Source organism: Doryrhamphus excisus, linkage group LG7, assembly GCF_037039965.1.
Source record: "Doryrhamphus excisus strain RoL-2023G ecotype Guam linkage group LG7, RoL_Dexc_Guam_v1.1, whole genome shotgun sequence".
NCBI lineage: Eukaryota > Metazoa > Chordata > Actinopteri > Syngnathiformes > Syngnathidae > Doryrhamphus > Doryrhamphus excisus.
In genome coordinates this window covers 13,580,414-13,685,416 of record NC_136363.1, presented here as the reverse complement: position 1 = coordinate 13,685,416, position 105,003 = coordinate 13,580,414, and the positions used below count along the sequence as shown (strand labels likewise).

General features: G+C 45.0%; 1 protein-coding gene across 6 annotated transcripts; it reads left to right on the top strand.

Annotated features, from left to right (window-relative positions):
• The first annotated feature begins 31,096 nt into the window (after positions 1–31,096).
• On the top strand, positions 31,097–104,201 carry trps1 (trichorhinophalangeal syndrome I). 6 transcript variants are annotated; one of them, XM_058046517.2, is made up of 12 exons: positions 31,775–32,009; positions 45,696–46,084; positions 53,803–53,912; positions 62,701–63,378; positions 64,511–64,626; positions 66,606–67,134; positions 67,637–67,851; positions 67,916–68,075; positions 68,554–68,797; positions 69,033–69,750; positions 97,162–97,284; positions 99,977–104,201. In XM_058046517.2, the coding sequence occupies exons 4-12, from the start codon at positions 62,703–62,705 to the stop codon at positions 101,291–101,293; spliced, it is 4,098 nt and encodes a 1,365-aa protein (XP_057902500.2). In that variant the 5' UTR covers positions 31,775–32,009; positions 45,696–46,084; positions 53,803–53,912; positions 62,701–62,702; the 3' UTR covers positions 101,294–104,201. The 6 variants fall into 6 exon arrangements, with proteins under 6 accessions (XP_057902498.2, XP_057902500.2, XP_057902499.2 ...); XM_058046515.2 differs by lacking the exons at positions 31,775–32,009; positions 53,803–53,912 and adding an exon at positions 31,097–31,582; XM_058046516.2 differs by lacking the exon at positions 53,803–53,912 and having other exon boundaries at positions 31,775–31,964.
• Positions 104,202–105,003: the final 802 nt, after the last annotated feature.

Genomic DNA, 105,003 nt, shown 5'->3' with positions numbered 1-105,003 from the left:
AAAACATTTCTCTTATCATTAAAGTTGGTGTTGTGCACGCTAAAGACCTCTGATAACAGACATGGCTGCTCCAATTCCTTCTGGGTGTGTGCGTGTGCGTGCTCGGAGAGAGAACACGACACGCATTTAACCTCACTTGGCCTTCATGGTTCCTATTTCAAAGCAGGTGGGAATATTTGAACCAACTTTAACTGTTAGAGACTAAAAGTTGTGATTCACCACTCTTGCAGTGGGGGAGGGGTACCACAGTGGGGGAGGGGTACCGCGACTGCGTGTGCTGCAGGGTTTTCAGGCAACACAAAGCTGCCCGGCGGATGCCTGTCTGTAAATCATGCGGCGGAAAAATATGTACATCGGCGAACCCACGCGCGTATCGGCCTATACCGATTCAAGTAAAGAACACAAATATCAGCCCGATGTATCGGCCGGCCGATGTATCAGTCGATCCTTAATTCCTACTCACATTCATACCTATGGACAATTTGGAGTGGCCAATTAACCTAGCATGTTTTTGGAATGTGGGAGGAAACCGGAGTACCCGGAGAAAACCCACGCATGAACGGGGAGAACATGCAAACTCCACACAGAAATGGCGGGGTGGGATTGAATTCGGGTCTCCTAGCTGTGAAGCCTGCGCTAACCACTTGATCACCGTGCAGCCTAGGAAAAACAAAAAAATTGTAATTTCATGGACTTGGATGTGTTGCCGTTATTATCTTTAGATGATCATCTTTTGATTTTTAAAAAGTCAAATCGTGACGAGTACCATCCAGTACTGCAAGTACATTTGTACAAGTATAATTGTAGTACACATTATAATCCGAGATGGGAGGGTGACCTTTTCAGGTCATGTGACATCAGTACGAGCTGATTTGGTGATCAGTAAATAATCTGCAACTGTAATGTTGGTTGTTGTTTTTTATTTCATGTGAAAGTTAAGTTCGAGAGAAGAAGGCAGGAAATGTTTGAATGATTTAAAGCGACGACGTGGCGTCCAACTTTTAGTCAAAGTGCAATGACTCAAAGTGTGGAGTGGAGCAAAAAGTGTCTATATATCACCAGGCTGCCTGGCTGCCAACTCCTGCCTGTGGCACCCAATTTAATCATTGTCCCACTTCAGACGCCCCGCCGCCGCCAATGTGTGTGTGTGTGTGTGTCAGAGAGGAGAGTAACTGTGTCTCCATTGTTTAGGTGTCAACAACTCACGCTGGGCGACTTGTTTGCATATTGGCAATTTCCGCCTCTCAGTGCCGCCCGCCGTGCATCTCCGCGTGCTGCCTGTGTGGATGTGTGCGAGACACCGCGTTTGACATGCTAGCATTTAGCCGCACGTGTACGCACATGTGTGACAGCGTGTGTGTGACGCCCTAGCATTTGTCTGCTAAATGCCAGGAGCGCAGCGCTGACACCAAAGGGCAGTCGCAGAAGGCCAGAGATGGAATTATGGGATGTAGGAAGAGGTTGGCGCCATCTCGGCGCCCGTTTTACTCCAGCGTCTTCACCTTAGGCGACACAAAGCTTAAAAGAGTAGATGATCTAAGCCCTGTGGTTGGTCAGTGGAGTTTGGCATCGTAAGGAGCTGTCCAAGGTGATTTTGGAACTCTTCTACTCGTCAAAAAGGAGGAACCGTGTCAAGACATGCAGTCATGTGTTTCCAGCGCTATTATTTTTCAGACCAATACACCACATGGTGGCGCTGTTATTCAGGCACACATTGACTTGAGATTTCTCACACAGCTCTTATAGAACACTCACTGTACCTTTAAGGTGTCAAGAGTCACTCAAGGTTTGGCACGCACCTTTAGGGGCATGGAAACTTACAGCAAGATTGCGTGAAAAACATGGCCGCCATCAAGCTAAACATGTGACTTTGTTAGCAACTCATCGTCCATAAGTCATCTTTTGTCTAACGATGAGCAGCTTGATGGTAAAACCCGCTGGGGGTGTCACATGTCATGTACATGTCATGTACACGTCATGTACATGTCATGTACAAGTATGTGTGATGCTAGTATTTTCTAGAGACTAATCATCGTCAAGCAACTTGGCTCTTATTTGTGCTTTTGCCCACTCATCTGTTTCTAGTTTAACCTGCCGTGTTGCCTTTAAAGGTGACATTTGGTAAAAGCAGACATCGCCCCCTACTGGGGAACGTCTTCACGCTTTCTAGAAAGCCCTGCAACATTTGTATGTATGAGCCTGCGTGCGGCGCTTGGCAAATGTGTTTCATAAAGTTTGCCCATAAACTACATTATTCAAGACAGAGAGACGCGCACAACACACACACACACACACACACACATGTATGCACGCACACACAGGAGGCAAGGAAGAAGAGGAAAAATCTTATCTTCAAACACTGTGGCTTCCGCTCCTATGAGATTCTTGTGGTGTGTGTGTGTGTGTGTGTGTGTTTGTTATGTGTGTTCTTTCTGATGTGGTTTTGTAGAACAGAACAACAAGTCTTTTTAAGTTTCATACAGAAACTCTTCAATCCCCTAACCGATTGATAATTACAAACAGGGCCCAAATTATACACTCTATATGTACACACGATACTGTATGTACTGTATGTACTCTGTGTGTGTGTGTGTGTGTGTATGTCATGGGGCTGGATCTGAACATGTTTTATGAATTTAAAAGAGAAATAAATAATGACAAAGGCCCCCCACAGATGAGCAAAAAACACCAAAAACATGAAAGATGGGAAAATAAATCTACAATATATATTTATATATATATATATATAATTTAAAAGGGGCGGGGATGCCCCTTTTGATATGAGAATACAATTAAGAATGACTCCAAAATAAAGGAAGCTAAGAGCCAAAAATAAATCACACATTATCACATTTAATTAAAAGGACAGAAAAAATCCTAAAAAAAACCCCAACAGTCTATATAATTTAAACATATTTTTCTCAGCTATGATGAGGAAACAGAGAATATGAAGTCAAGTTCCAAAGCTGCCCCTTTTAGACCAGTAGAGGGCGCCCGAGAGCACAATGGGCAGACACTTAATTAAAAGCTGCTTCATAAATAGAAATAAATATTATTTCGATATAAATAAATGAATATCCAGATAAAACCCAATCAGGGGTCAACATAGGTGTTGGTTATTATTGCCCATAGCAGTGGTTGACCCATGGGGGGGTTGCGGTGAGTGACCCTCCTGTACATCGGACACGTACCAGCCCGCCGTGTGTTTAGTGTTGGCTTGTGCCACAACATGAGTCCGGGACCCCTGCTCTACATGAATCGGGGAGGGTGCAGAGGGACTTCCACCAGTGGAGGCAGCGTCGACACACACACACACACACACACACACACACACAAGTGTACAAACACATCCATCCTGGTGCCCGCCTGGTCCTTAAGGCCTTAACTTGTTAGCTGTGATGGAGTGTTGCACACCTTCTGTGCCTTTCTTTATTTCATTCTCCCTTTTATGCTCCTGCTCCTCGCCTAGTGCTCTCTTAATCTTGCCTCCCCTCACCCTAAATCTCCACGGCCCACCTCTCTCTCCTTCTCCTGCCCCCACCCCCACCACCACACGCTCTCACACCTAATTCACGCTCCTATTGCAGGGGTGCTGTGCTGGGGACTTGTGTATCATGTGGAGCCTCTGATATCACGTATGGAGTAGATGGCAGGGTACATTACTATGAAATTACTGTGCTGGCAATCAACATCGCCGCCTCGTGCGCCCCCCCCCCCCCCACCCCTTTTTCTCCTAATTGAAATTGCTGGCTTTCCAACTGGAAGTCATCATTGGAAAGTTTCTTATATCAGGACAATGTCAACACCTAGTTTTGTATTTATTGTTCCTCATGGGGCCGCATGGTGGACCAGTGGTTAGCACGTTGGCCACACAGTCAGGAGTTTGGGAAGATCTGGGTTGGAATCTTCCCTTGGTGGAGTTTGCATGTTCTCCCCGTGCGTGGCTTTTCTTCAGGTATTTCCACAAATATGCATGTTAGCTTCATTGGCCGTTCCTATGCTGGCTTGTCCATATGTGGCCTGTGATTGGCTGGCCACCGGTCCAGGGTACCCCGCCTCTCACCGAAGCAGCTGAGATCGGCTCCAGCATAATAAACGGCACAGAAAATGGATGGATGGATGTTCGCGATGTTGCACGTTTGTGGCGCCCCCTATGAGTTGTGGTGAAAGTGCAATGGAAGACAGGCAGGCGTCGTAGTTCACGTTACCTCAGAGTTGAACCATCGTCACATACACGGTCCGTGACTTCTGGACAATTAGTTGCTCAGTAGGTCGTAGTAGTAAGACCTTTGCTTGATGGCGGCCATGTTTTTAAACTTTTTAATATTTCCTCAACTTTATTATACTACCTCCTAATATTACGCCTTCAGTGTACTATTTTAGTTATTCTCTGAATACTTGGATTTTATTCTTGTAAAATTGGACATTTTGTGTTGGGATTTGTTGTGTTTTCTTTGTGAGCTGATATTTTCAGAGGACCCAGGCACCCAGGACCCCCCCGCTGGACCCGGCAGTAAGGTGGCGTATGAGAGACCCAATTTGTGTGTTTCTGACGTTGTTTTCAGTGTAAAAGTATTTGATTTCCGTCCACATTGAGTCAAATCTGGGAAAGCCGATGCGTTTACTGTAATTGGCGGCTTTTGGGCCCTTTTCTGCTGCAGTTTTCCAGATGTGTTCCACCCATGGATGACTATTGGATGTGCTTAAGTTGAAGTCTATTGTGTAAGTAATCAGCCATGGCTCGTTTGACGGCGTCCTATCGGCCCGCCGGCCTCATTTCTAAAAACAAACAAGTTTAATCAAAGCAACATGCTTAGAGCATGTCACGGGAATTACTTTGGAGGCCTTGAAATCGGCACGGAGCGACGCGAGCGCCATCCGGCGCGCCGTTTGCGCCTCCACTCAGCTTTGTAGCGGCGAGAGGGAGGAAGTGTAATTATCACGCTGCGCTCTGACAGGCCAAATCTGCCAGCTTACATGACGGGCTGATTACCGAGACGACTAATCACGCTGGAAATAATGATCTGGGCTTTTTTGACGATATGTGCACGTTTATCTGCTGTTAATGAGGATGGGGGGCTGCTGGGACGTCTGGGCTCTCCATGGGGGCCTTTCTGCTGTGGGATTTTTGCAATTCATCAAAGACAAGAAGGTCGAGGCCCGACATTGTTGGTTGGTAGCAACACTCTCGCACATGCTGGACTACCAACCTGTCATGCACGCATTACTCACTCACTCACACAGCATTACTCACTGACAAGTCAATCAAACCTAAATATTCCTACGGCTCCTTGCTGCTAAAAGCTGCCTTTTCCACCGTTGGAGGCGGGAGGGCGCAAACTTTGGGGCAGTGCTTTTTATACAATACACAAGATGCACAGACATCATCACGCATTCAGTTGTTGCTCATTCGCCAACATGTTGCTCTTCTGTATAAAAGGTCAAGGAGGAGAGATGCCAGACCACCTCTTTCTTCTAGGGTCATTCTGGTGGGTTATCTGTGTGAAAGTGCTGGGTTCTGTATAAAAGGTGCCTGATCTTCTCTTTCTTCTAGGGTCATTCTGGTGGGTTATCTCTGTAAAAGTGCTGAGTTCTGTATAAAATGTAACGATAAATGCCTCAGCCTCTGTTATGGCTGATTTTTCACAGGAGTGAAAAAAACACCGGGTTCTGTGTAAAATGTAAATGTTCAATACAATGTTTTTCACTGGAGTAGCAAAAACTTCTGTGTAAAAGGTAAAGGAGGATACATTTCTTCTGGCAGGATTTCTGTGTAAAAATGCACATGCTTCTGTATAAAGGCTAACAAACGTGGATCTTCCGTTCTCTATGTCTTCTCTATGCTCTATGTTGGAAACTAGGTCACTTTTGACTTGATTGAATGAGAAGAAAAGAAAACAGGACATTAAAGAGTTGAGTCAGTTACTGTACTTGGGAAAAGATTACTCTAGCCGCTGAGTGTAGTCCTGTGTGAAAGCAGCAGTGTCTGGGATTGGAGTGTCTGGTCAGTGATGCTAAGTGTGCTGTTCCGATTCCAGGTAGCAATAACAAAACCATCAATGTGCCCCACGTGATGATGACGAGGGTGGACAATGGCGTGAATGAGAACTTTACACCCAAATAGAGCTCTCACGTCTAAATACACACCACGGGAAATGTACATGCCGAGCAAATTAGAATCATAAATTAACAGTTTGAATCCTTGCCCACACTCATATGGCAGCCTGCTGAACCGGAACTCAGCCTGCAGTGGCGAGCTCGGCGGGTCTTTCCGTTGAAGGTGATGTGAGCGATAGCATCCGCGTGGCGCTGCAAAAAACGTGGGGCGAACACATGGGCAGCGAGCTGGCAAAGCCAATTTTGTACATGGATAAGTTTTCTCTTATACGGTACACCTGACTGCATACACACACACACACACACACACACCGTATGTACAAACACAAACATGCACACACACCACAATTTCAACATTTTTTGTAATCCTCTTTACCGCTGTGATGATAACTGGCGTTCATTTAATGATGAAAAAATCCATCTGCTGTTCTACTCCCTGTTATCATACTTTGGATCAAATATGGAAAGAATTCACGAAAATGAAAACCTGCCTTCCCAATCATGTCAAAGTGTTTAACTGCGCTATTTTTACACATTTATTTTAGCCACAACAATTTTTGTCTACATTTTCAGAAGACAAAGAATTTAAGAGTAGTTTCTCCCAAAAGTAATGTTCTGCCATTTCTTGAAGAGACACGTGCCTTTAAACTTTGAACATCCTATTAATGATCCAGTCAAACATCGCTTCTCATCCGCCGCAGGATTCAAATGATTTGGTTTTCAGCAAAAATATCTGCCTTGTTTTTTGTAGAACAGAGCACATAACAGACCACCGTTGTCCCAAGCTTAATTGGCTCCAACCCCAGCCAAAAACCTACCACTTCCACATGGAATGAGAGGAGAACCTTTTTTCATTTTGAAAGGAAAACTGTCCATCATCCACAATCATTACATAAGACATCCTAAAACACACACCCTTCCTAAAAATAGACAAAGAGGCATACAGGCGATTAGGTGTGTCCCATCACGTGCATCGCTAGCTGCCTCTTTTCATATCATATATTATATATCATATATGTCTGACATAAGGATTATGGATGATGGACAACATTCTAAAAAAGGACTCAGGGAGTTTGTGTGACTAGAAGCCATGGCTTGCTGTGCGTTCCGACCACATGACATCAAAGTGTACATCGGCGTGGACCTCGTTTGCTTTGAACGCCACACGACACAAAAAATATACTGAAACCATCAAGCCCTTTAGTCATCTCTTTTTTATATTCTCTGTTCTCTTTTTCATACTCTCTATTTTATATACATACATATATATATATATATATATATGTGTGTGTGTGTGTGTGTAATTATCATCACTAACTGCAGATAAAAGTATCCTGTGTGTGTGCCGCCCGTAGTGTACAGTGTGCGATGTGAGCCCTAAATGACACCTGACAATGTAATTGCCCATCAAAATAAAAATGGGGGGGAAATTAGACTGTAATTGCAAAATGATGTGTGTGTGTGTGTGTGTGTGTACCGGCAGCCCTTCCCATTTCCACTCGGGGTGTGGTTGCACTTACAGGAAACATTTGCGTTTAGCTGGGGCCTCCTTGTATGGGACGCCAACCCGCCAACACGCCAGCACAAACACAGGAAAAAAAGATGACTACATTTGTCTACGTACGGTATAGATATTTACCACCTGCAGTGAATGAGACATTCATGGCATTAACCTCTCTATCGGCCCCCCCAGTCCCGCCCCTATAAATCCATCCACGTCTTAAATTGCCAAGAAGGTAACCCCACACCTCCAGTGTCACCTCCAATTCCTCAGCTGTCTAAAGTGGAAAATGTAAACATGTTTTTAGTGGTGGTGGTGGTGGTGGTGGGGGGGGGACTTTCTTTTTCTATTCATTTGGAATCCATATGCTTGTTTGAAACTAGTCGTTTGACCACCAAAGAACAATACCTGTGGAAATATAGATGCTCAATGCAATCATAATGCTATTTATTTTGAACATGCTAAAGTTGAAGTCCTGTAATCCATGTGTGAATCTTTGCAAAGTTTGATTCCTTACCATCTTCCAAATACAGTCTTAACATGATTAGAGCCCTCCAGACATGGAATAACACCCCTATAATGACCCAGTATAAAAGACACAATAAGACTTGCATGCTAGCATCATGAGAGTTCCTTGGTTTTCGCTTCCTGGTCTGTCTAGTCTGTCCTGTGGTGTTCATGGTCTCATCAATGTAACATTACTGACATACGTCACAATGTCTTAGTTAGCCATTTTTATGCTTGGAATGGATAGGAACTTTTCTTAAATATAAATTAAATATAAATAAATTAAAAATATTAAATAAATTAAATATAAATTAATAATAAAATGAATAATACTGGAAGTCAAGGTGTGAAAACAATTTATTTCTTTGGTTATACTGGATGTTATTTCTCATATGAAATGGACTTGTCGCATTGCTTTTTTATATTAGGAAACAAATTTTGCTTGTCAAAAATGAAGAATTCAGCCAGAATTTGTTGATTAAAAGGTGCACCATCACGTCTGGACGATTTACTGTCCGCCCCTGCAGCAAAAACAGAGGAAAAAAGAATGGAGAGGACATGCCTTGGCTGACCAACGTTGCAGTAAATGTGCATATTTAGGCATCTTTGCTCAGGTTTTGTAGGAATGGATGGCTTTTTGAACAGCTTGTCATCCAAGATGCCATCTCTGCTAAATGGGTTTGTTGTGGTCTACGGAGGTTTTCCTATTCTCCATTGATTAGACTTCGGGCCTAATAAGCCGCCATCTTTAATGCCATCATTGGCAAGAAGAAGAAGAAGCCAGCGTGTCTGCGCCCTTCCATGAACGTCTCCTTCCTTTTCTTCCTTTCCTACGTCCGTCCCTCCGTCTCCCAACGTCGTCTCCATTCGGCCCTTTCATGAGGTTTGTTTTCCTTCTTTGCTGTCCCACTCGCCAAGGAGTGGCGGTGGAAAGCTGATGCTGCCTGGCCGAAATGACGCTGTTAGCGTCCACTGCGGGCTTTCGGCTGGGATGATCCCACAGGGACTAAACCACCTGATCAGACCGCGGCTCTTCGGTAACCGGTGGTAGAAGTTTGCAAAGTGCTTGGTGAAAATTGTAGCTATTTCAGTATTATCCGATTTTGAAGAAGTGCTTTGAGAGTTTGAAAGTGCTTTTAGTAAGCCCCGCCTCCCGCCTGACCATTTGGTGTATGAGGTGTGTTGGGCCAAGTGTGTTTGTGTCAAAGAGTTCTGCTTGAACGATGCATCCATTGTGTGGCTCCACGACTCTGGTTGTGCTATGTGAGTGTACATCGTCATGCTAGGTTAGCCATGCGTACAGCTTCCACGTCTCGAGGTGACGGACGCATAGTTGGCATAGCTTGATTTTAGGATGTGTAGCGAAGCCTGCAGGGGTAGGCGTATGCACAGGCCGAGGTTTGTCCGAGGTGGACTCATGTCCCCGAGGTAGGGTTTTTTCAACTTTTTCACCTTCAGAAGTGCCTCTTCTCTCACAAGTGAAGGAGATGATAGATTGTTGTCTTGTTTGTGCTTTCGGGACATCCGGTATCATACTCTCAAACTTTGTTATAATGGCGGCATATTTTGCTTGGGAATTTTTCTGCTATTTATTTATTCTTCATTTGATGGAAACGGAAATGGAAACACATGGATTCCAGAGGTGATGGTGCGGTGGTAAAGAAGTCAAAGTCCAGTCATCGTTGTCTTGTGATGCAACATCATGTCTGGAGCGCCGAATTGGGACGCAGCTGTAGTCCATTTCAACCTCTCCGGCATCAGTCAGCTTTGTCATCTCGCCACTTTGGCACGACGCCGCCCTCCCCCCACAAACAAATCAGCGCCTCGCCTGCAATCACGTCCTGCCACCTGTTCCTTGTTAAATCATCTGCGCCGACCTGTTGTCGTTGAGTTTTCATTTTTCCTAGATTTCCGGGTGAAAGCAGAGAGGCCTTCGCGGGAGCCGTGGGCGCCGTGGGCGCCATGTGTCAGTGATGGCGTGTATCTCATTCATGTCAGTTTTATCCTGGGATTGAGACCAGAGTCGAACACCAGAACAAAAATTCAGAAGACGCATTCAAAGACTTAATATGTGGTATTCGTCACTTTGTGGTAGTAATGTCACTGTGATGTTACTAAAACAGCATTTTTTCATCTTCGCAATATTGCGAAGATATGACCTATTCTATCCACTTCTGATGCAGAGACCCTAGTCCATGCATTTGTCACGTCTCGCCTTGACTACTGTAATGTACTGCTTTCTGGTCTTCCAATGGCGAGTCTCAAAAGCTTGCAGTTAGTACAAAATGCTGCAGCGCGACTTCTTACAAGGACACGTAAGTGTGACCATATTTCTCCAATACTAGCCAACCTGCACTGGCTCCCAGTTCATTTAAGATGTGACTTTAAGGTACTGCTTCTGGTTTACAAAATATGACATGGGTTGGCACCTTTTTATCTGGTTGACCTAATTGTACCCTATGCTCCGTCTAGAAATCTTTTGACTGTCCCGAGAGCCAGAAAGAAGTATGTGAGCTCTAGAGCTTTTTCCATTCGGGCCCCAACGTTGTGGAATGCTCTACCTGTTAATATTAGAGCTGCTACATCAGTAGAAATGTTCAAGTCTTGACTTAAGACTCATTTCTATACTTTAGCGTTTAGTTAAAAATATTCCCTGCCTGTTTTGACTGTTTTGACTGCCGCTCCTTCTCTCTCCCATACCGCCCCCCCTGGTGGAGGGGGGGGGGGGGGGGGGGGGGGCGGGGGGTCCAGGAGAGGCTGTTCGGAAGTTGCCTTGACGAAACTGGACATCTGATGTGGCCTACCTTGTGGAGGCGCTGCAGCAGAGGGATGGTGATCATCTCAAGACCCGCGGCTGCCCAACTAATGGCATTACATCTTTTACATTTATCTTGGACTATTATACTCTCTGTTTATATTTAACTGTCACATGTTAACCTCTCGACATCCATTGCAGCTTGGTCATCCTAGAAGGGGGATTCCCCCATCTGCGGTCCCTTCTCAAGGTTTCTCTTTCCCTAATGGGTTTTGAGTTTTTCCTTGCCCTGATGGGGGTTCAGATCAGGGGATGTCGTTTGTCGTCTATTGTCTATCATCTACTGTTGCCTGCTTGTTAAGCCCTTTGAGGGTCTTTTGTGATTAAGGGCTATATAAATAAACTTGACTGGACTTGACTTGACTTGATGTTATTGATAACATAATAGCCCCCACAGGACCTACGCCATGCAGAAAACATTCCCAATGCAAACACGTTATCATCTTATGGTATTTATGTCTACTATGTTATTATATCTACTATATTGGGTAATAGGAGTGTAAACGGGTCTAAAAACAAGACTTGATGTTGTGCATTTGTTATGAACACACGTCCACACACATACTGAAGGCGGAGTTTACTTTTCCAGTTTTTAAAGACAAAAATCAACATTTTTGTAAAGGAGACAAGTAAACTAGCAAGTAACTACCAAAGGATAGTTCTGGACAAAATGTCCAGCTTGTACAGAAAGAGATGTTGCTACATTTGGAGGGGGGGGGGGGGGGGGCATCTATTGGACTCAGGTGATAAGCATGTGGAGGATTTGGTTTGGATACAAGCGGCCTATAGCCTGAACTGGATCATCATAGCAAGTCAATGCGGGTGTGAACCAGGGTCCAGAATGTGTCTTTGCAATGTGGGTACTGGTGTGGACGCGGCTTTGGAGAGGGACCGTACTGGTAGCCGCTACTTTGTCAAGTATACGCTGGGTATATGAAGAATTACGCGGTCTGGCTCGTCACTGGTTTTGATGGGAAAACATTGTGAAGCAGCAAAACTTTTTTTCTTCAGAAGCGTTGCCAGAGCCTCTAAACGTTCCCATAAAACGTCGCCTTGGCATCAGCTAAATGGCTTCTTTCTCATTCTGGAACAACAAAAAAAGTGCAAAAATCCTGCGAGAGCTAATCATCATCACTAAGGTTTTTTCCCGCTTATTTTTTACGTCTTGTTGTTTGGAGGCGTCTTTGATGCCTGGCCGGATGCTGTGGCTCAGCTGATTGACTCGCAGCGCTGGCCACGCCGCCACGACTGTTAGCTTTGAACGGCGGTGGATTGGCGTGAAGAGACATCAGTGATTGTGCTGTAAATGTTCCAGGAGCCATTAGCCATTAACAAGGGGAGGAGCCCACGAGGCACACGAGTATTTCATGCTGAAATGAAATGAATGGGACTTGAATTCTTGCAGCATCCTTGGGACATTTCTTGCTGATAAGACGAAGTTCCTCTGCTCTAATCAGCTGGTGGGCAAGAGAAGCCAAACTCCTGGTGGAAGTGGTCTTGGTACTTTTGATTTGGAGGGGAACATACGTGAGTGGCATTGTATTTAAAAGGTGCTAGTCTGAAAGCATCGTAAAAATAAACACAAACACCCCCACGACAAAACAAAAACACTCACTCACAAATTGGTTTAATGTTAGCATACTACTTCCTTTTAAAACGACCAGATTTTATTATTACAACATCTATGTTTGTTAGCATGCTACTTCCTGGTTTGAGGCGGCCGTCGCGTGACCACCTCCACGACACTCTCGCAATATCATGCGATGAAATGAATGACAACATGATGCCTGTTTGGTCCAAACATACGAGTGATATTTAGTCTTCTGGCCACTAGGGGCACATTTGAGCACATTATTTTACTACAAAATCAGAGAAAATTCTCATGGGACTTTCCACCTACCAAAATGTGGGGGTGTTTGAGACAGAAAGTTCCAATGTCGGCGTGTTTGTTTTGTGTCTGTCCTCTGAGTTATGACAGCCCAGCGCCGGGCAAACGCCTGGCAAACAATTTGTGTGTGTGTGTGTGTGTGTGTGTATACGGGTGTGTGCGTGTGTGGGTGTGTCACCGTCCATCCACTGCGATTATGAGCGTCAGTCAGGCAAGGAGAAGAGGGAAGAGCGATGAGAATGAGTGAGGAGCCAGACAACAGTGGATGATGCAAACATGCTCACAAATGCACGCACGCACACACACACACACAGACCCTGACAGACAGCTGGAAAGAGTGTTTGTTAAGCGAGAGTCTTCACAGAGGTCATTACTCATAACAAGAAAACCTTCAGCAGTCAAGTGGAGCGCTGTCTCTGTGCTGACGTGAACTTATTAATCAGGAGGGAGGGAGTGTGTGTACATAATTCCATGCACACACCACTGCGGTATGGCCACCATATTTGTAGTCCAATAGGGCATTTATTTTTCAAACTTGAATAATGATTCAGCATGCATGAGAAAGCGGAAGATGCTGTAGTTCATCTTGACCGCATGCAGAATCGATGTTGTAATAGCGAATAGCGGGCAAATTGCAGGGCTGGCATTGATGGCGCTGATGCGTCCCTGGTAAACAACTAGCGTACTGTGCGTGAGTTTCACCACAACGCTTTTAAAGCGCACACAGAGGTAGGTAAAGCCGCATGATGCTTCAATTGCAGCTACTGCCATCCTGTGGTCGCCTCCAGCCACAACTTGGTTCATTGAATCCTGTGTGTGTGTGTGTGTGTGTGTGAGTGAATGGTCTTGTCTTTCTATCTTTGTGTGGCACGCTTGGCATCCCTCCTTATAGTGAGCCGTTTATCTTTGCAGGAGCATTTAGGATCATCTGTGCACGAAAAAGGCCAAGATGATCTCCTTTCACCCCATTGGAATGTGTGTGTGTGTGTGTGTGTACTATAAGAATGCGTGTGTAGTGTGTAGTTGATGACAGTGTGTGATGAGTAAGCCGCACCTTGATTGCGAAGAGAGTGTGTGTTGATTGCAAGGTGTGTGTGCGTGCTGATTGCAGAGTAATGCAGATCAGATGAAGCAAGAAATCGGCTTTTTGGCTCCATCAATCATCGCGGCCCCTTCTTTCTGCCCCCCCCCCCAACCCCCCACCCCCCACTCCATCCAGGCTCATTTCTCCCTCTTTTGTTTTTGCTCTCTCTTCCTCCCTTCATCTTTGTCGTCGTCTTTTATCTCCACGCCGCATTCACGACTTCGCATATTTAATGTGCCATTGAACCCCTGGATTTCACACACTGACACACACGCACACGGCTCATTGTCACAGGTGACACCTTCAACCCCCCCCAAAAAAAATCTCTACTTTCAGTGCAGTGAGAGTGTGTCGATGCCTGCCTTGCATTTCTATTCAAAAGTCTCAATAACATATTAGCGCTGCATAAAGTCAGCCACGGCATGTCCCGCATCATCCAGTGGGACAAACGGTAGCCTCCCATCCCGTGTGGAAGTGGTAGGTTCTTGGCTTCTTAAGTTTAGAAGAAGTTAAATCCAGGCTAACTGGTTAGCTGACTAGCTTGCTGCCGTCTCGATTCCAATGTGAACGATGAATAACAGGAGTGTAAGGGTGACTATCGCGGTTATTATTATTTCACGTCTACATTTAGAAAGTTCTACACAGGTTTTCTAGCATCATCCTAACTAGGACGACATATGTACAATACACACACTGTGTATTTTTACACAGTGTGACTGCTCAATAACCCCCCATGGGGCCAAAGAACGTTGCAATGGCAGCACTTTGATAAAGAAGGTGAGAATTCAAGAGATCTCCAAGATGGCGAAGTGTTGTTAAATATTCATTTCATTTATAATGTATAAGGATTTTATATTGGTTTCTACATGTCAAATGACTATTATTCTTTAGAAAATTTATTTTTTGTTTGGGTGTCTGTTTTTAAAAAAAAGTGGATTTCATATAACACGGAAAGCTTGCTTAAAAAAGAAAGTCTCCCAAAGATGAGAAACCCCAGTGCGGTTCTGCGAGGCTGCAAACTGAGGCGGAATATTTCATACAACCCTTGATAGTTATATTTTGTTTGATGAAAGCAGCATTTTTCATATCAGCATGTGCCAAAACTGGGTCTCTTTCACAGGAAGTTGTTCAACTGCAATTCCCTCATGTCCCCACTAGGTAGCGCAAGCCCACGCTTAACTGTGGGGTACATTGTGGTCTTCTACCACCAGCTGAACATTTGTTTTTGTTGCCTGCTCCGGTTCAACTCCCCGGCCTTGTTTTTCCAAGTGATAATAAAAGTGAGCTCATCCGTGAGTGGCGTCCAAGAAACCTCATCCTTAATGCCCCCCCAGGGGCTCCAACGGGGTCTCTGCTGAAGATAAACAGACAGAGACCAGATAAGAAGGACGGGCGCGGCGGAAACGAAACAAACGGGGTCATAATTTGAAACATGGATGCTGGTTGTTTGCACGCCGATACTAGCGAGACATTCACGCCGCCCGAGGCCCTTCCTTCCGCCAGCTTCTCGGAGGTGGTTTGGGTACACGCGGGGCGCTCTGTCCCCATCCTAATAGAAACGGCAGATCCGCCGGTGTGGCTGTCGGGGCTAACCACAGTCCCAGCTTTACTGGGGCCTCCGCGCCGCCACATCAAGACTGCCCTCGCGTCCCTCGGTCTATCTCTTGCCCCTCCTCCCTTGCTTTCCACGCTGGCACAATAGCGTGAACAATGTGCCAGCGTGCCGCCACATCAAACGCAGACGACAGAGAGACTTAAAGGGACAGACAAAGACGGAGAATTACAGTGCGGCCCCGAATCTGATTGCGCATCAAAGGCAAACGGAGGGGAAAAAAACATCCTCTTAAACTGATTATACATCCATGAGAAGAGAAACCACAATGTCTGCCGCTCGATGTGTTTCTCTGTCGTCTTGTCAGTCCGCTGGTGCCAACTGTCTACACGCCACCGCCGCCCCCGTTTACACACTGCTATCAAGGACTGTGGGAATGCCATCCAGCTGCAGCGGCTGGAGCGACCGGGGGGGGCCTTCCTGAAACCCAAAGATCAGATCTGCCGTTGGGGTTAATCCGCCCCAAACTTGGCGCCCTTACGCAACGATAGCGGCGTCACATTTTCCCCAATTAGAGCTTAACAATAGGATTCGGTTCCCGGAAAAGCTCAAATTGCCTTTTGGTCTTGTCCGCAAAGATGATCTATTTATTTCGAGTGGGATGCTGGCTGGAGACGCTTCTGCACGCTCACTACGTCTGATTCCTTCACATTCTGACACGAGCACGTCACCCGGGGTCCAACAATCCTTGTTTGGATCACAGCCACATCGGGAAGCTTCTTCGGGAGGCTCTTCCTCTGGATCGTACACGCTAGCTCTGGATTAGATACTCTATACTATATATCTCTATATCTCTATCATACACGCTAGCTCTATATTAGATACTCTATATCTCTATCATACACTCTAGCTCTATATTAGATACTCTATACTCTATATCTCTATCATACACCCTAGCTCTATATCAGATACTCTATCTCTATATATCTATCATACACTAGCTCTATATCAGATAATCTATATCTCTGTCATACACTAGCTCTATTTCAGATACTCTATATCTCTATCTGAATATGCTTGTTAATGAGTGACCACTTTCTCATGGACTCCACATCATTATTCAAGTTACAAGACATGAACTTGACCAACAGCCTCCCTCCAGGATCTCCCATCTGCAATACCAAATGGAGAAAAGGATAACTTGATGAAACAAACGGATCATTTGGTGTGGGATTGTCTTCCCTCCCAAGAGTTGCCTCGCTTGTGACACCGTCAGGCAGTGTGGCGTGGTGCGAGGGACCCCGGGGATGGCGCAGATGATGAATAAGGCTCGGGAGAGAGGAGGAGAGAATTACCTCTGAGCAAGCGGGAGTGAGAGACGGAAAGAGGAGAAGAAGGAGGCCAGGAAAGAGCGAGAGCGACAGCGGGAACGAGGAGAGCGCTAACGGCAAACGAGACCGGCGAGAGGAAACAAAGAAGTGAGAGTGATTGTAAAAGGACGCCAAAAGGCTCGCAGGAGATGCTGAGGTGCGATCACGTCTGTCCATTCCCGAGCTGCTTTGATGAGGCATCGAGAGGGAGCGCCTGGAATGGCGTTTTCATGAAATTCTGCCATGATATTTGGTTCCGGCCAACAAATTGAGGGTAAAAAGAGGAGTGGAGATGAGGAATGAAATATTCCAGATCATATTCGGCAGCATTCCCCGGAAAGCCAAAGAGAGGTGGAAAGAAGCAGGGGAATGAAACGCTGGAGAGGATGATGTGAGGCGTTCGCATCAAGGATCATAAAAGGTTATTAAAGGTGACGCCACCCACAGGGCCAGCCCAGGGTGGACCCCGCCACTCGGCCCACAGTCAGCTGGGATAGGCTGCAGCGTACCTGGTGGGGATGAGTGGCATAGAAATGCAGGATGGATGGGCCGCTGACAGGGTTAGGCTCTGTGGTCGGGGTTGCGCTTTAGACCTTGAGAGTGGAGGATTCAAGGTTATAGGCTTAGAGGTTAGGTCTTAGTCAAGGTTAGTCAAGGAAGCAGGGTTTAGGGTTCTGGGTTCATGTCGGGTCTCAGGGTTTTGTCAGGTTATTTAGACTTTGGAATGGTGTTAGCTTTAACTGTTAGGGATTATGTTTAGAGTTCAGGGGTTAAAGGTCAGGATGTCAGAGGTCAGGATGAGAGTTTAGGGTTTGGGTGCTAGAATGAGAGGTTAGATTCAGTGATTAGAAGATAGGAGTAAGGCTTCAGAGTTTGGGCTGAGGGTTATAGGTTACGGTTTAGGCTTCATTAGACTGGGCACGGTACTAGGTTAGACGACAGGGTTTAGTTGAAGGTTCAGGTCTAGCTTTGGGTTAGGTATTAGCGTTTGGGTTCAGTTTAGGATTAAAGGTTAGGGTCAGGGCTTTTGGTTCTGGGGTTTTTGACTTTTAGAAAAGATTTAATTGAAAAAGATTTGGAGTCCCAAGCAGTTTGTTGGGCCAACTTTAAGCTAGCAAGCTAAAGTAGCAGCCTGTGTTTGCCAACCTTACCTCCGTACGTAAATGTGTGCGAATCAAACTTGGGCTGACTCGTACTTCTTCCTGTGTGCATCTTTTCGTGACGTAGCGACGGTGTGACCTTTGAGTGCCGCGTGTCCACTCATGCGTGGCGTGTCGCTTGGCCCAGCCGCTGCTGAGTCCCGGCGCCACGGATCATTGAGTGGCGCTACGATGCTTTATAGCTCCATCACGGCGTTGCATGGACTATTCTCCTTGCTGTGTCCCGCCCCGCCACCCTTCTGTTCGCTGCGCCGCACTTGAGAGTTTGAATAAAAGTGGAGGATTTATGTGGCGCGTTTGATACTTTTAATGAATTCTCTCCACCTTTCCTACCGAGGTCGCTCGGGTCAGTATCTGATGGAAATACGGCATTCTTTATGTCTCCATCATCGACTTTATCCAGCATTGCTGCTGCTTTTTCTAGGCTACAAGAAGTCCAAGTGTCGACTGCATTTCCAACTAAGTTTTGTCAAAAGTCCCCCTTGTCTGCCATCATTTCACGTCCTGCATAAACAGACGAACGGCCTCTCGCAGAGGGAACCTTTTCCTCTTTTCCCCATCACAGCCGTATCTGGCACCAGGCTGCGGCCACAGCTTCAACCGCACGGTGTCAAAACAGGCCAATGGTCTCTTCCGCTGCCAAGTGGGGATTTTTGGGTGGATGCTGGTGCCACCGTGTCCGACTCCGGACTGAGTAAGTCAGCTAAATGTCAAACCAATGGACCCCGAGAATCACCTCATTCAGGGTGGCTGTCCCATAATTCAATCAATGGAAATGCACCAATCAAAGCAGGAAGTAGGAGCGCCAAGGAGGCAGTTGGCCATCCAATTAGCTGCCTTCCTCCAGAGGGTTGAGTGGTTCTCACAGATGTGTGATTGGATACGAGAGAGCCAAGGAGGGGGAGGAGACAAAGGCCATAAAAAGGCTACAAGACTCAGAGGGAAGAATTGGATGTTACCTGCTCCAAAATGGGTCTGGTCCAACAAAAGGTGCCCCCCCCCCCCTCACAGGGCTACCTGTGCTACTGCTGCTCTTATCAAAGCCCACGAGTGGCCCCACAGTCAGGAGGTCCCATGGAAGGCCTGGGTTCCAATCCCCGCTCGGGCGCTCCGTGTGGAGTTTTCATGTTCCCCTCCCTCATGAATATATTAACATGCAGGTTAGCTTCATTGGCCACTCTAAATTGTCCGCCGGTACGAATGTAATTGGCTGGTGACCAGTTCGGGGCGTGCCCTGCCGCTGGAGCTCTGGGCGGGTGTGGCATGCACCTTCCGGGGACTGGGAAGCGCACGTGTTGATTTTTGGCGGTGGGATGTGGAAGCAATGAAGCGCTATGAAGGAGGGATGAGCTTTTCCTTTCCCAAAACTTCCCTTTCACCTCTTCTGGAATATTTTCTCATAAAAATGTTGCATTAATTCCAAGATGGAACACTCTGCGCTTTATAAAAAAAAACTTTTTGTGCACAAGCGGAACATTGTATCCTAATTAGTCAAAGTGCTTTTTGTGCGCCACTAATGGACTCTGGATGGAAGTTTCTCTAAGTGCAGCGCAGAGCAGAATCCTAATGTTGGATGATGGTGATGGTGATGTGATGCATGTTAGCAAAGAGCACAAAGTCGTGAACAAGCGTGAGAAAAAAGCTAATTGCAGGCGGTGGCTGTTTGTCCTCCGTAAGAGGAGCGTAATAATGACTTATCGGTAATTACAGTGCTGTGCGGCTGCATGTCTGACTGTGGGAGAGACTCAACTGCTTCTTTTCATTCCTAGCAGAATGAACTAACACAGCTGATTGGCAATCAATCACCGCTTTCTCAACATACTGCAATTCCTTCCCTTACATGCTGCAAAATGTCACACTTGATGTGCCCGTAGCAGCAGGAGCCAAAGGACAATGCTTACAAATGTATTCTTGGGATTAGAAAATGTAATGTCAATATTTATTTATATTGAACATCAATAAATGGAAATGAAATCGACACCGTTTTTCACAATAAGTAGATAAGTAGAAATAATAAGTAGTATAATAAGTAGAAATAAATACAATATTTTTGTAGCTAAAGCAACAACTTTCTAAATACGATCATTAGAGCCCCGTAGACCTGAAATAACACCCCTATAGTCACTTTCATGCTCCTATGATTCTTTTTTACGCACAGTATCACTGAAGGTACATAACAGATGGCCGCTGCTAGCAGAGCTAGCTCCACGTCGGCCATGGCATTTCGCCATAGAGCAAAATACTGTATGTTTCATAGTTTTTCATTGGATCTCATCTTGTGTGGTGGCACCCCTCATATCCAACCAAACTGAGTCCGGTGTGGTGGTAGCAGAATTTCAAATCACAGCGAGCTCATGAAAAAGCACTTCCTCAAGTTGGAAATGTAGGCTAGGGTTATTTTTAAGCTTGTCCCAAACAAAGAAGTACCTAATAGAATCCAAGCTGGACCCCTTCGTGGTCCCCTGCTCTCAGTTTGGGCAGCACCGCACTACGGAGATAGGATTGAAATTGACTGAGAGCATGAATGCGTCCAGATGGTGCGTGTTAAAGAGCGCTGCCGGCAGACACGCATACGCTTGGGAAAGTAAACAAACATTATCGTATATCTTTATACGTATTATCATTATTATTATTTTTATGCGTAGGAAGTATAATAATAATAATAAGTCTTCCATTACGTTACCTGCACTTTCATTTCATTTCAGTTCTACTTACAAATACAATCATAATCATAACAATACTTCCATCCATTTCCTATTCCTCATTCGGCTTGCAAATAATAATCATAATCAACATTTTTACTCATTGTTTCATTCAAGTGTCACAAAGGGAACGTTTGACTAATTCTTATTTGACATCATCCATTTTGATAATAATAATAAGAATATTTATGATTATAATATATTTATCTGTATTTTATGTGATCATTTGACATGCATTTGAATTGACATAATGATCTCATACTACGAATAATCATCATTATTATTATTGTTGTTATTATACTGTCACGATGCGGCTTGAGAGCTTTAAAGTTCGACCCCAGGATGCAGAGAGCAGGACCAATTGCAGGTAAATTATATTTATTTTGAGCAATAATTGCAGCAAAAGGAAAAAGCAACTCAACTGGCTGACGAACAAATGATAATGATCCCACCAAGGGGAGATGCACACACCTGAACTAAATACAAGGACAAATTAGGGACAGGTGTGGGTATCCATGGCAACAAAGGCAAACGAGGCAAAAGAGGAAGTCCAATACAGAAACCAAACAAACTGTCACGCACAAACCCGCACAGGGCGTGACATATACTTTCTTTTAGATTATGCATGATTCAAAAGTTTTTTTTTTGACAATTTGATACAATAATATATACAATAATGATATTTTTATTGAATTCAAATGTCATTAAAAGATATATATTATTTGAAATATGAAAACGTGCTTGAAGTGTGAGTCATCCATGATGAACTGAATAAATAACAATAAGGATATGTTTTCCGTTGTATGCCCGTATATCAGTAGGTAAGGCTTATTTACCGCAGGTTGCTACAGGGTTGCCATTTAAACCTGCTTTCCAACCCAAATGTTCAAAGGATAACTTTTAATAAAACATAATACCCAAAGCCTGACAGAAAACCAGCGAGAGAGGAGGAGGAGTTCTCACAGCAAAGGTTCGGGGAACAAAAAGCGACTGTACTGATCATGACGCTAAACACACACACACATGCGGAGCCGAGCAGAGCGGTTCCTGCTGGCTGGTTAGTTGAGGTAATGTTTATCCAGCATTATGCCATGGCACACACTCGCTTCTTCTCCCACACGGAGGAAGAGATGTAAAGTTATATTTCACTCACATGTAATAGCTGCAATTATGTATTGGCGATATGGAAGGTCTGGCCTTCCACCCCCAGTGTGTGTGTGTGTGTGCGTGTGTGTGCGTGTGTGTGCGTGTGTGTGCGTGTGTCTACACTGGAACAAAGGGCCACTTGTGTCAGGGGCCGGCTCGCTGCAGCTCTTACCGTAATGATATTCCAACACTTGTACTGTGTGTGTGTGTGTGATGTTGAGTCTAGAAGGGAAATGACTACCGTGCCGTGCCAGACTCACCCCCACCCCCAATGCACACACCATACACGAGGACCGCCCCCCCCCCAAACACATAGAGTATATACATGCAGTGTGTGTGTCGTAGCTCCTGGCATCCCGGCATCCTGGCATCCTGGCATTGTGAGGACGTTTGGCTGCTTTGCACAGACTCAACAAAAATGACACATACGACTTCTTCCCTTCAACTGCTGCACGCAAAATATGGAGGACCAAAACTGCCAAAATGATAAATAAATAAATAAATAAAAGTGGAAATAAAAACAAAAATGAAAAAAAAAAAAAAAATCTAAAAATCTAAAAATTAAATACAAAAAAATAAATATAAATGGAAATAAAAACAAAATATAATAAATAAAAGCACAAATAAATACAAAAATAAAAAACAAGATTCAAAACTTAAAAATAAATACAAAAATAAATGTAGAAATAAATACAAAAATAAATATATAAATCGAATTACATATCAATAAATAAATAAAAGCACTCTGCTCTCATATGTATTTATTTCATGCAGCAGACAATGTCAGCTTGAAATGCAGAAGGAAAAACTATTCAAATGAGGGGGCGGTCCTAAGTGTGTCTTGGGTTGAACTGTTCGCCTATTGGTTGATCGACATGTGAGTGCGAAAATCGACTAGGTATGCCTGCAAACAGCCACAGCAAGAGGAAGTATACAGGGAGAAAAGTATACATTTACCGGGACAATAATGGCGGGGTCCACCAGGAAGTCGGTGTCCGAGCTTCTCAGGGACGCTGCCAAGCGTTTGGATGATTTGGAACGTGGTAAGTATGAAACAGCTGATGTGTTACGCTTTTACTTAATCACATGTCGATCAACCAATAGGCGAACAGTTCAACCCAAGACACACTTACGACCGCCCCCTCATTTGAATAGTTTTTCCTTCTGCATTTCAAGCTGACATTGTCTGCTGCATGAAATAAATACATATATTTTATTTATTTATTGATATGTAATTCTATTTATATATTTATTTTTGTATTTATTTCTACATTTATTTTTGTATTTATTTTTAATTTTTGAATCTTGTTTTTTATTTTTGTATTTATTTGTGCTTTTATTTATTTATTTATGTATATGTTTTTTATTTTTGTTTTTATTTCCATTTATATTAATTTTTTTGTATTTAATTTTTTTATTTTTTTTTCATTTTTGTTTTTATTTTTACTTTTATTTATTTATTTATTTATTATTTTGGCAGTTTTGGTCCTCCATAGCAAAAAGGGTGACCCTGTGTCAAAACAAGCCCCCCCATGTGTTACCTGCGCTATTATTTTTCAGACAAACACTCCACACGGCAGTGCTGTTATTCAAGCCCATAGTTCTGATTGACATTTTTCGCACAGCAAAAATTGCTACACGCCGACAAGCATGTGCGGGTCGGATTTGAGCAAGATTGGTTGAAAAACATCAAACAAAAACGTCTTACTTAGTTGGCAGCTAGTTGGCAGCTAGTAAGGCATGAATCGTTTGTCTACGGATGATAAAACCCTGAGGCTATGTGCATTACAGGCATGCTAGCATGGCTTCCAAAGTATTTTCACCATGACCCATAGGGGGCGCCACAAACGTCCTTTCCAGTGCAGTGCAATCCTGCCGTATGTCTTGGACCGTATGGTCCGCATGTCCTCCCTCACTCGGGTCATTGGGTTTAAGTTGGGGTGTAGACTTAAGCTCCAATTTAGACATGAAATTATTGAAAAAACCTTTTTCACAAAATATATGTGTGTGTGTGTGTGTGACATCATTAGAGGTGTGTGTCTGTGTGTGTGTGTGTGTGTGTGTGTGTGTGTGTGTGTGTGAGATCTTGATGGGTTTTCCACCAAGCTCTCTTTTAATGGGCGGACAGGAGAAACGAGGCATGCCAGCTTTTTTTCCTCCCTCTCTCTTTCTCTCTCTCTTTACTTCTTTGAATGTATATGCATGGAAAAATGTTTTGCAAATTCATAAAAATGTCATAACTTACATTAAAACGCCCACTAAAATATCAAATAAAATATCAATAATACAACCAATATCAAATATTATTTGACATATTGTATAGAGAAAGCTTTTTAGATCTTCCAAATTCTGCACCTTTCCGCACTGTTTCCATAGACTTCCTGCTTCCGACCCAAACCGTCCATTTTATTTCACACTCCCAAGCACCCTGGAGGACTTCCGGAGCCAAACTGTACGTCCGTGTTGAGTGAATGCAGGCAACCTGCAGCCCATGGAAGGATGGCAGGATCGCATTGAAGGCTCCTGTCAGGTATAGAGGATCTTTGACTCGCGTTTGTGGAGTCGGTCCTTACACACAGCAGGAGTAGATCTTTGATGCTTCTGCAGTAGAGTCCTAAAAACGGCAGAGAGGTCATGTGGAGGATATTAGACAGGCTGGCGTTGTTTGTGTTTGAATGTTGGGTAGAAACGTGAAAGTATGGCAGAGCCTGGCGCTGTTTTTGTATCGAAGATAAGAACAGTAGTCCAGCCTTGGCTATGTGACACAACACGGTTGCAAAGGTTTCTGTGTGTGTCTTTATTTACGCCACAGTGGCCGGCATCACGCATGGTGTCATAAGTTTAGCTTGTTGTGCTGAAACAGCCAGAAAAAGGTGGCAGGGAAATCTCTCCTGCAGCAGGAAGAAATCCATAAATGCTGCAAATAAAGGCGGCGGGATAAGATCACAACATAAAGAAGCCAACACACGGCTTGAAAAAGGATTTAGGAGAGCGGCTGTGATGACAAGAGGATGAAATTCCAGAGATTTAGGAAGCAAAGGGGGCAAGGAAGAGGAGAAAGGTCGATGCTTGTTGACTCCTTTAATGTTCTGCTAGCCTGTACAAAAAATGTTTCCCTGTGCGGCTTGCATATTGTCGCTATTCTGTTTCCACTTTAATGGTTTCAATTTTCTCTCCCTACAGCAGATGTAAATCCCAGCGCCAACTCGGGGCCTCCAGCAAAACACACAAACACACTCCTTCCAATGCCTTCCAACTCTCACAAATATAAACATCAGCAAACTTCATTGTGATTTTGTGACAGCAGTCAAGAGAGGAAGCCTCTTCATTGATTCATAATAATAATAATAATACTCTACTAATAATAATACTCTACATGTGCTGTACGGCCGAAGTACCAGGAGGCTTTATTTTCTTAGTCAGAGCGTAGAAAAGCTCTTTACGACCTTCTAAAGACACATTTTAGCCTTGTTAGAGCCCTCTACACATGAAATAACATCCCTAAACTCCTATTACCCAACACAGTAAACATAATAAAAGAAATAAGATGATTTGTTAATTGTTGTTTTGAAAAGCCATGCTACTCTGTAATTGTATGCACTGTATTTTCTGGACTATAAGTCGCTCTGGAGTATAAGTCGCACAAGGCTAAAAATGCATCATTAGGTAGAAAAAAACATACATAAGTCGCACTGGAGTATTTTTTGCATGTAATTTACGACTTGACAAAAACAGACATTACGTCCTCTTGGAAGGCAAGTTGTAACAATAAAAGAATAGAGAACAGGCTGAATAGGTGTAAGATATGCTAACACAATGCTTATTCAGCTACACAAAAAATAAACATGAACAGAAAAGGTGTCCAGTGTTTATGCAACATAAACACTTTTTTCATTTATAAGTGGCTCTGGAGTATAAGTTGCAGGAACAGCCAACCTATGAAAAAAAGTGCCACTTATAGTCCGGAAAATACGGTATTTCTACTTTCGAATCACTGCACGCAAAAAGGGGGAATTGTGTCTTCTACATGCGCCCCCCTTTTGTGCTACGCTACCTTTTCCGACAAATGCACCACACGGTGGCACTGTTGGCGCTGTATCTTTAAGGTGTTTCATCCAATCGCCACCAAATTTGGTACACATCTTGAAGAGACCTGATCTGAGCAAGACTGGTTGAAAAACATGGCCGCCATCCAACAGTTCTCATGGCTGATGATGGTGCAGCGTTACGTAACAACACAAAGACACTTTTTTGGGTGCTGTTTCTAATATTTTGGTTACCTCAGCTTCCGAAAGGGGCGAAATATTAGAAACAGAGCAGTGCAGCCAGCTCCGCCACCACTAAACGGCAACGCTCCCCTCGCTTTATGAGATAGCTCCTAAAACCCTTAAGCTGCTTCTCCGTATAAATTCCTTTTTATTGGAAGTGCTCTGGGCAAGAAAGCCAGAGAAGCACGAAGATAGCCGTAAAATAGCAACTAAGAATCATTTTTTAGTTACTGTGGTTTGAAATATATTCAGATACTCTGTGGGATGTGTTTCATTTGATGTGTCTGCTGGTGATGGATGACTTGGAAATGGAGAAGTCCTCTTGCAACATTTATCATAAGAGAATAAATACCTTACTATATTACATCCACGCCTTCCCGAGGGGCGACAACACACTGTAAAACAGATTTGGCCGGTGACTGTAATCTCATCTACATCTCATAAAGGCAGGATTGTTGCAAAATGTCCGAGAAAAAACAGCCAAAAAGTGTGGTTTTTATGAGCATGTTTGCTAATGGGCTGTCTTTTGTTAGTGGTTTTCATAAAAGCCAATATTAGACCACCCAACTTGTTCCCGCTCGGGATCTCAAATGTGTCTTTTATTATTAGCTTTTTTCAAATATAGACTTCCAGAGAGCTTTAGGAGGTGGATATGCACCGATGATCATACTTGCATTTAGCTTTTGTCACATCAGGCACTTTCAAGTAGAGAGATGCACCGTATCGTTTTTCCAAACTGACAGCCATGACTTTCGCCTTCTCAGGACCGATTTGGTACCGAAAACCAAACTCTGATTTACGTGGAAGTAGTAGTAGTGCACACCTAGGAAGAAATTAGGATTTGTTGAACTATCATGACATGACTGCTTTCAGGAGAAGCAAAGTACAGAGGGGGAGGAGCCACCCGCCCTGGCCAGCAAGGTGCACTGTATTCGGGCGCACACCCCGAGCAGCTGCTGTGACGCCACGGCGGTCTCTGGCAAACCTTCTGCCCTTTTCAAACGTCGCGGCACAACATTGTTGCATTGTGTTTTTCCAATGCAGTATCTTTCCAATTCCAGTAAAGAAACAGTCAGGACCTCCGTTGTCATGTGACAGTCTGGAATGTGGCATGCCCTTACAACTCCGTACAGTAGGTGGCATCGTAACTCTGCTTCTTAACACACCTCATACGCACATGAGATTTCGTGACACCCCTATTGACTACTATTTGGGGAAATAGCGTATTATTGTTGTTTACTTTCATGCAATCAAACATAAATGTAGTATTTCAAATAATATTAAAATACATACATTTTCAAAAAAGTAATTGCAAATCATTCTTTTATTTTAATTTTCAATATAATATGTGCAAATAAGAATGCTCTGAACTCCTGCTTCAGTGGCTTGGTTGTATTGAGCTCCATTTGGCCTCCTTTGCTGCTATTGTTGGGGTACCCGGGATGCTCGACGTAAACCCTCCTAAACCCTACTGTGTAGTGTATGTTATGTGTAGTGTATGTTGTGTGTAGTGTATGTTGTGTGTGTGAAACAGTCAGTGGCGTCTAACATCATGGAACCTCAAAGCCATTGAAGAAAATGATAGGCATTGAAGTTTATTTATTTACTTCCAGTCACAAACAACCAAATGGGAATCATAAAAGTATTTTATGATTTGCTTTGGAGTGGTCGGCAAGGGGGGGAAAAAGTCCTAATTATTTTGTTCTTATAAAATATGTTCCATGTTGTCTTATAGTTAGCGTGACGAGATCAATGCCTTAATGATCATGCAAAAAAAAAACCAGCCAAAACATTGGTCCTCCCCTCATGTTTCTCGCTCGGCAATGAAAATCAAGATTGTTAAACAATGTGGGAACCATCTCATGAGATGCATGACATCATGTAAGATCATGGAACCAAGCAGAAGCTCCCCGCCGTGCTGAAAGACCCCGCAGAGCCCACAGAGGCTCGGCACCCACAGCACGCTAGAAACACCTTCCATGAGCACACCGCCACAGAAGAAGCCTTTTCAGGATCTTGAGGCATCGATGCTGGCATCAGTGGAACACGCTGGCTGCCTCCGTGCCAGTGTCAAACTCTCTCACCTCACGAGACCGAAACCGAAGATGAGGAGTCATTACAATAACAATCATTGTTATTTTCAACATGTTGACGTGGCCGCATTGTGTTTTGTACTGAGCAGCCGGGACACAGACCTCTCATATTTGCTAGTTTGGGTAAGCTAAGTCCGTCACCCAGTATTGACTCGTGGGTACATGTGCTCGTGTTATGTGTTACAGTCTCTTGTTGCTGTAGCAGACCTATCATGGCTCATTTGCAAAAGGGAACTCATAAGGTGGACATCGTTATCATATTCTTCAGGTTTTGTTGACGTAGACATTTTGTGCTGAGCAGCCAGGATGCTTTTGCTGCTAAGATTTTTTCATTTGATCAAGTCTCAGATGAATAAATACATAAAAACTTGACTTGAGATTTTGCCCAACGTCCTACGTTTTTGTGCGACTGGAATCCAAACGTATGTTCTTCCCGTGCATGCGTGGGTTTTCTCCGGGTACTCCGGTTTCCTCACTCATTCCAAAAACATGCTAGGTTAATTGGCCACTCCAAATTGTCCATAGGTATGAATGTGAGTGGGAATGGTTGTTGGTCTATATGTTCCCTGGGATTGGCTGGCCACCATTCCAGGGTGTACCCCGCCTCTCGCCCCAAGACAGCTGGGATAGGCTCCAGCACCCCCGCGACCCTTGTGAGGATGAGCGGTAGAAAATGAATGAACGAATGAATCCGGAAGTATTTAGCATTTTTTTGTGGGCTGTTGTTGGTTCAATACTTAGATGTTGTCAGGACAAAGTGTACCAAGAGCACCAAGGTGGAGTCTCATGATGGGACGGGCCACTCCCACACGGTGAATAGAAAGAAAAATGCTAAAATGAGTCACTGGATCAGAGAACAGATGACTGCTAACACACCTTCAAATACCACAAAGACTCCTTTGTGGAAATAGTCGGAACTACAGACGTGTGTTTATTTTTGGGGCGCCCTCCGCAAGTACACTTTCAACTACGCCACGAAATTGGTTTCATAAACTGGTGTGCCAGAAAATAAAAACACGTAGCAGGAGGGATCGGTGTTCGCGGTTCGTCACCATATTTAGTGACCACTCTAGAAGACGAGACCCCACCCCAGGCACTCAGACATTGAAACAAAACAGTAAAGGAAACTTAATGTGTTGTTGTAAATTGATTTGTTTTCCTGTCATTTTGGCCAATTACACTGATTTGATGATTATGCCCCCCCCCCGACTGTGGGAAAAAATCTACCTGAAGAAGCACAGAGGAACCCAGAAGACAGTTATCTCTCAATGATGACTTTTTGTGTGAAGCCGTTGCTAAACGATGCAATGCAGAATTTCTATTTCAATCCCGTGATTTCTAATCGCAGACTTAAAAAGCTGCTATTGATAGACTTGTAACACTGTGATCTTATCGTCGAGTCATTTATTCTGGTTTAAATCCATTTACTGATTCAGGATTGGGATCATGCCGCTCCTCTGAGTTCCATTTGCCCCGTGGTTATGTGGTTAGGGAAAGCAGATAAGGCTTATTAATATGGATGCCGTCTCACTTTGTTCATGGAGAAAAGAATCATGTTTGGCTCCAATTATACACACGTTTATGAAAGTCATATCTATTTAAGGACTGATTTATGTTTTTATGCTTTAAAATGTGACAATTGGGATATGGTGTCTTGAATATTTATCTCCTAGCAGTGTAACTATCTGATAGATAGAATGAAATGTGACAGTTGTGACACTTTGACAGTTTTTTTTCCAGGTCCTTAAAGGGGCCTTTTGGGGCGCTGCATGTTTCTTTTAAATGCTTTGTAGATATCAAGTCTGCATTCTTCTCCTCTTGCCGACATGCTTGGATTCCACAGCCTCCTCCCCGACCACACATACTCTTTTGCGATTGGTCAGGAGCTGGGGAAAAAGTACTGTCATCTGGGATGTAGTAAAGCAGACGTTTCATCTGACGTCACTTGCTCTGCCTCCTCCAACACGGAGGAAGCGACAGGAAAGATAAAAAAAGAAATAAATCTTTAAATATTGGAGAACACATGTAGCCCAGGAAATATGCTCTCAGTGCCATTTTTCACAGTGGAAATAACAAGACAATAACAATGTTTTGGTGTCATGGGCCTGTAGACGATGTTATCATGTTGTATTCTCATGTTAAACGATGCCAATGCCTCACATTATCAAGTTTATATGGGCTGCAGGTTGCCTGCATTCAGTAAATGTGGCGCAACATCTCCAGAAGTCCTCAGGAGCACTCGGGAGCACTCGGGAGTGTGACCCATCACAGAGGTGGAGTAAATGAAACAGACCATTTGGGTCGAAGCAGGAATCCACGGAAACACTGCAGAAAGAGGTGCAGATTCTGCAAGATCTAGAAAGCTTTCTGAGTCACGATCTTGAGGCGTTTTTTTTTTAACTTTAAAAGTCAGTCATTATTGTGTAAAAGATGAAGTTAATTTGTAGGCTGTATAACAATTAGCTGTAAAAGAGCTTGGCTTTGGTTGACTACCAACTGGACTATTGAGTTGAATCATAGTGCCTGTCTCTTTAGTGGTCACTACTTTAAGGGAGATTTATGGTGAACTTTAAGGTTTGTTATGAGTGATTGTGTGTCACTTTAACTGTCAGTCTTTGCTTAATCCTGAAATACATGAATGAGCTCATCATTGGTGTGCTTGCCACTTTCAGAGGTATCGACTTAACTAGGGGTGCCTGTCTCTTTAAGAGTCATTATCTTAGTAATAGTTTGTTATGATTATGCCTACCTCTTTAAGATTCTCACCGTGCGGGGGCTTTTCTAAACTTTAGCAAAATCTTGCCGTGACTTTAAAAGTCAGTCTTTATTGTGTAAATGGTGAAGTTACTGAGTAGGAAGTGTAACAATTAGTTGCAAAAGTGTGTGTGTCACTTTAAGAGTCTTCGGACGTCTCCTTCTTGATATTAATAGAGCCGCAGCTGTGTGTGTTGTCTTCCTCCTGTGACGTAACCCCAACAGCAAAACTGCCAGGAGATGTCCTGTCACCGCAAAACGACAAACACCACTCTGAACAAAATGACAACACCACTAGTCACAACAAACCGGGAGCTGCTCCGCTTCCGCTTGCCGTGGCGACCCAACGGTGGGCTCTCGGTGGCCGAATAAGGCGCTCTTAACACGGGGATGCGTGGCTGAACGACACTCTGAAAGTCTGTCACTTATCATTCGGTGTTTTGCATGTTGGCGGCGATCGTGTGGAATTCAAAACTCTCTTGGTTCCTGTAAAAGGACACCCCCTCCCAAAAAAGAGCCACCTTGCAGGATGCAGCAACAACAACAACAACAAAGAGACAGACCGTCTGCTTTAGCGTCCATCTTTAGCATGCTAGCACGGAGCTAGCTCGTCTGTAATCAACAGGTAAGAGACACACTCAAAACTGTCGCAATGGCGTAAAAAATAAACAACACACGTCGAGGAGATCGCCGACCGGTAGCCTCTCGGTCGGGTGTTAAAACCAAGGGGGACACCGTTTGGGTTGACGGGGTGGTGGGGACAATCCTCGCTGTGTTCGCCGCTTTTACGACAACCGGCGGCCGCTTGACGTCTTATGTAACCGCGGGGAGAGCGGCTGGATGAGGGAGGAGGAAGAAGGAGGGAGGGGAAAGGAAATGAGGAAGAGTGCGGCTTTGAATTCACATGGCAGCTCACACTTGAGCTCAGGACTTGAACGACATCGGGGTGTTGCTTCTGCTGCTTCTGGAGGTTGGACCGCTGTCGGCTGCCGGCTTCCCCACACAAAGTGAGTTGCGGGCCCGCGAGGGAGACGTCTGTTGTGTCGCCTCAAGTAGGTTCCTCCTTATCTCCCTCGGCCAAGTTTGTTGCCACGACTTTACTGTGCGCTCGCAACTTTTTATCCTAGCGAAGTGGAAGTTTTCTATCTGTTTATCTTGGGTTAGTTATGGCGCAGTTTTGCACCTCTTTCATTGTTTGCAAGAGTTTGGGGGGGGGGGGGGGGCATGCATGGTGATGCACCCCCTCCCTTCTCCTTACACACGGCTTGAAAGGGAAACTCGTTGCCTTGATAGTTTACTTGTTTGCATGCAACTTTGCATGATGGATATTCTTGCAATCAACATTACCAAAGCCCCCAACTACCACCCCCCATTATTTCCCTCCATCTGTGTGGCAAGAAAAAGTGTGATGTTCCTTTGAGATAAGGGAGCCAGGGGTAGGCATGACAACTCCGTGGGGAGAGTGGAGTATGTGAGGCCAGTACAATGAGGCACACACTGGCGAGGAAGCTTTTTTTTAAACACAGTCCTCCACAGTTCTCTGTTGCTTCACCCCCCTTTAAAAAACTTACTTCTGTGTGCACACACTTGTATTCAACAGATAACCTTCAGTAGCTTTTTAAACCGCGTACAGTAGAATCCAACATTGTTGCTGTCCAATGACAAACATGCAACTTTGTAGAAAACATCATGGTACAGTCACATATACATGCATCATGTGTTTAAATTGCTTCTAGCCTTCTAGCCTACTTTAATTATGGAAGAGTAGCACCTAAAAGCACAGAGGAGTTTGTTTTGGGGATTGTATGTCTCATATAAATGTCTCCTTTCCTTTTTAAAGCTAGCTTTTTTGGTCCAACTCATGAAGAAAAGTCATTTTGTTGTCATGGTTCAGTGACAGTATGTATCATATGTGTTGAAATTAGTTTCAGAGTATGTTTCAGCAACTTGAATCCTGGCAAAATAGCACTAAAAAGCGTAGAGAAGGTTGTTTACTGAATAATAATTTAAGCGTCCTGTTTCCTTGTGAGTCATTTTTTTGTGCGATGTGTGAAGAAAAGTCATTTTCTATTCTTTGTTCAGCGCCAGTATGCATCAAGTGTTGAAGGAAGCTCTTGTTTCCTATGAAGAGTAGGGTTTTGGTGTGATGCACGAAAGAATTCATTGGGCAGCGATAATATGTATTCATCCATGTTAAAACGAGTTCTAAAGTATGTTTCAGCAACTTTAATCATAGTACTGAAAAATGTAGACAAAGTTTCTTTTGAATTATGAATCACTTTAAATTCTCACTTTCATTTGTAGGTTTCTTTAAAAGGCATTATTTTGGTCTGAGCTCGTATAAAGTAACTTTCATCCTGGAACAATAGTACTAAAACATAATCAATCAGCTTTGTCTCTTAAATTATACACAAACACGTCACCCCCACTTAAACCTTTTGCTTCTTTTTAAGGGCGCTTGTTTTTGTGGGAAACATAAAGTAGTCATTTTTTTTCATTGGGCACAGACAGTATTTATACAGTACAGTCTTTGGAAAATATTGTCAAATGTTTTTCAGCACTAAAAAGAATTGTGGCATTTGCATGTTAAATTAGAAATGAGCATGCCAGTCTCTTGTTTGCTTTCAACTACGCCTCGGGGCCCTTTGAACGTGAAGTTACAGCCCGCTGGTATTTTACCCCCTGGTCCCAAAACCTCACAATGGGAGTACAGAGTGTAGGCATATACTGTATGCATATTTATACGTATTGCAACAGAGATCAGGGAATGCTGGCTGATTTGAATTACAGAATTACAACCATGAAATACACACAATGTATAAGTTGGGTCCCTGAAGGCACTGTTAAGGATCGTCATTTTCATTTCTTAGAAACATTTTGTTGAAGCAATTTCCAGTATGCCATTAAAAAAAAAATTGGACTGTCAAATGAAAAGTTCATTTTCGTTATGTTTTAATTTGAACAACAATGAATGAAATAGAAATATAAATTAAATTTTAATGAACAAATATTTTATATTTGTTTTATACTTAAAAAATAAAATTTTAAAAATAACTGTATATTAGCCACTGGAGCACAGCATATTTAAGCAAATGTCATTGTTTGCCATGGCGTCTCAGGGCTCTGTCCTCGAGCGACTGCTCATTGTCGGAATTTGATGCTAACCTTTTGACACTTTGCTTTGTGTCCCAGTAAAAAGTGAAGTGACTCCGCTTCCTCGCAGACACTGGATGTTACTGTATCTCACGGCCTTGTTCATAGCCACCATTAAAGCTCCAAACAGTTGACGAGCTCTTAAATACAATGTATAAAAGGCTTTCCCGTACGTGTGTGTGTGCGCACTATGGAGACGACCACGGATTACTCATATGGCTGCAAGATGTGAAGCCTCTGCGGTGCAACCGGGCCAAAGAGAAAGTTTTTTTTTTTTGGTGGTGTGGGAGAAAAAGACGAGCAACTTGGACTCAGAGCGAAACGGCAAGGCACACAAACGCTGGAATGTAATCGCTCCGTAGTTTTGAGGGTTTCGACGCGCTGTACGACATGACAGAACAAGTGTAGTGATTTTGCGGGCTGCCGTGCGTTTGTCTTTGGGTGCTTCCAGGATCAGTCCGTCCGAAGCACCTTTTTGGGCTAACCCGTGGCCACTGTTACCTTGCAAACAGCTCATGACGCTTCACCATCCTCGGCTCACTACAGCCCATAAAAGTCCACGGTGAATAATGAAGCAAGCATTCGTCTGTGCGGGACGGCCACCCTCCCATAGATGATTAGCATTGACTTGAAAGCTAACCCTCCTGTCTATGTCAAGAAGGGCCACCTAATCAAGACACAGTGTTGCAATGGACTGATTGCATGCCAACCAAGGCTCTCTGAATAGACTGAATAGAACGTTGTTGTTGTTGTATCGTGCTTGTCAGACCCCAAACATTGATTGAAAGCCTCTCTGAAGCATTTGTGTGGCTTCTAGCAAAGCATTGTCACTTACACACTTACTCATATTCGGGCAGAAGGGATGCAGACGTGTACATATAGTTTTTAATTTCAAAATTACCACCAAAAATGGTTTCATTTGTTTGTGGCTCCTCAGGGCTCTGTTCTACAGCCACAGCTTTTGAACATGAAGGCATCCTGTCTGCGTTTGCGTGTTTGCGTGTTGCGCTTGTTAGATGTCAAGCATTGATTGAAAGCTTCCTTGAAGCACTTTCAATGTTTCTAACCAAGCAGAGGACGCTTGTACCCTTTGACCCTTTAACGGTGGTTCTTACCTGGTGGGTTGGATGCATTGTGGGTGGGCTGCAGACAGCAAGTCATATACAACTGAAGTGCTTCTTGGTATATGCTCACTGCACAGGTGGAAGTCAAATTTTCATTGAAGCCTTATTTGTCGGCATACGGTTTCCGTATGTTTATTCTTGTTTCCTTGACAAAACGCACTTTGGACACTTGGGGTATTCATCTTTTTAAAGATGACAGCCGGTTAAAAGAAAACAAACACATTTGCTTGGTTTGATCTGAATAAAAGATAAAGACAATAATTAAGGAATAAATATAAAAAAAACAAAATGCTTCAAAGAGTAAAAAATATATAAATGAAGTGCATGTACAAGTTCCAATTACTTAGATACGAGTGTAGAAAATAATCCAAAAAAATCCTAAATAAAAATCAGGATTGACTGAGATGATGACCGCGTTGGGGGAGGGGGCAGGCTGAGACCGTTATCTGTTTGAGAACCGCTGCTCCAGCAGCCTGCTGAAGTATGCCCATTCATTTTGATTTGTATTTTAAAAGAAGCCCTCAGTCACAACTACTGTAGGTTATTCAAAGACGATGAACAAACAAACAGGCGTTGTGGCTCTCGATGCATGGCTCAGTTGCCAGGTAGATCAGGATGCCATTTTTGCTGGGTTTTACTACCTTACTTTTTACTTTTGCTGTTGCACGCTTGAGTTCTTGCTTTTTTTGCTTCTAGCGGGGATGCTGGAGTGCATGCTAAATGCTTTGAAGACCACGGCCGCCATCTTGTTGTGGCTGGTGCAGCCTTGTTTTGGTTGATTTTGGCCTTTTTAGCGTCTGTCTTTAAAGATAACAAGCACATGTTCCTGGTTTATGGAGAAAGTATTTATATTTGTAAAAGACTTTCTGGGGCCGGGTCATCCCAAACAGGGGACCGTTTTTTTCAGCTTTCATCATAGAGGGTAAATAATCCCCCCCGTCAGGAAACTGGGGAGGCGTTTACAAGTCGGAGGTGATGGCAACAGCAACTGAGCTGACAAAGCTACCTGTTAAAAGCCAAGCCATAGTTTGTTTGTTTTTTTTTAGATTTTATAAATGCACAATGGAGATACAGTATTCATACAAAAAGCTCCAATCCGACTTTGGCATTTGCGTTCCAAGACTTGACCGTTTCCCATGAGCGCCGCAGCCCACGCTGGTAATTCCCTCCCCTTTTTTCCCACATTAAGCCGTCAGACAGACGGTGAAAATTAGCTGCGGAAAATGTGACAGAGGGGCGTAAGTGGCCCAAATGTGATTTTTAAATGGTAACTTTCTTTGTGTTGGAAGCTGAAATGGCTGATGGAGGAAAAGTGCTGGAGCTTTTTGCTCAAGTCTTAGTTCTTAGTTCAGGGAGAGCGTTGTAGGATACGGCCGTCACGTTCTTACCTTGATGTTGGCCATTTGCAGGTCATAGTTGGAGAACCTTAGAATTGACAGCTTCATAATGTTTCTATTGAAACTAAGTGGCTTGTTTATAGTTGGCTTCATAGCCTGCTTCCATGAAGTGGTATTGTCCTGTGTGCTTTGGAAGCCTTCCCTTTCCTTTGCTTGTCATTGGAAAACCTGAAGTGTCGACTCCCTATCCACCAATTAACGGACTGTAGCTGGTCCAGCATGACCGCAGCAGATGGAACTCCAAGAGTGGGGCGGTGTAAAAACATTGTCACCGGACTGCACCACCTTGTGATCAGGGGCATCATTTAGAAAGATTGCGTACACACAAAACAGGGACCACAACTTGGGCACGCAAAGTATGCGATCTGTAAAAACACAACCTGACGTGAGACGTTGCACTTGGCTGTGGTACACCATCTTTGTGGCTGGTGTAGGCTCTTTTTGGTGACGTGTTAGAAATAAACATGGCATGGTAACATCATGCTGTTATTGACGTAAACATATGTGTTAACACTGACGGGTACCATTTGTGTGTAGTGTCCACACTAAAAGATGCATGAAAAACAAGGCAGCACTTGAATATTTCATCATTATATTTTCTCATCATGATTGTATTATATGTTAGCTTAATAGGAATTTTAGCAAACATCAATGAAATGCTTCGATAGCATTTAAGTTGACAAGACAGCTCTAATGTGTCCTCAGTGCTCCCCCCCTCTTTGGACATTTTTTTCAAAAATAAGGCACTTTTTGTCGATCAATCAGTGTCATCAATTTATTTACCACATCTTTTGGGGACTGACACGGACACGTGTATAAAATTGAGCAATTTTATTGACTTTGTCTAATGAGGATATCTGTGTTAGCTGTGTTAGCTGGCATGTCTTCCTTAAAAGCCTGTTTTCTTTAAACATATCCTCTATGCAGCTACAAACCCACTTCTTTCTAAGTCCTGGCAGTGCCACTCATACGCACACGACACTCCGACCCATTAGCATGGTAGTCTGGTTTCTGGCTAAAAACATCTGGTAACAATGAGAAGTTTCAAAGTAGTCTTTGTCCTCTCCCTTAGCGCAGGTCAGCCATTCTGACTTTCTCTGAAGTCCAGGCTCATTAAGGACCACACTTGGGATGAGCAACATTATGGATATTATGGTTATATGTCTCATAGTTATTTAGGAGACAGCAGAGGGACACGACAACCTCTTAGCTAGCCGCTGGTCCAACTTGACATTTGCGCCCCGAGACGGAACAAACTGTCTCACCTGTTCCCCACTGAGATGAGGGCGGAGCGAGGCAAGGGAAGTTTGAGCTGAAGCCCTCAGGCTTTCTTTCCAAGCAACTTTAGTTGAAGTTTGTCTGCACACTTGCTCCTGCCTCACTTCATGCATGTAGAAGTGGATACAAGGCTCTTATTCTGGGATGTCTGATGGCTTTTGGCCGAGATATGTCTACCCCGGCTTCTTAACGAAGCTAACGTTTTGAGAGCTTTGTTGGGAAAGAGGCCGTCTTTGTCAGCCAGAAGAACGGTGTCTAATGTAGCTAATTACCAATCACTCACTTATGTAACCATTAGCTGTACTCAACAACAACAACAACAACAACAACGCTCTTCACTTTGCCGCTTTTTCCCCTCCACTTGAGAGGAAGTGCTCCTGCTTTCTTTCTGATGTTGTCAAAGGGAAGGATGAAGCGCCACAGTGAAAGCAGGCTTGAACCACATGAGCGAGTGAAGCGGTGGTGATTCAGACAGTGATGCATCAATGGACGTATTTAGTATTCTCTCAGCCTGTCATCATGCAAATTTACTGGGAGTTTGTAGGTTTTAACGGCAAAGTCTGAAAACAATAGCGTCTGACCTCCAAGCGCTGTGCCATTTGTTGCCCAGGTGTGATAGATCATGGGAGAATAAATGTGTTTTTACTACAAACCTGTCGGGTTATGAGCCTGTGATGGATCATTTGTGCAGCTTCAGTTTCAGTCGGCTCTGCACCTTGGAAACTGAAATTCATTTGGGCCTCTTGGTTTAGTAGGATTTTGTTCATTTTCCTTCCAAAGTCTGAAAACATTAGTTTGTAACCCCAACCCCTATAAATTTATGGCCACATATTGTATACTTTCCATGGACAAGTATTGAGTTTTTACTGCATGACTCATAAAGTTACCTCGTAATGAGCCTATGATTCATTTTTTGTGCAATTTCCTAAAATTCAATAAACATTTTTAGTCTACCGTCAACATTGTGAGGTTGGCCTGTTGTGATGCACACTCAATCTGACTTTGATAGTTTTCTAACTCCAACGCAGTTAATTTATGGCAAAATGTGAAATATTTGTGATATTTGTGCATTTTCCATGGAAAAGGATGACTTTTTATTGCATGGATCCTAAACTTGTCTGATTACGAGCCTGTGACTCCTTTTTTTGTACAATTTCCCAATATTCAACGAGCATTGTGTGCATCTTAATGCCAGTCTGGTGGAAATAAAACTGGCACCAGTGTTTTCACTAAATTCAACAGTTTCACTGATAGTTAATGTTACCCTTCAAAGTCACAGTGTGCATGTTTTTCCTCTTCACCCTCCCAAAGTACTTGTTCCACTTGCCTGTGTGTCAATATGTGTGTTACAGTGTGTGTCTGAAGCATCCATTGTGTGTGTGTGTGACTGCATCGATAGTTGGATATCAAAGGGGGGGTGTTGGTCCTTTTTTTGAAATGTAAATGATGGTGGGGGACACATCTGGGGGGGTCTTTGTCGGGGATGACAAGGTGGTGGGTGTCTGAGGCCCACGGTCGGGTGTTTGACAGTGTTGGTGGCGGAGGGAGGATGTCGGAGTCGAGTCGATGTTGGCCACTTGAGATGAATGCTGGGAAAAGATGGCGGCTGTGTACACAAATATTAAGACCATAAGGAGGAAGGAAGGAAAGAAGGAAGGAAGGAAGGAAGGAACGCAGATGGCCGGGCGAGAAGCTCATTAGCATAGACAGTGGTTGGAGGAGGTTTGGGGGGGATCACTGGCTATGGTTGAAAACTTTACGGCTGACACTTAAATTTACTTTGTGTGTCTGTGTGAGAGGAAAAGCACAGTGGGGGGCCACACGCTTGTTCTGCAACATGGCTTTTGGGCTTTTACCGCTTTCACATGGAAAGTTTCACCTCAGCTTCACGTCAATCACTGGATTTCATTCATTTTGCAAATCGAAGGGGAAAGATAAAATAAGCTCTGCTTCTTCCTGCTCCTTTTCGGACATGCAAGCCAACCGGAAATGAACCTTTATTTCTGACATTTACTGCATTTAAGGCGGACATTTAAACAAATTCTCATTTGCACAAATATACGAGCCAAGTGTGCAACATTTTGGGTAAAACTCTCCATGCACGAAATATCTTTATTTGGTGCTTTATGTCATGACGAAGGTGAAGAGTGTTGTTTCTTTGCAGTTAAAAGGGAAGGGGAGACAGTATTTTGGACAAACAAGCCAAAACCACAGTGCCATTAAAAGTCTACAGATGATTATGCAAATGTAATCTGCTTAATAACCACATCCGAGAAACATCCATTACTGTTATTTACGGCCTGGTCTTACTCCCAAAGTCTTTTACCAAAAACAGAAATCCCTTGGGGTAAGACTTGAGCTTGCTTAAAATCGCTGCCAGGAAGTTGCAATGGAATGCGACATGCCGTAATGTCGGCTGGTGCGGTATCACGGCAGCGGGCATGCGTGGCGTGCTTGCTCCTCGCACCTTGCACCTCATACCTCATACCTCATACGCCTCATACCCTTCACCTCACCTTAAACCTGATGGATCTCTGCGGCAGTAACGGTTACTAATGCTACTATTTCAAAAAAAAAATACACTCTTAAGGGGCTTGGAACTATGAGTGCCTCGGAGCAAAAAAGTTTTTCTAACGTTTGATGCTCATCAACGGGCTGTAGGGACACAGTGCTGTTAGAACATCATCAAGTTGATATCCCCCTCAAGCTTGCTTTGCAGCCACACTGAGATACTGTGACAACTTTTGGCTCCTGTGTGCACACCCCCAAACTTGAACTAAGCCCGGCCCTGCATTGACATCACCACCCAGGAAAAAAAAAGAAAAACGCCCCCGCTTCCCGATTAGCGTCCAGCGGAGAAACACCGCTTCTCTCCAGCCGGCCCACGTGCGGAATGGAGGGCTCTGGAAGGCAATACAAAGTCAACATTGTGGCCCGCTAACGTTCCGCTGTGCAGATATTTTTCCCGTCAAGCGGCCGGCGCTGCTTCTGCAGGAAATGTCCGTGGAAAAGTGTGCGTGTTTGTGCAGGCGGGAGAGTTGTGTTGGTGCACTGCTGTCTTTCTTTCTTTCCCTCTGTGGACGCTTGTGTGCGCCCCAGTGACGTAATGTTTGAGCTTAGCCAGACAGACGCAAACCATGACATGTGTGTGCATGTGTGCACACCCTTCTATACCTGCTGCACGTGTATTTGTGTGTGTGTGTGTGTGTTCTCCTGGCATGACTGGTTTGTTTTCCATATTTTTTTGGGCAATAGAGAGTCAACAATCAACATGTTGATTTATTCCTGCTACTAGTTCCTTCCATTACGCCTACAAGCACCACTAAAAGTTTCTTCTCTGTAATTTCTTTGAAGCGTGAGAGTCTCGCTGTGGAGATACCTGTTGATTTACGCGGCTCGCCTGTGTCCGAGGATGAATACGCGCTCTGTCTGGCTAGGCTGCGGTGAGTTGGGAGCCTCCTCGGCAGACCGTAAGATTTGGCTATTCTTGTTTGAGAAAGTCCTTCTCTGACTCCACCAAGGATGGTTTTGTGTGCTGCCAGCATATGTCCTCTTGTCTCCCCATCTAATGGGACTCCATGAAATCGATTTAGTTTAGTGAGCAGGTTGCTCAGCTGCAATCAGACCAAGAAGGAAAGTGTCAGCAGGTCTTAGTGTCTCAAGTTTGGAAAGAAGATTTCTCTTATGTTATGTTGAAGTTTTTTTATGTAAATTAGTTTGTGATTTATAGTACATCTGCAACAATTAATTGATGATTATCCAATTAATCGACTGTCTGTTATTGGTTCATGTTAATTTGGTTCTGTCTAGGACCTAGCCCATGACAAAACAACAAGCTTCACATTAATCGACTAAGGAAATAATTATTACTTGCAACCCTAATTTATATTAGAACATTGAAAGAAGCAATTTGACTTCCTTCAGTGGGATAACTAAATGTACTTCATCACTGTACGGTACATGGTGTCTTGTTTGGAGTCTACATTTATATCTTCCGTTATGCAGTGGAACTTGCGTAATTTGTTCCAAGGTCAGACAAATACCAAAATGTGCAAAAGTGGGGGCAATATTTTAAACACACCAAAATGCATGTTATAGTTATCGTTCTTAGAATTATACTTGCTGAAATCAATGCAGGAGAATTCAAACGTCAAAGTCATGATGTTTTGGGACTTTCTGCACATCCTGAAAAGGTCCAATTCAACGGTGTTGAATTGCAATGCTCTTCGGCACCTTTTCATATTATTTAGGTGAAAAATTTGCATACAGTTAGTTAGCAACGCGTTGGGTGCTCTGGATTTTGCCCAACAACGCAGGACAATGTTGTATGAACGGATGAAACCCGAGGCAAAACGGGGGGTAGGAAAACTGAGATTTGATTATCTGGTTTTGAAGTAGCAGCAACCCAACAACCTTCAAAACATCCCACAAGTAATAAGACATTTTACTTGTACTGTACATGTGTATCCATGTGTATACTGACCGGTTACATTAGGTACACATGCACAACGGAGATCTGCATGAAAGAAATACTCTGCAGAGATCATAATGCACTGTGGCATGGTAAAACAAACAGAAAGCATACTGTACTGTCGTTGGTCCTTTGGCTGCTAGTATGATTGTTTTTTACTTGGAGAACAGCGCTGTCGTAGTAATCCCTTTCAGATGGACGTGTGCGTTCTGGGCTCAAATTGTTGGAACGCGGAGCTTAACTCCGCGAGAAGCGCATGTAAAATTGACTGGGACACTTCAAACACGCCTTTCAAATACACGAAGCGCTTTAGCTTGGGGACTGAATTGGCTAATGGAAGAATGAAATGAAAGCCTTTTAACCAGAAGCATCCGCACTGACCAATAAACACTCTAGATTTTTTACTTGATGAAATCTACCTTTTCCATATGGGGCTTTCTTCCATTCTCTTCTCTTAGCCAAAAAGGCCTTAAATGTTACGTTAGCAACTTTGCATGCCCTTATCAGCCCACAGCTGATTCTTTCTTTTTTTTCTCTAGAAAAAAACCAATTGATGAAGATGTTTGGACCCAGGAGTTGGGGGATTTGTACAGTATTGAGAAAAACTGAAATGCGGGCATAGCCTAGTGAATTGACTGTGTAAGCTAACTTTTCTAATCCTGAACCACTCCACACAAAAGGGGGAAAACTTGTCAAAATATGCACCCCTGCTGTGTTGCCTGGCAAAAATACCCCCACATGGCGGAGGTGTCAAATTGACTTGATAATTCACACACATTTGTTTTGCTCTGTCTCCACCCGTCCGCCCTTCCTTCCTTTCTGCCATCCAACCAACCAGCCAACCCATCTTATCAGAGAAGCGCTATGACGCACTATTGTAGTGGTTTTTCATTCGGTGTTTCCCTTGAAACCGGACAGGCAAATGCAAGCGGACAATTTCTGATACTTTGTTGTGGCGGGTAACCATCACAAGTATTCACAGATAAGCAGTATGATTTTGTTACGTAAGCTTTGCATGTAAATGTGACATGCGTGCGGAGGAACCTGGGGACACCACATCCTCTACCGCATCCATCCAACTTTTGTTTGGAATGACGATAAAAATACAACAACAAAAAAACCAAGGGCACCCACCTCAGAGGAGGTGTGCGTCGTCACCTGAAAACAGATACGGGGCGTTTAGAGAAGAAGAAAAACAGATTGACGTGCGAGATAGATGATGAGTCATTACAGAAAGTCTGAGTCACTTTCTGACCTTCCCTTCTGATCTTCAAGCGGTGCTCTGAATGCTGTCACTAAACGACACCCATAGGTTTGTCGTGTTATCAGTGAGAACGCGGGTTTGTTTCTCATCTACTGTTAAGCGCGTGCGCACAAATGCCATCCATGCGCTTCTGCTTGATAACGGCTTGACCACATAATAGCATTAGCCATTAGCCATTAGCTGGGAAATACGACAAGTGGTGCTCACAACAGGAAAATGAGACGGAGAAAAATGCTTTCAAGGTCGAAATATTTTCCCCCGCGGAGCCCTGACTGGGTCTCGCGGCTCCTCATTCATTTAGTCAATCACAGTCTCTGTTTTTCTCCTTATCCTGCTCCTTTTCACCCCCCCCTCCACCACCGTGACTTATCTCCATCCTTTCCACTCGTCTTTCTCCATCAAGCTTTTTTAACAATTTAAATGGCTTTCCATCGCTCTGTCTTTCCCATCAATCCGTCACTGAGCTCTCGACAAGCTTTGCATGATTCCTGCCTGTTTTTCCAGCGTGTGATTGCGCGCGCGCACACACACACACAGATGTCCTCCCACCACACTACAGCTACCGCCTCCCTGTGTGTGGTCCGGTCCGACGATAGGCCGTTACATTGTCCCAGACAGGTCGGTCCTGCGATGGTAGGTGGTGGTGAGGGTTAGAGTGGGGGTTGCGGGGGTGTTTGTTTTTCTGTTTCCAATTTGGTTCCAGCCCGAGGAACTCCATACTCCGCTCTGTCTCAAATGCACCATTCATGACGGCCTGACGCACATGATTACATGCAAACGCACACCCGTGCCCTCCCAAAAAGGCACATGCATGTGAAATAATGAGGACACCCCATGATGTACATGGCATTTGAGGATCGTTCTGAAAAGTGACACGCTACAAGGTTACCCTCAAAGGTTTCTAATCATTTATCAACTTGTGGGCAATTTGTTGCTACATAAGTAAACCATTTTGCTGGATGGCGGCCATGTTTTTCGAGTCATCTTGCTGGAATTTTACACCTATGTGCCTATCAGTCCCCTGGGGGGGCCGGGGGAGGGGGGGTTGGACCTTAAAGTTACATTGGGCTGTTCTGAAGAGCCGCGGGAGGAATTAGAAGTGAATCCAACTTCTGGTTTAATAACAGCGTCACCGTGTGGTGTATTTGTCAAGGAAATGAAGGCACAGGCAACATAGTCTGTGTGCGTGTTGGGAGCGTTAGCTAACACAAATACAGTCCAACTTCTAGTGGGCGTTTTGGAGAGCTGTGCATTGAGATGTGTGAGACGTTTCAAGTCAATCCGACATGTAGGATTTATTAATCAACCAGAAAAATACTAACACAGGCAACACCGTGTGGATGTGTGCTTTGCCAAGATGTCAGCCTTTTGTGTGCTGTGGTTCAGGAGTAGAAGAGTTAGCTTACACAAATACAGCTGATGTAAATCTTAGCGGGTGGTTTTTGGAGTTGTGTGAGACATTTCAAGCCAAACCGTCTTATTAATGAGTGGCAAAATAATAGTAAGGCAGCACACTGTTTGGCCTTTGTGTTCAGCACCAGGAGTAGGAGCTTACACAAGTTACACAAGTAGCGTGTATTGCCGTTCCTAATGAAGTGATGGCTAAGTCTAGCGATGATTGGAGCGCAATCTTCTTCTTCGCCTTATTCTTTTTCGTATTCCTATTTCTCTTCTTCTGATTCTTGTTTTGTTCTTATTCACAGCCGTTGACTGGAATTAGAAGTGGATTCGGGCCATAATTCCTCCAAATTGCTCATCGACTGGCTGTTAATTCCACTCATAATGTGATCGATAAGGCGGTGGAGCGAAAACAGGACATGCTGCTGCGCTCTTGTTGCTGCACACTGGTAAATTGTCGGCTAGCTAATAGCGATGTTGCCATGTTACGTACTAGAAATGTTGACCCGGCCTCCGCTGGTCGGTGTGGGAATGCGCCATGTGGTATGGAAACATGAAGCAAGTTTAGTTGATCCCATTGTCCTGGTAAAGTATGGATAGATGGGTCCTGACCACAGGCTCCGCTAAAGCTGTCTCTTGTCTTGCCTCCACAGGTTGTTAAAGTAGACACGTCCGGCGAAGGACCCAGAAGTCAAAGACCTGGACCTGGCTTTTAAAACCTCTCCCTGGGATCTACATGCCATAAGACCACCACTGGATTGCAGCGAGTGGATGCTATGTGGAGTTTAAGACCCTCCTAATAAAAAAAACTAACAAAAAAAAACAGAACCCGACAGTTTGAGCGAGATGGACCTGCCTGGACTCGGACAGCGGGCCTGCTGAGAAAGGAGCGGATGGATTAGCGCGAGTGGCTTGCGCTCGGTTTCTGCTTCCCATTACCAGAGCAGACGGACCTCTGGGGCCCAACTGAGCCGCCTCAAGAGAACTGATGCCCAGGCCCGGAATCTGGCAGAATGTTTTAGTAACCTGATGAACAGCCGAGGTAAGACATTTGCATGTACTCATGCATGCATATTTCATTCATTCTTACACTCTGATGCATAATCCATTCAATGAGTCAATCATTTAAAGCCCCATTTATCCCCCAATTGCTCAAATCATTTCACTTCCCTTTCATTCCTGCACCCGCTCTCGTCGTCAAGTTGGCCTGCAGACATTGATATTGAACCCAATGTATTTATTCTCAATATTATTATTGTTAATATAATTATTCGCAATATTATTATGTATCATCACAGAAACTACCGGTTTCAAACCTTTTAAAAAAACATCTACAAACAGTACAGTAATTGCTATTCTAATCATTTCTCTTTCAATAATAATAATAATAATAATAATAATAATAATAATATTGATGATGATCATATGGTTTGCTTCAAGGGTTTTTGTATTTTTGTCAACAAATGTAGAATAATTTCTACCAAACTAAAAATTCAAATAATAACTCTATTGTTTAATTGTTTAATCTTAAATGTATCTATATCTTTTTAATTTAGAAAGAAAAATTATTTAGTTTTGTGCACTGCATGTACCAAAACCAACATTTCAAAATGATTAGAAAGGGAACATTTTACATAAAGTGTACCGCGTAAAAGAAATGTACTAAAAAATCCAGAAAAAAAAAATGTTATTTAGAATTGTTTCATTTAGCTATTTCTAGACTGTTTTGTGTCCGCATATTGTTTTGAAGCAGCACGGAGGAAATGGTTGCTTCTTTTTTGGTTGAAAGTTCCAAAACCTTGGCATAGGTCTCCAAGTTAGACCTTTGTGAGCGCTGAGAACAAAGTGAGCGTATGGGCTGGTGAGGCTGGTTAAGCACATGAGTGCGGGCATACAGTATGTATACAGTATGTATACAGTATGTGCGTGTTTGCGTGTTTTGGGTATGTTTTTCATTATGTGGCGGCGGTGGCTTTTGCTCGGTGATGTTATTCAGCGAGGGCGGGTTGCTTTCAACCGCTTGATGCTTTTAGCTGTGGCTTGTGTGTGTGTGTGAGTGTGTGTGTGCGCAGCCCTTTTCCTCAACGTGTGTGTGTGTGTGTGTTTGTGCGTGTGCGCCGGCGTGCTCGCGGGCTGTGTTGTGGCACCGCGACGCAGCTTTGATGTTGCCAGTCAGATTTGGAACATGTTTTTGTGCTGTTCTAGAAAACGGAGGAATGTTGAGTGGAGACGATTGAGTCTAAAAGTAAGTTGGACTGTCAGTCAAAACAGACACACACACAAAACACGCAGACTCTGACGTAACAGCCCGGTAAAGCTCAAACCCCCGTTGCTGTTGTCTGTTCTCCTTTCTCAGCGTACGTCACAGCAAACACACAAATAGTTACCTGTTGACCTACTTTTGCACAAAAACAACAAAGCACCACTCACAGAAAACACACAACTCCCAAAGACACACGCACAATGTGTGTATTTTTGGTAGAACAATGCATCATTCTGCAGCGAGGCCATTAACCCTCGCTGCGCTCACCGCCACGCTCAATCTCCTAACAAAGTTTGTGTTTATTTTTTAGACCGGTGTCCCGCAAACAAGCATAATTCTTCACGCATAATTACGCAGACAGAGATGCATAAGAGGCGTCGACGACGAACATCTAGTCAATTAATGACTTCATTTGTTAGCGGGCTAATGATGGACTTGTTTAAAGGATGCACAATCAATCAGACGTGGGGGTGACAGATGTTTTTATTGTTTTGAATGAAGTGGGGCGCATGAGGTAAGTTTGGGTGACTTGCAAGACGTTTTCATAAATGCTACCCAAAGGATGTTTGTGATGCTGTGTGGTCGTACCTCCTGAGAGAATTCTACATGATGGCATGAAACAACAGCGGCATAGCTGCCGTCGACTTGTACGGCATTAACAGCTCTTAACGAACCACATTGCTTGTTTGTTTTCAAGACAAAATCTCTCCTTTGGAGTCCATCTAGCTGGCTGCCGCCAGAGAGACAGAGTGCATGCCAGGCAAAACGTGTAAACAAAGATGGCGGTAAAGTCAAAGGCTATGAGATTGAAAGGCGTGCGATCCCACACTCTGGCATCGATAGACTTAGACTGGCACAAACTGTCAATTGACTCCACATTTCTCAAACTATTTGTCATTCTCGCAGCAGCAAGGTCAATGTCAGCCTGTCAGCGAGACGTCAACACAAACTGCTTATTTTTCTTTCATTCACTATTATTTCTCTCTGGATTATTGTGTTGTTTGCTGAACTGCATTTCGCTGCTATTATTGTGTTCGGTCTGTTAAAAACAAAGAAAAGCAAGGCCATTTCCGATTCTGTTGCTGAGAATGTTAGCGGGTGAATAGATTTGACATTTACTGCGCTGCTGCTGCAGGTTGATGGTTCTGTACAAAGTGCTATCGCCAACTACTGGGCTGGAATCCATATTGCAGCCTTGTGAGTATGACTGACTGATGTTTTTTGGACTGTTCTTCCTGGATCCCTTGAAGGAAGATCCATTAGTCAGGAGAATGCTAAGCAGATGAAGCAGTGCCAGTGGGTCCAACCTAGATTTTCAAAGTCTGCTTCATTTGTCTTCCGTGTTTGTAGCAGGGGCTGGGCCTGAGATGCATCAATCAGATTAGGATGGAAACCCAGCACATTGCCAAGGGCCAGAGAAACCCAGCTCGTGGTTCGATACGTGCCCCCGTAGCCTGCTTCCGCAGAATGCTCGTTTGCCTCCCAAGCAAGCAGGGCTACTTTATGTGTTGCTACTCGCTCCCACCTCAGACCCAGACACACCGGCTTTCACCTGCGCATGCTTTCAGTGCACGCCGGCCGTGTGCGCAGCCTTGTCTGGGTGCGCGTCGCCACAGGGTGTGTTGTCTCTCAGCTACCAACGTGCCCCGTGGCCAAGCGAACAAGTGTTAACAAGGACTGTGCAGACTGTATTTATTTCATCCATATGCCGGGGAACCATACAGCTGTGGGCCGCCTCCACTGCCAAAGAAATGACTGCAAAGTCGGCTCACACCGTCTGCGTAGACGTTTTGCTGAAGGAGTTCAACCCTATTAGTCACACATTTTTATATGCGCCTATACGCCTGGTCTGCCTTTGTCTCCGCACATTATAACGTTCAATTATACAGGCATAGTTGACTTTTACGACATATTTTTCAACATTTTCTCAATCTATTTATTTTATTGGAGGCATAAAAAAAGGCCGTACAATACTGGGAGATGCATGGGAGTCAAGTAAAGGCTGCTTGAGATGGCGGTGGTGCCTCCGTTAGACGACGACTGGCTGAAGGAAGCGGAGGGCTAACAAATACAAATACTTCATTGTAGGTTTTCTAACATTTATTTAAAACATTTAGGCTACAAAAGGACGATGGACTAAAATATTTGTCTTATTGATAAATCAATTACTAAGAGATTGATTGTAATTTTTGAAATTGCATTTTAAATACAAATAATATTTATAATTTTTATTAAAACAATTATTCATTTACAAATTTTTGTGAATGTAAATGTATTTTTAAAATGTGATCTATAATTTGCTATGTTGCAAAATATTTGTAGACAGTCAATTGAGTGTTTCAATTTTAATTAATAAAAAAATGTGCTATTTTCAAATATATATAATGCTATTTCTACATTTTTTCCAAATACTTAATTTTTGCTGACAGAAGATAAATGTTCCCCATCCCTTAAATTATTTTCAGATTAATTTTGCCAATGCATTGCAGTGACACATCCAGCCAATGTAAACACAATGCTAACATTGCTAGCCTGCGTGCTAACTTGGCTCGCTAAATGACCTCTATTCACTTTCAGCCAGCTGGAAGGGTTAGGAATCGCCCTCAGAATGTTCTGAACTCCGTAGCAGTCTTGTCAGAAGAATAATCATCTCCCTCTCCACATCAACGGCGATGGCGTGGAGAGGGTCCATGACTTCAGATTCTTGGGAGTCCAGATAGCCGGTGATTTGACCTGGACTGAAAACACCTCAGCCATCATCAAAAAGGCTCAGCAGCGGTTACACTTACTGAGAGTCCTCGGGAAAAACAACGTGGCCCAGAAACTTCTGCTGGCCTTCTACCGCTCCTCCATCGAGAGCCTGCTGACCTACCTACTGCCTAACCATCTGGTATGGGAGCTGCACTGCTGCAGACAGAGAGCGGCTGCACAGGACAGTCAAAGCAGCACAGCCCTCTCCCCTCCCTGGCAGACCTCTACAACTCCTGGAGCGTCAGCAGAGCTCTCAGGATCATCCAGGACTCCTCTCACCCTGCCGCACCATTGTTTCAGCCGCTACCTTCTGGGAGGCGATACAGATGTATCAAGACACGGACAAACAGACTAAAAACAGTTTCTTTCCTCGAGCCATCATCTCCCTCAACAAGATGTAACCATGTAATCAAGGCAACCAATCGTCCTCTACAATGTAGACCAGAGGTAGGGAACCTATGGCTCGGGAGCCAGGTAGGGCTCTTTTGATGACTGTATCTGGCTCTCAAGCATTTCTTACCACAATAAAAATTTATTTTTGCTAACATTTTAAAGTAAACCATCACAGAAATGACTGTTAAAAATAATATTAAAAATCAACAACTTTCTTATGCATTTTAATTCGTCCATCTATATTCTGCTGCAATACGGCCAACCATATCTATCTTTCCTGATATTTTCCAGGTCAAACGCCAAAACTTGATTATTACTGGGTAATGCAGTAGTCTACCTCGGTCATTGAGATGTCAAAAAAACATGTAAATGTAAACTTTCCTCCTTTAGTCAAATAGCTAAAGCTGCAGAGCCAAGCCTTCTGACGAAGATGGCCAAAATAATGGAGTACGGTGCAAAACTATGCAGCAGCAGAAGTTGTATTAATGGAAACAAGTATTTGATTTATTATTAGACACTGCGCTGCTCACGAAAGTGTGCTGGCCACACCACATTGGCGTGGGGTAGTGTGCCTGGTCTACGTAATTAGAGCCCATTATCTAAAACTGTTGGTCTTACATAAAAATGCACACATTTTATTGCATTCAATGTTTAAAAAAATGTATATGGCTCTCACAGATACACATTTTAAAATATCTGGCCTTCATGGCTCTCTTCGCCAAAAAGGTTCCCGACCCCTGATGTAGACCCTTTATTTATTATTTATTCTTCTAATTCTTCTATTTATTCTTTATTTATTCTTCTAATTTCTATATTTTGTACTGGCATACTGTCTTGCACTGAAAATGGAGCTGCTGCAATTTCATTCTACTATATGTAAAATGACAAAGGGCATTCTGATTCTGATAATACCCGCAGGAGTCGTGTTCAATTCCCTGATGTCAGCATGCGGCAAAGCACGTTTGACCAAATCACTTGCTAGTTTGAGGTTGGCAGTGGCGCGGCTTTGTGCGTTCACCCCCGTTCCCTGGCAGCGAGCACAGCTGGGTGGTGGAAGTTACTGGAAGTTTGGATTAGTAGTTTGGAATATCGCATGGAAATGTGCTTTGAAGAGCCACGCCGCAGCCAGATATTTTTTTAACACCATCTATTTATGACGGCTATATGAGCGAAGAAAGAGCGTAATCATGCCACGACAAGCTAAATATCAGCTGTCTTAATGAGCCTGCATAGACCTCTACGGGCATATTAACTTGGGGTCTAACCTGTAAAGGATAATTGCCCTCCAATACCTAATGCAGAGCTGCTGTGTGTGTGTGTGTGTGTGTTTGTGTGTGTGTGTGTAAGTGCGGTAATCTCTATGGCAGGTTCCTTGCCATTAGCACACCACCGAACAAGGCAGCAATTCATTCAGCAGATTTAACTGTGTGTGTGTGTGTGTGTGTGTGTGTGAAATAAAAGAGAAAGTGTATGTGTGTCTGGATGACAGGTTTCTAAATGCAGAGTGTGTGTTGTTTTTGGAGAATTGTTTCCGTGTGCCTGTCTGCACCATGTGGCCCTGTGTGGAAAAATGGCCTCTTTAGGGGTTTGTGTGTGTGTGTGTGTGTGTGTGTGCGTGCACATAGCGGTCGGGTCTGCCCAGAGTTGAAGCTGTAAAAACAAAAACGTCTAACGAAGAAAAAAAGCGATATAAGTTGGAACAGTGATGTCAGACCCGACACCTCAACTCAGGCGTTTTCACGCAGCCGCCGGAGAAAACTCAGTCTGGAGGTGAGGGATGGATAGTGGGCAGAGCTTTTAAGATGTGTAGCGAAGCCTTGTGGCTGCTGACACGGGGCGGGTCAGAGGCAATATTGAGAGTTGTCTTTCATGATGTTGCAAGGCATCGCTTCTTTAGTTACATCCATCGCTGAGGATTTGCTTGCAATACAGTCTTCCTTTCGCACTTTAAGGTTCATTTTTCAAAAATATTTTAATGATAAAATCATGCTGTTTTGTGATTGAATACAGTCTGTTATTCAGCAAAACATATGCATATTTAAGCATAATGTTATATAATTTTTGCCTAAATGAAGCATTTAGCATAAAAATGGCTAAGTGAACTAAAATACAAATATAAGGCATTCAAAGACATTGATGTAGTATTGTACGCTGGTCACGAGGTGTCTGTAATGTTACTGTAGTATTCAGTGAGACACACTAGCACCAGACTTGATTGCCGAAACAACAGGCTTTTGTTGCAGGCTTGAACGATCTCACATCAGGCACAAAAAATACAGACTAAAAACACCAGCTGTAACCCACGACAAGAGGAAACTCGCCATGACGTCGCTTCCTGTCCACCACTCTCTCTGCTCCCCTGGGGAACACATTTACAGCAACACACGCAAGTCTTATTTTCGTCTTCAATGGTTTATGTCTGAATAAGAGGCATAGAAAACGGAAGAATGGTTTATTTTTTTTTTATTATGTTGATATATTGTGTAGTACATTAGACTATAGGGGTGTTATTTCAAGTCTGGAGGGCTCTAAATGTTAAAAATCATGGTTAAAAGGTCATGAACGTGTTTCATCCTCCCCTAGCTACAAAATAATCCATTTCTAAATAAGGAATTACACTTTGCAGTAAATGAGGGATTAGTGTATATTGATAATGGAGATGGTAAAGATATCAGATGTCGCCTTGCGATTTTCCATGCAGACTCTACAGCAAAGTGAAACTTGTTCAAAACTTGTTCTTAAATTATCACGGTGGCTTTTTGCAGATTCTCTTTTTGGATCTCTTTCGATTTCTTTGGCACAACCGTCGGCGTTAGCTATCTGTGAACAGCCAGCATCGCACACATGCAGAAACACTTGACCACACAGATGTAAGCAGATATAGGTACACCCCCACAAGAAACCTGTCTCATAATATTTACAAAGCCTTCCTGCGGCTGCAAATGTGCAGCGATGAACACAGCGCCCACTTCAGCGATTACAAACCTCAGGAAAGGATAAAGCAGACTATTAGGTCACATGACGGCAGGCAAAGTGTTTACATGTCAAATCCCTTCACAAAAGTGGCCCACTAACTCAATTTGTATTACAACAGCTGCAAAAAAGTTCCTTTTGTTTCTGATGGCTGCGCTTGTTGGGTTCCTTTCCACACTCCACATTTAATGTACAACATCTGCTTGGCCTCTGATTTCTCCCCTTTTTTGTGTGATTCCGTTAAGTTTCCGCCTCCCCAACACACAAATTGCGGGCTTCACGTTAATCTGATCAGTGAAAAATCTCTATAACTGGACAATGACTTGCTCAACTTATTAGTGCTTTTTGTGCTCCAATTTCTCTCGCCAACCGTCCTCCAGTCCCAACGCCAAGACTCGGCCATGACCCGCCCGTCATTCCAGGTGAAGATAATGTCGTAAAGGATCTAGACGTCCCTTGGAGACGGCCTGTGGACTTGAATTCACGGCTGGTGAGAAAATATGTCTGATTGGCTCTCCCTTGCTAATAAGAGCATCGAGGCAGCAAGTCAATTTGCTCTCACAGGCTGTCGATTGGAAAAGGAGCGCATCCGTAGCAACGCTCCAGGCAAAAGCTATCGCCCGTGGTGTTTGATGCACTCCTAATGCATCTATGAGCCATGTATAAAAGTCAAATCAAAAGCAATGCTCGTGGGTGAGCCGACGTGCCTCCCCCCATTTGCTGCCTTAGATAGCATCTGCACAGCATTATGTCTCCTTACACACCCTTAAACGCAGCAGTGTATGGCGTTTGCTACGCATGACTTGGGGATCCAAAGGCATCCTTCTGTGTCTTATCCCACGTGAACCCTCATCTCTCCTTTCTATCTCCATGCGCTCTGTGTTCCGCAGACACTTCCAAACATTTACATTTCTTCTTTCAAGTGCTGTTTATATATGGCTCTTATCTGCTATCTAACACACACCCCGGTGCACATTCAGACGGCGGAGCGGGGGGGAGGGGGAGACGGGACGGCCGGTGAATCAAACCTCGGTTGTCGGCCTGACATCAACAACGGCGTTGCTATGTCCATAATAGGAGTCAACGAGATGGAGCAAAAGCCAGTGCCACATCGTCAGAAGGAGGGGAGGCTGACCGTTTGCCGTACCTAGTTTGTTGTTTTTGTGGTGAGGTGACGCATGGAACATTCGGGGACTTTATTTATTTCTTCTTTCATCATCACCTTTTCTACTGAGTTTTCATCTTCATCCTCCACTGTTTTTGTGAGACATGAGCGCACGTCTTTCGCTTTTCTGTGTTCTGAAGATATAAAACGGCTCAAAAGAGGCAGCTAAGAATGCACGTCACGGGATGCACCTGTAAAGCCTTGGTGAAAACCTCCAAAAAGCACCAACAAGGTTACATTTCCATAATGTGAGCCATATTGTGAGTATTGTTCTGAACATTGTTCTGCCCCAGAACGACGTTATTGGCGTAATGACACCTCGCCACACCACAGTGGCTAGCTACTAGCCGGCTAGCAACTAGCTCCACCACACACTCGCTCCCAGTGCTTCGGGCTGCTAAGCAAAGCTGAGGCTGCACATTGGAGCTGCCGCCACTGCTGCTGTCTTTTTGTTTTTGGGTTTCTAAAGTTAAGGCCTTCCTTTCTTGGCGATGTGAAACCAATCCTGCAACTACAGCATGCCCCATGTTTTGGTGTCAGTCACCAGATTATCGTAAGAAATGGCTGCTTGAGGGAGTTTGAGGAAACCCCACCAAGCCGAAATTACTCATCGGCCCTGACCCGACTCGGAGCGCATCCTGACCTCTTGACAGGCCGGTCCATCCAAAAAGAGACAAAAAAAGGGAACTCTGCTTGAGGGATCTGCCGAGTGTCACACCAACGCGTGATCAGGCCGGAATTTGACACTAGAGCTTATCTGTCTTGAGAGGGAGAGTCTCGGGGCCCTCGCTGTGCATGTGCAAGTCTGATTGTTATCATGCCGTTTGACTCCCATCTGCTTTTAAGGCAATGAATTCACATCTCCTCTTCCTTTCTGCTCTCTGCCCTTTAAAACTCCCTCCTGTTGTCTCATCGCTGGTTTCATCGTCCGTGTAGCTGATTCTCACACTTTGTGTACTTCCTAGAAATGATGTGTAACTAGCATCCCGACACCAAATGTCCAATTTCAGCTCTGGCAAGTCTTTCTTTGCTGCAACGGGCAAAGGAGGGCAGTCGCACACATGCCCGGTGCTTCTCAAATGGGGGAGGGGGGCGTCCTGGGGAAGTCCTCCAGGTTGGCAGGTCTGTTCATGTCTTCATTGGTGCTTGGACAATGCTTGGTACAGATATGAGGGCTGTCGTCCACTCAGGATTTTCATGGTCACACGTCATTCCTTACGCTTTCTTCATAGCTGACCAATAGTCAAATATTGTCTTCTTAAGTCCACCACTAGTTGGAGCTGCTATAAATAAACAGATGTTGTGGGGAGCAAAAACAAATTCTTATACTTATTCTTATACAAAAACGTATACTGGGCCGGAGCAGAACCCCCCCCCCCCCCCCCCCCACATACAGTCACAATGGTACAATCTTGATCGCATGACCTTGTCATATGATTTGACTGGGAGATTGGCAGTTGATTCAGACTCCACCGAATCAAATCGCTGAATAGTCAACTGCCGCCCCTCCCACTCCCCTTTTTTTTGTTGTATCCTAAGAGACCGCAACAGACACATCAATAAATCCCCCAGGCTCAGCGGAAGAGGCGGACCAGGCCACCATGTCATGCATATGGGCAACATAGTGGAGTCACAGAGACTCCAATGCAGTTGCTCCTCGCAAGTTCTTCACGCTAACCGACACATTTTAGAATAGAAAGGAAATCCAAAGACTCAACATAATCCACGAGTCAAACCCACAGCATTCTTGCACACCCGCAACTCCACGTGCATGTGCGTCGTAACGTGTCGTTTACATTCACCATCAGCCATCCTCGTGCCCATGTTGGCCGGGATTGATTGGATCGGTTGTTTTGAAGGAAAGGTGAATATTAATGTGGCCTGCCGGAGTCCCTCCGTAGACAAAAGTTTGGACAGGCTTGGCCTCGTGGGAGCACGCCCTAAAAGTTGTGACTTTGTTGACATTTGTGCATCCAAAAAAACCAAACCCCGAGCCCTGAGGGGACCCTCAGGTGATGCCTTTAATTGTTTTCCTACCAAGCGCCTCGCAGGGACGTGTTCTCTTTTCAGCCTTGCTGCATATCTGAACCGCTGCCAGGATTGCGGTTTTGTTTTGTATTAGTTAGACTCATGCGGAACAAGCCCGCTGCAGATCAGACGACAAGAAGTGATTGACGGCGGGATTTGTTAAGTAGAGGTTTTGCGATTGATACCCCTGACAAGTGTCTTGGGTTGGGTCGTCCCCGGTCCTTTGACTGGCATGCCGACGACACACCCAGCTGTCATTTCTCCAAAACATGACAAAAGGGGAAGCCTCAGCAGCACACCCATCTTATCATTTATCCCGTGGCTGTGATTCATCAGCGCCGTACATCACAGCAGCAAGAAAAGAAAGGCAGAAGGGGAAGGGCTGCCAACAAAAGATAGCAGATGAGGAGATTAAGGGTGTGCTTGGATCAGCAGTAAAATCTTGTGTGTTTGTGTGCCAGGGTTTGTGTCTGTGGGACTTTTTTGTTTGCTAATATCGAAGGGCGTACCAGCAGTTAAGATGTGCGTGAGAACGAAGGATGGCATTCCTTTGCCTTAATTAAGGCTCCACACCTGAATGGCATGCAAATGAGAAGTACGGAACACGGTCAAGACTAGAGAAGAGGATGCAACTCTTTGACATACTTCTGTTGTCTCGCATCAAATCCTCCAAAACCCTTGATGAAATTGATTTGATCATGCTGAGAAATCAGAGCTAATCAGCAAAGTGTTGCCAACCTGCTGCGCACTTTGCTGCAGATTGCAGCATAAAGTGTCGTCATCTAACATTTAACAATGTTTATGGCCTTTATGGTCTTTATTTGGTCTTTATCTTTACCAGTCATGTATAGCAGGATTGGAGGTGGAATCGCAGCATATCATGCCTGGTCTCATATGGACATTTTAGATTGCCTTTCATCATTTAACAACATTAGGCTAACAAGTAGGCTCGAAATAAACCCCTTTATGGTCTTTATGTGCCACCAGTCATGTCCAGCAGGATTGGAGGTGGAATCGCAGCATATCAAGCCTCATCTCCTGTGACAATTTATATATTGGCATTTATTATTTAACAAGGTTAAGATTGCAAAGAGACGTGTTGTCCCAGTCATGTATGTTGGCGCTATCCTGGATTGGTGGCAGCAATCGGGTGCGTCTCCCGACACCATGTCTTTGCAAAGCTTGGTGCAGAGATGCACCAAGCTTTGCATCTCTGCAACACGTCTCTGCAACGCTACAACACGTCTCTTTGCAATCTTAACCTTGTTAAATAATAAATCTCTAAAGCGTGTGACACATCACTCTTGACATATTATATTCTGTTGACATATTAGCATGTGGCGGGCTTGCCTTTTTCCACCCTTTGCTTTCTTCAGACCTCCGATTGGCTGCTAAGGCGTGGGCATGTCTTTGACGGCCTGTGAATGCATGTTGAGGTGTATCGTGTCAGCCTTCCCTGCATGGAAAGCCACATATTTGTGGAGGCATGGCCGTTGCTGTTAGTCACTGTTGTTTTTCTACAGAGGTTGTGATACTGAGCTATTTGTGTGGAGTTCCTGCGGGCGGGTCAGAGTGCTTGATAACCATCAGCTCCCCACGTGCATGCATGTCTGTGAGGTTTTGGCTTTTTTTGGGGCTTGTGTGCATTACATTGAAGGACAGAGGAAATGAAAGCTCAGACTGAGCCCCCCTTTGCCTGCTCGGGGCTCTCTGAACCGTCTCTTGTGTCCTTCACATGCATGTTTTAATATGGGATTCTTTCTGTTGGCCTTTTGTGTACAAGCATTTGAGTGGCTGTGTTTCTCATGGCTCGTGTGTAAAAACGCTGTAAATTGGTCTTATTACAAACCATTAAAGCATGAATTGCAATCATGTTGAGATCACAGAGGCAGTGACTCTGGCCTGATGGATGTGCTTTGTGTAATTCCATTAAACAATTGGATCTTGCGTGTTAACAGGATTTTTTTCTATTTTGAACATTCAAAGGTCAGAGTCGATTAAAGCAACAGTTACTACATGCATGCATGTGTTGAAGTGGAATTAATCACACTCTCTCATTGCCTTTTGTCAGCGCTGTGACTTAAAAACACAAGAATTGCAACCTTTTGACTGCAATTGACTCTTCAGGCAACTTCCTCTGAGATGGCGAGAGGTGCATATACAGGACGAGCGACGTGACCACACAGCTATATTTGATGACATTCACACACTCAGACAGTATGAGCAGGGGGAGCGCTGTCTGCTTGTCTGTGCTTTGGTGTGTGTGTGTGTGTGTGTGTGTGTGTGTGTGTGTGTGTGTGTGTGTGTGTCTGTTTGCAAAGTTAAAAAGCAGACATAGAGGCCGAACCGTTGGAGGGTCTTCTAAACTGTCCTCCACCGTTGCAGCTTATTGAAATAACAGAAGAGCTGCATTGTGAGCAGACCGCATGCGTCGTCTTGTTCAACCGTTTGACTGAACCACCCCCCCCCCCAACCTGCTGAAGATGAGGTTTTTTTAAGGACACGTTAAATTTATCCGGGGTTGGGAGAATGTTATTTGAATGAGCAAATTGAGCACTTCTTCTTTCGCTTTGGGTTTTTCCCCTTCAGGGGTCACCACAGCAAATGACCCCCTCCATCCAACCCCGCCTTCCGCATCCATCTCCCTCACACCAACTACCCTGCTATTCCTTTAACTGTCCTTTCACAATTCCTGAACATTTGAAGAGGTTTCACATTGTTTTGATGCCACTCCATCAGAGAGGGCCCCCTTGGTTAGTTTCCTTTAATAATGATTTGGAGTGCATGAGAAAGTGAAAGGTGCCCACATGGTCATTTATGAACAAATATACTGCAGCTGCAACAGAACCAATGTTTTAGAGTCGGCAAAGAGCAAACTGGATCAAATGGAATCATTGATTTGTCATTGATTTAATCGTCGCAGCTCTAATTACACTAATTAGATACCCCTGTAGCTCTCACCCATGAAAAAGGTTGAAAGTAGGAATAAACAAGTTTTAAGTGGTCACATATTGATGTCAGCTTGTGAATTGGCATTATGCTTGGTGTGTGTCGGCGGCGTATTTGGAAGTAAGTGGCTTAATATGCAAGGCGGTCGGGTCAGAATTGCTTTCCCTTCCTAACATCTTCAGCTAGGGATTGGATGAGGTTTTTGTTTGCCTCCCTGCAAAAGTTGCGATCCCCCAGCGCTGTGGAAACACCCACACGGGTTCACCTCAGGATAAAGCTGAGTAGGAACTGGCAGAACCGTGAGAGGCGTGATGAACGAGCGTGGGCGGGTGTGACTGATTAATTGAGAGACGCGAGATGGACCCACTCCTTGAAACCTCCTATTGGTAGTAACGCAGGCTGATTATCCGGGTGTGTCTGCACATCATTTAGGACTCGTCCTCCAATAACAAGCGCTTGTGTCTGATTTCTGTTACAGCTTGGCCCACTTCCATCCATTTCTATGTTTTGTGTGACTGATGACTTGAGAGAGACGTGTGAAAGATGGACGGCTATGGATTGGTGGTAAAGGCGTGGAAACAAGCCATTTGGCAGATGGGTTTGGGAGACAGTCCTTGGTGCGTCTGCATGTGGTGAGCACGGTCCGAGATGGGAGCAAGTTGTGCGACAGCTACACAAGCGGTGGATTAGATTGTCCGGTGGGTAGCTGCTGCCGACCGGCATCCACCCTGACCAATCTGCTGCCAGCCTTGGCGCTAGTTCCAAAGGTGCAAGAATCGGGAATGTTCGCCTTAATTCTGCCTGAAGAGCAAACAATCACTTGTTGAAACGATACTGCTGCAGCCCATCTAGGCGGCAATTTGAAATCCACTATGCTGACATGCTCGCTACAAAGCCCGCATAACGATCACCATTGATGAACTGATCTTGAAGTCCTAGCCGTTCCAAACCACTTGCAAACGCCTCAAAATCCAGCTTGCCCGCCGACTTGTCTTCCAGTCTGGTTCCTGTGACGGCGCTGCTTGTCTGCACAGCATGAGCTGGCATGTTTGTGTATCCAAGCACTAAAGCATATAGCCACATGGATACTGTATATACAGTCCAGCTTTCATCCACGTCCACTGAGAAGTCATCATGGACAAAGAAGTAACTCCCAAGTTGGGACTGTAATTTTGTGCAAAGCTAACAAAATCCAGCTTTTTTTTGCAGTGATGTGCTTCTAGCTGCGTCTGTGCTTGGGGGGGCTGTCAAAGTAATATTTCTGCACAGTCAGCACGCTTGTGTAGCAGCTAAAATCACAGCATATATGCATCATTTTAATGCTGGTTTTCTATTTTCTATCTTGACCGCTCTTAATCTTAGCGCTCATGTCGGCGCGTCCCTCAGCGGCCGTCTCCGGGCGATTTTCAGCAATTTGACATAATGGTCTTGCAGGCTAATTGGCGTTGATGGAAACGATTAAGCGAGGCATTCATCCTACCTGTCGCATCGGTTAGCCTGTTTTGGGGGGCTAAGTTTAGCCAGTCAGTGTGTTGTGGTGGCTTGCGTGTAATTGCAGCTGATGCTAATGGTTCCCGTCTGTGCATACAGCCCTGAGCGTTCAGCAGTCGTTGCTGCAAGTCAAGAAACACACACTTATTTCACCCTGTCATAAGCTGGCACGGTCTTTGTGGAAGCCATACCCATCGCAGACGTCCAATTAGCTGCCATTAAATTCACACTTTTATTATCATCTTTTTGAAAGACGCAGATGGAAACGCCATTTAGTCAATAGTGAGCTCCTTTTATAAAGCCTGGATTTTTTTTGCGTCATGGCTTCACCACAACGATGTTGTTTTCCACTTTGTGTGTGTGTGTGTGTGTGTGCGTGTGTGCACGCGTGCATGTAAGATGAATTTTGGCTTGGGTGTGGTGAGCATCAGATGAGATTTTCCTCTGCTCCCTGGGCTCACTCATGCACGTGCGCACACACACACACACATGCACACACGCACACCCTCAGACAGGACGAGGAGTGCCAGGGTTGGTGGAGGCGTGGGCCCTGGCAGACGTAAATTACTTTATTTTAATAGTAGTTTCATAGCTGAGGGAAAGACGGCACCGTGGATTCAACAAAGAACACAGACTGTTTTCTTTTATGATATATATTTATTATGATATTTCTTAGATATTTGTACATTGTAAATTATTCAACGTTCTCATTTTTGTGTTTTTTTATTGACTAAATCGATGATCTTTGCATATATGGGATCCAGTTAGTGATTTAACATTTTTACCAAATGTATGTATTTTTTCTATTTGTTCTATTCTGAATATGCCCAGGTTAGTAAAATATTTTATTCATTTTTGTGTGAATTTTATTGCATCTGCATCTTTATTCTGTTTGTAGCAAATGTATTATTATTATAAAAATATTATTGACAAATGAAAATACTGTGGCATATTTATGCTAAAAAATAAATACAAATAAAAAATCTTAAATAAAATAAATCTGTCTTTTTGTAGCAAAACCAAAATGAAGGCCATTGGAATCCAATTAGTCATTTTTCTGATAATATTTACATATGCCAAGGACCGCAACACATTTTCTGAGTGAATTCATCAATGTATTAGTTATTTTGTGTTTGTTGAATGTTTTGGTGGTGTACTCATTGATTGATATTATTAGCTGGGTTTTCCCTCTACAGCGATCAAAGGACGGTAGAGGAGGGTTGCGTTTAGCAGCAGAAAAAAATAATTGGATCATTGGATCCTGGCTTTAAGGAGAGAAAAAGCCTTAGAAGACACATAAAAGTGAGTGAAAATGCCTCCGCAATGACAATACTTTTCATTTTTGCAAATGAGCCGGCAGAGAAAGGCGAGATGATAGAAGGGTAGCATTAAAGTGGGGGGAGCAGACACAAAGAAAATGGAAAGACCAGTTTAGGACGGTTTTAGGAGGCAGAAAATGATTGAAAAGCGTAAAAAAATAACAATCTGGGCCTCCATCATCCGTCCTCGTAATGGATGGTCTCTCTGTGATAGGATTGAAACCTTCTTCTCCTTCTGTTTCCACTAACAGAGATTTTCCCAACTTGTTGGGAAAATCCCAAAAGAAAGGGAGCTTTTTTCAAGCATCTTTCTCCCATCTTTTCAGAGATGGTAAGGAAGAAGAATCCCCCTATCCGGAGCGTGGGAGGTGAGGAAGAGGAGGAGGAAGAGGGGAGGAGGCCGGCGGGCGAGGAGGAGGAGGACGATGGCGAGGAGGAAGGGCGAGTGGCAGCCGAGGCCGACCGGATAAGCCGCCCCTCCGAACCCGAGGAGTGCATCCGAGGCGGAGATGAGGAGCAGGACGAGGAGGAGGGAGAAAGTGAGTGCATTTCCTCATCTCTCTCGCCCTCGTCTGTCGGCACCGAGGAGCGAGGCGGGAGGCGGGGAGGAGGCGGAGGCGGAGCGGGCAGGACCCCGCAAGCAGGACCCAGACCCGAGAGCCGGTCGGACCCCGAAGACGGCGACAAGGCGCGCGACAAGGAGGAAGACGGCGACCTTGCCTCCCCTCGCCTCTCCACGCCGTGCCTCCTCCCTGCGAGGCAAGAGCCGGGAGGCGAGGAGTCGACCATGGACACGCCCCCGCTCTCCTCCAGCCCCTCCCCCAAGCTCCAGGACTTCAAGTGCAACGTGTGCGGTTATGGTTACTACGGCAACGACCCCGCCGACCTGGTGAAGCACTTTAGGAAGTATCACCTCGGCCTGCACAACCGCACACGGCAGGACGCTGCCCTCGACACACACATCCTGGCTCTCCACAACATGGCGCCCCCACACACACCTCTAGGTAACTCCTAGCTTGGCTTCTTTTGCACCCTCTTTGTGTCCGCATTGTAGGATGTAGCTCTCACAAATCCCACAGTCGTCCATTTCTGCCCGACTGGCAACACGCCGCTCTGTAGCTTTAACGCTAATGAGCCGGGTTCATGCACTTTATCTCCGTTTTACATCATCAAACAACAAGGTAGCCAAGGTTAGCGTAGCCATGTGAGCTGCAGTGCTAACACTGCACTCGTGTGCTGGCGTGGAACGTTTTGGAGCATAATTGTCTTGCAAATGATGGCCGAGAGAGGACGTCACTATCACCATGTCTTCTTGAATAAACCTTCATTCCACATTGCAATGAAGATGTCCTGAGCTTTTCCATCCAACTCATTCAACAAAAAAGACCACCCCGAGAAGACCCCAATGAAAGTGAAAGTGTCTCCTTTGGCAAAAACTTGCAGTTGCACTTTCTATTTTGGAATCGGTGTGACTTTCGTCATTTGTCCGAATATTCACATTGTGTGTCCATGCAGATGCCAGCTTATTTGCATATGCTATCCTGTGTGGAATACACTGTTTATGCTAATGAGGTGTAATGTTTGGTCAAAGCACAATGAGGTGCTCTACTTGGGAATCACGGCCCTCCCAGCTTTTGTATTATTTATTTCTCATGCCACAAAATGGCATCAGATGGTGTTTAGTACACAACAGGCACAGAGGAAGCAGTTTCCTGTGTTTATTCAAAATGTTTGCAGTATTTTTTCACGTAGCTATGGCTTCATATCACCGTAGTCGGTTCACCATCGCTAGTACTCCTGTCAATACTTCCAGGAGGAAGGGCTAGCAGCTTGCTTGTCACTCCTCAGCACACTCACTTGTGTGCGTGTGTGTGTGCGCGCGTCCCGCCAACAGACACACATGCAGATGTCAATTTATCATGGCTGGCAAAATCATGTTTATTTATCCTGTGCTAAGGGATTTGCTAATTTTCGCTGACATTTTAACAGCATCATGCTAGGCTAGGCTAGCCTGTTCGCTGAAGAAAAACTCTGACAGTTAGGCGGCATCTTACTTTAAGATGTGTGGCAAAGCCCGACTCCTGGCCCCTGCAACTCTGACCCAGCCTTCCTTTTGTGTCTTTTTTGTCTTTGCAGACTTCCAGGCAGGACAAGGACCCAGGACCCAAGCCAAAGAGTCTGGCAAGAGCAGGTCGGATCTCCACAATCAGCAGCACAGGACCGTGATGATGAACGGCACATACGACGTCCAGGTGGGAAGACATTTTAACATGTGCCAAATGCGTAGCTAGCAAACAAAGCCATTGGTGGGATAGCGTATGAAAAGGTAGGATGGGGTCGTGGTTTTTGTGTTGTGGATGATGCCGCTCTGTTTTTGTATGTCCAACAAAGCCTTGCTTAGCGTCATTCATTCTTTCCAGAAGGTCCCACTCTCACCGAAACAGACAGAAACTGAATCAATTGAATCAACTGAATCAATAAGAAATAACTTCCACCCAATGAAAGCGGTTCCAGAAAGCCAAAACAGGTTTACTAGTTTTACAAGCAGGCATCTAAATAGTGAACATATACAGAATGAATGAATGAACGGGATAAATTGACATTTCAGGCTCGCTGTGACTCCTCCCAGACTCCTCCCTTTACTGTTTTTGTTGTTTGTGTATTTCTACGTGACAGCTACCCACCTCTGATAAGAGTGGGATGAAGGATGCCGAGTCTTGAGCCCACAGGAACAGTGGAGTTTTGTCATTAAAGGCTCAGTAAGATGACCTAATATGCGTGTGTGTGTGTTTTGTGTCAAAAGTCAAAGAGTTTCCTTTCATTTAAAGCAAATAATGACCCCAAGTCACGTAACAGGCGCCGAAAGAAGTCAGAAATTGAAAATCCAGCACGGTGCGTGAAGAAAAAGTCGAATGAAAGGAGTCTCTATTCTTCTCATTGCCTTGCTTCTTTCTCTCGCTCGGCTGCCCGCCCATGTTTGGAAAGTTCCATGCTGTCATTTGCTAAGACGGGATTCCTCGTGGGCCAATGAGATTTCAAGGGGAGATAAATAATACAGAGACGGGGAAAAGAGTGGAAAAGTCCAAATTTAAAATTGAGTGAAGGAGGCTCCATCCATCATCGGCACTGTAACCTAATCCTCAGCTTCCAAGCATTTCTATGCTAATTGTTTGCCTTTCTAATGAAGTTCTCTATGAAAACCAATGCTGAGAGTGAAAATTTAAATTCATAGGGACGGGGAGCGCTTTCTGTCCTGACAAAGTGCCGTTGCCGGACCGCCTACAGTCCACATCAGACCGCAGATCTGCACGGAGATAAATCTACTCCGTACAGTAGTAATGTCATTGTAAGCCTGCCCCCCCCCAAACCCCTTCCATCCATCCAGCAGCAGCAGCAGCACGTTCGTAATCACCTACATGTCTACAGGCCAGCCTAATAAAAACCAGATGAGCGTCAGGTTTCCTTGGCCTCCTCCAATGGAGTAGCACATACTCCCAGGCCTGGGATGTATGTTATGGCTTGCTTAGTTAGACTTGCAGCAGCATTTAATTGCTTGTGAGTACATGCACGCATGCATACATGGAGAGTGTGTGCTTGAACGTATCCAGGGTCACCCTTCTCGGTGTACTCAAGAAGCGATGCAGTTTTACAAAAGAAAAAAAAAAGACACTTTTAAAACGTGGCAGGACACTTGGATGCCTTTCGGTGTGTAAAAACCCATCAAAACGACCCATTTTCACAGCAAAACTTCATTTTTGTATCCACAATGGAATTAAGAGACTGAAAATGATACATGCGTATTTCCTCAGGCAGTGGCGGACAGCAGCTACTATCTCCAAGCTAGACACAATTAGCGTCCTCATTAAACACCATCGCTGTATATGGCGTCCGTTTCACAGAGGGATGAATAGCACTTGGCTGTTTGGTGGTAGACGCTGGTCTGTTATTGGTCCAAACCTGTGGACATCCCAGTGATGATGATGTCGGGTTGTGGTCACTTCGTGGCAGCAAGGACACTAAATATTGAGACGTTATCTTCCATGATATTAGCTTAACATTGCATGACTGTTTTGGCTTCTCGCTAGCTTTTAGTTTTATTCACAATACATAATCAATAAATACCAAACCCCGCCCCCATGAGTCTAAAAAGATCGGGTACCATCGCTGTAGTGTATCAATTGACTTTCTATATTATTGAATGTCTAAGTAATCTGTTTTCTTTCTCCAACAGGTGACGTTGGGCGGCACACTAATCGGAATTGGCCGTAAGACCTCGGATTGCCAAGGCAACACCAAGTACTTCCGCTGCAAATTCTGCAACTTCACCTACATGGGCAGCAATTCCGTAGAACTGGAGCAACACTTCCTGTCTGCGCATCCCAATAAAGTCAAATCCCCGCCAGCCACGCCCCTGCTGGCCAACGACAACCAGGGTAAGGGGAGGGGCCCGATTTTAGAGGGGGCGGAACGAGTGGCTGTTCGAGCTGAAGACGACTCTCTTGTCGGCTATTCCATCCCGATCCGGGCGGATTCATCGGGATGGCCGGCGGAGGGGCAGCGGGGGGCGTACTACTGGTGCAAGTTCTGCAGCTGGAGCTGCGAGTGGACGGGGGGGGCGGCCAAGCTGTTGGAGCACTACGAGCAACGACACAGGATCAACACGAGGAGCCCCCATGACTCCTCTCCCGGAGACAGAGGAATCAGACGGGATGGAGACTTATCCAGAAGTCGCAAGGATCTTTTGTCCGGCACCAACCAAGGTAATCCCAGACCAGCGCTTTTGCAGTACACCATTCAAAACACTAGAGCCATCCTAGAGCCCCCCTGTCCTGTAGAGGATCTTTGTCTAGCGTTGTTGCAGGACGTCATTTAAAAACAGCAGAGTTAATTGAAGGATCTTTGCTAAAAACACAGGGTCCTCCTGTCGTTTAGAGGATCGCGACTGGCGTTTTTGCAGCAGTTAATTTAAAAAACAGCAGGGCTGTCTTGTCACAGAGAGGATCTTTGACAAGCGTTTTTGTTGTCGGTCCTTAAAAACAGAAGCAGACCACTCCTGTCACATAGAGGATCTTTTGACTAGTGTTTTTACATTCTATGTTTTCTGAAAAGCGACCGAGCGCTCCAGTCAAATAGGGGATCTTTGACTATTTTTCAGTAGGTCTTTTAAAAACAGCAAAGCGTGTAAGAGGATTGTTTCTTGTGATGTAAAGGCTATTAATGACTCCAGTATCCATTTTCCTATCATACTTCTGTCACCCCCAGGCGATCCCAACAGTGGCGACACGGACGCGGTGGTCACCAGCTACAACTGTCAGCTGTGCGACTTTCGCTACTCCATGGCCCACAGCGCCGACGTGATCGTGGTGGCGCCGTTGCTGCTGCACTACCAGCACAATCACTCCATTCAGCGCTGCTGCATCCAGCACTGCATGTACTGTCCGCGGGGGCTCTGTCAGCCGCAGAAACACCTGGGCGAGGTGAGACTGCTTCGAATGTTGGCATTTTCTGCTTTTTCTGACCCCCCCCAAACCCCTCCCACAGGTGTCCCACCCATTTGCGTGCCGGAAGCCCACCTGTTCCAAATGTTGTACCAAGTTCCCGCTGTCCGCCAAGCAGCAAGACCCTGGCGGCTCCACACCCCCTCACGCCAGAAGTGACCCCAGTGTGACCTTTCACCCCTCTAATCCTGTCATTTCTCAAGGTAAATAACGTGGTCATTTGGAGTGCATGAGAAAGCGGAACATTAGACATGTCATACGGTATATGACGGTACATGTCATACGGCTTTGTTTGTCATACGGTATATGACTAAGCAGTCCCAGAACCACAACCGATGTTGGAATCGCGGTAAGGAGCAAATGATGATGAGCAAGTTTGAAGCATTATAGCCATCGAATGTGTCTTATTGCCGTCTTTCTTCTGTGTAAAAGGCAGTGTGTGGTGGAAGGCAGTGTGCTAGCATGAATGAACTAATACATACACATACAAGCAAAAACTGGGATATTGTGAAATAAAATACTGGCACGTCTTTCCAACACGGATATGCATTTACATAGCATTTCATGTAGGTATTTTTTTTGTTAAATCCTTCCACCTGAAAGCTTCTAGCGGTTTTGGGGGTCCATGGTTTAGGGTTTCTTAAAGGTTTCTTCTCGCCTCACGTAAATGTGCTTCCCCAGGCTCAGGCGTCACCCACTTGTGCGACCAGTGCGCCTACGCCACCGGCGACATCGACGTGCTGCTGCAGCACTACGACAGCTGCCACAGCCTGATCAACCTGAAGGGGGCGGCGCCGCACGTCAAGGCGGAGGAGGAGGCTGGGACGGACGGCAAGGAGGGCCGAGGCGGAGGCGAGAGGGAGTACTCGTGCACAAAGTGCCACTTCATCACGGAGGTGGAGGAGGAGATTTTCAGACACTACAGGTGAGCGGGGATCAGCATTTATGGCGTCATTACGTAGGACACCTGTGAATACATCCAGGGGCCATGCTGTCATTGTTAAAGTTGATGTAGTCCTGCGAGTGCGCTTCGGTGAGCATTTTATGACATCTTCTCAAAGGAGCAAAAGTGAGGGTGATGTATGTTAGAGTAGTTTGTGTACAGCTGGTGTAGTAGGATAGATTTGCCCTCAACCAATGTTTTTATCGTCTCTGTTCAGGCGTGTCCACTCTTGTTGCCGCTGCCGACACTGCGACTTCACGGCCCCCGACTCGTCAGCGCTCCTGGACCATTTCAACACGGCCCACTGTCACGAAACCCCGCCTCCGCTAAGCTCCATGGTGACGCCGTCCCTGACCTTCTCGGCCAATGGCTGCTCAGCGCCCTCCACCTTAGCCATCAAGGAGGAGAGCAAGGGGGATCTTCGCCTGCTCTACTCCCTGGCGCCGCCCGAGGGACGCTTGGCCGAGGGGGGGCGGGAGGAGGTCATAAAAAGCGAGGGCAGCGAGGACAAAGAAAAAGAGCGGGAGAAAGGCTGGGTCCTCGGGGAGACCAGAGGCGGCGATCAAGCCCACGGTCTCCTCTGGGTGCCAAAGGAGCGAATGGGACCCGAAAGAGGGGCAGGAGGCGGGAGCCCCTCGCTTTTCCCCTCCCCGCTGTCAGTGTCGTTTATTTCCGCCAACCACGAAGCCTCACAGCATAAACGAGGCGTGGCCTCGCCTAGCATGGTCTACCTGGGAGATACCAAGTCCTTTTTGGGAGACGCCAAGCTGTACGGAGGAGGGGGGCGGCCTGGAAGCGGAGCCACCACCACTGCTATGGGAGGGGAGAAACTGAGCCAGATGCCCCCTCAGCAGCAATACGCAGGTGGAGGAAGCGGAAGTGGGGGAGGACAGGAGGTGAAAGCTGCTAAAGAGGAGTCCCAGTCGCTGTTACGGGTAAACACTTTCTCTTTACGCTAATCATATTTTCTTAATTATCAAATATACCCTCACCAGACAAAGGCTCCACTGTCTTTTTGTGGAGGGAAGACAAACTTTTGTTCCCATGGCAACCGTCTGTCAATTCAAGTTTGCCTCACCGGCCTGTCGGTCCAATACAAGTGATGTCATGGGCTGGTGGCTAGCCGATGGCGGTTTACTGTTAGTGGCGCCGCTTATTGGCGATGATCACACAGGCCGTAATGTCGCGTGTGTGGGTGGGTGCAGAATCAAGGCCTGGACGGAGTGGTGTGACAGTGGGACGCAGAGTGACTGAATGTGGGAGTGTGGATGTTGTACTGCCTGGCTTCCTATGCTGTGTGTGTGTGTGTGTGTGTGTGTGTGTGTGTGTGTGTGTGTTTGTGTGTGTGAGGTGTTGGCAGCAACTTGGCAGGGTGTGTCGGCAAGAGGTTTGCTCATTTTCTTGGGTGTGGCAGTGAGAAGAACATTTAGATGAGAAGAAAAGAAGGGGAGTCGTTCAAAGAAATGAACCCCTTAAGGGTGTTCATGGTCTTATATCATCCTCTGTAAGCGCTCGGTATATCTACGATTTATCTGTACGGAGTGGATAAAGATGTCAAGCTAAACTAGGCCATGTTTTTTTTCTGAATTACAATGTTCATACCTCACAATCAACCTTTTTATGTGAATGATGAATGTTCACGGATGAGCAATGGCTGTTGGTTGTTAAATAGGCACATTTTATTCAAGAGGAGACTGAGGGCATAAGTGTATGTACACTGCATAGTATAATACTAGAGTCTATTTGTAAACCTCATTCAGGGAAAGACCTAAGAAAACAACACACCCCAAGTTATGGAGATTTTTGTTTTTTATTTAAGAGGAGACTGAGGGCACAGGCTGCTGTCCATCATGAAAAAATACTGTAAATTTGTCATTCACCGCAAGAAAAGCTAACAACAATGTATGAAAAGAGTTGTTGGAGTCAGGAAACAAGTTTCATTCAAGAGACTGAGGGCAAAGTGCCGTAGAGTGGCGACTATGGAGTATCATAATAAGGCAGCGGAGAGAACAATGTGGTTATTGGTAAAATTAAAATTTTTCTGGAGGGCAGTAAAGTGGAGACTATGGAGTGAAGTACTGCAGTGTGCAGAGGTAAAGCACGGTAACAGGGTAAGTTTTACAATATACTATACCTTAGCACAATATATACTGTAGCACAATATATACCGTAGCACAATATAGTATACCGTAGCACAATATATACCTTAGCAAGATATATACTGTAGCACGATATATACCGTAGCACAATATATACCATTGCACAATATATACTGTAGCGTCTGGAGCCGCAGAGAGGCCAGCGCAAGGAAAGGGGCAAAAGTATTGGGACAGCTACTGGAAGTGCACATTCTATCCATCCTTTGAGAGGCTTGTGAGTCTTTACACATTTAGTGACAAAGTGACGTTTTCTTGTGTTTCCACTTGTGTCAGAAGAAGGCGTACTGCAAGGACGACAAAAGCCAAGGTTCTCTTTAATAGCGAGAGCTGAGAGCGATTGACTGCTGTTGCAATCTTCAATATTTATCCTGCGTTTCCATGACATGCACGCAACACGGCACCACTCCACGATGAGTCAAAATGATGAGTCAACACCGGGCAGGGCAGGGGAGGGGCATGGTTCTCAGCTCAAAATCTTATCTCACACATAAAAAGAAAATCGTGAATGAGCATCACCATGGCAACTACTAAGGATACCAATTCCAACCCCTTCAGTTGTAAAAGCTAAATCAACTTCTTTCTTTTCCTTACTTCTTCACTTTTCACTGTCCGATGAGGTGAGGGAGGAAGAAATTGATCCATGAAGGTGTTAAAAGACCAAAAAAAAGCAGATACACAATTAAAACATCCCTCCTTCTCCCTGTTTGTTTTCTTTCCATCCTTCTTCCACTTCTTTCCTCAAAGGACGCCTGATACAGCGGGATCAATAAACAGTGCAGGCATGCACACTCACGTCCAGCTCTTCCTCTTAAAGGCCTGATTTGTAGTGAAGTATTGCATTGTTGAGCCACATCTCCCCTCCTGTTGGCTTTTTGTGTGGGGATTTATTGCCCGACAGCAACTCAGCTTTCTACCTCTTAGTGTGAAGCCTAGCGCAAGTGTGGCAGCTTTTGGAGAGTTCTAGAAATGGGAACGGTCGGTTGGAGACCAATTTTATTCAAGAGGAGACTGAGGGCAAAGTGGAGACTGCGGAACGCAATAACACTGCAGCACACAGGTAATAACACATCTTTTGGAAAAAGACACGCTAACAAATGGTTGGTAAGGAGACAGCTTTTATTCAAGAGGAGACTGAGGGCATTATAAAAGGGGAGGCAAGTGTGATAATGCTTAAGCGTCCACAGATGGAGACACGCTAACAGCAGCAGCATAAGAGAAATTAAATAATGAGAGAGTAGAAAAGAGGAGACTGAGGGCAAAGTCCAGTAAAATGGAGACTATGGTGTGCAACACCGCAGTTGTTCAAAGCGAAGGGCAATCTGAAATTTGCAAAAGGTTTTATATAGGCAGGAATAATGCGTGGCCGTACCGCCATCCATCCATTTTCTATACCGCTTATCCTCCACAGAGTCACGGGGGTATGCTGGAGCCTATCCCAGCTGACTTTGGGTTAGAGGCGGGGTGCACCGCCCTTGACTGGTCCCCAGCCAATCGCAACAGGTCCGACAGTCAGACAGTGTCTGGGCGTACCGGTTTTCCCCAGTGGAACAGCGTCCTGTGTAGCCAGTAGGAGTTTGTATGAATAGCTACAGTTGATTGAGTCTATGTCATTAATACGCAGTGGCGAAAAAAATGGATGGATTTGACACCTCCCACTCGATACTCTTGAACTACTTGAGCCCCCCACGGTTTTCCAGGATGGACTACTAGCCAGATAAATGTCCATGTGTTCTTTCAGCACATCAGAGAGGAGTTTCACTGAAGTTCTTTTTGTTTACATTTCTGCCCGACGGAGCTAATTATGTTTAAAAGTACGCATGCACATACACACAAAATTGCATGATATATTTCCATAAAGTTCTCATTACTTTGCATTCCGTTTCCAACCACCCCCACCCCACTCTCCTTCTGCCTTGCGTGTCTGTGCGACTCCTCTCTCGGCTCGTGTGTACTTAATGATGTGCGTTGCATCCCGGCATTTGCATTCCATCTGCGTGTGTGTGTGTGTGTGCGCACGTTTTGTAAGGAAATTAAAGCGTGAATGCAAAGTTATTTTCCGTAGTGATAATTTAACATCCCTTTATATCCGCTACAGGAAATTGTGGGGCTTATATGCTTGTCTGTGTGTGTTTAAAGCAAAACAGAGTCAAACTAAAAGGATTTAGCCTCTGAATGATGCTCCAGTGTCCTATTTACCTCCCCGTGTAGCTTACAATTACAGTCTCCATGAATGTTTGTTTAGTGCAGTCAGTACCACTTCACAACTTTTACTGACTTTTGGTATTTTGCTAATCTATATTGATAAGCCTAAACGTCCAAAAAAAATCCCAATAAAAATATGTTTGAAGTTTATTTTTTGTATTTGTTTACAATAAAGCAAGCTCCCACACAAATAGGTATTACGATGATGGACATGGAGCATTAACTCTTGTAACGTAAGCTGGCAACAAAGCACAATGCAACCGTCGTGGGACCGGGCTGCTAATTTTAGACCAGACTGGTTTTGATCAAAAAACCTTTGCGCGCACACACACACACACACACACACACACACACACAGACACACACACGCTGCTGGACTGTCGTGTTTGTTTGTGCAGCACAGTCACATTTCCCCGGGACAGGCGCTCAAATAAACACAGCCACACTCGGAAGGAAAAGAAAAGTGGGCGTCTGTCTGAGTGTGGCGGCGAGGTCGTCGTGCACATGTGCTGTATTTTGCCATTGTCGGGAAAATGATGACAACACAAAACAACCCGCCAATGACGCTTGCATTCTGAAATTGAAGCTGAATTAAGCAGATGAAGCGATGTGTCGATTCCGACGAGTCTGCCCTACTAGTCCAACATGGGAGTAGTAAGTCACAGGCTAGCCACGCCCACTCGGATGCTAATGCTAATGCTAATAGTCGAACATGCTTAACAGTCAAAGTACATGCAGTGGTTTTCAAACTGAATAATTTCAACTCCAAAAGGGAGGCGCTGCAAAGCGCTGAGCTGAAGGCACGCTAGTTTTTTTTTCTTTCGATTGTTTGATCTGTGTGAGAAGTTTCAAGTCACTCCCACGTATGGGGTTGAGTAACGGTGTGGTGTATTTGTCATCGAAATAGTGGTGCATGTTTTCATGCAGCGTCACCCCTCTGATGTGCAGCGTTTGAGGAGTGGAGGACTTGGCTGTGGACTGTTCACCCACAGCTATTAAGTTTGGCATCACTGCTCTGTAATAAGTGCAAAACAAACGCCACGCACACGTTTGATTTGATCATCAGAGGAACGTTAAAACTTCAAACTCCCAGGATTTGGCTCCTCTGTTTGTGGTGCTTTCTGCAGCATGTTGCCATGGTTACTGTCGGGTGACCACGGTGCAGGTCTGCTCTGTGCTGCCGGGTGTCCTTGAGCAAAGACTTCGATGCTTGGCCTCTCTGTGCACCAAGCGCTCCCTTTGGGCACCGAATTATTGTAAAAGCTTGTTTGGGAAGCTGTCACAAGTCCACATTTACATCTCGTATTATTGTGTCACGCGAGTTTGACGCAACGCAAACAGGCGGTCCACATTGGACGTCCTGTCTCGGCGCCTGATTGGCTGCGACACATGTCGCTGGCGCTGCCGCCGCCGCCTCCTACGCCTCCGCCTCCTTGTGGCTTCGGGCCGGCCGCCATGACACTGATGTTCCGCCCTCGCCGCCAGTGAGCGCCGGAGCCAGGTGTTTTTCATCCCGGTTGACATGGCAACGCTAAAACACAGTGGTCACTTTAGCTCCTAGCTGTAATTTAGACGTTTACATCAATTACGGTTACAATCAACACACACACATAGAAACAGACACACACTGGTAGAGTGTGTGCGTCTACACATGTTCTTTTTTGATTTCTTGCCTTGCTTTTTCTACCATGTTCTCTTTGTGTGTGAGGCCATTCACCACAGGCTCTGTGTGCGTGTGTGTGTGTGTGTGTGCGTGTGTGTGTGTGCGTGTGTGTGTGTTCACACATGGAAGCAATATTGAGGCCAGATGTTCTTTTTGCTACAACGAGACCTCTACACGCAATACTAGCCAGCTACACACACACACACACACACACACAGGGCGTACACGGCACCCTGGCAGCGCTGGTGTAATTAGGAAGCTGATTGGTTAGATTAAATGTCCATCTGACCCCTGACCAATAGCTAATTTGAAACACCCACACACCTCCCACATTTCTGCCTCTACTTTCATCATCTCCACCACGCTGGCTGCGTACGGGAACATTTGAACATCATTAACTGGCGTGCAGGTGGATAAGACAAGTACAGTACCCGTCCTGTCCAAAGAGCCGAGTGATACTGCTGTCACCTCGTGGCGTGATATGGGTAGTGCAGGTGCTACAGACGCTTGAAGATGATGGTCTGCTGGAGCCTATCCCAGCTTGGGCTCAGAGGCAGTGGCAACGGACTGGTGGCCAGCCAATCACAGGGCACGTATAGATAAATAGACAAATATATCATTCACACTCGTACCTATGTACAATTTCCATATTTTGGGAATGTGGGAAGAAGCAGCAGTCACTGAAGAAAACTCACAGGGAGTACATGCAAAGTCCACACATATGCCCAAACGGAGATTGGGACCCAGATCTCCTAACTAGCCCACTGTGCGGCCATCATGCAATGTGATGGAAACAAAGAATAATAGGGAGCGATTATAGGGGTGTTATTTCATGTCTACAGGGCTCTAATCATGTCTAAACCCATATTTAGAAAGTCATAAGCGTGTTTTTATGCTCTAATTCCCCTTATGAATATTGAATCCTACTTCCAGAAATTCCCAACCAATCACGCAGCACAGACCAGGGACAGCCCTATTTGATATTTGTGTGCAAATCTGTTGAGCTAAATTGCAAAACCGGCCCCCGTTTCTTGTCGTCTGTGTGGCGGAGGGTCCATTCATCGTCTGTCACCACGTGTATGCTGGAAAATAAGTAGACAATTGGCCGGGCGCAACTGTGTCAGCAAACAAACCATCGCTCATCTTCGCTTTTGTGCAACCCAAAATCATTTTGTTTTGCTCACATGGACCAATCCTCTTAGAAGAGAACGTTTAGGAAAGCTCCTTCAAGGGGTCCAGCCATCATCCTGACACGTTAATCCACATCTCTTTAGGCTGTGTGGACACACCCTGCTCCACTCTCACACTCTGTGTGTGTGTGTTTGCGAGTGGGCGATGCCATGGCAACCCCGGCCGTCCGAGGCCCTGTCGGCAAGGTTGCAACCCCGGTCACATGCGTGTGCCTCCGCAGTGTGTGTGTGTGTGTGTGTGTGTGTGTTAGAGTGTGGATGGCCGCTTTTCACTCCTAAGCAGAAGTGCAAATGCACTCCAACATGGAAGAGTCGGGCATGCTTGATATGATGTGAAAGCTTCCTCTCGGCGTCTTCCTTCCTGTCCCCTGCGAGGTCTTCTTTGCTCATTAGGAATTCTCCTCTGTGTGTGCCAAGTGCGTTTGTGATTCTGCTCCACAGTCGTGATGCATCTCGTGTTCGTACACGGTATATTTCTAAAAGCGCATTCCCCCAAAGACCACTTGTTTTCTACCTTTGCGTATCGGACTGAGACCACATTGACAAGCATCGTATTGTACCGTATGACTTCCAAGCCAGGAACTATTGATGAGAGCTGCAGAGATACTGAATTCACTCAGCAATGCATGGCTTGGACTTGGGCCGACAATGGAATAGTCAGGAACAAAGCTAGGAAGGAATGAGTAGAAAATAAGAAGACTACGGTGGCATGTCCAAGGACGCCATGTGACTGCTGCTGATCCCGCCTGTTGTCCCTTAGGCAGTCGCTCCCATCATCTTTGTCAATTTCTCTGCTTTTAAATGAAAAGAATTTGTCTTTTGTCTTTTAATGGTAACTTTGACAGAAAGCGGTTTGATGGCGCTATCTGCGTGCTGTGGACGTAATGTTGTGTAAGTGCGTGCTTTGTGAATACAATGTTCCACTGATGGCCACCCACTCAAAGGATGCAAAGCCCACTTGGACATTTAGTAAATAATGACTAGTTGGCCATGATGGAAGCATATTATTACCTACCTACCTACCTACATTATTATTATCTGCATCTCCTCTTTGTACAAGAGACGTATTTAATGATGTCATGTGCGTCCCTATCGCCTTTTCTCGATCATCTCCCTCACGTGCCAATGCTGCGGCTTTCTCTGATGTCACAATACTGTCTCTGACTCGCACCGAGCATGAGGCGCCCGACCCTTTGCAGAGGGCAGGCTTTGCTACATATCTTAAAATAGAAGCCATAGCTTTATCCACGCTCTGTCAACCGTCAGCTGTCCACCTGCTGTGATTTTAGCACAGCTAGCACGGATGCCTGATGCCTGGCGAGGCTTTGGGCTGGAGGTCCAAACGAAGGAGGCCAATGGCCTCATGTGCAATGATGCTCTCTTACTGCCGTGTATTTACTTTCATGGGAGCTACACAGAAGCTGTGTAGAGAGAAATACAGTGGCGCCCACTTCCTGATCACAAATCATCATTTGCCACAACATCGGCATCCTTTCTTTTTTTGCTTTATTTTCCGCTCCGTTTGAATGGGAAATGTATTATCCGCCTCATTTGGACCATCATTAACGTGTTTTTTCTACAAATGAAAACATATTAGTGGGGCGCATTCATGTTTTTAAAACACAGCCGTCTGGGCTTTGCATGATTACTGTGTGAATAATGAAGTGCAGCCCAGAGGAGTGTGCATGTGTGTGTGTGTGTGTACGTACGTACGTGTGTGTGTGTGTGTGGGTGGGTGTCAGCTTAGTAGCTGCTTGGTTTGCTTCTTGACGCCGTTTCACCGCCACAGATGTTTGGCGTGTAGTTTAAACTTTTTTTTCATGCAGTCGTGTCCCACGGTTCCCGTTGTTCCTGTTCCTTAATGGACCAGGTGCTGTGGAACAAAGCCTCTCGGCCCCCTTTTCACATGTCCTTGAGCCTTTCTTCCACGACACATTGGCTCGCCCATTTTCATATTTATTAGGTTCTGCGGTAACCGTAGACCTCACGTAGCTTGACTGTTCTTGCATTATTCCACTCCAGCCGCACTCGACGTGGAGATAAAGCCGTTGTTAAAGACACAATCCCCTCTGCCAGTGGATCCGTGTTATTCCTTTAATCCAACCTGGCTGGCTGATTAAGAACAACGCCCCGCCTCAACCACTCGACTTTCAGAATTAATGTTAGCTGTCCCGTGACAAGAGTGGATGATTACATTAGGAAGTGAAAGTTTTTACTGCTGAAAGGCATCATGTGTGCACATGTTTATGGTCAGCCTCTATCTGCTCACCTTCATGATACTGGCTTGGAAACAGGAGTTCAGAACATTCAGAGACATTATCCCGTCAAGTAGGGTTTTGTTTGAAAATAGGAAAGCAAACAAAATAAAGTTGTAATTGTTTTTATTTTATTTTGGAGAAGAAGTAAATGCTAATAATAATAAAATACTAATAACAACAATAATAACAACAGCAATAATAATAACAATAATTATAATAATAATAATATTATGGGCCTAAAGTGCAAATATGTCCTAAAAAAGAAAATGGACAAAGATGATCGAAGTAGACAGTTCATCTTTTGGGGGAGGGGTGGGTGAAGGTGATACTATTTATGATTTGCAGTATATGACGAAGGCATCTTTATATTGTTCACCACGCGGCCCTCGCTGGTAAAAGTTTGGACACCCCAGGCTTAAATGGGGGTCACGGTGTCTAAAAAGGCAGACGGCACTGGGAGGGAAAATCCTGGAGGTGTGCATGTTTTAAGGATTGCACGCCACTCGCTGTGGGATCTTCATGTTGCGAGCATGCCTTGCAAAGCACATGTGGCGGATCACTATTATGCCCCCCCCATTTGCAGCTCTGCTCTGTTACCTCAAGACCACCGCCGGTGAGCAAGTAATCAAAGTGCGAGGGAGCAGAGACAAGCAAGAAGTAGAGACAATAAAGACAGAAGGATTTTGGGGGGGGCAGCTGCCAAGCTCTGAGTGGGGTCCACAAGAACAACCTAATAAGGTCTGAAAGTATGCGCTCACATACACACCGACTTGGCGGGCGCTCAAACAGGCGGTTTGTGGCCACTCACGCCCACCCCCGGTTGGGAAAATCCTCTTCATAATCCATCAGTGGCTCTACATTTTCATTATTCATTTTAAAATTCATTCATTTTAAGTGAGCCTACAGTATGGGTCGTGTCCTACTGTATGGGCCCTCGGTATGGGCAGCGTCCTATGGTATGGGCAGCATCCTACGGTATGGGCCATTGGTATGGGTCGCGCCCTATGGTATAAGCCATCGGTATGGGCCGTGTCCTACGGTATTGGCATGAGTCACGTCCTACTGTATGGCCCATCGGTATGGGCCACTTTGTACAGTATGGCCCAACGGTGTGGGCCACGTCCTACGGTATGGGCCGTGTGATTGTCACCAAAGGCGAGTGTCAGTCACCCAAGCGGCCTCGCGAGTGGCGCTGGGGAACGACGCTCGTCTGGCAGAAGGTCGGAGCAAACTGGGAGCTAAATGATCACTGATGAGCGGCCGGTTGCTTGCTGCAGAATCGGGACAATAAAATGAAATCACATGTGGTCTCTGGCTAGATGTTCGTCCGGGGGTAGGAGGAACAAAACCCGAAGACCAACGCGAGATGGAGGGTAACTGTGGTCCATTCTGCTGAAGACTGCAGTCAGAACGCTGATGGCGAGGACATGTTGCTCTCTTGCTTTTTTCTTCCTTGTCGGGCGTGCACGCGCTGACGCTAACAGGAGTTGTTGGCCGGGAGCTCCTGATGTAAGACACATGTTCTGGCCGCTCGCTGTTTCAAGCAACTTTATCGCTCCATCAGCTCGGAGACAAGGAGCGATTCATTCTGAGAGTGAAGCGGGGAGGGGGGTGCTTGCCTGTGTGTGTGTGTGTTTAGTATTAATATGACCTTTGGAATGTTGGCCATCAGCTCCAATTGATCTGGAATCTCATCATGCGTTCGTATACCACTTATGTCTTTTTAAAAGCTTTGAAAACGCATTTGGAGGGCATCAGAAGCCTCCAGCCAAAGATCCTTTATAGTCCAAACAGTGTCAGCACCATGGCAACCTGTTTATTGTCTCTCGTCAACCAAAGTAAGTAATACGCTACATGAAGCCAGGATTTATTGGGATTAAAGCTAGACGTTTCTCGTCTCGTTTTTATTCTAAATTTGGATTTCCTGGACACTTTTTTCTTTTTTTTTCGAGGGATAATGAAAAACAGAGGGAGTGAGCGTGCAGGCAGCAGGACAGGAAAGTCAATGTGGTTAAGAGACAGGAAGTGAAGACGAGGCATTATGATGTGGAGAGCGAAGGAAGGGAAGTCAAACCGTTGGACGCTTGGCTTTGGGGGGGGGCAGGAAGGTTTTTAATTGCTTGTCATTGTGACGAGTCTTAATTCCTTGGCTTTCTTTGGTTGTTGTGAGGCTGTCAAAAATGAAGACGATAAAGCTAATTAGCGTCACAAATTGTAAATGTGGACAATAAGAAAGGGAAACTGCTCAGACAACCTGTCTCCTGATGAAGTGATGTGACCTGCACCCCCTTTTCTTTGATCAAAGTTTGTCTCAAAAGAAAAAACAGGCTTCGCTACACATCTTAAAATGAACCCAGTGAAATGAGACTGATCTGGCTTTCTGCTCAGTCTTTAACTCGGAACATTCATTTTGGAATAAAAAGTAAATGTTCCTTTTTTAAGTTCAAAAATAAAAATGATTATGAATAATTCAAATGAAATAAGTTAATAATACAAACTTCCAGACCACAAAGTAACATTTCAAGTCATGTCAATTCTAGTGTATTTATATATCCCTTAATGACAAAGGAGCCTCAAAGGGCTGAACAGGAGATGATAGAACACACTTAACACCTTCCTAATAGAGACCAGCATCGTTTATTATCATGTATTTTTGAATAACCATGGTGGAGTGAAGCCACAATTGTTGTAGTGCAAAGTGGTGAGGGATTACTGTATATGAAAAAATATTTATAAATAAAGGCTGAGTTAATCTGAATAGCAGATGAATGATGGATGCAGAAGTATTGGTAGTATTGGACGTTATTACGTCTTGCCCTCATTCGGCCACTAGAGGGGAGAGTTGCATGCGAGGCTATGAGTCAATATGGCTCTTCATTCATTGCCTAGCACTGATAAAAGTGGTTTTTTGTGTTTGTGGCCATAAAGTAGTAAATCAAATTGTTTGTTATGCGGTAAGCAAAGCTCTCCGTGTAGGAAAAAAAAGAGAGAAAATGTTTCCAGTTACAGTAAGTGAGGACGTAGGGGCCATAAAAGCCTTGACAACGTAAAGGATGCACTAAATAACCATGACGTCTTTGATGGCCGCCTCTCTGAGAAAAAAAACAACACACCAGCTCACGTCTCCCCGGAAGCCGCAAAAGCATCTAGCAGTTTCATCCAGCCTGAGTTGGCATCGCCAAGGCCGTAATGCAAGATGAAGGCTGTAATTATTGGCGCTGATGCTGACAAGATTGAAAGACGGCGCGATGATGGAGCGAGAGGAATGAAAGCCGGCTCGGTAGTTGGAGATATCATAAATAAAAGGAAGAAAGATGTGATGGATGCAATGTTCTTCTTATTGTACTGCCGTGCGAGAATTAGCCCAGTCCATCGCTTCTCCTCCTCTCGCTCCCTCGTTCCCATAGTAATCATTCCAAGCTGATTGCTCTGATCCTATTTGTCATAACGCACGCACACACGCACACACACACACACACACACACACACACACTGGAGACTGATACAAATGCCATTTAATCAGAAGGGTTAAATAAATAAAATGTTTTCATTTCCCCCAAGTCCACCACACGGCTATCTGCTCCTCAATAACTCACACTTAATCCAACTCTACAGATGACCACACACACACACACACACACTTAAATGGAGATGGGTTCAGTGTTGTTGAACAGAGATGTACTAAGTGCGGGGGGGGTTGTTTCTTTATGATAAAAGTACAATGAAAGAAGAAAAGAAGAAATTCCCAATTCCCATAGCGGTGTCACGCACGTACCTGAAATTGCAGATCTCACCTGCGGAGATTCCTGATCCACTGCTGTAGTGTGGTCAGCACACATAACTAGAAGAATATCAGCAAACATGGCTGTCCTCGTCACTTTCGCCACACACACACACACACACACACACACACACACAAAACAAGCGCTCTTCTGCCTGACGGACGGACGGACGGACGGATGGATGGATGGGAATGAGGCGGATCATCAATATACAGCCACGTGTGCATGCATGCCTGGCAGTAAGAGGCTTCACTCTGCATTGCTTTCAGCACCTTTGTTCCATCGAACAACGGCATGAACGGAGTCTCTTTGTCTCTGTGGGTGGGGCGGGGCTGCTAGCATACATGCATACTAACTACTACATACTTCCATGCCCATACTATCCACACTCCATACTGCATACCCAATCCATCAGACAGTATGCAAAGCATTTACACTACAGCGTACTACATGATAACCCACAATGCATTGCGCTCCTACCCGAGCCGAAATGGACAGGCTGAAGCTGATTTCACTTTAGCTCTAAACTCTTTACATACATACTTACATACATCATTTTATTGATACTCAGACGAGAAAGTGGCCATTTACATTTCCCGAGTGTGCCATTTATTTGTCCAAACACCAACGGTTTACAATTTCGTTCCGACCAATTCGGCAAAATTTAAGCTAGCTGAAGTGAGCAACCCACTTCAGGTTATTTTCACAAAATAAAACACCCCCTTACTTTTTTATCCAAAAAAAACAGTGATAAATCACTGCTTTTACTTTGAAAACAAGAAGCCAACCAACTCGCAATATATCCTGCTTGACACCGCCGTTTGGACTGATCTCATCCTGATGACATCACGTTGCGTTGCATCCTGGGTAATTTGGGATTGAGTAGTAAGTTGACAATGCATATTTAGTATGCATCCGGGAACTTCTGGCATACTCAGAAATGGCATACTGCCCGTGTAGACACACTCCATACTCAGTTAGTATGAGTGGGAGGTAAGTATGCGGTTTCCAACACAGCCATGGAGTGTAATGTACTAGAAATGAAATTAGCAGATGCCAATATACACTTATATATGTTTGACATTTTTCATAGTACTGCCTTCAAAGTGATGTTCAGGTCTGGTCTGGTCTGGTCTCATTGTCCTTGGGCCACATCTGGTCTCGTATGGTGGCACCCCTGCCATCTACTAACAAATATTCTCTATTCTTTTCTTCCTCCTCACAAAATCTTGCCATTTAAAGGCAGGCAGGAACTGCAGAGACTTCTTCCTGCTCCTTTTCGGACATGTTGAATTGGAGGCCTAATTGCCCGTTTTCATCCCAAATTTCCACAAGAAGATCATTAGTGTCAATATCCTCTAGCATTGGCAGCCCTGGGGAAAGCTAATGATCAAATCTCCTGCTTAGCACTGTCCTGCCTACAAGGTGGAACCCTCCAAAGCAATTGTGTCATGCGTAAAAAAAAAGTGGGGACTCGTTTTGCTAGATTTGACTCATTAAATCATCATCAGAGGTATTTTTTGGATGCAGCCATTTTGAAACAGGACTCCCCAGAGAAGTTGTGTATGTGTGTGATTTAAAAAAAAAAAAAAAGAAAAAAGTAGTGTCTACATATGTTCCAGCACAGATTCCAACGCTCATAAATCACTTCCACTGGTGTTCAGCACGCCATCTCTCTCTCCCTCTCGCTCGCCCTCTCAGGCTCACACAGCAGACAAAGACGAGGATGATTTCAGAACTTGAACTTCTCATGTTGTGTCTTCTCGATGTGTGTGTCGGGATGCGATCCGCTTCGTCCGCTCGCCTTTCTGCTTGCTTTGCATGCGTCGATGAACACAAGTCCAATTTACCACACCATGTTCACTTTTCTACCATTTTACTTATCACGCCGGAATCTTTGATTAGCCTAACGTGGCAACGCGGGCACCTTTGTTCTTCGCTGCCGCAGACGCCCATTCCAAACCATTCAATGCCATTTTTTATCCCGCCTTTCTTGCAACATAAACCCACATAATCTTTTCACGTTTTCAACTGGATTAGATTTCCACTTGGATTGCTGGCTTTCAATTTGATATTTTCATGTTCGTCCACAGGATGGCGCCACTTTTGCCCATGCAAAGCATGCAGCTAAATGTCACACCTGTTGCTGTTTTGTTCCGCGACTAAAATAAGTCTGTCGACTGATGTTGGATAATGCTGTGGATGTGAACGAAAGACCAGAAAGCCAGTGTGGACGGAGGTGAAGAATGGAGGAAATTGGAAATTGGTGTGGGGCTTGAAGCGATCAGTATCTGTCCTGCTTGCTCCTCTCCAGCCTGCAGTGGACCTCCTTGTTTGTAGAGATGAGAGAGGATATATCACAGAGGGAAGTAAAGCATTGGAATTAAAGGTTTTCTTCATCAGTCATCAGGAAAAGTACAAATCCAAAATGACAGATTGAACTTTCCATTCAAATGTCTTCATGGAGATGGTTTCATTTCAAGCTTCAACAATCCTTGTATTCTTTACAGATCATGAAATAGTTTCACCAGACTCTACAAATGATAAAAAAAAGAAGCTATGTTTTTTGAAAAGGCATATTTTTCTGTGCGTTTTGGCCTTCCGTCCACATGCAAACATTGTTTTTTGAAAAATGAGGAGAAAACGACGGCTCTGTGGGAGATGCTGTGGTTGTCTGCAACCTTTTGGAGTTAAATCTGTCCTCTTACAGATGTGACAGTTTGTCATTTCTAGCGCAGCCCGTTTACGCAGCCTGCTAGCATAACCTCCAACGTTCCTCCATTATCCCTTGCTCAATCTGGCCGTCAGGACTCCACTTGTAACCATGATTTTGGGGGTGTCATATCCGTCTGCTTGCATCTCATTACAACCAGAGCGATGAGAATCTCCTTTTATCTTGTACTTGTCCCGCCTGGTGTCCCCTGTTCTCTCTCATCATGCACCTAGCGTCCTTTGGTCGATTGTTTGCACCGGGCCACAGGAGTCCCTGCAGGAGGAGGAGAATAAAATCGAGATTTCTTTGTCCTTGAGTGACTTACTGAGATGTTTTTCACTGTCGAACTAGCTTGTTGCCGGGATATTTTTGTTGGGAAAAGAGGCACATCTTGGCCAAATGTTTTCCATTTTCAAGCAAACCTGCTGTGTGTGTGGGTCCGAGACTCTCACTCTATATTTAGAATATAAGACCGTCAATACGGAAACCTCATTACATGAGAATGTCCATCCCATTTCACAAAAACATTCAAAATACGAAACAATAGTGCCCTCCTCCCAGAGTTGATTTGGTAGCATCACATGAAGGCTTGGTTGTTGTGCCCTGCCGTTGGCTATCTTGGCTATCTCCCAGAATCCTCAGTATCATGTAATCATGTAAATGATTATGTTGTCATATACTATATATTTCAATATTTGACTTTATATGACTGTTGGGCTTGACAGAAATACTCCATTGATAGTAAATCCTGTCTCATAATACGAAAATTCCAAGACACAAAAGCCCCTCTGAAAGCAATGAAATTGGGATCTCGAGGTATGACTGTTTATTATTATAATAATAAAGCAGGTGTTCCTGACATATTTGTGGTGGTTGACAGTAGCCCCACCCCCTTTTTTTCTGATGAAGTTTCATTGGTGTCAATCGTTGGCTTTGCTGGTTATCCTTCTCTTTAGCAAGTTGGCATCTTCCAAGCTGCCGTCTTGTCTTCCAATTTGTTGTAATTGGCAACACAAACATGACAAGCAAACACAGCATGATGATCAAAACTCCTAACGAGGCATTCTGTAAATATCTGTGGATTTTTCAAGCCCCAGAGATGAGGTCATTGATGGGCAGCGTTAGCAGATGTCGATATGAGAGGACATTTACAGAAAGCCGTCTAAATGTGGCCCAAGTTCATCCCCCATTTCTGGCTTTCAGCGAAGCGCAAACTCCGCATCTTTGGAGGTGATGCCGCCAAGCTTGACTCCAGGCCAGGTTTGACGGTTAGATGCGTTTGGCATGAGCCTCCTGCGAAAAAATACCAAAACAACTCACTCAAGTCCAATTAATGCCATGTACGCGGTGACGCGCTGCCAAATTTGGTGCCTATTTGTGTCGATGTGAAGCACGGCGTGACGATCTGTCAACGTTTGGGTGGCGTTCCCAGAGCGTCGTCCTGGCGCCGTCACATGGAGGGTTATCACACGAGGCTGTCTGGAGTAAATGGAACAAAGATGACACGTTGATTACGCCACCAGACACACATAGGTGCTCCTCGGAGGCTCGCTGATCTCTTTGGTCTGTCGTGACAGCTCGAGCATGACCGTCAACGGCCACCAGTGTGAGTTTGTGTTTGAGTGTGTGTGCCTGCTGCAAGGTCTGGGACAAAGTAATTCCGATATTGACGTATGAGGCTCCCATCTCCACCCAGAGGGTCTTCATAAGTAGAAAATGTCCGATAAGACCCGGGTGGATCGCCCACTTGGTGGATGCTGTGTTGGAGCTGTTGTCGTGCTAACACCAGAAATGCATTACAGACATTGCAGACTGTATGTGTTCCAACTAGCCCACATAAAAAATATGAAAAATAATTACAGCAGACTCCACGGAAATAAAGAAAAATGGAAATAATAAGGACGACAGTTACAGTCGTCGCTTGCTACAAACATCAATTCCTTGCTCTCACGTGTTTTTTCAAACACAAATGTATTTTTAAATGAACCAATGCTATTGACTGTGGTGTAGTATTAGTTAGAAAATATGCATATTTAAGCAAATTTTACTTATATTTGCCCAAATTAAACAGACTTTTCTTACCGCAGTCAGGTGTGGAACCATCTCACCATGATAAATGAGGGACAATTGTATGTTTATACTAATACTTATTTGTATTACTATGAATTTTTCTGTACGAACTTCTGCAACATCTTGAAGGAAGCGGGTTGTTTGTGTTGCCGATGTCACATCATCGCTGCCTAACAAAAAGCACGTCACCAGAATGCAAAACACGTTGCTGCTTACCGTGTTTTTCCACACAAATCGTATGGGAGGGATTCAAAAATAGAAAACGTAGGTCTTTACTAATTGCCAGGCACTTTTCATATGGAGTCCTACAAATTTCATGTTTTTTCTAGGTGCATGCAAAGTTGTTTTGTGACCAACTCCGGGGGAAAACCAAACAAACCAAAAAATGTTATTAATTTCCAGATATACAAACCGTATAGGCCGCAGCGGTCTATCCTCTGCAAGTGTCCACATTGTAAGAGGTGATATTTAGTACACAGAAAGATGTTATACAGATTTGTTTTACCTTACTACCTTTTAAATCAATGTAAACAGCACCAAAACAGTGAGCGTAGCGTAAAGTGTCTAGTTGGCCTGCCGGAAAAGTAATTCGTTGCTGTCGTCATCTGCCTCCCGGGAATTAAAACCACTAAAGTTGTCTTTTTCTGCATCAGAATTGTTTATGTTGACTTGTTAAACAAAATCCTAAATTTGCAAGAGCCAAATTTGAGTTTTTTGTGTGCTACAGTTTGCCGTCCAAGGAAAAGCATTGATGTGAGGATGGATGCTTATTGGCGGTTTTCAGACTCGCGGAGCTGAAGGAGATATGCGTCTTTCAGTATGATGTGATTCAGTCTTCTACATGTACTACGACCCTCTGGTCAGACATCCACTGACGCTTGTTGTTGCTCTTTTCGCAGTAGTGTGAAAACGCTTTGTCACCCCTTCTCTCACCTTTTCAAACACGGCTAGCGTTTGTTGTGAAGAGAGTCGTGGGGGACCACAGGTTTGACATGGGTGCACCTTTTTAGTTTATTTTGTTCTGACGTGCGGCCAAGTCTGGTTGTGTTCTTTTACCGCCAAGACTAGCCTAAGTGCTTTTTCAATCGTGCCGTCTTGTTTTCTTTGGGACTGCGTTGGACTAGCGCCGTGCATCACGTCGGCCCGTGGTGGACTGGGTGAAATTGAAAGTGCGAAGACGAGCCAATTTGAAATGGTCAGCTTGTCACACGGGAGCTTTGTAAACGACTCGAGCACGTCGTGTGCATGCCGAGCGTCCTGCGCTCAGTGGCCGGAGTGAACATTTCTCTCTTTCTCGCGGCAACATGTTGCCCGCCCTCAAGCTCCCTTCCCATAAATAATAATACGACCTCACGGCCGCCTCACGGTGCACCTTGACGCGTACGCACACAGAGATGCGTACCTGCTTGGCAACACAAGCAGCACAACCCGCTGACCTCTCCATCACCGACGCTGCCCACAGTCAATGTCAGCACATCATATTGTGAAGATTCTGTAATGGACGCCCGTGGCGGTGGAGAAACTTGCATAACAAACTCATGGTCATGCTGGCACATGGTTCCTTCAGGAACTCAACATGTGCAAAAAGCAGTAGGAAGAATCACAGCAATTTGTTTATTAACTAAATGTTAGCATAATAGCCTATACGGTATGTAGCGCTTATGACAGGGAGGTCCAAAGTGCGGCATTCTAAGACTATAATGAAAAATAAATACTGAGCTACACCATCAGACCATTGTCAAAAGTTTGGAGACACTTTCCCGAAGCAATGAATGAAGAAGTGTCTGTAAACATTTGACTGGCTCTGTATATGACTCGATAGCACACTAATTAGCTTTGAGTCATGATGAGGATGATGACGATCGTTCCCCTAGTTTAGCATATGGCCAAAAGTGGATTGGTGTTAGAATAGGTAATGTATGAAACGTGTCCGAGTATGCCCTCAGAGTCCAAGAATAAAATGAAAAATAAAATCATGAGTACAGTAAGTACACTCCCAGAGTGTAAACGGAGCCTTTGTGTTGTTTGTAAATAAAAGCAGGATTTGGGTGAAGCAGGAAGTTCTCAAATGGCGATCATTGACTAAAACAAAATTGATGAACACGGCTTGTGTGGTTGTGTGGAAATGAATGATCATGGATCATTTGGATGATTGCTCTCTCTGGTAAACGTTCACAGTAATGAAGTGTGAGAGGTGGTGGGATTTCATTCTTTTCCGCCGTTCCTCATCACAGCCTTCGTCGCTGCCTGAATGCGGTGGACAAAGATGCAATTTCCACTAAATGAACTTTAAATGCAAATTGTTGCATAACCGCTAAATCCTCTGCGCTAATTTTATGGATGAGCTTTTTCAAGAAAGAAGAAAACTCTCATTTTCCATTTGTTTTGTCAGGACTTTGATGAGTTGGCCCTAATGAGCGGGCTAAGCCTTATCGTTTTGTCCTCTTGGCTTCAATTTGATGGAGCACGGCGATTATGTGCTGAACTGCTTACTGGGCTGCAGCCCCAAGTCTTGCGCTAGCTACTCTCCCTTTTTTTAAATTGAAAATATATCAGATCAGGTCGCATAGTCATTTTGAAAAGTGCTAATTGAGTACAACTTAGAAGTTCCGAAGAATAAAAATGTCTGATTGGACAACATTCATGTTTTTTCTTTTTTCCAGGAGCCTTTTCTTACTTTTCACTTGTGGTATCGTATCAGCCACAAACAAACTAACAAACACATTTAGTGAGACTAATGACTTGTGGGCGATTACTCCCATTTGTTGCTGAACGTTTTGCTTGATGGCGGCCATGTTTTCAACCAATGTTGCTCACCCTTTACACACACGTGCTTGTCAGTAGAGAAGTTGGTCATTACTGATTTATGGGCTGTTAGTTCCATTTGTTGCTGGACGTTTGGCTTGATGGTGGCCATGTTTTTGAACCAATCTGGCTTTAATTTGACACACACGTGCCTGTCAAGACCGTAAAAATGTGTACCCAATTTGTGACGACTGCGGTACATCTTGAAGTTACTTTGGGAGATCTGGACAGCTCTGTGAGAAATGTCAAGTCAAGCCAACACACTGGAGTTTAATAAGAGCGCCACCAAGTGGTGTATTTGTTGGAAAAATAATAGCACAGGCAACACAGTAGCGATATGCGTTTTGATCCTTTTCACCTTTTCACCCCTTTTCACCCTTTCACCCTTTCACCCGCTCAGGAGTAGAAATGTTGGCTTGCACAAATAAACGTGTGAAAAATGTTTAGGATTTTTGGGGGAAATTCTACAAAATTCTTGTGAGTTATTCCACCCAAGTTGAAGCTAGATTCTATTCTAGTTGCTATCCACATTTGTTGTAAAAGAAAACTAAGAGAAAGTTGTGTGCCTTAGTGGAAAAAGTGTCTCATTAAACTCCAGGAGGAGCTAATTTGTGGATTTTGAAGCTGGCAGTAAATGTCAGCGGTGTTGTCACTCCATCGTCCACGCCATCTCGACTGCCTCCTCGTCTCTGCACCTCGCAGTTCTTTTTTTGGTGGTGGTGGTGGTGGGGCGGGGGGTTGCGTTAATTGGGGCGATGAAGTCATTTGGCGGCGAGGTCGTCGTGAGGTTTAATCCTCCAAAGTGCCATTCATTAATGCGGTTCGGTCTGAATCCCTCCTCTTCCCTTCCCGCTGTCTCACTCGTCTTCTCAATCATTTTTATTGAACAGCTTTACCCCTCTTCCCGTTGGAGAGGACACCTCTTGCCTCCTTTCCCTCGCTCTTGCCGCAATTAGGGAAATCTTGCTTGTCCAAGGACAATTAAGATGTACGGTGTGTGTGGTTAATGTGTGGTGGTGTCAAACAATTAGCGGCATAGATGTTAGCGTCGTAATGTGAAGACACGCGAGAGAGAGAGTGAGTGTAGCTTTAAAGCACGCTAGTGTTGACAGGGCCGTGTCAGGTCAGTGTCTTTTCCTTCTTGATGCCTTCTTTCCTTCCATCACGGCCATGATGGAAGGATGTAATATGGTGGCAGACTACGGTCTATTATCAGTCGTAGCTTCCTCGGGACCGGGATGGCTCACGTGGGGTCGGCAGTGTGGGAATGTGCCCGCCCGGCCATTCTCAGATAAACAAGAAGTGGAGACTCAGACAGTTAATGAGTTGTTTAATGCCAGCGGATAAGGCCGCAGGTATTAAGGGCCAAATAACTTCCTGTCTCCTCTTCTTCTGTCTTCATCTCTCGCTCATCTTCCCTTTGAGTACTGGAGGGCGGTGGGGGTGCTTGGGGAGTTTTTTTAGTGTCCTAGATGTCTTTTTTCCCATTTGCAGCTTTTTTAATCACCATTTTCTTGAATGTACCAGAGCTGAGAAAAACAAGTGTTTATGTAGCATTTTTATGTACTCCGTTTTGTCCGTTTTGTCTATGTAGTCTAGTCAGCGTTCTGCCGCGGGCTGTAAATGCCCCCGGGCCATGCTTTGGACAACCTGGTAAGCTAACTCCTGTACTCCTGTGTCAAAACTTTCACCCCTACCGTGTCGCCCATTTTCCTGACAAGTCCACAACATGGTGGCTTGCTTATTAAACCCCATAACTGGCTTGAAATTTCCCACACAGTGCTACAAAACTCCCACAACAACTGTAAAGTGTTTAGTCGAATCCCAACCATATTTGGCACAACCATTTAAGGGATTGACAAGCACATGTTTCCAAAATTTGAGCAGGATTGGTTGAAAACCTCGGCCACCGTCAAGCAATGTGGTGCTTACTTTGCAACTATTGTCCATAAGTCATTTTATTGTGGTGAAATGAGATTAACGTAAATAGCGCTGACTGGGCGGCAGCGATAAGTAAGTCAGGAGGCTGCTGGAGGGGACTCTTGAAGGGGAGCTGCAGGTTTTAGCTTACTTATGGTGACAAAGTGTGTAATTGAGTGTAAGGTGCAAGGGGACAAATGGCGGCCATGTTGTAGACCCTTTCAGGCTGAACTTGCTTGGTTTCAGTTCTCTTAAGTTAGAACATGGCCGTTCTTGTTTGCTTACAAAGACGCACTAGCATGAGGCAAATAGGTTTTCAGATGTGTTGTCATTTGGAGCGATCAATACATACAAATATTCATAATCCTGTCCTGTCATTTGTCTTTCTCATATTTCACACATACTGGCCCATGGAGATTAATAATCATGATTCATTTGAAAAGTGGGATTAATTGTATGAACCTTTTCAATTGCTTTGTTGGGTAATACATGTGTTGTCAAACTGTGGTAGGAGTACCAATGGTGGTACGCAGGCGCCATCTGGTGGTACTAAAAAGAAAAGATAGATATGACATCATTGCACCAATACAAATGTACAAGCATGAAAATGAGCATAAACTATTGACAAATGTACGAAGCAACTATTAGCTGAGGTAGCAAACACGGTGGTAGACACAAAGCCTTTTCCAAGTGGTACTCGGTGGAAAAAGTTTGAGAAGCATTGATCCAATGCAGCTCCACTGTTGCCTCTTGCTTTGCGGCTTGCAGACCATGATTGACATTCTGATGGCACAAATCATGCTGGTAATCCCGGCTCTTGAAATCTTGTTTTCAGCCGGCACACTGGTATCGATGAATGCTTAAAACAGCCTTTTTGCGTGGAGCTCAAAGCCGATGTCATACATACATCATCTCCCTCTGGCAGCCTCACGCGCAACATCTCAGAACAAGACGGCAGTTTTTGACACTTCCATTAATGTTGCAGAATATATTACACAGACGTTATTGCAGGCACCTTTCTAAGCCCCGTGTGCATTTGTGCACCACTTTTTTGCCGTGTTTGTCACACTTCATTTTTCAGATCATCAGACCAATTTAAACATTAGTCTTAACACGCGTATCTGTTGATATTGTTATACCTTCAATTTGACATTGCCTGTTTGTATATTCATGGTGAAAATAATAATACAAATATTTGAAAGGAAAATATAACTTAACTAAGCTTAATTGAGATCTATCAGTTTGGAAAAAACATATAAAGCCATCTCTAAAGCTTTAGGACTCCAGCCAACCACAGCGAAAGCCATTAGTCACAAAACATGAAAGAGTGGTCAACCTTCCCAGGAGTGGCCGGCTGACCAAAATGACTCCAAGAGCCCAGCCATGACTCATCCTAGGGGTCACAAAAGACCCCACAACAACATCCAAAGAACTGCAGGCCTCACTTGCCTCCAGTGAGGCAAGGGTTCAGGACCAGTCTCAAGACCAAGACCAAAACCACTGCTGAACAAAAAGAACATTGAGGCTCGTCTCCATTTTGCCATAAAAATCTTGATGAGTCTCCAGAGCTTTGGGAAAATACTCTGTGGTGTGACCAGACAAAAGTTAAACATTTTGGAAGGTATGTTTCCCATTCCATTTGGCATCAAGAAAGAGTAAAATACGGTGGTGGTGGCGACGGCGTGACGGGCCGGGGCTGTTTTGCTGCTTCAGGACCTGGAAGACTTGGGGTGAGAAATGGAAGCATGACGTAGTTGAAGCTGAAGGAGAATGTCTGGCCATGACCTCAAGCTGAAGCTTTGCTTCTGCAGCAGGACAGTGATCCCAAACACAGCAGCAAGAGAACATCGCATTGCAGTTGTGCTGCTAAGGGTGGCCTAACCAGTGATTTGCTTTGTTTGTTTAATGATATGAAACATTTAGCACCACTCTATATATAACTCTATATATACTCATATACACATATAAGATGGGACAGTTTCAGTAGCAGCTTTGCATGACCAGCCCAGGCGAGGCCTGTTGGACTTTGCTACCAAGTAGGTTGTGTTCCAAGAGCTGTGGCATTTTGGGCCACATCCATAAGCGCTCGTTGTCCCAGGAATGATTGCATGGACTCCAGCCCTGGACTGCGTGGGTCCCCTGCCATTGGAGGGTTTTAATGAGTAAACACTGCTGCTTCTTGCTCAACACCAGCATCCTTTTGTATGCTGTTATACAACTCTCGCATGTATATTTTTTGGAATGGCAAAGAAAGGAAACGGAGCAAGTTTCCCCCCAAGAAAGTTGTCTCCGGGTGTGAAGCTTCCTTTAGCCGGGGGGTCTGTCAATGTCATTTTTCACAGCTGGGTTTGGTAGTAAAGTGATGCCAATGTAGTGAATCATTGCTCCGAGGAACCAGCAGGCTTGGTCTTGATTGATGACGTTTTATCTCCTCACTCAAAGAATAATGCGGTGAGAGGAGATAACCAGTAGGGATCATTTATCCGCCCCGCTGCTGGCTGGCAGTTGAGCCATGTCAGTTTTTCCAACTTTGGGTCCGTCCTTTTCAGATAGCCGTGGCTCTCCCCTGCTGTTATTTGTAAACCTGGACGACAACAACGTCAGGTCACCTTGTTGACCCTGGTCATCCTCTTTGGGGAACACACGCAGATAGAAGCTTCTGCTGAGCACACCAACACTTGATGCTTGGGCGGTGTGGGGGTGTCATGTGTTAGATGGGTCCCAGATGTATGCGTGCTGGTGAATGAGTGTGGCCAGCGGTTATCTACCAACCTGCCTGCTCGTGTGTGTACGGTAAACAGGCAGATCGGGGCTGTTGGCCTCGGCAGGATGGAACTTCTTGTAGTTCCTTCATCCAGCGACTCCTCTAGTAGCCTGATGAAATGATGGCTGATTTAAGGCAGGTGGTTTTGTCCTGACTTGCTCTTTAAGCCAATCAAATGTCATTTCATTCACTAAATCTTTCTTGGGGGGGTCCTGATCTTTGTTTTTTGTTTGGAATTGTTATTATCTGTACTTCGGTACTTGTGCTGCCATTCAGCAAATTAGTCCCAAAAATTGTTGTATCTCCTTGTGACATACTGGGCGTGCACGTACATGCGTGTGCGTGCTGGAGGTGCAAATGGAGCAGCATCATACGTAGCTGATAAATAGGCGTCATTTACACCCTGAGAGCTAATTACAAGCTGCCGCCTCCTCCGCCTGCTGAGGGGAGGGGGGGGGGGGGTGGTGGTGGTGGAATCAATAATTTCATTCCAAAAACTATGACATGATGGTGCGGTTATCAAAATTGACTTGGAATTTCTCACAGCTTTCCAAAGTATCAGTGAAGGATTGAGTCACACCAACGACCAAGGATTAATTGAACACCTGGAAAAATTGCATTTCTCCTTTATTTGGCACCACCCATCTTTTTATGGGGGTTCCGCCGTACAAAAAACCTGCATGGATGAGCTCCTTTGCGCACACAGTTTGTGTGTGTGTGTGTGTGTGTCCATGGTCCGAAGAAGGGGTGGGGGCAGCTAAGGGGGCCATATGCGAGTAATTTAGAGAAGCTAAATAGTGATGACAGACACATTGTTGGGCTCGCACGGCTACACTACACTTGAGCTCGGAGAGGAAGTGTGCATCAATCAATCACCTGGCTCTGTCTCGCTACATGTGCTGACCGTATGGCGTGCATGCACACACACACACACACACACACACACACACACACACACACAGTGTTGGAAAGAAAGACGTAAAGAATCCAATATTAGCCGTGCTGTGTTTATTCCATACAACATGTTAGAAACAGGATGTTTAATCATACCCACTCCCTCTCTCTGGCTCGCCAGTGTAAATAAACACATCTTGGCTTGATCCTCTCTCCCTTTCAAATATTTCAACCCTGGGATTTGGTTGGTGGATGACGGTAAAACCTCGCCTCTTGGGCTCATGTCACGATTCGTTGTTTGCCTTTCCAATATGGAGTCACATCTACAGTATCCACTCGGTTTTCCGTTCCCATGTCACCCAAAAGGGTGACGTTTTGGCAGAACATGCACCCCCACTGTGTTGACTGTGCTATTAATTTGATTCCAAAAACTATGACATGATGGTGTGGTTATCAAAATTGACTTGAAATTTCTCACACAGCTTTCCAAAATTCCCACTGTAGCTTTCCAGTGTGTATTTGAATGACCACAAAAGCGGTCCCCGTCTATAGGGGACTGAAAAGCACGTGTGTCAAATTTCATCAAGAGTGGTTGTAAAACGAGCAATCATTTTCAGATCAATTTTCAATCATTTTTAACTATCAATTAATCAAGTCATTAGTCAGTATTAATTGACTAATAATAATCAATAGTCTGGTTCTGCCTGAATCTGTAGGCATGTGGGTGGTCCCAATGCTTTTATCTTCTATTCTGAGTAGATGAAAAATATTGGCTTCTAAATAATATTCCAAGTTGTCATCCCCACTCCATAAACCTCTGCTGTAATGACAATAAATTGCAGAGCGAAGGAGGAAGAGAAGAAAGGCAAGGTAGCAGAGCCGTGCCCACTGGGCCCGTCTGCTGTAGGCTGGCAGCAGCGAAACAAAAAACAGATGCCTGTTGGAAGTTCTGCTGGTGGATCCATCTGCAGCTCGGAGAGTCCAAAAGACGCTTTTGTTGAAAAGCTCAAATGTTTTCAAGCGCTCGCACCGGCTGCTCTGAGCCCCCAAAGTATGCCGGGCTCTGTCAGGAACATGAAACAAGAAGATGGCAGCGTTGAAAGGAGAAGGTCCCGAGGGAGGCAGACTGTGAGAGGAAACAACAAGAGAATGCCAAAGATGGCTGACACAAAAATGGTGGTTTGGGGATTTTATGAGTCAATCCCGAGTGAGAAGTTGTGCTCCTCCATCGCACTGTTATGGTGTTTTCATAAATCCAAATAAAAACATGATGTTGAAGTCCATTTCTGAGGAGAACGATGACTTTGTCCTAAAGTGGCGTCATAAAGGTGGCGACCTGGGGGACCACAGACTTAATGGGATGGAGAAACACTGTGATTGGCTCGTTACTGTGATGGAGCATGTTGCCACGGCGATTGGCCTCGTCTTGCGTTTCTGTCCACTGCAGTGCGTATGTAGAGTCACCATTCATTATCGCCGTGATTATTACTCAAATTCTCGTCTACAAAACTTTCCTTAGAGCAACCTTCGGAATGGGACTGCTCACCGCCGGCTAAAAGTCCAGAGAGTCACCAGCTGGCATCCGTTAGCTTGTTGGCATTCCCTTTGGCGAATCCGGATGTGGAATCGATGCTTGGACATCTGTGTGGAGATTGTTCTCCTTCCTGAAACATCCAAAAGATGTGCATGCTAGGTCAATTGGAGAGTTGGAATCATCCGTAGCTGGGAATGGTTATATGTCTGTATGTCCCCTGTGATTGGCTGGTGACCAGTCCAGTGTGTTTACCCCGCTTCTCACCCAACATAAGCTGGGATACGCTCCAGCTCAGCCGTGATCCTAATGAGAACCTTAAAAGCATCAATTGTGAAACTGTAAATGAACATCCTCATTTGGATCCTGTTGACTGTGTTGTCGTTGTCCTCCAGAGGCGTCGAGGCAGCGGGGTCTTCTGTGCCAACTGTCTGACCACCAAGACGTCGCTGTGGAGGAAGAACGCCAACGGGGGCTACGTCTGCAACGCCTGCGGGTTATACCAAAAGCTGCACTCGGTAAGTGGCGTCCACATTGTCCCAGCGCTACGGTTCAGCCGTAGCAGATAGCGTGACATCACTTTAGCACGACACCTGTAACGCTCGTAGATTCAGCATGGCAACCAAAGGACAACAATGGAGGACGTCCAAGCCAACACTTGGTGGAGAGCCGTCTTTGGTGTTCTTCCCAATCCCGTTGTGGCACATTTGTCACCAGTCTCTCTCCACCAATCAGCCAACTGTGGCGCCACCTATGGGTTGTGGTCAAAGTGCTTTTGGAAGGCATGCTAGCATACGTGGTCTGGCGTATTGTACTAGTGTTTGTGGTGGTACGTATGTTAATAATACATTTCAAAGTGCTGGAATGACGTCAAGTAGCTGAAGCTATTATTACCTCCGCTTGCTGCCGTGGGTTATCATCCAAAGCGTGCCATGGAAACCCTCAAGCACTGGGTGCTTAAACTGTACTTCTTAGGGATCCACGGCTGTAGTTGGAGAAGACTGTGGTGCTCAAGTAGTTCTCCAGCCTCTTGTAGAGCATCTCACGCCCACAGACGTCCTTTCAGGGCCGATTAGCATAGAAAACAAACACGGCGGCTCGCTTGCTGTAACGATCACGGTGACTCCTGCTGTGGAAACGTAATATTGTGCAAAGTATATTTGATTTGGAGGCTTCCTCAGAGAGTGGAATATTCTGGTGTGATTCACCTCAGCCGTCTCCACCAGCCTGGGGAAAGACTGTGGAAATCCCAAACTTAATTAGAGCACATGAATTACAGATGAGATAAGGACCGGGTGTTGGACGGTGGGGTGTGGACGGCCTCTGATACCTTCTTGGGGAGTTTGGACTCATTTCACGCCTCAATATACCTGTTTGATTGAAAGAGCAGCAGCCTCCATTGTTTGCTTATCCACTTTCTAAGCTCATCTGGGGTGACCTTGCGTGACCCCTACATCCACCATCACTGAATGGAGCTTTAAAGAAGCTTTCAGGACGATGACAAGATTCCTCCGCGGGGTGCCCGACGTGGGAGCCCACCCACGTTCTCCCACGCCACCGCTGGCAGTCGTCGGGTCTGCCGTATTTTACATCCCATAATAAAAGTTTTATTTGCTCGGCACACATTATTAGAGAGCAGAGCAGCTAGTAAAAAGGCTGAGAGTGAAAGTGCAAAGGGAGAGTTATGAATATGGAGTTAAGGGCGGCGGACAAATAAGGCGATGACAGGAAGTGGGGCGCTTTGTCTTCGCTCTGCGGACCTTCTGTCCCTCTCCGTTAGCACGTTTGGCATTTCAAATGAAAAGCTTTCTGTTTGTTTGTCAAGGATCCTCTGCTGACACTGCTCGCTTTGCGCACACACCCTGATATTTCCATAATAGACATGATTATTATTTCTTACAAGAATAAACTTTTAATGATTATGTATTATACTCTGTTATTGTTTTGTGAAATTTAAAAAAGCTTTATTTAAGACAATTATATCTTGAATAGATCATACTACTAGAACCATTTAATGCCAAAATTTTCATTGTAAAATGTAATGTCATTTATGAAATACATATTCTAATGAATAAACATTTCTTACAACAATATTTCTACCTTTAAAAGACCTTTGTAATGTGAGAACATTGACTTTGCTAATCTTGTCAAACTTCATAGTTGGCACTCCCCCTTGTGGGGAAGGTAAGAAGTTGCCACATGACATAAACATTAGATGCAGTGCAACCAGTCAGTGGCTTTCATAGCATTTATGGCGTACACTATGTGTCGTCGTAGGGTGGTGGCGTACACTATGTGTCGTCATATGGTGATGGCGTACACCATGTGTCATCATATGTTGATGGCGTACACCATGTGTCATCATATGTTGATGGAGTACACCATGTGTCGTCATATGTTGATGGCGTACACTATGTATTGTCATAGTGTGATGGCGTATAGACAGGGTGATGGCGGACACTATGTATCGTTATAGGGTGATGGCGGACACCATGTATCGTTTTAGGGTGATGCATACAGACAGGGTGATGGCGGACACTATGTATCGTCATAGGGTGATGGCGTACAGAGAGGGTGATGGCATACACTATGTGTCGTTATAGGGTGATGGCGTACAGAGAGGGTGATGGCGGACACTATGTATCGTTTTAGGGTGATAGCGTACAGAGAGGGTGATGGCGTACACCATGTATCTTCATATGTTGATGGCGTACGCCATGTGTCGTCATATGGTGATGGCGTACATTATGTGTTGTCATAGGGTGATGGCGTACACTATGTATCGTCATAGTGTGATGGCGTACAGATAAGGTGATGGCGTACAGACAGGGGGATGGCGGACACTATGTATCGTTATAGGGTGATGGCGTACAGAGAGGGTGATGGTGTACACTATGTGTTGTCATAGGGTGATGGCATACACTATGTGTCGCCAGAGGGTGATGGCGTACAGACAGGGTGATGGCGGACACTATGTATCGTCATAGGGTGATGGCGTACAGAGAGTGTGATGGCATACACTATGTGTTGTTATAGGGTGATGGCGTACAGAGAGGGTGATGGCGGCGGACACTATGTATCATTTTAGGGTGATGGCGTACAGAGAGGGTGATGGCGTACACTATGTATCGTCATAGGGTGATGGCGTACAGACAGGGTGAATGTGTACAACAGCATGTATGATCTCAAGTCATATTATTTGTCTTGCAGACACCCAGACCTCTCAACATCATCAAGCAGAACAATGGCGAGCAAATAATCCGACGGCGGACACGAAAGCGCCTCAACCCCGACACGCTGCCGCCGGAAAACCCGGCGCCCAAGCAGCAGCGCATCTCCGGCGAGGACCGCGTCAACGGTGATGAGTCGGGGGAGAGGAGCTGCTCTTCGGTGAAAAGCCAGCAGCCGTCGCCTCGCTCTCGATCGCCTCGCTCCACACAGGCCTTCCTCGCCAACCAGACCCTGGAGATCCACAGACGCATGCCGCCTCTGCTCCTGCCCTCGCATCCGCCATCTTCACTGGCAGTTGAAGGCAACGGGGGCGTCGGGGAGGGCGGCGTGCTGACCAAAATGGAAGGCAAAGGCGGCGGCAGCTCGGAAAGAGGGAGCCCCATCGAGAAGTACATGCGACCGTCCAAACCCTCCAGTTACTCCCCTCCCGGATCGCCGATCGAGAAGTACCAGTACCCCCTCTTCTCCTTGCCCCTCCCTCTCACGCTCTCACCAGACTTGACCCCCGAGTCCGACTGGCTCCGATTCTGGACCAAGTACAAGATGGCGGCCACCTCTGGCATGGGCCCAGGAAGCCTCGCCAACAGCTACCTGGGCGCCATGGCGACGCCGGTGCAGCAGCAACATCATTCGCAGAGCTACCAGGTGCCTTACTGCGCCTCCCCTTACTCGCCGCTCCCTCCGCCACCGGCCCCCGCTCACTACCCGGCCCCGCCCCTTCATCCCCAAACATCCTCTTCGTTAGAGAGCGAAGCCCCCTTGGATCTCGCCACGAGACAACGAGGTGTCGCAGATTGTGCGGAAAAGAGGAAGCAGGAGGAGAAGCGGAGGGGCGGCCGGAAAGGAGAGGGGGACGGCGAGGAGGAGACAGCCGGTCCGAGGACCACGGTGGATGTGGCGACGCAAGACGAGCCGAGCAACCGCTGCCTCCACTGCGGCATCTACTTCCTGGATGAGGTCATGTACGCCCTGCACATGAGTTGCCATGGCGACCAGGGGCCATACCAGTGCAGCTTCTGCCTGCACGCCTGTGCCGACCGCTACGACTTCACCACCCACATCCAGCGAGGCCTACACAAGGACAGGAAGCCTCAGGACCAGCGCCAGGCCACGCCGGAGGAAAGCGACGGAGGCGATCGTAGTGAGATGGACGTCGACGAGCGAGCTCAAGACACCACGGACGCCGGCGAGGAGGCCGGTGATGAGCAGGAAGCGGCCGACGACGGGGGAGCTGTTGCCGATGCCGCGGCGGAAGTCCCGCCTGATGCGGCGAAGGAGGACACGGAGGCTCATTAATCCCTTCATGGGACAGATAAGCTGCAAGCTAGCGCATGTCGGAATGAAAAGCCAATCCCAATGCTGGAAGCACTCACAATCACCGCACGGGACCGTGGACCTTCAACGCCTGATGGCTCGGAACACGCGGTCCACTTTGGGGGGTTTCATCAACCCTGACCATTTCTCTCGGTCCAACCGGATTGAATCTGGTGGCGACCAACGCACGTTCTCTGCTGTGCCAAACCAAACCGGACTGGTGGACACCAGAAGCAACCCCCCCCACCCCACCTCCTGGCCCGGAATCAAAGACTCCTGGTTCAGTGTGGACGTGGCTCGCCGATTCAAAGCCAGTCCAAACTGGTTCCCAGTAGAGCCAGTATAGACTGGTTTAAAGCGGTTAAAAAAAGGAACCAAGAGACTCCGCCTTGTTTTCTATTTGCCTCCGTGCCATGATCCCAGCTCCGTGCCTGCCTGCCTGATAGAACATTCTATTAACCTGCTTAACATTTGTATCCAAAAATAAGAATAATATTGTATTAGTACGAAAAGATGCAATTTCATAGACTCTTCTTATATCATTCTTCTTTTCTATAAGGATTCTTACAAAAGGTAGTGTTATATTACAGAAACGGTACAGGAAAAATTGTGTGTGCGTGTGCGCGTGAGATTGTGTGTGTGTGTGTGTGGGTCAAAGAGCGCGTCCGTCCCCCCATCATGGATGGAAACATAATGAAGGTTTGCTATTTCAGTCCTCAGGGGTCACACATGTTGCACACCAGCCTGCCTGCGTTTCTGTTTGTACATGTAGCCAACGTCATCTTCTCGCTTCATGGTCGCATCAGCTAACTTCCTCATGCCGCCTCGTGGCCACGCATCCTGCTTATTGATCAGCCGCCTGTTGGAGGACAGAAGCTATTTTTCTACTGTTTACATTAGAGAGTCATGACATGGCTTGTTGGCTTTTGCTCCTCTACCCTGCCTCGCTGCCTCGCTGCCTCGCTGCCTTAGTTGCTAGTGAACACAAATCAGCGTGGAAGGAAATGAAGGAAAAAGCCTTGGAATATTTTTCTATCCATGAAAGGTTTCCAGCCTAGTGCCTGCTAACGTGTTTTTCTATTCAACATGGTTGTGTCTTAAAGGTACGTCACGATGTCAGCCATCGGAACCTTTTTTTTAACGACAGTTATGACTGTAAATCATGTTTGTGGCGCCCCCTATAGGATGTGGTCAGAATGTTTTGGATGCTAGCGTGCTAGCATGCATGCAATACAGTAGACATCCTCGTAGGGTTAATATGATTAGACTAATGATCAATGACTTACGGACAATTAGGAGCAAAGTATTCATGTTTTGTTTGATGGCGGCCATGTTTTTCAATTTGACACACTTGTGCTTGTTGGTCCCCCAAAGGTGTGCCCCAAATTTTGTGGTCATTGAGTTAAATATAAAGTTACAATGGCTGTTTTGTACAGCTGTGTGAGAATTTTCAAGTCAATACGACTGTATTTTTCTGAAAAATAATAGCACAGGCAACACAGCAGGGGTGCATGTGTTGGAAAATATTCGCCCTTTTGTGTGCAGCGCTTTAGGAGTAGAAGAGTTACTTTACACTAAGGTGTCCAAAGTGTAGCTCAGGCGCCATTTGTGGCCCGTGTCTTTTTTATATTGGCCCTGTGGCACATGTTAAAAATGGAGAAAAAGGTCACAGTATTGTTCGTATTGAAATATACCCACCTACACTTGTTGTCATGACAACCTGGCAGAAAAACAAAATCCTCTTGCAAGAAATGCTTTCATTTGTTTGCCGTACTTTCACCAATAGTAAAAATAATATGCAATTTACATTTAGTTTTTTATGCGACTGTTAGGAAGGGAATATTTCCCACGGTGTTCTGGATGACGAGACCTTTCACTTGGAACAAAAGTGATTTTCTAGTGCGCGTTGCTTTTTGGTCCAAAATGTTACCAAATAGTTGTTAGTCGACCTAGCTTCCCATTTCCCAATTTCCCAAGATTGATCAAACATGGCAATTTTGCTTTCCCTTTTTGCGGTTTCCCTCCCAAAAACACGTTTCCCGTGGAAACAAGCGACCTACACGATAACTTTGTTGTGCATTTTAGTCCAAGCTGGCACTAATGTGCCCCATGGCTTTGCCACCCCCGTCCTGTTAGACGCCATGGTCTTTCAAAAAATAGCTTGATCCCAAAAAATCCCACCTTCAAAGGGCCGCAGTCTTTTGTTGTCATTTCTCTGTCTGCTCGTCTCATCGGGCGGCTGCTAGCATCGCGCGTGGGAATGTTTACGTTTGCAAATGTAGCAAAGAATGAAGTGAGGGGGAGAAAAAGAAGGGAGAGGTTCCCTGAGTCTGCTTGGACTCCTTCCGCTTTCTTCTCCTTGGTAAAGTTAGCCTGGAAGCGAACAGGAAGCGTTTCCGACGTCATTCACGTTGAATTGGACGGGACTCGCATTGACGGCATTTCACGTTTACATTGAAGGCCCTGAAGTGTTTGATTTTCACGTCGCTGTCACTCCATTTCATGGCCAAGGCGTACCAACACTTTTTTCTGGCGACTTCAAGAAGAAGGGAGCTAAACAGGCCAGTTGGTGCCACACATGCATAGGCAAAATGTACATTTAATCCATTTTTACTAGAAATTTTGTCTCCTATTCATTTTATTTTCATAGAAACGGGATTTTGTTATTTGTCGTTTGTCTTCTTTTAGGTTATTTTTCTGTCATGTCTTATTTTATTCTGTTACCTTTCTGTATGCTATTGTTAGTTTTGGAAAAAATGGTATTTCAATTTTGTATTTTTTTTTTTTTGGACCGCCAAGAAAAAGTTTGTTACACAGCTAAACTTGAAAAAATAATATTGATAATAATTAATAAAAGTAACAAATATACTGAAGGTTGTTGTTTTTATTTCCTTGGTCCACATTTCCTCCAACTGCTATAAATACGTAGCTGTCTTAAGCCATATGCAGCATGCAGCATCATTTGCATCATTTCATGTATAGAGGGCTCTAATTGTGTTAAAAAGTATTAGTTTACTTATTTTACTTATTGTCTCTTATGTCTACTATATTGGGTAATGCAAGTATGAGGTTCACTGTAGGGGTGTTATTTCATGTCTAGAGGGCTCTAAGCATGTCCTAAAGTGTACTTATAATGCGGTAAACAGGTTTTCTATGTCTTATTTTCTCTTATGTCTACTATATTGGGTAATATGAGTGTGAGGTTGACTGTAGGGGTGTTATCTCATGTCAAGAGAGCTCTAAGCATGTTATACATATTTTTAAAGTTTCCTATCCTCTAAAAAAAACTGAAAAGAGATTAAATGATGGTATTGAAATATGTGGTGGTTGGTGCAGGATGAGCTTTGGCGGCCATGATGTGAAATGTGCATGATCTTGTGTTGGGATCCTCGTTAAAATGTAAAAATTGCGTCTTGTAGTTTTTGCATTCCAGCGTTGATATCAGCAGCGGTTCTTCATGGTTTCTACTCTCCATAACCTCAAGTTCATTTTCTCCCTGGAATTAATTTAATTTGAATTCCCCTCCAGGTCAGGAACTTTGACAAAGCCAATCAGCGTGAAGCCGAGCCGTCTACAAGCTTGACTCTATAGCATTATCACTTTATCTTGCTGTTTAGAATATGAACATTTGATTAGGGTGTATTAACTCTGCGCCCGCAGTGAAATTAAGACGCAGTGTGTTTGTGTGTGTG

Excerpts from the sequence above, each read along its gene's own strand:
- trps1 (XM_058046515.2), top strand. Across the intron at positions 68,076-68,553 it reads TAATCCTGTCATTTCTCAAG|GCTCAGGCGTCACCCACTTG; the intron begins GTAAATAACGTG and ends GTGCTTCCCCAG. Across the intron at positions 69,751-97,161 it reads AGTCCCAGTCGCTGTTACGG|AGGCGTCGAGGCAGCGGGGT; the intron begins GTAAACACTTTC and ends GTTGTCCTCCAG.